Source organism: Carcharhinus amblyrhynchos, chromosome 1, assembly GCF_965287045.1.
Source record: "Carcharhinus amblyrhynchos chromosome 1, sCarAmb.v2.hapA, whole genome shotgun sequence".
Taxonomy (NCBI): Eukaryota; Metazoa; Chordata; class Chondrichthyes; order Carcharhiniformes; family Carcharhinidae; genus Carcharhinus; species Carcharhinus amblyrhynchos.
This window is the reverse complement of record NC_137324.1, coordinates 103,893,447-104,037,625: the sequence shown is the minus strand read 5'-3', so window position 1 is coordinate 104,037,625 and position 144,179 is coordinate 103,893,447. Positions and strand designations below refer to the sequence as shown.

General features: G+C 42.9%; 1 long non-coding RNA gene across 1 annotated transcript; it reads right to left on the bottom strand.

Annotated features, from left to right (window-relative positions):
• Nucleotides 1–81,951: 81,951 nt before the first annotated feature.
• Nucleotides 81,952–135,134, bottom strand: LOC145349976 (uncharacterized). The gene is made up of 3 exons (XR_013888152.1): nt 134,978–135,134; nt 96,660–96,805; nt 81,952–82,422 (listed from the first exon to the last, which is right to left on the bottom strand). It is a non-coding gene; the product is annotated as an uncharacterized LOC145349976 (long non-coding RNA).
• Between the last annotated feature and the right edge of the window lie 9,045 nt (nt 135,135–144,179).

Genomic DNA, 144,179 nt, shown 5'->3' with positions numbered 1-144,179 from the left:
TTAGAATGCGAGTCTTTACAGCTAACCTGCTATGAACTTGAGTTCTGCACACATGAGGACGGCCTCAACCGGGATATTGGGTTCATGTTGCACTATCTGTAACCCCCATGACTTGCCTGAACTTGCAACATCTCACTTACTGTCCTGTCTGGAGACAATACACATCTCTTTACTGTTATCTCCACTCACACTATCTGCACCTTTAAGACTTGAATAGCAGGTTAGCTGTAAAGACTCGCATTCTAATCAGTATTCTGTAAACTGTGTGTGACTTTATATGCCCTTTTCTGATCAGAACTTTCCACAGATCTGATAAAGGAACAGCATTTCCAAAAGCTTGTGGGTTTACTATCAAATAAACTGGTTGGACTTTATCCTGGTGTTGCGAGACTTCTTACTGTGTTTGCCCCAGTCCAACGCCGGCCCCTCCACATCTGAGCCAGTAATACAGGGTGGAGTCATTGGCAAAGAGGAAATTTCTCAGAACAGTCTCTTTCACTCGGGGAGGAGAGGCTGAATAAACTAGGCTTGTACTCGTTAGAGTTTAGAAGAATGAGGGGAGATCTCATTGAGACGTATAAGATGATGAATGGGATGGATAGGATAGAGGTGGAAAGACTCTTCCCGCTCAAAAAAGACAGTAGGACTAGGGGGCACAGCCTCAAGATAAAGGGGGGGCGGTTCAGAACGGAGTTGAGGAGGAACTTCTTCACTCAAAGGGTGGTGAATCTCTGGAATTCTCTGCCCGTTGAAGTGGTGGAGGCTGCCTCGCTAAATATTTTTAAGAAGCGGGTTGATGGGTTTTTGATAAGAGAAGGGATTAAGGGTTATGGGGAGAGGGCGGGAAAGTGGAACTGAGCCACGACAGATCAGCCATGATCTTATTGAATGGCGGGGCAGGCTCGAAGGGCCAGATGGCCTACTCCTGCTCCTATTTCTTATGTTCTTATGTTCTTATGTTCACTTTGGTAATAGCTTGAAGTCTCCTCAGGTTGAAGAGCTTCCCATCCACTCTGTACTTGAGGCTGATTCCAGCAACACTGTCCTGGAAGGCATCATTCAGCATGGCAGTAAACATCATGCTGAACAGTGTGGGTGCGAGCACACAGCCCTGTTTGACGACATTGGGAACTGGGAATGCCTCAGAATTCTCCACCATCCAGTACTTTGGCTATCATGGAACTGACGTACCATCTGAATGAATTTGGGGGGGCAGCTGAACTTCAACATGATCCTCAGCTGACAGCGTCAAAGGCTTTTGTGAGGTCAACAAAGGTTATGTAGAGCTCGCGATTCTGCTCCTAACACTTCTCCTGAAGTTGGCGTGCAGCAAAAATCATGTCAGTAGTCCCACAACCTTTGCGGAAGCCAAACTGTGACTCTGGAAGCAGGCCCCACTCCAGATGAGTGACTAGACAATTTAGCAGGATTCTTGCAAGGGTTTTTCCCGGTGATGGAGAGCAGCGAAATTCCTTGGTGAATGTCGCATACTTGCCGATTGCCCTTTTGTAGAGGTGTCTGGTGGAACATCTTTAAGTCCCTGAGGAATGGAATCTTGCTTCCAAAAGGACTGGAACAACTTGGTGATCATCTCGATAACTACAGAACCAGCAGCTTTGTAGATCTCTGTGGGTATGGCATCTGCCCCTGAGGCTTTGCCGCGGATAGCTGGCTGACAGCTTTCGTGACTTCGGCTACTACCGGTGGGTCATCCATGGCGCTGTTGGTATCCACCTGGGGAAGTCTGCTCCTGGTAAATATCGGTTGATTGGTAACAGCCTTTGTTGAGCCAGGGAGGCGATGTCAGTGATTTCAATCCAATGTTGCTTGCAGCAAATATTGGCCAAAGGGAAAGACATCTCCTTAGCAATCCAAAAGTCACAGTTGTGGTATCATTTGAGATTTTAAATTGATCTCACCTCCTTTATCTTGGAGTCAGTTATCGCCTCTTGCTTTAACCGAGTTGTTTGTTAAAGCAAGACATAGCATCAAATAATATTCTGAACAAAAGATTGTTCATTTGTTTCCTCCAAAGTTTAAATATGAAGGAGCCCCTCCTGCCAAGAAAATTATCCACCCATAAAGCGGAGGATTCATTTTCTATCCAAGAGGCCCATTTCCTTCTATGTGCCCCTGTGAAATAATATTTTTCACCCCCCTTTCCTTCATCTTTTTGTCAGCACAATAATGGTGGTCAAGGACTGATTTCCCACAAGTTCCTGGCAATGTTTCATTGGTTACCTTCCCAGTTTAAATTGAAAATGAATGGAGGTGAATTGCATCGTTACTCATCAGTGACACAGCAGGACTCCAAACAAGGAAACAGAATCAATCAGCTAGTCCCCACACACAAGCCGCTTGAATAATCCACTATTAACCTTTAATGACCTTGTGTAACTTCTCCCTTTATATTGAACAATACTAGGAACAGCATGTTTGTTTACTGGGAGAGATAGCATCACTAAATTGGAAAGTGTGCAAGCGTGATATTAGTTTTGGACCTATTTGCTGAGGCTTTCACTTTGGAGGTTTGGTCGACGCATGCATTTTATCCATCATTGTCAGAACTTTTAATCAAAAGTTAACATAATGTTAACAAGCAAAAAAAAACACAAACAAAGAGAAAGAATAAAAATAAAAGCACAGAAAATGCTGGAAATACTCAGCAATGTATGGGGAGAGACAAATGGAGACAATGGGATTTTTCAGGCCCGTTCCCCGAAGACACAAATCCCATTATAGCTGGAAGCTCGTATGAGAGGGGTATGATTGGAGCCAGGGAGATCTCAGAATGAGATCTTGTCGGCACCCCTGCCGGTGACGTCATCAGATTCAGGCTCAGCAAGGGTGTGAGCTTCATTACTATAAATTTGAATAGATTTAAATATTCCTTGGTGGCTTAAAGCCATTGCTTCTGGGGTCATCAGATGTTTCCTACCCGACGGCGACACTTTATGCTAACAGGAAACACTACCTCTCTCCAGCAGTTAAGGAGACCACACCAGGGGCGAGGAAGCCAGTGTAACCCCTGGGTGACCAGAGGCATAGCCTGGCACCCAGCAATGTCAACCTGGCAGTGCCGCACCAACTGCTAATTTGGCACTGCCAAGGGCCAGGGCCTTTGGTCGTGCCTCTGGGGAACTTCTTAAGGGGTTTTCCCTTACATGAGGGGTGTGGAAGCGATGTTGTGGGATGAGGAGCAGTGAATTGTGACTGCACAGAGGTTGGGGGTTGGTGGCAGCAGAGTGGAGGGTGGGTATGCTGACATTGTGTTGGGGGAGCTCTGATGCCGGCGATGATGGAGTGAGGGCGGCAGTGTGGTGGTTTGGGGCACTCAGATCCTGGCGATATGGTGATCAGTGGGGGGGAGAGGGGGTATGACCTATATATTAAGTGTTGGGGGAAAGGTTTTGAGATTCAGATACTCTTTTAAAAAAAAGGCACAATGTCTGTGTAGCCATCCTTGCTGGCATGATTAGTCCCCTCAAAATGACGGTGCTAAACACACTGCGCACCCCCCACCCCCTACTTCTATTTTGACAAAGTATCAGAAAATCTGGAGAGAAAAGCTGACGGATGCTCCACGGAGAAACACATCGATTTTCAGTCAGAAGCTGACACTTTGCCATTTCTTAGGAAAATTCTGTGAATAAGTAATAAAATTGATTCTTTTTCCATTTCCTTCCACATTCCTCAACAGTCATGAGGAAACTGAGGGAGAAATTCAGCTTATGGTTGACTCATTTATGAATGTGAAATAGGGAGTAATGAGCAGGAAATTGAGCCATTCCATTGAGCCCCAAGGCCTGCTTGATGCCATGTTGTTTTACTTTATATTAAACTGATTTCAAAAGGAAATGAATATCAGAGGGATTAATATGCTTTGCTAATTTGTCATTTTGCATTTTGTATTACCAAAGATTCACCCCAACATTCAACTCCACCCATCAGAACTGTTTTTTTTTAAGGGCCAGTTTTCCAAATATGCACTGACGGCAGGAATATTTGGAGAGTGGACAATGGGAAATCAAAATCCCCATGATCCTTACTGCTTGTTTGTTTTAATGGAGGAAAGGATGGCAGTATATGCTCCTGATTATAAGGTACTGTGCCAGGACTGTATATAGGAAATTTCTGATGTTCCATCCAACTCTAAAATTTGCTTCCCACCAGTTGCACTTCCCCCCCTTCTACCTCTGCTCACTTTTACTTCTCTTTCAACCCTCATTTCTCCTCCCCTGTCGGCCTTTTCCCACTTCTACTCTCATTTCCTCCTTCTGTTACCTTTACCCTACCCTTTTTCATTCCTCTCTTCCTCCTCCATCTGTCTCCCATTCCTAAACCTTCTTCCCCTTCCCACCTCCGTCTTTTTTCGGCTTTCGAACCCCTGCACTTTTTTGCATTTCATGTCCTCAACGGGCCAATGTGTCACAAGAGCAGCTGGGCCTTTTAAAGGCCCTTCTGCTTTTAATTCTCCCTGAGGCCTTGTCACCTGTTGGGCAGCTCTGAGATGCTGGTGAACTGGGGTGGAATTTTCTTCTGGTGGTTGACGTGGGAATGAGATTGAGAATTAATGATAAAAACTTTGAATTTTTGCAAAATTTAAATTCTACACTATTTCTGTGCGTTTTTTCACAGATCAGGAAGGCCAAAATTGCTTGCGCCTCTTCTGAGATGCGGGACCCCAATGTGAGTACAAAAGGAAATTTGAATTTCCTCCGCCCACCACCCCCTCTCCCCTATTAGTTGTGTGTGTTGGTGTGGGTTTTGGCAGTGCTGAAAAAATGCTTCATTGGAGAGTTTGTGACCATTGGGGGAAGCTTGCTAAGCAATTGGGAGCATTCTGAACAATGTTTTGACAACTTCAAATGTCACAATTATATGCCAAATTGTAATGTCAATATGTTTTAACAGCAGTGATTGATATTCAAAGCAGAAGAAACACTGTTTGAAATCTCTGGTGTAATAATTTTTTTTAAATCTTTCATGGTACGTGGATGCCACTGGCAAGGCCAACGTTTGTTGCCCATTGCTAATTGTCCTTGAAAGTTGGTGATGAACCACTTTCTTGAGCTGCTGCAGTCTATCTCCAGGGTTATGATCTCACTGAAGTGAAGAAACAGCATTCTAGTTCCAAGTCAGGATGGCTTGTGGCTTGGCAGGGCATATTTGTAGGAGGTGGTGTTCCTAAGTTTCTGCTACTCTTGTCTTACCCTGTCACAAGCATTGAGCGTGTGAGTTACCAGTGCTGAAGCCCGTGGGTCGGAAACCAATTGAAGGAACGTACAATTATTGAAACAAAAATCTACAATCAAGGTAGTATCGGATTGGGACAGACCAGAGTATTATAAGTAGAAACCATTCTGCCTTAGTATCATTGGAAAGAAAGCCAATAAAAACTTGAGCTTAATATTCAGATCCTGAAGAAGAAGAAAGACTTACTACAAGCTCTATAGGCACTCAGGAGAAGAGCATTCACACTGACAGAATGGAGAGTACAGAGTATCTTCACCTTCAAAAGAAGATCAGAACAGGAGCAAGGAAACTGGTCAACACTGCAGAGATTAGCCCTGTGAGTAAGGGGGGGGGGGGGGGTGGGGGGGAGGGGGGAGATGTAGGAAGATATAAATATGACAGGGATAAAGATGTATGGGAAGACATACAGTAAAGGGTCAACATTAGGAACATGCATGACACTGATACAAAGGTGATGTCAGATCACATCACTGAGAAGAGACGGCGACATGGAGGAGGAGAAACTCTAGACCTCGCATAGTGATGATAGGTAATTACTAGCTGTAAATAAAGTGTAATGGTTTAAAAAAAAACTATAGACTCTGGCAGCATGCTTTGGGAGAACAGACAATCCCCAAATCTCCCGCCTAGACTCAAACAGATGTCACGAGTTTGAAACGTGCAAAAGTTTCAGTCTGGTGTTTCATGAACTGAAGATGAAAATCCAGGCCCTGACATCTGGGCCTGAAAATGACATGAAACCTTTTTAAAGTTTATTTATTAGTCACAAGTAAGACTAACATTAACACTGCAATGAAGTTCCTGTGAAATTCCCCTAGTCACTACAGTCTGACACCTGTTCGGCTCAGTTCACTTAACCAGCATGTCTTTCAGAATGTGGGAGGAAACTGGACCACCCGGAGGAAACGTACGCAGATACAGGGAGAATGTGCAAACTCCACACAGAACAGTGACCCAAGCCAGCAATCAAGCCTGGGTGCCTGGCACTGTGAGGCAGCAGCACTAACCACAGTGCTACCGTGCCACCCCCACCACACTCTTTCTCCTGCATGCAGTTATGAAATTCGAAGCTGCTTTGGGCAGGAGTTCCAAGTGTCTGCTCCAGATTCAATCCGAAATATGAGTGGAGCCTATAACAAGAAGGAACGTGACAGAATTGGATTGTTCCAGGTTTCAGTATTACTACCACCTGTTTACCAGCCCAAAGTGAAGAGTGCGAAAGATGAAAATCACGCTGCTCTCGTCATAATGCCAGAGGAAATTAACTAGTGTTTGCAAAGTAATATAATTTTGTCTAAAGGATCCTCTCTCTCTCAGGATTAATAGCAATGAGTCATGTCACCCCACCATAACAGCATATGGAAAAATATACCTGAAATTTAAATTTTACACTTGTTCCTTGTGGTTCCTTAAATTCAATACTACTCACTCACCAAACACCTGAACATCCCTGTTTTTGTGCATTGAAATCCCTGACTTGAATCAAATCCAGGCAAATTTCAGGCCAAATGCCCAACACCTGTTATCACATTAATTATTGAGTTATCAGTAACCCATTAGCATTGCTCTATACTAGCATTGCATTGTTAATTATTTTATCAGTGTATTTTTAGCTTAATTATTTAGCTTAATTGCCAAAACAATGCATATATTGCTATAATCATTGATATTCTCTAGTAATAATGAATAGCTTTTTTTCAGCTGATTTTACCCTATTGACCTTAGTAATTTGATTCTTTACAAGTTTTTAATCTGCTTATAAAGGACAAATAAAACAACTTCCTAAGCAAGCCACTGTAACAACACAAGACAGGTGACCAACTCAGGAAGTGGAGCAATATTAGTACTACAGCTAAAGTAAAATATTTCCCAGGACCCAATCCTGAGGTGCACTATTGTCAGACCTGGACTCTTTCCTGTATCTTAAACACTTCAGAAAGACCACACCCCCCTCCACCCACCCACCCAACCCCAGGGTGTCTTCCAGTAGTGGAGGCCACCTCTGGGATCTTCTGGTCCCACCATTGTCTACAGCGCTTTGCAAGGCTCACCCACTCTGCTACCGGGGAACCCACTGTGGAGCCTTTAGAGTGACTGGAAGGTCCTGCCAATCAGAAAGGCTGGAAAATCCAATCCTTCATTTTTGCAAGTTGGGGATTGCAAGAAAAACATTGCCAGACTTAATTTCCCAATCTTCATTTGATTATGGGTTCCATTCACTAGAGGAGCCTTTCATTCTACAGATTAATTGTTGGAAACTCCAGCAACACAGGTCGAAAACTTACAATGAATCATTCAATTGAAACAATCGTGCAAAATTCTATGAATTGTGTCTGGCAGGAAGTTAATGAGCATTACTGGAATCCAACCCTTAATTATTTATACATGGTGAATATTGGAATTGATGCTGGGAAGGGATTGATCTTCCTTCAACTATAAGGTCAGAAATGGGGATGTTTACTGATGATTACACAATGTTCAGCGCCATTCTCAGCTCCTCAGTCCATGCCCATATGCAGCAAGATCTGAACAACATTCAGGTTTGGACTGATGAGTGGCAAGTAACATTCACACAATAACCATCTCCAACATGAAAGAATCTAACCATCGCCCCTTAACATTCAATGCTGTTACCATTGCTGAATCCCATACTATCAATAAACTGAGAGCTACCATTGACTCGAAACTGAGCTGATTCAGCCACTTAATCACTGGCTACAGGAGCAGTTCAGAGGCTGGGAATTCTGCTGAGAGTAGCTCACCCCCTGACTCCCCCGAGGCTGTCCACTTGTCTGTATGAATGCTGCTCCATTAGCACTCAAGAAGCTCAACACTATCCAAGATGAAACAGCTCACTTAATTGTCATCGCATCCATCATCTTAAACATTCACTTTCTCCAGCACTGACACAGAGGACAGAATTTTCCCATCCTGCCCCCCCATGGAATCATTGCAGGCAGGACACAGACCATGCAAAGGTCTGTTGACTTCAGGAGGGACTTTCTGGCCTTGGAGCGAGCACGGCTGGAAAATCCCATCCAGAGTGTCGGCAGTGTGCATGATATATAAGTGCAATGCAAGTTACCAAGGCTCCTTCAACAGCACCAAACCCTTGACATCTATCACCTAGATGGGTGAGGAAAGCATATGCAGGGACACCATTTGCACCACCTGCAAATTCACTTTCACAGGTTCAAAATCTTGGAAGTTCCCAACATTGTGAATGTACCTGGACCAGATGGACTGCAGCAGTTTATGAAGGTGATTCACCACCACTTCCTGAATGGCAATTGGGGATGGGTGACAAATACTGGCCTTGCCGATGGCATTCACATCCCATTAAAGAATGAAAGAAAAGTTAGTACATCAGAACACCAAAACAACTTATATTAAAATTTATTGAGTTATGGCCTTTATGAAAGGTAAATGCTTACATGGGGGGAGATAAAAATTGTATCTATCACAACAGCTATAAATATGTCAAAATATTTTCCAGTCCTTCCAACAGCTAATGGAATAAACAAGGCGGGGAAAATAAATGTGGAGACAGAAATAGTCTGCCCAAGTGCTGCAACACCCAAGCTTCTTGTATGAAGGATAGGGAAGTGAAGATGATGTCCCAAAGATGTTGCTCCTTTAATGTTCCAGGTAACAGATTCCTGAGGATATCTCCATCTACCTTCAATAATTTTTACAGCAAACACTAGCATATCATTTGTGTACGTATGAAGTATTTAAAGGCAGCACGGTGGCACAGCGGTTAGCATTGTTGCCTCACGGTGCCAGGAACCCGGGTTTGATTCCCGGCTCACTGTTTGTGTAGAGTTTGTGTATTGTTCCCGTGTCGGCGTGGATTTCTTCTGGATGCTCCCATTTCCTCCCGTGGTCAAAATGTGTGGGTTAAGTGGATTGGCCATGCTAAATTGCCCCTTAGTGTCAATGGAACTACCGAGGATAAATGTATGGGGTTATGGGGATAGGACCTGGTTGGGATTGAGGTTGGTGCAGACTTGATGGGCCAAACAGCTTCCTCTGCACTGTAGAATCCTGTGGATATCTATGAATTTCACAAGTAACAAAAAGTGAATCTGTAGTGATGGGAAATCTTGAAATAACATTCACAATTCCTTGATCTGCTGTTCTATCATATTCAATATCATACTGATGGACCATCACAATCACCTTCTCTGAATTTGTGCTGCTGCAACAGACGAGACTTCATTCTTTGAATCAATTATGATCGTAAAGTCTTGGGGGACAGTTAACAACATGAACTTCCAACTGTGCAAGTATTTGTGGCACCTAGGAACACCATATATGTGCCAGAATTTCACCGTCTCTCTCACCCAAGGCTCATAAGATCCCACTTGAGGCCAATGGAGAATACTGTTCTGCTAGCATCGCCTACCTCGATATCGGTTAAATTCTGGCACATTATGATTACCATTGTCTCTTTCTCAACTTGTAAGTAATTTTGTTCTAGCTTGATTAAAGTAAACAAAGCATATGCCACATGTTTTTCCACGCTGTCTTCCATTATGTGAGAGAACATCTAACTCTTGGGTATTGCACACTAAAACCTTGGCATTGCACACTAAAACCAATTCTTTCCCAGGATCATTGTAGTTAAAACAATATCATGAGTCCATACTTTCTTCATTTGTTCAAATGCTTTCTGATGCTCCAAAGGCCATTCCCAATCTATTCCATTTTTCAGCAGTTGATACAGTAGAGTGGCTGTGTTAGCTAAGTGATAAGTAGGGGATGAACTTAGTGTAATACATCACACTCCCATGAATTTTCTAACTTCTTCTTTGTTCTCTGATCTCTTTGCTTTCAAAATACCCTCAACACTCTCCTGCATTGGGTGGATACATTTCTCATCTACCTGATGACCCAGGGGTGTCATAATTAACACCATGAGGCATCACATGTGTTTTTTGGTATTAATGCCATGCTCTTGAAGTTGATCTGGGATTTTGTTCAGCTTTATAATTTGTTTTTTCTCTGTTTTACTGCTAATTAGAATGTCATTTAAGAAACAGCACAATCCTTTTATCTCACTTAGTACTTGATCCATGGCACTCTGGAACACTAGGGGAGTAGTAAACTCTCCAAATGGTAATGTTTTGTACTGGTATAACCCTTTGTGTGTATGAATGGTAAGCAGTTCTTTGTTTGTGTCAGTTAATCCTAATTGCATAGACACATTTGGCAAATCTGTCTCATTGAGCACCTTTCCGTTGGCTGAATTAGTAAACTGGCTAATTATTATTCTCAATCACCTTACTTACTGTTTGTTTATAAGCATAGAATCTTAGAATCCCTACAGTACAGAAGGAGACCGTTGGCCCATCAAGTCTGCACCAACCATAACCCCCCCGATCTTATTCCCGAAACACCACATATCAAGTCAGCTCACCCCCCTGACACTAAGGGGCAATTTTCAATTGCCAATCAACCTAACCTGCACACCTGGGAGGAAACAGGACCACCCAGAGGAAACCCACGCAAACATGGAGAGAATGTGCAAACTCCACACAGACAGTGACCCAGGTTCCTGTGAGGCAACAGTGCAATCTGTTGTGCCACTGTGCCACCCCTAAATCTCCACAAGTTTGAATGAAGCCATCTGCTGTTTGAGCTACCATCATGGGTGTGGCCCATTCTCTACTCTTTACCTTGGCCCAGTGTAACCTTATCTTCTTAAACCAATTCCTTCACATCACTCTAAAGCTCCACTCTAAAGCCGTCACTGGAGTAGAGTCATAGAGGTTTACAGCATGGGAACAGGCCCTTTGGCCCAACTTGTCCATGTCGCCTTTTTTTTTAAACCCCTAAGCTAATCTCAATTGCCTGCATTTGGCCCATATCCCTCTACACCCAGCTTACCCATGTAACTATTTAAATGCTTTTTAAAAGACAAAATTGTGCCCGCCTCTACTACTACTTCTGGCAGCTTGTTCCAGACACTTACCACCCTCTGTGTGAAATAATTGCCCCTCGGGACACTTTTGTATCTCTCCCCTCTTACCTTAAATCTATGCCTCTAGTTTTCGACTCCCCTACATTTGGGAAAAGATATTGACTATCTAGCTGATCTGTGCCCCTCATTATTTTATAGACTTCTATAAGATCACCCCTCAGCCTCCTACGGTCCAGAGAAAATAGTCCCAGTCTATCCAGCCTTTCCTTCTAACTCAATCCATCAAGTCCCGATAGCACCCTAGTAAATCTTTTCTGCACTCTTTCCAGTTTAATAATATCCTTTCTATAATAGGGTGACCAGAATTGCACACAGTATTCCAAGTGTGGCCTTACCAATGTCTTGTACAACTTCAACAAGACATTCCAACTCCTGTATTCAATGTTCTGACCAATGAAACCAAGCGTGCTGAATGCCTTCCTCACCACTCTGTCCACCTGTGACTCCACTTTCAAGGAGCTATGAACATGTATACCTAGATCTCTTTGTTCTGTAACTCTCCCAATTAACTGAGTAAGTTCTGCCCTGGTTCAATCTACCACATGCATCACCTCACATTTATCTGAATCAAACTCCATCTTCCATTTGTCAGCCCATTGGCCCAATTGATCAAGATTCCATTGCAATTAGAGATAACTTTCTTCACCGTCCACTATGTGAGAGAGAGAGAGGAGAGAGAGAGAGACAGTCGGAGAGAGAGAGAGAGAGGAGAAGAAGGGAGAGATTGTTGTTAATATTGTTATTGAAATAACGAATCATACCAGTTTTGTGAAAGGAAATGTGACTTACAGGCTTCTTATAGTTTCCGATATAACGGGCACTGTAACTGCATCGACAATAATGAAAATAAGTTGTGAATTTGGCTACTGTGACCAGGGTCTCACTGAAATCTGGTAGACATAAGAACATAAGAACATAAGAAATAGGAGCAGGAGTAGGCCATCTAGCCCTTCGAGCCTGCCCCGCCATTCAATAAGATCATGGCTGATCTGTCGCGGCTCAGTTCCACTTTCCCGCCCTCTCCCCATAACCCTTAATCCCTTCTCTTATCAAAAACCCATCAACCCGCTTCTTAAAAATATTTAGCGAGGCAGCCTCCACCACTTCAACGGGCAGAGAATTCCAGAGATTCACCACCCTTTGAGTGAAGAAGTTCCTCCTCAACTCCGTTCTAAACCGCCTCCCCTTTATCTTGAGGCTGTGCCCCCTAGTCCTACTGTCTTTTTTGAGCGGGAAGAGTCTCTCCACCTCTATCCTATCCATCCCATTCATCATCTTATACGTCTCAATGAGATCTCCCCTCATTCTTCTAAACTCTAACGAGTACAAGCCTAGTTTATTCAGCCTCTCCTCATAGCTCAATCCCCTCAACTCCGGTATCAGCCTAGTAAACCTCCTCTGCACTCCCTCCAGGGCCAAAATATCCTTGCGCAGGTGCGGCGCCCAAAACTGCACACAGTACTCCAGCTGCGGCCTCACCAATGCCCTATACAGCTGCAGCAAGACCTCTCCTGTTGACAGAAAAATAACCTGCTTGCCATTTCTCTTTCTGCCATTTCCATGGTGGTAGCCTCATCTGAGATCTCCTTTCATATCAACTGATTGCCTTTGCTCAAAGCTTTATGCTTCCTATGTGTCTCTAAGGTTGATTTCTAAATTTGCACCATACCCAAACCGACAAAATTAATTTTCTTCTTTAATTCATTAATTCAAAAAAGTAATTTGCAACAGTATCACTTGGTAACTGCTGGCTTTCACAGAATGCAACTCTCAATGCAATTTCATTCTTAGTCGTGACGTGAGTCCAAAATCGCATTACTTTTGGTCCATAGTACTGGAGTCTCATAGCCAAAATCAGTTAGATACCACCTCAAAAACATCTAGTCCCATCATAGTGTGGAAAACACTTAATTTATCCTCATCTGTTTCATTCACTTTAAGCCAAATATGTAACTTTTTTTTGTATTTACACTGGTCTTCTTTGTTAGGGTTGAATTCACCCAATATCCTCAAATATGCCTTCAGTGCGATTCATTCATTTATATACCATGTTGACTCACTGTGTGACTGAATACTATGTGCACAGGGAGCAACCTTTCAAATTGCCCAAACATTCTCAGAATCAACTTTCAAGTTCCAAAGATGTGCCACAATGTTCTTCAATCCTTAAGTTCTCAAATGAAAGAAGATAATTCAACTCCAGACTCATTGGATGGGATTTTCTGGCTGCGCTCACCCCAAAACTGGAAAATCCTGCCCGAGATCAACGGACCTTTGCATGGTCTCTCCCCACCCCCCAACCCCACACCGCTATGATTCTCATGGTGGGCAGGATGGAAAAACTCCCCCCATTTTCATCTTTCTGTGGTGTATTTCACTGAGCAATATCATGATGATATCTGGTTGTGAGTGCAGATGTGAGTCTTAGATACTATATGTTACTCATATATAATACTGTAAGGTACAATCTGCATTACATATAGCTTCACCGGAATTGGGGCATTACAGATCAGATAACACATGCTAGGGAATTAGCCAGCATGGCAGATTAAATGATATTGTTCTTGCAGTTAATTCTGTGACTTTGACTATTGTTCTATCATCCTGAGATGTGACAAGTAAGACAAACATATGCTCAACGGCAGGCAGCCATTAACAACTGAACTTTATTTGGAGGGCAACAGAGAGGGCAGTATAACTAAATGCTCAGATCTTGCAATATATTATATGGAGTATTACTAAAATGTCACTATGCACCTCCTCAGCAAACAGGGCTCCACAAAGGGATGTGATCTTAATCAAGTCATGGTCTTATTGAATGGCAGAGCAGACTCGAGGGGCCGAATGGCCTACTTTTGCTCCAATTTCGTATGTTCACATGCAGATTTGATTGGACATCTCCTTGTATGACTGCTGTGTTCAGTAAACACAGAGCGTGACAATTACAGTTCCATTAAAATAGCACGGTGTGGACTGCATTAGCGGTGAAACAAACAGAAGTAATAAATTACTGATAAATGGCCTCTGTTTTTGAAGACAGCCCAACATAGCTCAACCAGCCAGTGATTGGGACACTGCAGACACTATAATCGTGTTGTAATGCCACTGCTTCATCTGAATTTTAAGACTCCACTGAGCCTGAGATATACTTTGCAAGCTTTCATTTGCCACAAAATTCCAAGCCTGAGATTTAACGGCCAATTAATCTGAATGACTCAAATCTGTTGCACAACTGAACTCCTGGCACTGGGCATCACATTATTAACCCTATAAACTATTATTTTGATAAATTACAACGTGTTTGAGGTTTACGCATTTCCCAACAGAGAGAGAAACTCTACTCTCTGCACTGATAGATTACACCCAAGTAGCACGCCACAACAACCATGTTCACAATTATGCTCAGCGCCTGGGACCTGGATTCGATTCTTGGCTTGAGTCACAGTCTGCACATTCTCCCCGTGTCTGTGTGTTTTCCTCCAGGTTGCCCGATTTCCTCCCACAATCTGAAAGATGTGCTGGTTAGGTGCATTGGCCATGCTAAATTCTCCCACTGTGTACCCAAACAGGCGCCGGAGTGTGGCAACAAGAGGATTTTCACAGTAACTTCATTGCTGTGTTAATGTAAGCCTACTTGTGACATTAATAAATAAACTTTAAATTTAAACTTTGGCTTCAAGCTGGCTGGAAAGCAGTTACCCAGTATCAATTTGCAATCATCATGGAACTTTAAAGTGTGGTAAGAAATTTCCATTGAAATCATAGATGATGAAGAGTCCAGAATAAAAGCAGAAAAACGTTGCACTGAACATTAGATTTACTGACCCTGCCCAGCAGCAGACTGTCCACTCCCACTGAAAATCATTGGACTTTTGGCTGAGCCTTCGAATCTTCCCACCAAAATGGGACCGGAAAATCCCAAGCCGTTAACCCCAGATGCTGCCTGACTTGCTGACTATTTCCAGCATCTTCTGTTTTTATTTCAGATTTCCTGCAGCTGGAGCAGAGGCCAATATTTTTTTGACTGTCACTTTTGATGGAGTGATCATGCACCAGTCATCAGCAAAGCCTATTGCATGTGAATGCAACACATTTATTTTTTTACGCAAGGCTAGTGGCAATTTAAGTGTTTCTCTTCTATCTTCATTTGCAATGTTTCCCCAGGGATTTGGCTGATGAAGGTAAACTGAAATTCAATATCTCCCTCAATTTTTATACTTTGTCAGCAGCATGGCTAACATTTTGTCAATTCAGCTGAATGTCATCTACACTCGCTTACAATTCTGGATGTTGTGAATTCCAGTTCTGAGGGAAAGTTTAGGAAGTTTCTTGCCAAAAAGACTTTTCAAGGTGACCTCATTTTGGAGTTTTTGAGTGAAGGGGATTTTTTTCCTCTGGTTTTCATTTTAATAAAAATGCAGTTGGTCAGGAATTCACCCCATTCCAATCCTGGAAGGTCTTGTGGGGATTGCCCTCACCCAATGGCTAATCCCACTTTGTCTGCTCATAAGGCATGATTGAATGGATGGGGTATTGGAAATTTCCCAGGATTTCTCCTGGCCACTAACCATATCGTAGCATCATAGATCCATAGAATCCCTACAGTGCAGAAGGAGACCATTCAGCCCATCAAGCCTGCACCAAGGCTCTATCCCGATAACCCCACGTTATTATCCAGCTAATCCCCCTGACACTAAGGGGCAAGTTAGCATGAGCAATCTACCTAACCCGCACATCTTTGGACTGCAGGAGGAAACCGGAGCACACAGAGGAAACCCATGCAAACATGGGGAGAATGTGCAAACACCACAAAGGCAGTCACCCGAAGCTGGATTTGAATCAGGGTCCCTGGCACTGTGAGGCAGCAATGCTGACTACTCTGACAAGAGATTAGCAGAAACCTTTCTCTTTGTTCCGGCAGTGACACTAATAGTTTGTTGCAGAATGCGGCAACTCTTTTTCACCCGCTGATGGATGTCATGCTAGTGCAGTGGTTTCGCCTTTTTTGCCTATTTGATAGAAGAAAAGTGTCATGGACGTCCTTGACAGATATGCCTGAAAATATTCACCAGGGTCTCCAAAGGTCAATTATTTCCTTAGCGAAGGTCAGTAATCCTTTTTCCACCTCTCTGCACAATCAAAACATTCTAAAATAAAAACAGCGAATACCTGCAGTTGAATCTTCACCTACCCATTCCCAAATCTCCAGTGTACTCATTTTATTGCTCTCCCTCTTTCTACCCTCCGCCAGCCTTCTCCCCCTTCAGACAAACTACCACGTTCCTCAGTCAGTTCTTTACAAGCTGCACTTTTGTTTTGCCATTAACACATTCTCATCACTTAATGGACACTTTCAACACCTTCTTAGCCTTTTGCATGTTCATTTACATCCCCTTTGTTCAGTTCCACTAGTCCTCGCTACCCTTACAGTATAAATGCCTGCTCACTCCCTTTCCTCTTAGCTCTGATGAAAGGTCATCTCGACTCAAAATGTTGGCTCTATTCTCTCTCCAAAGTTGCTGTCAGACACGCTGAGATATTCCAGCATTTTTCTGTTTTTTGTTTCAGATTTCAGCATGCGCAGTATTTTGTGTTTATCTCCAGTGTACACGATCATTTTCCTTATCTACCCTGGTGCAGATCTTCTGCTATTTGCTACAATCTGCTTTCTGCCCATAGATTTTGCCACTTCCATTCCTGAGGCAGGATACAGCACTTTAACATCCAAAGCACTGCTCTCCATCTCTCTCTAGCAGGACCTCTGGGCTGTTCCTGTCGTTAGATTGTTCCTGTCAAACAGTGCATTCATTACCATCCTCATCATGCTGCTACCATGGTCTCTTGCCAGCGAGACAGAAGAGAACACTACAAAGGGATTGATTTTCAAAGTCAACAAAGAGCATTTACATTCCAAGGCAAACTTCACTCAAAAATGCATTACAAACATTTTAATTAAAATGATCAAGCACCTCAAATAATCAATTTTAAAGCAATTGACAGCATTCTTACCAGTTCATTTCTTCCAAATATCCCAGAGCCAGAAAACAGTGATTTTTCAGCATGCAAACATACAAATTAGAATTAGAAGTAGGCCATTCAACCCCTCGAGCCTACTCTGCCATTCAATAAAGTCATGACTGATTTGCTTGTGGTCTCAACTCCACTAAGCTTCCTTCCTTGATACCTGTTGATTCCCTTCTCAATTCAGAATCCTGTTGTATTCATCAGTTGTACTAGTTTGTCTCCTGTTGCCCTACACCTTTTTAACCAGCTTACTTTAATGGGAAATGACAGTGCCAGGGACCCCAATTCAATTCCAGATTAGGGTGACTGCTTGTGTGGAGTTTGTACCTTCTTAGCGTGTCTGCATGGGTTTCCTCCCACAGTCCAAAGATGTACAGGTTAGGGAGATTAGCAGAATAAATACATGGGGTTACAGGCAATGATTTGGGTGGGAATCAGAGAATCAGTACAGACTTGACGGGCCAAAGGCTTCCTTCTGCACTTTAGGTGCACCATTTTCTATGAAATAGCAGAAGAGTTCAGGGAGGGAATTTGGAAGAGTAGGACTCAGATCTCTGTATCCAGTGCCACCAATAATGGGGGAAAGGAAGTGACAGATGCATAACAGAGTTATTTTAGATGTCCCAGAGACAAGACAATTAAAATGTGAAACATTGGGATATTAGTGATCGAAGACTGGCAAGTGGGGCTTGATGTGGCAGATGATAATGGACAGCAGAATTGGATAAGCTATGCCTACAGTTGCATGATGGGAGTTTGGTCAAGGGTGCATTGGAATAGTTTAGCCTGGAGGTGGCAATAGCATGAATGAAAATGTCAACAGTGGATAACTGATGGGCAATGTCATAATGAACTTTACAATAGAGGGGATATCAGCAGTGTAACTAAATTTCAAACAGGAAACTTAGGTTATAATTAACCTATCAATGTGGTCAGGAAAGAGGTTAGAGTTGTTGTTACCAAGTGGGTAGTTTGTGGCACAGGCCAGAGATGATGGCTTCAACCTTCTCAAAGTTTAGCTGGAGGGAATTAAGATTTAATCCAAGGTGAAATCAGGTATGAAACCTAACAATTAAAATACAGTAGAGGGAGAGATGGAAGAGAGACTTTAATCAGAAATGATCTGCAAACTTAATTACGTAATATTCATCAAACATGATGGGGTGGTTGGAGAGGTAAAATTGACAGTTCTGGAATTGAAGGGGACTCCAGACAGTGCACAGATCTTCAGCTGCATGGAACAGGCTCACTGTAGCACTTACACCTGCCTGCCCTTTGCAAATCATCTATCATGTTGAGGACCTCCACAACCTCAATATGGGAGGATACATTCCCAATATAACACTGGAACCACATCTTACAGATTTTCAGGGCTGGAGTTACAATGAGTTCTCTTAAAATACATCAGCTGAATGTCTTTGAATCCTTCCTCTATGGCTGTCTGTAAGCATTCTTCAAGGGTAGGTGCTGACAATGCCCCTGAGTTCTAACATCCTCTGACAAAGCACAGACCTCATTTGGTTTATATTTTGATGCAGGTCACAAAGAACGTGTGGCACATCATGCCTTCATCTTTAACCTGCCTAACCCTTCTCAGTCCCAACCTACTCCGTGTTTTATGCAATGCTTCCTCATCCCCCTTATTATCCAAATATTGTGAGGGGTGAATGTGCTTGTGTTTAATGCGAGTGAGCACAGTAACAGTTAATACAATGCAGAGACATTAAGCTGCCAATGTTGCAGAAAACTTATTTCTTCTTGCTGGATTCTTTGTCTGACTTTGTAAGCACACTTGAACATTTGGGTATTGTTTAAACATTGTGGGAACAATTTATTGTTTGTGCGCAGACAGTGTGCATAATTACTTTACATAGCCGACCATAGAATAGACAATTAATATGACACACTCAACTTGGCCTGTGCATCTTCCCATGCATTTCTCTGACCTCCTCAGCCCCAGTGTTTTCAAAAGTCTCCCTCCCAATTAGGTGAACCAGCCTGTTCTCATAGGCAGCTAATGATCTCTCCTGGGAGATTTACTAACCTTTGGTGATTCTTGCCCTCCAATTAAGTTCCATTTTTGTCTTTAATGATAAGAGCAGTAAGGGTTACAATGGGGTAAATTGGCAGTTCAAAATTCAGACAGTGTCAAGCCCTATCTAATCTCTGTACATGTCCATCATACTATATCAGTCCTTACTTGATATTTCACAGCACCCTAACTGTGAAAATCTTTTTCATACTGTAAAGATTCTTTTAGACCTTCCTCTAGATCCTCTGTGGAAATCTCTTTAGGATTGCCTGCACACTTATGTACTGTATTGCCATTCTCTTAATCTGTGGTATCAGAGTAACAGTGTTAATTAGAACAATGCCAGCATTTGTGAGGCATTTTGTCATGTTAATATATCCAAAAGTAAATGACATTTTTCAATTTGCTGAGGAGATATACCTGATATTATAGCCGACTGCCCAGCAACACCCCCAAATAAAAGCCACAAAATTCTGACACTCCACTGCGGGGCCCAGAGCCAATTAATTTTGAAGGTTGGAAAGTCACAAGCACATCAAATTGGAAGCAGTGACCTGTGCAGCCAGTCTCCAATCTGCTTCAGTTGAACAAGTTCTGTGATGGGAGCAAGCCTACAATTTGAGGTAAATTGTTTTTCTCCAGGACGTCTTCTACTATCACCTACCTGTCACTGCCATTCATTCTGGCTTTGCCCAGAGTGATCAGTGAAACATCATTGCACAATTGTGCTCTGTCTAGTGCAATCCACGGCTGCATTTGGTGAAATATCCGCCTCTTGTATGGTTTGGACGGCGTACCTACACAGTGGTTAACCCTGCTGCCTCACAGTGCCAGGGATCCGGGTTCAATTACGGCCTCAGGTCACTGCCTGTGTGGAGTTTGCACATTCTCCCTGTGTCTGTGGGAGTTTCCTCCAGGTGCTCCGGTTTCCTCCCACACTCCAAAGATGTGTAGGTCAGGTTGATTGGCCATGCTAAACTGACCCTAGCGTCAGGGCTATTATAGAGTAGAATCCCTACAGTGCAGAAGGAGGCCATTCAGCCCATCAAGTCTGCACTGAACACAATCCCACCCAGGCCCTATCCCCCATAATCCCATGCATTTACACTAGCTTGTCCCCCTGACACTAAGGGACAATTTAACATGCTCAATTCATCTAACCTGCACATCTTTGGACTGTGGGAGGAAACAGGAGCACCTGGAGGAAACCCACGCAGACATGGGGAGAATATGTAAACTCCACATGGACAGTGGTCCAAGTCATGAATTGAACCCGGGTTCCTGGTGCTGTGGGGCAGTAGTACTAACCACTGTGCCACCGTGCCTTCAATAAGCAGGATAAATGGACGGGGTTAGGGGAATAGGGTGTGGGTGGGATTGTAGTCAGTCAGACTCAATGGGCAGAATGAGCTGTAGGGATTCTATGACCCTATGATGAAATGGCAATTTAAGTGCTACTCAGATATATGGAAGTAGAAATGTAAAGAAGCATCGAGGTCTCTCAGTTTTCTCTTCTGCCTGCTGTGGAATATGAGTTTCATAAAATCGACTGCCAGAAAATTACAGTGTCTTATATATTGGGTGGATATTAAAATCTGCCAAAAAACGATTGCAAAACTATAAAAGATCCCTGCAGAAGGAATTGGCAAAGTTAATGCAAGACATAAACAAAAAAAAGAGTAAGAGTTTTAATGTGATTGCATTGCTGGTGGAAGTCTAGGACAACCTGCCAATATGTTTGATATTAACACCAGTGGGTTTCCTGGGTCAGCTAATTTAAATAATGATGAATCGGTTCCCACCAGACATCCCACCATTAAGTAACAATTGGAACGGAGAATGGGGAAATTCAAAGAATGGAAAATTTTGCCGCTGCAGGATTGAAAATTTTACAGCAAGTTAAAGGGCCAGGCCAGACCAAAATATTCTGTCGCAGCATCAAATGTTTATATGCATCATGTGAAAAAGTTCATTTTAGAAGCACCATAGGGTCAATTTTTTGAATTGAGATCTGGAAATCTTAGGAAATGAGGCTCAGAAGGAAAGACCTAGTTGCCATTAGCTGTACAGATGGGCATTGCCTTAAACCTGGTGAATAGAGGTGGCGGTAGTAGTCATGATGTGGAGATGCCGGCTTTGGACTGGGGTAAACACCACGTTTAAGTCCAACCGATTTATGAATAGCAGGTTAGGTGTAAAGATTCGCATTCTAATCAGTAGTCTGTAAACTGTCTATGCGGTTATATGTACTGTCTGAGGCCAGAACTCTCCATTCACCTGACGAAGAGGGGAACCTCAAAAGCTAGTGAGTTTACTATCAAATAAATCGGTTAGACTTAAACCTGGTGTTGTCAGACTTCTTACTGTGTTTACCCCAGTCCAATGCTGGCATCTCCACATCAGGGGAACATTTCAGCAGTCATGGGCATTCGGCCTCTGATCTTCAGCTAAGTGTTCTCCAAAGTGGCCTTCACGACACACGCCAGCGCAGAGTTGCTGAGCAAAGACTGGTAGCCAAGTTCCGCACACATGAGGACGGCCTCAACTGGGATCTTGGGTTCATGTCACACTATCTATAACCCCCATGATTTGCCTGGGCTTGCAAAATCTCACTAACTGTCCTGTCTGGAGACAATACACATCTCTCTAACTTGTGCTTAATGCTCTCTCCACTTACACTGTCTGTACCTCTAAGACTTGATTACCTATAAAGACTCGCATTTCAATCATTATTCTGTAAATTGAGTTTGTGTCTTTATATGCCCTGTTTGTGAAAAGATCTCCCACTCACTTGATGAAGGAGCAGCAAGTGCTCCGAAAGCTAGTGAGTTTACTATCAAATAAATCGGTTGGACTTAAACCTAGTGTTGTCAGACTTCATACTGTGAATAGAGGTGGCACAGACATTTCAGATGGTTATGTGATGCTGCGGGATCTTTAATGGCCTAACTGAAGTGGTTAAGATAATAGGAGACACCTATAACTTCTCACTTCTGTTGTGGGCAAGGTTTTGGAAAAATTTATTAGGGATAGGATTTATAGTTATTTGGAGAGTAATGAGTTGATTGGAGATAGTCAGCATGGTTTTGTGGCGGGTAGGTCGTGCCTTACTAACCTTATTGAGTTTTTTGAGAAAGTGACCAAAGAGGTGGATGGGGGTAAGGCAGTGGACGTGGTGTATATGGATTTTAGTAAGGCGTTTGATGAGGTTCACCATGGTAGGCTTCTGCACAAAATGCAGATGTATGGGATTGGGGGTGATCTAGGGAACTGGATTAGGAATTGGCTAGCGGATAAGAGACAGAGGGTAGTGGTTGACGGTAAATATTCATCATGGAGTTCGGTTACAAGTGGTGTGCCTCAGGGATCTGTGTTGGGGCCACTGCTGTTTGTGATTTTTATTAATGATCTGGATGAGGGTATAGTTGGGTGGATCAGTAAATTTGCTGATGACACCAAAGTCGGAGGAGTGGTAGATAGTGAGGAAGGGTGTCATAGTTTGCAGGAAGACTTAGACAGGTTGCAGAGCTGGGCCGAGAGGTGGCGGATGGAGTTTAATGCAGAGAAATGTGAGGTAATTCACTTTGGTAGGAATAACAGATGTGTTGAGTATAGGGCTAACGGGAAGACTTTGAATAGTGTGGAGGAGCAGAGGGATCTAGGTGTATGTGTACATAGATCCCTGAAAGTTGGGAATCAAGTAGATAAGGTTGTTAAGAAGGCATACAGTGTCTTGGCGTTTATTGGTAGGGGGATTGAATTTAGGAGTCGTAGCGTTATGTTGCAACTGTACACAACTCTGGTGCGGCCGCACTTGGAGTATTGTGTGCAGTTCTGGTCCCCACATTACAGGAAGGATGTGGAGGCTTTGGAGAGGGTGCAGAGGAGGTTTACCAGGATGTTGCCTGGTATGGAGGGGAGATCCTATGAGGAGAGGCTGAGGGATTTGGGGTTGTTTTCGCTGGAAAGAAGGCGGCTAAGAGGGGATCTTATTGAAACATATAAGATGATTAGAGGTTTAGATAGGGTGGATAGTGATAGCCTTTTTCCTCTGATGGAAAAATCTAGCATGAGGGGGCATGGCTTTAAACTAAGGGGGGGTAGTTATAGGACAGATGTCAGGGGTAGGTTCTTTACCCAGAGGGTGGTGAGGGATTGGAATGCCCTGCCTGCTGCAGTTGTAAATGCGCCTAGTTTGGGGGCGTTTAAGAGGTCTGTGGACAGGTTTATGGACGAAAAGGGATTGGTTTAGGTTAGTGGGTCATTGTTGTTGTTTTTTTTTAACTGGTCGGCGCAACATCGTGGGCCGAAGGGCCTGTTCTGCGCTGTAATGTTCTATGTTCTATGTTCTATGTTCTAAGTATACTACCATGTGTCAGTTCCCCAAAAATTATCATTACCATTTCCAGGGGTTTAAGCAGAAGACCACTGGTATACATCAGTGACTCTGGCCACCTTAGCTTGCACCATCTCTCACAGCTTTACAAGCCTCGACTGGAATGTTGCACAACAGCTTGTTATAGCTTTATACATTAAATCATAGAACATAGAACCATAGAACCCTACAGTGCAGAAAGAGGCCCTTCGGCCCATCGAGTCTGCACCGAACACAATCCCACCCAGGCCCCATCCACATATCCCTACACATTATACCCACTAATCCCTCTAACCTACACATCCCTGGATACTAAGAGGCAATTTCTTAGCATGGCCAATAACCTAACCCTTTGGACATCTTTGGACTCATGTGGACTCACTCATCACTCAAGTGGACAGCATGACTATTGGTAACAGAGGACGAGTGTACCGGAATAGTGTACCCGAACAGTATACCTGAACAGGCACCGGAATGTGGTGACTCGGAAATTTTCACAGTAAATTCATTGCAGTGTTAATGTAAGCATACTTGTGATACTAATAAATGAACTTTAAACTTAAAAGAACTAGTTTAATCCTGTTTTGCCTTATATACATAGGTACATGCATGGTCACCAGAGGGCACTATAACAGATTCCAGCATTTTTTATTACCTTATCTTGCTCTGCCTGCTGATAACTGACTCCTAATCTGTCAAAGACTTTTTCCACTACTTGCATTATTTCTTATAAGAGAACTGAGACAGAAGCAAAGCACCAAGGGCAGACCATTCAACTTCAAATTGCTGATCCTTTTGAAGATTATTTGGTTGTGAGATCCGCACTGGGGGAAGTCAGTGACACATGAATTGTGGAAGAGTAGGGGGTTAGATGCCGACGTCACCTGTACATTCATCCAGACATTCTGTTACTGTTCCAACATGTGTTGCAGGAGCGTAAATGACAGAAGAACTTTCTTTGCCTGTTCTGTTCGAGCTCATCCTTCGCTTCTGGATAAAACAGTGGTAGGAATTGGAAGAGGATCATGACCTTCAAGGACTTTCTGTTTCAAGCCTTCCCAGCAAGGCATCACCTATGCAATCATTCACTCTTTCCTTGGCAAAGACCAGTACAAATCTGTGTATCAGGGAGAAGGACATGGGGAGGAGGTTGTGAGCAGGGGCCAGAGTAGAATATGTGGAGAACACACAGTTGACAAACATGAATGTGTGAGAGGATTTTTAAAATTTATTTCACTTATAGGATGTGGCTCTCACTAACAGGGAGAGCATTAATTGCCCACTTCCTGCTCCAAGTTACACACATTTCCATGCAACCAGCTGCGTGTTTCGCAATGGTGGAGGCAATCCGACATTGACTGGCGGTGGGGTCTTCTGGTCCTGTCATTGTCAACAGGATTTCCTGTTGGATGCACCCCTTGCTGCTGGGAAACCCAGACCAGGAGACCAAGGTCCTTCCAACAGTTAGAAAGTTCTGGTGTATATCCCTGTTCCTTCACTGATGCTGGGTCAAAATCCTGGAACTTCCTTCCTTATAGCAGCATGGATGTACTTACACACCTACATTGCATGGACTACAGGAGTTCAAGTAGGCAGCTCACCACCATCTTCCCAGGGGCAATTAGGAATTGATAATTAATACTGACATTGAGAGCAACATTCAAATTCCATGAATGAGCAAAGCAAAATGTCTTTTGTGATTATGTACACTCCTATATTCATGTGTAACCGTTAGGATGTTCAGAGAGATATTATTGACAGTATTGTTCATGCAGACATGGTTCTCAGGAGAAAGTGACCAGAATAAGTTTGACTCTTGCTACCAGCACTGGATTTGCTTCCTTTTTTGAGTCCTTCGTGTGCTGGTCTCTTTGCAATGCAAAATTACAACACTCCCCCATTTGCCCTTGAGAATCAAGCCAGGTTATATTGCACAACACCCTCCAACCTGAAGAATTCTTCCAACATTCCAAATGTGTGCTCAGTGATAAAGTTCTTTGCGGACTGAATCTTCTTGTAATAATAACCTACTTTTCCCCCCGGCAAACCACATAGCTGTCATTTCGTCAGGGCAGCAGAGGACAACCTTGACCTTCTCCATCACGTGACTTTTGCATTAAAGAGTGAATAAACTGTATAACGGAGCTAATATAAAAGGAGCTACAGGGCAAAGAAATATGTTTTGATGCTGATGGTTGCACATAACTGGACATTGAGAGACTGGTAGCATTTCCTGTCAATGTAAATAGCTAGATTGATGAGGTATGGCAACATTTTAGCATCTGTAATCCATTTGTCCTTGGGGATTCCTGCCTGTTGTTGAAATTGTATGGCCTTCTCGTGCTGAAGCCCAGTGTCTAGAGGGCGGCAAGGAAGTGGATTACTTCAGCAGACAAAGCATCAGTGGTATGCCCGATGGACATGTGCACAGTCAGCTGACAAATGCTAAAATTATCCCACAAACAAGGCTAAGATTCACCCATGCAAAGGAATTGCACATAACGGGAGTGTAGTGAACATGCTGGGATTGATGTATAAATCAGGCTTTGGCATGAGGTTCCCTGATGACTGTGAAGAAGAACTTCCTCATATACTGCTCCTGGATGAAGTACAGGTTGAAAATTAGGTGGCTGTTTGATGCCTCCTGTGCATCCTGACAGGTCTCTGGTCCCATTTTCTTTCCTTTCCTTTCTCCAGACAAAGGTAGTCCCAGGATGAAATGCCAGGGTACCTGTTTGGATGGTGTAAGGATCCCAAAAATTGGAAGCCACACACCTGAAACAAAAGGACAAAATACCTCTTAACAAGTTTGGAAATAGCAAAGAATAAAATGAAGTCAAACGATATTTAAAAAGGATATTAAAAAACTGGAGCAGTCATTTTTAACTTCTGTGATATTTTGAAAGCCTTTACCATTGAGCAGTAGCATCGGGAATACCTGCTTCATAAAGGAATTAATTATGTTAGGCAGGAAGGAAGGCACATGATCAGGAATGTGATTGATGACTTCAGCTTGTCATTGTATCTTCATTACAAGAACAAGCACCGGAAAGTGGCTGGGCAGCTCTGGTGCCTGATAGCACTTCCAGTAGAAAGTGAAAGATAAATGGCCACTGAGCCAATTCCCTCCTCTCTCATTGCCAAATACTCTGTTCCCCTTCCTATCCATAACAGCTGGACATAGTAATGATACTACAATGGCATACACTGTAAAGGTAGAAATTTCCAGCTATGGTCCAAATATTAGGTGCATAAAGTAAATATTGCAAGGAGAGTTTCAAGATTTAACACTTTTAGTACAGACCTTAGTGTAAAGAGAGCACTATTGTAGGGTTGGTCATGAACATAGAACATAGAACATTACAGCGCAGAACAGGCCCTCCGGCCCACGATGTTGCGCTGACCAGTTAAAAAACAATGACCCACTAACCTAAACCAATCCCTTTTCGTCCATAAACCTATCCATGGATCTCTTAAACGCCCCCAAACTAGGCGCATTTACAACCGCAGCAGGCAGGGCATTCCAATCCCTCACCACCCTCTGGGTAAAGAACCTACCCCTGACATCCGTCCTATAACTACCCCACCTTAATTTAAAGCCATGCCCCCTCGTGCTAGCTTTCTCCATCCGAGGAAAAAGGCTATCACTGTCCACCCTATCTAAACCTCTAATCATCTTATATGTTTCAATAAGATCCCCGCTTAGCTGCCTTCTTTCCAGCGAAAACAACCCCAAATCCCTCAGTCTCTCCTCATAGGACCTCCCCTCCATACCAGGCAACATCCTGGTAAACCTCCTCTGCACCCTCTCCAAAGCCTCCACATCCTTCCTGTAATGTGGGGACCAGAACTGCACACAGTACTCCAAGTGCGGCCGCACCAGAGTTGTGTACAGTTGCAACATGACGCTGCGACTCCTAAATTCAATCCCCCTACAATAAATGCCAAGACACCGTATGCCTTCTTAACAACCCTATCTACTTGATTCCCAACTTTCAGGGATCTATGTACACATACACCTAGATCCCTCTGTTCATCCACACTATTCAAAGTCCTCCCGTTAGCCCTATACTCAACACATCTGTTATTCCTACTATACTCAACACATCTGTTATTCCTACTATACTCAACACATCTGTTATTCCTACATCTGTTATTCCTGAGGTGGGTACATCTGGTTTGTGATTCATTTCATTTTCTGTCCATTCATTTTTTAATGAACTTGAAATTGTGTCATCCAAAATTCTCAAAATATGCTCCTGCCATGTGAAGCCATACACCAGAATTGTTAAAGCAGAACACACAAACTTCATTTTAACGGATGCAAAATTGTGGGTCATGAACGAAGTGCATTGATCTTTACATCATGTATAAAATTTGATTGAAAAGGAGTAGACAGTTGCATCCAAGTCTGCAGATGACAAGAAGTTAGGAAACGGATTAAACTGAGTGCAGGAAACCATAGAAGAGCAAAGAAAGAGTGACTGGGAAAATCTAGCAGATGGAGGTCAGTGGGGAAGTGCAAGATTATTTGATCTGAAAATACATCTTCCAGTTGGAGGTAGAATAGGGCCTATAGGAGAACAAAGAGCTAGAAATTGGTCTGCACAATTCTTTGGCCTTAGGAGCTGCAACTCACAACCTGCCCACTCTATGCTGCAGAGATAGGCATGCCACAAACCTGGTGCTGCTTTCTCAATTGCCTGATTGTAATATCCTAGCAGGGAGCCGAGCAGCACTGATTTCAAACAGACACATTTTCACTGGACCAATGTGTTTATTCTGCAGTGTGCAAGTTACAAACCTTTAGCAAAATCGTAAACGCTCTTGAAGGGGAGACAAGGCCTGTAGAACTGTCAAACAGTCAAGTTATTTAATCGGACAATACTGGTAAATGTAATGGATGGAAGTTTTTTGATGTTGTGAATTCTAATGTTGTGAGGTCGATCTTGTCTCTGCCACCCCTCCCTCCCCCGAGCCAAGATTCCACCATTTGGCCACTTTGCCCAAGGTGAGCTGGGAAATTTCCTGACTCCTGCTACCATTCTCAGGAGAGAAAATCCATGTCTTTATAAATGTATTCGGTAAACACTTGGACAGGATTTTCAGATGGCCGAAGGGTCGACGGGAACACATCCCTGCCAACCAGAACAGATCAATAGCCATTTCATACTCTGAGCAGCACTAACTGGCTACAGATGGGACTTTTGCCCCTCACATGGGAGGAAGCCCCACCTCAGAGACCAGCCGGCCAATCTGTTTGTTTGGCAGCTCTGTATTCCCTTCAGTACTAGTAGCAACAATGGCCAGGACTGGGGCTATACAAGTTGTCCTGGAGGCTAGGACCAGATAAGTAAGAGGGGAGGCACTCAGAGTGGGGAGGGGTGGTGAAGCTGCAGAGGAGGGGGAAAGGAGAGTTTGGGCATTGATTGAGAGGTGAGGAGTGAAAGAATTTGGTATCAGAAGTGTTTTGAATGTCCATGATATATACACAAATCACCAAAATCTAGTGCTTCATTGCAAAGAAAAATGAAAAGAGCAAATGGAAAGCAAATGTGAGAGTGCCAAACTTCAGTTGTATAGAACCCTGCTGGAGTACTGCTGTCAGTTTTGAGTACCCAACTACAGGTAATGTATGGAAGAGGTGCAACACAGATTCATCCAAATTATGCCAGGGATTATAAGGATCAATTTCAATGGCAAGTCAGATAAACTTGCATTCCTTTGAGTTTGGTGGCTGACTAATGATCTGATCGAGGTATTTAATACTGATCATTCAAATCAATATGGTAGATACCAAGAAATTATTTTCTCTGGTGGGGAAACTCTGCTGGGGCTATATAAGCAGTCCTGGAGTCTTGGATCAGATAAGTAAGAGGGAGATATAATCTTAAAATGTAGACCATTTAAGGAGTGAAATCAGGAAGTAATTTTGATAGTTTTTGTCCAGTAAGGGAATTAAAAGTTGTTGAACAACAGCAAGCAATTTGAGTTGAGGTGTGAGCCCCTTCACTGTCAGAGTTTGTAAGATTGGAATTCTCAATCAAATAGCTAGTTTCGTCTATACAAACAATTTCACTCCTGTACTAACAGAGTTCTAATGTAAATGGAAGAACTGTCTCGATGCAGCAAGTCTCCAAATAAAATGTTTCTATGCAAGAATCAGTTTGTTGTGAAGGAACAAACACCAGAAATTGGAAAGCTCACTGCAGTGACAAACAAAAAACTGCGATACTGAGTTACAAAGGAAGTGATCCTTAAAAACCGGTGGCAATTTGTAGGCTTTAAAATAACAATTCTCTGGCTGAAGTGAAGGTAACAGATGTAATAGGATCAATGCCCTGTGTTGCCATGCTCCATATATCCACAAGCCATATGCCAGGACACAAGTAGGTTCCAGAACACAGAATATAACATCTCACAAAGCACAGTGAGGATCAAAGGATGAGCTACTCCTGCATGCTTCAGGTAAAATGGGCATAGAAAGCACAGTTTATTTTGGAAAAATACATTGTAATTTGAAACATGTCATCGAGGCGGAATTTTCCTGTAGTGAGCAGGGGAGCAGACCATGCAAAGGTCCATTGACCTCGGCAGGAATTTCCATCTTGGGGTGAATGCGGCCAGAAAATCCTGCCCACCGACATTCTAGATCAAAAAAGGTGCATTTCCAGAGCACTTTGCATTATGCTAACAAAAATTAAGGAGGGAGATCAGAACACATCATATGAGCTGCTTTAATTGTCTATTGGAAATAAAAACAGAATATTCTGGAAATACTCAGCAGATTAAGAAGCATTTGTAGAGAGAAAAATTGATTTGGACCGCCAGCCTAAAATGTTGGGCAGGATTTTATGGCTTTGCTTGTCACAAAACTGTAAATTCCCGCCCAAGGTCAACAGACCTTCCCATGGTTCGCCCCTCACCTGCTCCGATTTCCATGGCGAGTGGGATGGTAAAATTCAGGCCACTCTGCTCCTTTCTTCACAGATACTGCTTAATATGCTGAGTATTTGCAGATTTTTTTTGGCTTGTATTTCAGATTGCTAGCATCCACAGTATTTTTCTTATCTTTTTTTCTCCATTATCTTGGCTAAGCAAAATGAAATCCAATATAGCATCAAAGATCAGAACACTGAATTACAGGCTTGGGATCCAATTCCCATTATTATACTAACATTTATCCTGATGCATCTTCGTAAGTAATGAATGCAGTTTAGAGCTGATTTTTAAAATCAGTTATGACCACATGGAAACTCAGCAAAATGGAACAATGGAGAAATCCACAAGAAGAACTTTCTATTGCTTGGTGGAGATTGCACATCAAGCTTAGATAAACCGAGAGAATTTGAGTGCATTTGGTAGTAAACAAGGCTTTAAGTATGTACGGCGCAACAGTCAGCATTTAATCAGTCAACACCACGTAGTTCACCAATATAGAACATTGATCGACTGTTTATCTAGCTAAAACCAACGTTGCCATATTCATGCTGTTGAACATTCATTGTTTTCTACTGAATTATTCACTTGACAGGCAAGATCCCTGTTACTAGAAACTCATCTTCATTTTAAAAAAGAACACATCAGAAAGAACATTCAACAATTTACATTTTCAGCAACCAAAATTAACAACCAGAGAACAGGAATGCCCTAAGGCTAGGCCAGTATCTTCCACCTCCACAATTCTTACATTTACCTCAGAAATGCTTCTCACTCCACATTTCCCTGGTAGCTCGCATTTTTTTAACCATGGCTGATATACTTTATATCTGGCTGTATCACCTCAACCAAAGTAACTAGCAGGACTCAGCTTATTAAAATTGCAAAGGTTCTTTGCCCATTGAATAAAATCTGGCCTGATTATCTTCATCACAGAGTACTTAAGGAAGTGGCCTTGGAAATAGTCATCATTTTCCAAATTTTTTGCACTCTGGAATACTTCCTACAGATTGGAGGGTAGCTAATGTTTGCCTGCTATTCAAAAAGGGAGGTAGAAAGAAAACGGAACTACAGACCAGTGAGCCCAACGGTAGTACTGGGGTAGTTGCTAAAGTCCATTATCAAGGATTTCACAGCTCAGCATTTGGAAAGCAGTGATATAATCAGACAAAGTCAACACGGATTTACAAAAAGGAAATCATGCTTGGTGAATCTTCTGCAATTTTTTGAGGCTGTAACATAATAAGAACATAAGAACATAAGAAATAGGAGCAGGAGTAGGCCATCTGGCCCTTCGAGCCTGCCCCGCCATTCAATAAGATCATGGCTGATCTGTTGTGTCTCAGTTCCACATTCCCGCCCTCTCCCCATAACCCTTAATCCCCTCTCTTATCAAAAACCCATCAACCTGCGTCTTAAAAATATTTAGCGAGGTAGCCTTCACCACTTCAACGGGCAGAGAATTCCAGAGATTCACCACCCTTTGAGTGAAGAAATTCTTCCTCAACTCCGTTCTAAACCGCCCCCCCTTTATCTTGAGGCTGTGCCCCCTAGTCCTACTGTCCTTTCTGAGCGGGAAGAGTCTCTCCACCTCTATCCTATCCATCCCATTCATCATCTTATACGTCTCAATGAGATCTCCCCTCATTCTTCTAAACTCTAACGAGTACAAGCCTAGTTTATTCAGCCTCTCCTCATAGCTCAAGCCCCTCAACTCCGGTATCAGCCTAGTGAACCTCCTCTGCACTCCCTCCAAGGCCAAAATATCCTTGCGTAAGTGCGGCGACCAAAACTACACACAGTACTCCAGCTGCGGCCTCACCAGTGCCCTGTACAGTTGCAGCAAGACCTCCCTACTTTTATATTCAATCCCCCTCGCTATGAAGGCCAGCATCCCATTTGCCTTCCTGACCACCTGCTGCACCTGTAGGCTGGGTTTTTGCGACTCATGCACAAGGACCCCCAGGTCCCTCTGCACCGTAGCATGCTGCAGTTTTTCGCCATGTAAGTAGTAGTCCTTCCTACCATTATTCCTACCAAAGTGGACAACCTCACACTTGCCAACATTAAATTCCATTTGCCAGTTCCTTGCCCATTCGCCTAGCATTTCTAGATCCCTCTGCAGGCTTTCCACACCCTCCGCACAATTTGCCTTTCCACCAATCTTTGTGTCATCAGCAAATTTGGACACCTTACACTCGGTTCCCTCCTCCAGATCATCTATATAAATGGTAAATAGCTGAGGCCCCAGCACCGATCCCTGGGGCACTCCACTAGTCACCAACCGCCAATCCGAATAGCACCCATTGACACTCTCTGCCTCCTATTTGACAGCCAATCCCCTATTCATGCTAACACCTTACCCCCAACTCCATGCCCCCTAACCTTCTGTAACAACCTCTTGTGCGGCACCTAATCAAACACCTTCTGAAAATCAAGAAACACCACATCCACCAGTTCTCCTCTATCTACCGCACTAGACACATCCTCATAGAATTCCAATAAATTCGTCAGACACGACTTCCCTTTAACGAAACCGTGCTGCATCTGCTCTATTAAACAATTCTCCTCAAGGTGCCTCACTATTTTCTTCTTGATTACGGATTCAAGCATTTCACCTACAACAGACATTAAACTAACCGGCCCATAATTCCCTGCCTTTTGCCTGCTACCCTTTTTAAACAACAGCGTAACATTAGCCATTTTCCAATCTTCTGGCACTTCCCCGGAATCCAGCGAGGTTTGGAAAATAATCATCAAGGCATCCACTATCACCTCCGCCATTTCTTTCAGAACCCTTGGATGCATTCCATCCGGTCCTGGGGACTTGTCCACAGTCAGTCCCTCCAGTCTGTCTAGCACTGCCTCTCTAGTAACAATAATGTCATTCAGGCCCTCCACTCCTACCACCTTTCCATTGTTAACACCCGGTAAACTATTCACATCCTCCTCCGTGAAGGCTGAAGCAAAAAAGTTATTCAAAGCCTCAGCCATTTCCTCATCCCCCACCACTAAGTCCGCCCTCTCATCCTCTAAGGGTCCAACGTTCACCCTAGCCAGCCTTCTCCTTTTTATATATTTATAAAAATGTGTAGAGTTGACCAAGGAGAACCAGTGGATGTAGTTTATTTAGACTTTGTGAAGGCTTAGTGCAATGTCTCACACAGCAGAGGACTATGTAAAGTTAAAGCGCGTGGGATTGCGGGTAGTGTCCAGAGATGGATCCAAAGATGATTAGCAGATAGGTAAGCAAAGAAGTGGCATAAATTTGTATTTTTCCAATTGGCAGGCTGAGACTAGTTGGACACCACAGAGATCTGTGCTAGGACGCAACTGTGCACATTATATATTAATGATTTGGAAGAAGGAACTAAATATATTATCTCCAAACTTGCAGATGGTACAAAGTTGGGTGGGAAGGTGGAGCTGTGAGGAGGATGCAGAAATGCTTCAGCGTGATTTGGACAGGCTGAATGATTGGACATATGTATGGTAGAAGCAGTATAATGTGGATAAATGTGAGGTTACCCAGTCGGTAGCAAAAATAGGAAGGCAGATTGTTGTTTGAATGTACGTAAATTGAGTGAGGTGAATAAGAACATAATAACACAAGAACATAAGAAGTGGGAGCAGGAGTAGGCCATCTAGCCCTTTGAGCCTGCCCCGCCATTCAATAAGATCATGGCTGATCTGAAGTGGATCAGTTCCACTTTCCTGCTTTCTCCCCATAATCCTTAATTCCCCTGTCTATCAGAAACTTATCTACCCATGACTTCAATATATTTAGCGAGGTAGCCTCCACCACTTCAATGGGCAGAGAATTCCAGAGATTCACCACCCTTTGAGTGAAGAAGTTCCTCCTCAACTCTGATCTAAACTGCACCCCCTTATCTTGAGGGAAGCGGGAAGACTCTCTTTACCTCTACCCTATCAATCCCCTTCATTATCTTATATGTCTCTATAAGATCACCCCTCAGCCTTCTAAACTCCAACGAGTACAGACCCAGTCTACTTAGTCTCTCTTCATAGTCCAACCCCCTCATCTCCGGTATCAGCCTAGTGAACCTTCTCTGCACTCCCTCCAAGGCCAAAATATCCTTCCGCAAGTGCGGCGACCAAAACTGCACACAGTACTCCAGCTGTGGCCTCACCAGTACCCTGTACAGTTGCAGCAAGACCTCCCTGCTTTTATATTCTAACCCCCTCACTATAAAGGCCAACATTCCATTCCCCTTCTTGATCACCTGCTGTACCTGCAGACTGGGTTTTTGTGACTCAGCGAGACCTTGGGGTCCTCATGCATCAGTCACTGAAAGATACAGCAGGCAGTAAAGAAGGCAAATGGTATGTTGGCATTCATATCATGAGGATTTGAGTATAGGAATATGGATGTTTTATTGCAATTGTATAGGGTGTTGGTGAGGCCACACCTGGAGCTGTATACACAGTTTGGTGTCCTTATCTGAGGAAGGATGTCCTTTCTATAGAGGGAATACAGTGAAGGTTAACTAGGCTGATTCTTGGCATGGCAGGTGTGTCATATGAGGAGACAGAGACTAAGTCGATTAGGAATTCATTCATTGGAGTTTCAAAGAATGAGAGGGGATCTCATAGAAAATTTTAACAGAATTAAACAGGATAGATTCAGAAAGAATGCTCCCAATGGTGGGGGGGTTCAGAACTAGTGGTCATAATTTGAGGATAAGGGGCAAATCTTTTTGGTCTGAGAGGAGGAGAAATTTCTTCACCCAGAGTGGGGAATCTGTGGAATTCACTACTGTAGAAAGTAGCTGAGACCAAAACCTTGTGTGATTTCAAGAAGAAATTAAATATAGCTCTTGGAACTAAAGGGATATAGATTAAAGAAATTTGACATGTCTGCTGTAACGCTCACCAACTTTTACAGATGCACCATAGAAAACATTCTTTCTGGTTGTATCACAGTTTGGTATGGCTCCTACTCTGTCCAAGACCGTAAAAAACTACAAAGGGTTATGAAAGAAGCCCAGTCCATCAAGCAAACCAGCCTCCCATCCATTGACTCTGTCTACCCTTCCCGCTGTCTTGAAAAAGCAGCCAGCATAATCAAGGACCGCATGCCTCCCAAACATACTCTCTTCCACTTTCTTCCATCTGGAAAAAGAACAAAATTCTGAGGACATATACCAACCAACTCAAGAACAGCTTCTTCCCTGCTACCATCAGATTTCTGAATGGACCCCGTATTAAGTTGATTGTGCTCTACACGCTAGCTATGACTGTAACACACATTCTATACTCTCTCCTTTATTTACAGTATGCTTTGTCTGTATAGCATGCAAGAAACAATATTTTTCACTGTATACTAATACATATGACAATAATAAATCAAAGCAAATCAGTATTGAATTATATTGAATGTTGAGTCCTGTATTAAAGATTGATTCAGTTACAACTTTCAACATCAACATGTGATGTGGAACAAATTAACCTCAGAAATACCTTGAGTAGTTCTTGTCCACTACCAAGGCAGTAATCTGGAGGGGTGGATTATCTGTCATTGTGGAACTCGGATGATTTTCATTCCAGTGATATCATTCTTAAGGCTCAAGAAAACCTTTACTGAATACAAAATTAAATGAATACCTAATTAACTGCTAAACTCTTCCAAATTTCACATTTTTTTCCTCTCAACTGTCTTGAGTTTTGTGTAATGTATATTTTTTCACCTTGGGATCTAAGTTGAAATAAAATCCAGACTGCTGCGATGAGCAGTTTGTTTTACTTGAAGTAAGTTTGAGCTTTATCAACTCACTCACCAATGGGAACACAGACACAGGGCAAAAACTGCAAGTAATTGGGAAATAATTGGCTCTGAATATATATTCTCTTTTCAGAACTGCCTCAGGGTGGTTGATGTAAGAAATGAAGCTGTTCAATTTTGTGAAGAGGGCACACATCTGACTTTGGAGCAGCACATTCTTGGGGAAGAGGGAACTTTACTCAACATCTGACTGCACTATACCAACCAGGACTTGATAGGTTTAATACTGGAGGGCAGGTTTTATGAATTTGTGGCCCTGAGGTAAGGCTTTCCATGTTAGGAACAGATATAGTGAATTTGGATGCAAAGTGGGTTTTCCAGGATTTTCATTTCAGTAAATGGGCTGGAAAATCCTACGGGATTCACTAACTTTCATGACCAGGTTTCCAAAATCCATTCTTAGTACATGAATTTCCATGCCCTTGCACATTTCTGTCTTTGAGAGTCTAAACAAAAAAAAACACATATATTCCATGTGAAACTTTCATTTCAGGAGGTTGAGAAATGAGTTTCAAAGGAAGAACATGATTTATCTTCATTTTGAATGTTTATACTTGCATTTGAAAATGGCATTGCTCTATTTCAGAGAAATGGCAAAATATTCAATATATGATATACACCCTTCATAATAATATTATTTATTTAAAATACATATTTATTTAGAAATATTTTAAATTGAAGTAACCTCTATGATTTTTGGTTATGCTTTTCAACCTCAGTTGTATCCATCACCATGGGGCTTGATCCTTTATTTTGGTCTCTCAACAAGATCATCAGAGATTGCTAGTCAATGCGCTAAACAGGTGAGCGAACTTACTTGACAGAATAATTATCCACAATTGTTTTATATCACAAAGAAACTGTATAATTAGGAACTCCATTTTTTCTAATTAAATAGGTTGCCAATGTTGTTTATGTCAATAATGGGAAAACGTTCAATTGTCCATAAAATTGTAAATTTAACAAAAGTAACGATTGCAGGGATTATACAACCCTCTCTAGGTAAATAAATCACTTCTCATCTTTATTGAATTCAATGTATTTTTCTTAGGACAAATTTCAATTTTTGATTTCCCTTTTTATCATTCCTGGCATCCTGTTGGGACGCAATCATAAAATTATTATGTATCGCAGCAAAAATTTAGTCAAACACAATGAGGCGAATTTTGCCCTTCCACCCGCCACGGAAGGTCTACCATGGAAAGGTCCATTGACCTGGGGTGGGATTTTCCAGTTTCAGGGTGAAAGTGGCTGGAAAATCACACCAAATGTATCGTTAACAATGACTCCTTAACATTTTCCAGATAGTCAATTGACCAGAGTGAATAACGGCAACTTCAATGATTCCAGCAAGGTTTATATGCAAATTGTGTGCTTAATGATTAAAGAATAATTGCCATAATCTCAATTTAGGAAAGTAATAACTTATTAAATAGGAACAGGTCATTCAGCATTTTTCTAATTGTTAATTAGATCATGATGGACCTGCCTATGAATTCTATTTTTCTGCATTGGTTCCATAAGACTTGATATCATTATCTGACAAATATCTATGAAATATCTCTGTTTTAACATTTTCATTGTATGTATCCTCAGCGGTTTCTGAGGAAGAGGCTGGAGAAGAAGGGAAATACCAGATTTCCACCATGTTTTTGTGAGGCTTTTTGATATCACACCAGCGCCCCCGCCCCCCCCCCCCACCCCACCCCACCCCCACCCCCTGCCGAACTGCCTAGCTCAAATTTTATTGTTTCAAGCCCTCTTCCTGGATACCCCAACCAGAAGAAATAGTTTCTCCCTAACTAGCCTATCAAATCATTAAATTACATTAAATATTTAATTCAATCATTCTTTAATCTCCTATACTCAAGGAAATAGAAGCCTATTCTGCGCAGACTGTTCTCCTTTTTCTTCTTATTCTTAAACTGTGTCCCCTAGTTCTAGTCTTCCCCACAAGAGGAAACATCTTCCCAGTATTTACCTCAATCAAAGCCCCTCTTATCCTATCTGATATGTTTTGATAAGATTATTTCTCATTTTTTCAAAACTCCAATGGATAAAGACTCAAACTATTTCCTTGTAGAGTAAGACCTTCATAGGACCTTAATAAGACCATAAGAAATAGGAACAGAGTTCAGCCATTCAGCCATCTGCTCCACCATTCAATCATTCCTGGAATGAATCAGATGAACTTTCTTTGAATTGCTTCTAATGCAATTATATCCTTTTTCAAATAAGGAAGTCAAAATTTTACACATACTCCAGATGTGCGGTCTCTTCGAGGCCTGCATAGCTGTAGTAAAACGTCCCTACTTCCATTCCCTTTGTAATAAACCCAACATTCCATTTACCTTCTTAATCACTCGCTGTACCTGCAAACTAACTGTGATTCGTGCACTTGGACACAAAGATCTCTCTGTACCCCGAGTTCTGTTATCTCTCTCTAGTGTAGTGCTTTTCTATTCTTCCTACCAATGTAAACAAGCTCACATTTTCTCACGTTATAGCTTATTTGCCAATTTTTTGCACACTTACTTAACCTATCTATATCCTTTTATAATCTCTTTCTTCATGTCAATTTGCTTTCCTACCTATCTTGGTGTAATTGGCAAATTTAGCTATCAGACATGTGGTCCATTCATCTCAGGCATTGATATAGATTGTAGATAGTTCAGCATTGATCCCTGTAGCACTGCACTGGTTATAGCTTGTCATCCATTAACTGATCCATTTATCCCTATTCTCTGCTTCCTGTCAGCTAACCACTCTATACTTGCTAATTAGTTTCTTATTAGCTCTTAGTTTGTAATAACCTTTGATGTGACGCCTTATCAAATGCCTTTTGGAAGTCCAAGTAGACCACATCTACATGTTCTCCTTTATCCACCTTGCTTGTTACTTCCTCAAAGAACTCTAATAAATTAGTTAAATATGATTTCCATTTCAGAAAACCATATTGAATCTGCCTGATCCCTTTATGATTTTCTATGTATCCTGCTATAAATTCTTCAGTAATAAATTCAAGTAATTTCCTATGGAAGATTCAAGTAATTTCCCTATGGCCTGCAGTTTTTTACTTTATGTCTCCCTTCATCATTGAATAATGATGTTTCATTTCCTATTTTCTAATCCACTGGGACCCTTCCAGAATTTAAGGAATTTTGGATGAATATTATGACTAATTTTGGGCCAGGATTTTCCTTTGGGCGTGTTTTCCTGCAGCAGAGGCTACCGGTGGTATTTTCCAGTCCTGTTAAAGTTAATGGGCATTTACATTGGTTGCCAGCCATACCAGCAGGGAATCCTTTGGTGGGACTGGAAGATCCCACTGGCAGAAAGGGCCAGAAAATTCCACCAATGGTTCTACTATCTCAGCAGTCACTTCTTTTAAAACCAGCCATTAGATCCTGGGGACCTCCCTGCCTTTAGGTCTAGTAGTTTTCCCAATATCTTTCTCCTGGTGGGTGGTTATCGTTTTAAATTACCCCGCCCTTCCACCTCTTGATTTTCAAATAGTTTTGGGATAATTTCAATGTCTTTTTTTTAATATTAATTTGTGGGACATGGGCGTCACTTGCTGGCCAGCATTTATTGGCCATCCCTACTTGCCTGAGGGCAGTTTAGAGTCATAACAGTGACATCATGACAATGGCATCACAGCACTGACATCATAGCAGTGGCACCACCCCATTGCCTGCCCACAGCCCACCCCCTCTTTAATAGCCTTCAAAAGCCCTTCTTCTGCCACCTCTGAAAGTTTACGCACAGCTGGGGAGGTCCGTGCCATGTCTCCAGGATACTCAACAAGAGCAAAGCAAATGGACTGTGGGAGTGGGTGTAGGTGATGGTACCGGAGTCACTTGTAGGCCAGACCAGGCCAGACAGATTTCCTTCCCTAAGCATCAGTGAACCAGATGGGTTTTTCTGATAATTGACAATGGTTTTATGGTCATCAGCAGATTCTTAATTCAGGATTTTTTAAATTAAATTCAAATTCCACCATCTGCTGTGGCAGGATTTGATCCCAGGTCCCCAGAACATGAGTTGAGTTTCTGGATTAATAGTCTAGTGATAATACCACTGGGCCATTACCTTCTAGAAATGAAGAGAGACACAAGTTCACAGTTCAATGCTTCTACTGTTAACTAGTTTTCCATTTTTTATTCCTCATACTCAATCTCTAGAGGACCAACACTCACTTGAGTTACTGCTTTCCTTTTTACATAATTGCAGTAACCCTCAGCACCTATTTTAATATTTTTTAGCTCTCCTTCTCACATAGACTAGTTTTTCCATCTTCGTTATATTCTTTAGATGTTCTTGGCTGGTTCTTAAAATCAAACCAATCTTCTTATCTGTCAAAATCTTCACAGAATTGTACAGTGTTCCTTTCAATTTGATATTTTCCTTAACCTATTTAACTACAGATAACACATTCTTCTCAAAGAGTCTTTCTTACTAGGATAAATCTTTGCTGAGAGTTACTAAATCTGTAATTCTTGGCTCCCCAGCATCGGACTTGGGGGGCACCTCAAAGATGCGCTGGGAAATCCATCTCAGAAATTATGCAACAATTCTCCAGAAGCCTTGTGCAGGGACAAAGCGATTTAAATCACAAACTTTGGATGGTTCAGCTAATTCGTTAGACTAATGGGTGACATGGTGGCACAGTGGTTAGCATTGCTGCCTCACAGCGCCAGGGACCCGGGTTCGATTCATGGCTTGAGTTTGTGCGGAGTCCGCATGTTCTCCTCGTGTCTCCTTGGATTTCTTCCGGGTGCTCCGATTTCCTCCCACAGTCCAAAAGATGTGCTGGTTCGGTGTATTGGCCACGCTAAATTCTTGTTTCTTCAAAAACCTTTTATTGATGTTTTGTTTATACTTCAGCCCCACGCTCCTGATCTACGGACACTTGATGCGGAGGGGGGTGGGGAAGGCAGAGGACCTGCTCCTAGGCCTAGTAAAATTTACCATAAACAGGCCCAGGCTGTGGGTGATGAAAGGGATCATCCAAACTCAGTGTCTGCCCCTCTACAGTGGCTATTTACACAGCTGGGTGTCCCTGGGGAGGGATATGTGATGTCCGAGAGCACTGTTAACACCTTCCGTGCCTGCTGGGCACCGCTGGGGCTAGGCTGCATTATTGACCCCTTTAACCGTATTTTGATTAGATGTTTTAAGTTTCCTTTCTACTTCATTCTTTGTTTTGGGCTTTTGGGAGCTGCCCATTTAATTTGTCCGTCAGTTAATTTGATTTAGTTTATTTGGTTGGTCAAGAAGATTGATGTGGACATCTCTGGCAAAGCAAACGCTTATTGCCCATCTCTTGTGAGCCTTCTTCTTAAACTCTTACTAGTCATTTTCTGACACAACTGACTGATTTGTGAGTCCACCTCAGACGACAATTAAAGGTCAGCTCACCTTGGTGTGGGATTGAATAAATTGGAGCAATAGTTGACTTAATTCATCTTCAATGGACTAGTTGTTTCATTAACCTTCAGTCCACATTTATTTCAGCTGTTTGGAGTTTCTCTTGCTAGCTTCTCCAATTTATTTTCTACTCATGTCTTTAGATTTCCTTAGTTACCTTCACAAACATGCAACCTTTCTGCACTCTTCTTTCTACCTTTTGAAATATTTTGATTCCTTTTATATTCTGCCTAATTTTCCCCTTGAGCCAAGTTTTTGCTGCGCTTGTTTCTTTTTGACAGAATATATTCCAGTTTAAGATATTGAATGCTAGCCAGTTTTAAAACTGAATCAATATCGATAGTTGAGTCAGGCTTGCTGCTTTAATGATTTAAATTAGATACTTAACTGTGTTACTGAAACTCAGTTTGGTCCATTCAGATCAATGCTGCAGCCACTGAAGCAGAGGCCACCAATTTCAGTTCCATGGTGTCACTGGAACCAGCATAGAAGCCAAGAAGTTGAAAATGGCAATTCTATTACTCCCTCCTGACCCTCACAGTGTGCATCACGCTTGTAGGATGTTAGTGCAGGTAGATGATTGATCTCCTGGAAATGCAGAGTGAGCAGATCTGGTTATCAAATAACCTCTGAGACTAATTTGATGGAATATCTGCCAATTGTACTTTGCAGCTTCAGTCAATGCCCTTTCCTCTTCATTCACAACTGAACATGTGTTCAACTGCATGAAGCGTTATTTAGAGGGATAGTCACTTAGAGGGATTGCGGGTGAGGAGCTTTTGACTTACTTTTATTCCTGCAGGCAGTGTTGTTGCACTCTGGGCAATCAAAGGGGTTTTCTCTCTTGCTGACTGAAAGCCGCAAAGTTCGGGTGATGGTAGTTGCAGTCAGTTCCGGGCTACAACATAACATTTGGGAGATGGATTTTCACTACCAAGGCCTGAGTGGGGAAATCTCCCAACTTGGCAGACGTGCCTTAGTTTAAAGGCTCACATTAGGCCCAATTTTCACTTGGGGGAGTCAGGGGTGGGGTAAAATCAGACCTGCAAGCAGATTGAAAGCGGCCATGGGCAAGTGCCAAGACAGTTGGGTTAGAAGGCCCACCTTGGATCTCTAGGATTTTGTCCCAGTTGTTCTAGAAATTGTTAGAAACTTCGAGCCCTCAATCCCCATATCCCTCATCCCATCCACCCCCATGGCCTCTCATATCCCAATGCCACCTCCATTCCACTCACTCCCCTCCATTGAACCTCTATGCCCTCCTTCCACCCCATGCCAAGTCATACTTCCATGCCAGTTCTCTGTCAAGCCAATACCCCCCCACCACCCCAATGCCAGCTCCAGAGGCAGTCACCCAATTTCCAGCATGGGCAGAATTCAGAAGCCATTTCATACGTTCTCACTCATACACCCTGGAAGTGAAAAATTCCCATTCGTGAAATCCAGCCAAAATTTTTAAATCTACTCAATCTCCTTAATTTGTTATAAAAACAAACACACTTCCATTAAATAGCTACATCAAGGACACGTAATCCTTTTAAATCTTCTTTAAACTGCCAATTAAACCATGTATTCTGAATTCCCTACTGAGATAATGCTGCAATAGCTTTGAAACACAACCAAATGTTCACAGTGATATAATAACAGCTTTTGGGAAACATTAATAAATAACTGTATTAAAACTATGGAACTGTTGTCAATATTTTGAACGTGCAGCAGATGGTTCGTCAATAAAAACAGTCTAGCAGACTTTTTTTAAAACTCTCACTGACAGGTTAAGCTTGTTTCTTCAAGTTTGAAGAACAGAGCATGTGCAGAAACTTCCGATCATGACAGTTAAATAAACCTTATCCACCCTTCAAGTGCATTTACATCTGCTCTATCAATTCATAGCTCCAATATTTCAGGTTAAGACTGTTGAAACAATCACTTTGAGGTGAGCTTGAAGACAGCATTAAATTCCTGCTGAGATTGGGTTACCTACTTGAATCACTCCCTGTCTCCTATCCATACCGGTAAAAGGTATTTGGCCCAGGGAATAATGGCTGCAGAGTAGGTAAGCTGTAAGCTGAGCAAAAGAAAGGAGGATTCAGAATAGAAAGTTTTACCCAGCAAATGGTGCAAGGAACACACCTTAGCTAGGAGCACAGTTCACCAAGGAGGTGATCACTAAAATGTACCACCTCCTTCAACAGGACCTATAGAAGTACAGCAGAGAGAGGACAATATTGCCAGTGGCCATTAATGTTACCATCCACCCTCAACTTCTATGCAAACAAATCCCTCAAGGTGGGAGCTGACAATGCTGTAAATATTTCCCAGTTTGCTGTTGATTGCTGGGAGGTGACAAAGGCCCTGTCCACCACAAGAAAACTTTGTCATCCTCTCTCATCCCAGAAAGAGGCAGGAGGAGCGGGCACATGACTTTGTTAGAATAGTGGGATGCCAATGGTGCAGGGAGTACAGGCATTTGGCTCGGTGGGTCAACACGTATAAGAGAGATGAACTGAAACCACAAGGGTGACCATTCCAGCAACATTCATTGGTGGGCAACCATACCCAACCCACTATATGTCAATGAATGCCTCTTATCCAGGCAGCAGCTGGGTCACCTTCACCCTGAAGCAATCAGTTATCTTTGGGTTACCAACACAAACCAGAGGATGATAAGGGCTACCCTATATACACATGGTTTATGACTTCCCATAGCATGTGAGGAATACACATTTCTGATGTGAGCCATGTAGCCACAATAAGCATTCTGAAATAGACTATCAATACTCTGAAACAACAGTTTTGCTGCCTGGATCTATAAGGTGAGGAGCCTACCTTTGTGGTGCTGTTCCATAACCTCCACAATCATGTCATCATGCATTCACTGCCCTTACTACCTGGCATAACGGAAATAAGAAGAAATCCCACAACAGCAGTTTAAAGTCCCAACAGGTTTATTTGTAGCAAAAGCCGCAAGCTGTCGGGACAGCTTGTCCCTTCGTCAGGTGGCTGAACGCCCAGCCACCTGATGAAGGGACAAGCTATCCCAAAAGCTTGTGGCTTTTGCTACAAATAAACCTGTTGGGACTTTAAACTGGTGTTGTGGGGTTTCTTTCTGTTTTACCCCAGTCCAATGCCGGCATCTCTACATCATAACAGAAATAAGCCAAGCGTTTCCAGTGATCCTGAGTGCTTTCAGCAAAACTTGAAGCAACGACTTTAGTCCCACCCTACCCTATAACACACAGAGTTATCTCCCCCAGAGGGCTCTGGAGATATCAACATACCTAATCTCTTCTGGTTCTGTTCTGCTCTCTGCTATTATTGACAACCTCTAAGAGAGACTCCAGACTGTGTCTGGAATTGTTGAACAGTTGGAGGCATACGAAAGCAATGAGCGAGATGTTTGAGGCTGGCTGCATTTGTAGATACATGAGGGTGATTAGAGTTTCTGAATATTAGACCTGGACCTTCATGCTAGGTAGTGCTGATTGATAATTGCATTGAGCAGGGTGACAGGTTGGTGTTGCAGTGAGTAAGGGAGGTCCAATGAAGATACAGTCACTGACACTGATCACCCATGTGAAGTCATTGACTTCTTCCAGCAGTGCTGTCAGGTGCTTAGGGATAGACTTTGCCTTTTCTCAGTGTTTACTTGAAGGCCTCTTGGTCCTGTGCAGAAACATTGAACAGGATTTTGAACTGCCTGCCACCAGGGCCAGGAGTGGAGGCAGGTGGATGCTACACATCTTCCCAGCTTCCATCCGGCCTCAGTCCATCTTCACGCAGGGGAATGGGGATTTGGCAAAGTTACCCACATGTGGTGAATAACCAAACTACAAAATGAACAACCACCCAAGGCTAATTAAAGGAGTTTGACCAGAGATCCATAAAATAATGGGGGGCATAGATCAGCTAGATAGTCAATATCCTTTCCCAAAGGTAGGGGAGTTTAAAACTAGAGGGCATAGGTTTAAGGTGAGAGGGGAGAGATACAAAAGGGTCCAGAGGGGCAATTGTTTCACACAGAGGGTGGTGAGTGTCTGGAACCAGCTGCAAGAGGTAGTAGTAGAGGCGGGTACAATTTTGTCTTTTAAAAAGCGTTTAGACAGTTACATGGGGGTAAGATGGGTATGGAGGGATATGGGCCAAATATGGGCAATTGGTACTAGCTTGGTTAAAAAAAAGGGCAGCATGGACAAGTTGGGCTGAAGGGCCTGTTTCCATGCTGCAAACCTCTATGACACTATGGCACTATGTCCAGGACTTTCCAATCAGCTGCCAAGTTCCTGCAGCTGGCGGGCCCTGTTTATGTACTTGGAGGCAACCTCCCACTGGCAGACCAGTAGGCCAGTACTCCAGCTGGGCCTAAGGGCCCTCCCTGCCTGCTTGGGTGTTGCAGCAGCCGTAAGCCACCCTGCAAGCTGAACACATTCAAATGAAGCACCAAGCTTGTGTGCTGCCATCTCAGTAGGGTGGAGCTTGAACTAATCATGAATTGTGACACCCGTGCCCAAAAATAAGAGCCATTGAAATTTTCACCCCGGGTATTCTGAAATGGGAGGTTCATTTCCTGATTTTCTAAAGTCTTTCAAATATCAACAAGACACAACTCAGGAGCATAACCTGGATGAGTACAGGTCCAACAACACTCAACAGATCAACAACATGCTGGACAAGGCAACCCATTTCGTTGGAGTCCATCCACCATTTTAAGTATCCATTCCTGCCTGAACCTGTGGACCGTGGCTGTGGCACCGACTCGGGCTTCAGTGACAGCACATCTGAAATCTGTGACCACTTCCGAGGACAAAGGCAGCAGATTAGTACCAACACCAGCACCTATAAGTTGTCTTCCCACACATCCCAATTGGAGCGTGCATCACCATTCCTTTACCGTCGCTGGGTCAAAATCGTGAAACTGCTTACTGAACAACATTGTGGGAATCCTTTCAGCCCAGGGACTGGCTGATGTGGCTCATTATACCCTCGTTAAGGGAAACTAAGAACAAGCCAATGATGTCCATACCCCAAGACTGAAAATTTATATACTATTTATCTTTTTAAAAGTCTTTGAATCATGTTGGATTTTTAATTTGTAGCTGCAAAGTTCCTTTGGAGCAGGTGATTGAAGATAATAATAATGAACTTTTTAACATTTATACAGAGGGTCAAGGCCATTATCAAATTGTGAGCAAAGGTTTTGAATCAGTGGGGAAGGTAATTGTGTTTCAGCTTCAGATACTGTGATAAAAGTATCACTAAAATAGCTATGACTCATGTTATTTGATTACTGCTGTGTCATTGTGTTCTGTACCTTTTCCTGTACCAAATTGATTTGATGGATCGCAGGCTCGCAGTAATATGGGCTCAATTTTCATCTTAGAGGCAGGTATTTGGAGTCAGGAAATTTCTTGGTTTGGCCTGACTGCTTCAGGTGACAGTGCTGGGGGGGATATCATGGACTGGAGTTGGGCCCAGAAAACATTTTGGAGATATGAGGGAGCCCACATGAATAGGGGTGTATTCATGTCTCAGGCCTGACATAAAGGGTCGTGTTGGATGCCATTCACTGTGAGATTCAGGACTTTGCAGGAATCACCATTTGGGAGGAGACTTCAGACCACTGTTGTCTGAGTACAAGCTGTAGGTGTTAGTCACCTGGTTATCAATGCTGTAGGAGATGGCCCACCATGGCCCTTCCACAGGGAAGTATAAGTTATGAAGCCTGCCTGTTGCACATTTGACCACACAAGAGTCAATCCCTCTTGGCAAAGTTTCACCACACCCAGCCATACCTTGGCTGCTTGACCAGGTAACAACATTCTGTAGCAAGTAATATGAGCATTATGGGCCCTATTTTACCATTTTCATTCTAAGTGCTGGATGGACTTGGAAACTGGGAGCGTTTCACTCTGCCTGAAAAGGTAGCAGCGATTCTGAATCACGCCTGTGGGCAGGGCTTAACAGACCTGAAACCTGCAGCTCCGATCGGTGCCTCCAACTGCATATGCACAGTAAAAAAAGATAAAAAAGATCAGCTGCCACACTGATCCCGGGCAGATAATGCCTCCCTTTGGCCCTTACAGATATTGTCCCACCCCCACCAATATTAAGGACCCCCATATCCCCCCCAACCCTCCACTACCCAGATCCATCATGGCCCCTCCCCCCAACTCCCCCACCAATCACATGCAGAATGGCAATGGACCCGCCTTTCCCCCACCGATCTCTCGCAGAGTGATGGCAGACCTCCCCCCGCCCCCCCACCCTCAATCTGAGTGGAGTCATCTGACCCACATCTGCCCTCCCACTCCCCCAGTCCCCCCCCCGATCTGACCCACTTCCACCCCACCACTCCTCCCCTACCCTCATTCCCCACCGATCTAAGCTTTGAATGTTCTGCCGATGTTTAATAATTAAGAGCGTGGGTTGGTATGGTACTGAGCTACATAAATCAGAAAGATTCAATCCAATGTGCAGAAATCTAAGGTAGGCCAATTCTCGAATTAGCTTCAGTGTCCCGTTTCTCGATCTTAGCCAATGATAAATGGAGCGATGATAGGTGAGGGCAGGATCACACTCAGCTGTGATGTCCCTCATTCAGCAACACCTTCTAGCTGGGAGCATGGCCCCTTAAAGGACAAGTTATCGGGGGTCACATGATCCATCCAACCAATCACAGCAAGGTGCACAAATTGAGAGTGGGAGCATGGGCATTCTGGCAGTGGGAGTCTGGATGGCACAGTGGCATAGTGGTTAGCTCTGCTGCCTTGCAACACCACGGACCTAGGTTTAATTCTGGACTCTGGTCACTGTCTGTGCAGAGTTTGCACATTCTCCCCGTGTCTGCATGGGTTTCCTCCAGGTGCTCTGGTCTATTCCAACAGTTCAAAGATGTGTGGATTAGGTTGATTGGCCACGCTAAATTGCCCCTTAGTTTCAGGTAGATTAGCAGGGTAAATATGTGAGGTTACAGGGATAGGGCCTGGGTGCGATTGACGTCGGTGCAGACTCGAGCGGGCAAATGGCCTCCTTTTCCGCACTGTAGGGATTGTATGAGTCATGGAGTTCAGAAGCATTCTTATCCCGGTCTTGTATATAGTTATTTTCCCCCAGTGAAACCCTTGGTCATTTATCTGCTTTGTTGGTAATTAATTCCTCGCAGCTATTACAGGAGCAAATGAGAAAAAATTGTGCATAGATCGATGGATACTGGTACGTTAAAAACTGGAGAGGTGCCAATATCCATCAATCTCTGCACATGATCCAGTACTTTCCAAAGAGAAAAGATACTGGGAGAAAATTTCTACAACTGGGATACCTACACTCAGTTTTAATTAGATCACTCTCCTTTCCAGTTCCCAAATGTTTATCAAAGCCTGTATAGCATTGGAAAAAAAATTGAGCAACAGAAAAGCACAATCAGAAAGAAATCTGACACTAATATTTCCTTTACTATTTGCTCATCAAATGTTAAATTTATGCTTCACTTATACAATGTTTTGCCTCGTCTCTCTACAACTCAAATGAATGCAATTTCATGCTGCACAGTGGCACAGTGGTTAGCATTACTGCCTCACAGTGCAGGGAACCTGGGTTTGACTCCTGGCTTGCGTCACTTCTGTGCAGAGTCTACACATTCTCCTTGTGTCTGCATGGGTTTCCTCTGGATGCTCCAGTTTCCTCCCACATTCCAAAGATGTGCAGATGAGGTGGATTGGTCATGATAAATTGCCCCTTAGTGTCAGGAGGGCTAGCAGGATAAAATACTTGGGGTTATGCGGATGGGGCCTGGATGCGTTTGTGATCAGTGCCAAATGGCCTCCTTCTGCACTGAAGGGATTCTATGAATATCCAGTGGGCCGAAACGTTTTGCTGTCCTGCAACATTTTGTCTGGTGCATCCTAATCTTTGTTGAGGGTCCGACGATATAATGGACACAGACATAACCACAAAACATAAGTAACGGAAAAAGGTCATTGATCATTCATCGCCTACATTAGATTTCAGCATTTTTCATTTTTCCTCTGGTTGAAGAAACATTATCCCTCTATCCCCTGTTGAATTAAACATTAATCCAATTTAATTTCCAATGCTTCATCTGAGTGAATCAGTATTCGCCACAGTAAGTGGTAGGACCTCACATAACTGCTTCAAACTTAAATCAAACTGTGCAACACCAGTAACAAACACTTTTACACATACAAAATAAACTCATGTCTGCTGTTTTAACTTAGGTATTGACATCTTCGACAACAATAATAGCTTGCATTTAATGAAGAAAAACATGCCAAGCTCATCCACAGGGAAGGAGTCTGATAAAAATCAACGTCAAGCCATAAAAGGGATGGTTAAGAAGGGTGACTGAACGCTTGGCCAAAATGGTTGGTTTTAACAAGGGTCTTTCAGCAGGGGAAGGAGACAATGACGTGGTAGAGTTTAATGAGGAAATCCTAGAGTGTGAAGCCCAGATAACTAAGGCACCAGTGGTGAGGAAAGAAGTGTGGGGCAGGGGTGGTGTAACAATACACAAGAGGCCAAAATCAAGAGACCGAAGGGCTCCAGTGGGGGGGTTAAAGAATTGGGAGTCAAAGAGGTAGGAAGACATGAAGGGATTTTACCACCTCACTTGGGCAAGTCTCATAAAATCCCACGCAAGGCCGACGGAGAATTCCATTCTGCAAGCCTCACTTACCCCACTTCCCCAGGGCGGGCGAGGTGGTAAAATTCTGGCCCATGAAGGGATTTAAAAATGAGGATGAGAATTTTAAATTGGAGGCACTGGGGGTCAGGGAGCCAGGTGAGTCAATAAGAGCAGACGTGATAGGTGAATGGAACTTGATGTGGGGTAGTGTACGGTCAACAGATTTTTTAGTGAGCTGAAGTTAACAGAGCATTGAGAGGATGGAGCCCTTTTGGGAAACAGTGGAATTGTGGAGTCTGCGAGTGATGAAAGAGTTTCAGCAGCAGAGGGACTGAGCCAGAGGCTCAGAGCTGACAATGCTATTGAGGTGGAAGTGGAGGTGGAGATCGGGTCAGGAGTATATCTCGGGGTCAAATAAGATCTTGAAGTTGCAAATTGTCAGCTTCAAATTAAAATAGTGGCTGGGGAGGATATTTATGGTGGGGGCCAAAAATGCTTGGTCTTCCTGATGTTTATCTGAAATAAATGCAAACTAGATATTGAACAAGTACTCTGGCAGCAGAAAGGCAGTAGAGGAATGAATCACCATTAAAATAGGATCCAAAGGAACATATCCCTACAAATACTAGACAGAGTGCTTTCTATTCAGTAAGACTGCATGGGTAACTGTTATAATTTATGCTGCGATACTGGGCTCCATGAGACAGGAATGTATATCAGGATTTCAGGTGCAGACAGCAGTGCATCCAAATCAGGCTCTGCACAATTTTCTCATCCACTGAAATTAAATGACTGAAAATTGAAAGACACACAAATTGAACATTCAGCATTTAAATTCCTGATTTGTATTTTCATTTTTTGCAAAACTCTGCTCCACGAGTATTAAGTCATAAAAGTTATCCATGACTGGCAAAGGAGTGAATTTAGGATCTAGCTTCAAATCATACATTTCTACAACCTGGTTAAAGATTTCCAGGCCTATTTTAGGCATCTCCTTTTTATCCCTCTTATTATTTTATTATGCAAAATATTTTGGGCAGCACGGTAGCACAATGGTTAGCACTGCTACTTCACAGCTCCAGGGACCTGGGTTTGATTCCCGGCTTGGGTCACTGTCGGTGTGGAGTTTGCACATTCTCCTTGTGTCTGTGTGGGTTTCCTCCGGGTGCTTCGGTTTCTTCCACAGTCCAAAGATGTGTGGGTTAGGTTGATAGGCCATGCTAAAATTGCCCTTCGTGTCCTAAGATACATAGGTCAGAGGGGTTAGTGGGTAAACATGTAGGGATTGTGGTTGATGCAGACTTGATGGGCCAAATGGCCTCTTTCTACATTGTAGGGATTCTAAGTCATTCTTCTTATTCTGCTTTTTTTTCTTTATATTAAAGGCCGGGATCATTTTTGTTGTCTTCTTCGAGTCTTTTCTGTTGTTTCTTTTCCCCGGGGGGGGGGGGGGGGGGGGTGTGTGTGTGTGTGTGTGTGTGTGTGTGTGTGTGTGTGTGTGTGTGTGTGTGTGTGTGTGATCTCACTCATATTTTGTAGAATGTCAGGATTACTTCATTGGGTTTATATTCCATGAATACATTTTTAGATACAACATTTCATTCGCCTCTCAAGCTGCTGACATTCACTGTGACAGTACTTCACTGCTTGATAACTGTTATACCCAAACAATCCTTTTCTGAATCACCTCATTTAATGACGTACCTTTCACTGTGCAATCATGTTCTCTATTTTACTCCCAATATGTACATGACACATTTCTCGGTTTTAAATGTCAGAAGTGATTCATCTATGTAATTGCTAAATTTCTGTACAACTCTCTGAATTTTAACCTTATACTCTGAACATCCTATTTTCTAACCAATGTCATGTTGTTTTACATACTCTACTTTGAATATCTTCATTGAATGTCAAACTGTCAACCTGTCCAGGAAGATTTTTGCATCCTGGAACTTACCAGCTTGATTATCTATATCGAGAGCTTTAGAGTAACCTACAGCACAGAAGGAGCACTTTTGGTCCATCAATTTCATGCTGGCTTTCTGTAGAACAAATGAATCAGTCCTATTCCCACCACTCCATCCTCATAGCCATGCAAGTTTATTCCCTTCAAGTGTCTATCCCAGTTTCTTTTGAAATCATTGGTTGTCTCTCCTTCCACCAGCCTCATGTGCAGCAAGTTTCAGCATCCAGCACCTCATTATGTAAAAAAGTTTCTCCTCACACACGCCCTGCATTTCTTGTCCAAAACTTTAAATCTGTTCCTCTTGTTCGTGTGCCATTACCTAATAGGGACATTTTTTTTCCTTTTCTACCTTATCCAAACCTGTCATCACCTTGTAATACCAAAAGACCATCAAAAATAGGAGCAGGAGCAGGCCACTCAGCTCTTTGAGCCTGCATAAAGGGAGCTAAGAGACCCCAGCATGAAGGAGACAAAAAATTTTAGAGCGATTTCAAGCAAACTATTTGATGAAAGATAAAATGCACAAGTAGATGAGTTTAGCGCACAAGAAAAAAAGTGGCTGAGAAGCAGTCGAAAGGCTTAAAAATTGAGCTTTTTGAAAATGCTGACACAGTCCCCAAATTGTAACAGTGGATGGAAATGTGGAGTGAACGGATGGCTACGAATGAAGGAAACTATCTGAGGAAACTCAAAAGAAGCAAAATGTGCAAAAGATAAATGAAGCAGCTCTGCAGGAAGGTGTCCACATCAGAGTTGAACTGGAGAACTTGGAGCACAAGATTCAAGCTGAATATATACCTTTGAAAACACATGATAAAGTCTTCAATGAACCAAGCTGTTTAAGATCTTGAGAAACAAATTTCAAAGACAACACAAAGGGACAGGGAAGAAATAATGTCCCACAATTCCATAGTTAGGAAATCATAGTGAGAGTTGGGAAAACTCAATCGGCAGGCAGAGAAGGCACACAAAAAAGGTGTGGCTGAAAATTTCCTTGAATAATCAATATGTCGCCATGGAATAATGTAATGAGCTAAAAGGATGCTGAATATTACTTCTGAAAATTTTAGGTTGGAACTATTAGTAGCAATGAAACAACACACTGAGGCCCAGAGTGGATGGGCAACAGAATGGGAGAACTCAGAAGAACTCTGAAGACTGCTGAATTACAGGAAAATTCAAGATGAAGAAATTGAGCTTCACAAAAAAAAGGAAAACATGTTGAAGAATCTTTGCACGTTAATAGAATCCCCTAGGACTAAGTTTGTTCCTCTGGAAATTTGTGAAGAAAAGCAAAATGAACTTAATGTCACTCTAAACAAGGTAAAGAACCAAAATAAAACACAAAATGCTGGACAGACTCAGCAGGTCTGGCAGCATCTGTGGAGAGAGGAACACAGTTAACGTTTTGAGTCCATTGACACTTCAAGTAACAGACCTGAAGAATCAGCTGAGCGACAAGGAGGAGACATTGAAAAGAAAAGCTACAGAATGTTCCAAGCTGCAAGTGGATAATGAAGCCAGGAGTAACACAATTACAAAATTGAAACAAGTGGAAACTAGACCAGAGAACTGACACCAGAGGTTGACTTTGCTCCCAACTTCCAGTGACTGAAGAGTTAATAGCTCAAGGGCACAATATCAGACACTGCCGGAGCACATGAAGTCACAGGCAGACAAATTAAGGTGCTGACCGCCCAAATAACTAGCAGGGCTGAGGTAGTGAAACAGCAAGCAAAGAATTGCACACCAGACAGAAAGGAAGTTGTTCAGGAGCTGTTGATAATCACATGAGTTCACAAACAGAAGGAAATGTCCTGCACTGAGAGATTCAAGGTGACTGACAAAAAAAGTGATATGAGTAAACATTTTTTCACACAGTGGCCAAGACTTTTGTCTGTTCCCACTGGCAGGATCTTTTGGGTCCTGCTGGCAGTGAACCTCTGCCACAGATTTCCTGGTAGTGGGAAATACAATGGGAAACTCTGTTGACAGCAGCAGGACAGAAGATCTTGCCAGTGGCCAATGGCAGGCCTCCTTTGCTGGCACGAAGCACACTGCAGGGCCGCGCTGAAAATCCCACCCAGTGAGATTTTATGATCTGAGATGCTTGAAAGATGAATAATTTCTTAATGGCCAAACAATATGTGATAGGAGAATGAGCAGGGGAGTGGGGTTAATTAGAGAGCATAATCAAAGAACCAGCACCTCAATGGCTTCCTTTGATGATCTATTATTCTACGCTTCGAAGCCACCACTGCAAAATGACACAACCAGATTTTAATACACAGCATCCTACTTTCCCTTTGAATGTTTAGCAAATTAAACTGCCTTTCTGCTGTGAACTGCCTCTTTCTGCTTGCTGTTTAAGCAGAGACCCGAAGTAGGACTTGACTAGTCAACCCTAAAATCACTTTGTCATTTTACTGATAGGTGATGTGAAGGACTTTCCATTGAGGATACAGGGTGCGTAGCCTCCTTTTCTTCAGTCACTTAGTCATTACCCGAGTGGATAGGTTTTAATGCCATCAGCATTAACATCAGTCCTTCACCACGCTATGTCAATCCTAAATATAGACTTAGAAGGTCGAGATGATGCACTCATGGATAGGCTTCAGAAAGGATCCTCAGAGGAAAAGATTATTTCTGCAGCGGCTAAAAATAAAATCAGATACAATTTGTCAGATGCAAATCAGACATGTGCTTTATAGAAGAGCAAAAGCTTTATTTATGTACAAGCTCCTTAATGCTTCAGCAGTGAGTGAGGCCTGGGGTTTTATCAAAGCTGACAGCACCTGTTCTGTTCCAAAAATGTAACGACTTTGATTTGACACTTGTATTCAGTTCCTGTGTATTCTACCTGCCCGCTATGTTCGCAAGCAATTAACTTTCAGAAAACATTAGTTATGATAAGTTGTGCCTTCATTGTATCCATTAAGTTCTGTTTTATTTAACTTTTAATTTTACTTAAAAATAAGGGAATATTAACATTTTCCTCGTCAAAAATCGCATTGGAGACAATGCTGGGAATGTGACTTCATGGCAGATTGATGCAAAGTCACACGGGAACAGGGTAAACTAGCTAGATGGATTCCGAACTGGCTTGGCCATAGAAGACAGAGGGTCGGGGCGGAAGGGTGTTTTCCTGAATGGAGATCTGTAACTCATGGTGTTCCACAGCGATCAATGCTGGGATCTCTATTGTTTGTAACATATATAAATGACTTGTAAGAAAACATGGCTGGTCTGATTAGCAAGTTTGCGCGTTATACTAATCTTGCTCTAGTTGTGGATAGTGATGAAGATTATCAGAGAATACAGCAGGATGTAGGCAGGTTGGAAAATTGGGTGGAAAAATGGCAGATGGAATTTAATCCAGACAAATAGGAGGTGACGCATTTTGGTAGATCCAATTCAGTTGGGAGCTACAAAATAAATGGCAGAATCATCAAGAGCATAAACACACAGAGAGGTTTGGGAATACAGGCCCACAGATCCTTAAAAGTGGCAGCACAGGTGGAAAAGGTGGTGAAGAAAGTATATGACTTGCCTGCCTTCATCAGGTGGGGCATCAAGTCTAAAAGTTGGCAAATTATGTTACAGTTGTATAAAACGTTGGTTCGGCCACATTTGGAATATTGTGTCCAATTCTGGGCACCACACTACCAGAAGAATGTGGAGGCTTTGGACGGAGTACAGAAAAGGTTTACCAGGACGTTGCCTGGATTAGCTATGAGATTGAATAAACTGGGATTGTTCTCCCTAGAAAGACAGGAGCTGAGGGGCGACCTGATAGAAGTTTATAAAATTATGAGGGGTATAGATAAAATGAACAGTTGAAAGTTTTTTCCCAGGGCAGAAATTACAAGGGGGCACAAGTTCAAGGTAAGGGGGGGAAATATTCAGTAGACCAAAAGAAAAAATGCGGGAAAATCTCAGCAACAAAGCTGAGCTTTGACAAAGGGTCATCTGGACTTGAAACGTCAGCTCTAACAGATGTTGCCTGACCTGTTGGGATTTTCCAGTGTTTTCTCTTTTGGTTTCAGATTCCAGCATCCGCAGTAATTTGCTTTTATCAAAGGTTCAGTAGAGATGTGCAGGGGAAATTTTTACACAGAAAGTGGCAGGGGCATGGAATGCACCTGAGGAAGATATTTAGCATTTAAGACTTATCTGCACAGACACCTGAACAGGTGGGGAATATAGGGATGCAGGTGATTGGTCTAGATGGGACAACATGATCGGCACAGACTTGGTGGGCTGAAGGGCCTGTTCCTGTGCTGAACTGTTCTTTCTTCTTTGTTTGTATGTTCCTAGATTAAAATTCTGGGCAAATTGGTGAAAGCAAAATCTTCAGCAACGTTCAAGTGGCACTTGGATGTTGTGATATGAGGAGCATAGCTTTTAATAAAAGAATGGGTTCAGTCAGGCTTTTCCAATATGCGGCCTGTGGGCTGGATGCAGCCCCTAGAAGCAGTTTTCTTAATGCCTATCAAACAGGCAAGTTTCCACACATCTCCAGCCAAAGTGAAAAAGCATCAGATTCATCAGTATGGGTTTCAACCAACTGAACCTGTTGACATAGTTTGATGAGCAAACTGCCCACGGTACAATGGTGCAGACACAGGACAAAGAGGAAGAAGTAAAGAGGAATGTAGTGGAATTGGGGATAGTGTGGTTAGGGGTATAGACACTGTCACAATGACAAAGAGCGCAGAAGGGTGTGTTGTCTGCCTGGTGCTCGGGTCCAGGATGTCTCATCTGGGCTGCAGAAGAACCTGGAGTGGGAGGGTGAGAATCCGGTCGTTGTGGTACATGTGGGTGCCAATGACATAGGCAAACTGGGGACTAAGGATCTGCAGAGGGAGTATGAAAAGCTGGGAATCAAATTAAAAAGCAGGACCGACAAGGTGGTTATCTCTGGTTTAGTACCTGAACCGCGTGCAGATGGGCGTAGGGTAGGAATGGGAGGGCAATGGGGAGAGTTACAGAACAAAGAGATCCAGGGCTACATGTTCATAGCTCCTTGAAAGTGAAGTCACATGTGGACAGAGTGGTGAAGAATGCTTTCAGCATGCTTGGTTTCATTGGTTAGAACATTGAATGCAGGAGTTGGGACATCTTGTTGGAGTTGTACAAGACGAAGGCCGCACTTGGAATATTGTGTCCAGTTCTGGTCACCCTATTATAGAAAGGATATTATTAAACTAGTAAGAGGGCAGAAGAGATTTAGGATGCTACTGGACTTGAGAGCTTGAATTGCAGATGACACCAAGATTGGTGGCATAGTGGACAGTGAAGAAGCTTATCTTGGATTGCAACAGGATCTTGATCATTTGGGCCAATGGGCTGACAAATGGCAGACTGAGTTTAATTCAGATAAATGCAAAATGATGCATTTTGGTAGATTGAACCAGGGCAGGACTTACTCAGTTAATGATAGGGCGCTAGGGAGAGTTACAGAAAAAAAGAGATTTAGGAGTACAGTTTCATAGCTCTTTGAAAATGAAGTTTCAGGTGGATAGAATGGTGAAGAAGGCATTCAGCATGCTTGGTTCCATTGATCAGAACATTGAATACAGGAGTTGGGACGCCTTGTTGAAGTTGTACAAGACATTGGTAAGGATGCACTTGGAATACTGTGTGCAATTCTGGTCATCTTATTATAGAAAGGATATTATTAAACCAGAAAGAGTGCAGAAGAGGTTTACTATGATGCTACCAGGACTTGATGGTTTGAGTTCTAAGGAGAGGCTGGATAGAGTGGGACTTTTCTCTCTGGAGTGTAGGAGGCTGAGGGGTAATCTTATAGAGGTCTATAAAATAATGAGGGACATTAATCAGCTAGATAGTCAATATCTTCTCCCAAAGGTAAGGATATCTAAAACTAGAGGGCATAGGTTTAAGGTGAGAGGGTAAAGATAGAAATGTATCCAGAGGGACAATTTTTTCACACAGACGGTCGTGAGTGTCTGGGACAAGCTGCCAGAGGTAGTAGTTGAGGCAGGTACAATTTTGTCTTTTAAAAAGAGTTTAGACTGTTACATGGATAAGATGAGTATGGAGGGATATGGGCCAAATGCAGGCAATTGGGACTAGCTTAGGGGTTTAAAAAAAGGCAGCATATGTAAGTTGGGCCAAAGGGCCTGTTTCCATGCTGTAAACCTCTATGACACTATGACTCTAGGTAGCTTTTCTCTCTCCCGTGTTGCAGTATTTGAAACTCAGAGTCCAGTTAATCAGCTCTGAGCTGAAGTTTCTGTGTTGCTAACACACTAGTACCCAGCTTCCACATGCTACAGCTGCATCACATTTAGATTAAGTTCAGCAGTGGTAATCATATTAAGCAATTTAAGTAGTTTCCATGGTCAGCCCCTTGCCCGCTCCACTGGCGGGGGGGGGCGGTAAAATTCCAATCCAATGTCTATATTTCCCTGCACCAGATAAACACTCAGCAAATTAATTGTTCCAACCCTCCTCTATTCTTATGCTCAAAACTTCCTATTGTAGTCAGCCAATTGAATTTTTTAATTTCTCAGCTTGTTGTTTAGAGAGTGAAGAGGAGGAAAAATACCAACCAATCAATGAAATGCTTCTCTCTGCTGTTACACAAAAATTTCTTTCAAATGTATATCTGCTCACTCTTCCATGTCCCGCATTGGCTTTGCTTTGTTCTTATGCAGTATATAGTTTTTTTTCCATGTGTGTCTCTTTGAGTTGGGTCATTTCTAGGCGATGTTCTGTGGGTAACCATTTTCATTCAATTTTTCAGGAAAGATCTCTGAACTGGATGATGATACTCTATACTTCAGTGTCAAGGTTCAGCTTCAGGTTTATAACTGTGGGCTTATTTCTCACCTCCTTCCTGAACTGAATGGTCCTGTGAATTTCTTTTCCCTGGAATCTGTCAGATCATGCATTTCGATGGTTCCTATGTCTTCAAAATCATTGTAAGAAGCCTGACAACACCAGGTTTAAGTCCAACCAATTTATTTGATAGTAAACTATCAGACTAGTAAACTGAGTTTACTCTCAAATAAATCAGTTGGACTTAAACCTGGTGCTGCCAGACTTCTTACTGTGTTTACCCCAGTCCAACGCCAGCATCTCCACATTCAAAATCATTGTCATCTTCCACAGTAGTGTCTTTTCTTCTTTATTTCCAAATGCACTGTAGTTTGATTATAATACCAGCCATTTCCTTTTGTCTATGACCTCATGTGGTCCTCCATATCCCTTGAAGAACTTTTTCTCTGTCTGATGTTAAGAGCCACGCTGATGTGAGAGTATCCCAAAACCCAGAAGAGTAACTTGGAATCCCAGTTCTTAATTGTTTATTTTGCAATTTGGTATAATGTGAGGAAAGGTGTGCAAACTAGTGAGCGAAGGTTAGGTCTTGTTGTAATCATTCAGATAAAAAAATGTTTATCAAATTGTTAAAATACAACAAGAAAGAGCGCAAGGCAGAACAATTGTACACATAACTACAATAATGGTCACACACAGACACACACACACACACACACACACTATCCTTGAATTAACCCCATTCCACATCTATCAACATTCCTAAGCCCTGAGAATGTCTCTTGTCCCAAAACATCACATTTAATTTCACTCTATGAAGTAAATCCAGCAATTAACTAATTAATTAAAGATACATACAAGTTGTACCTTTAATTTTGGAAAGCCTTTCTTCTGTTTCTGAGGTTTTCCAACAGCAGCTTCCAGCATGGAATCCTGCCTTTGGGAGAACTTCTGTTTCCAACTAGGCAAGGATATGATCTTAGCTGCTCATCAGCTGCTTCTCCTCCTACAGTACAGAGTTAACCCTGCTACTGATAGCATTTTTCCCTTTTGATTTTATCCTATCTAAACAACTCACCTTAGAAGTCATGTAAATGTGATTCTTATGTAGAATAATAGAATCCCTACAGTGCAGAAGGAGGCCATTCAGCCCATCAAGCCTATACCGACAACAATCCCAACCAGGCCCTATCCCCGTACCCCACGTATTTACCCTGCTAAGGGGCAATTTAGCATGGCCAATCGTGACTTAGTAGGATTGAGGGTTGTGGGTAAGCCTTGAGAAATGCTTGGTGCAACTTGTGGGCCGAAAGGCCTTTTGTGCTGCAGTTTTTCTATGCTCTATGCTCTATGTTCTATCAACCTAACACATTCATCTTTGAACTCCACTTTGAACTCATATCTTCTGTAGCTTAAACAGTTACAATTCCATACTCCATTGTTCTCCACTTAAGTGACTAGCTGTTTACCCTGTTGGTAAGCTAATCCATATATCAAAAATCACCCAGGCAGCTGCACTCTTCTCGATTCCCTCTCATCCAATTCTTTACACTTTATTTTATCCGAACTTTGTTAATCTTTATTTTATCCAATTCTTAAATTTTTATTTTATTTAAGCTTCTTGACACGGGAGTGTATTATTTATAAAGGCAAATGACTGCGGATGCTGAAATCTGAAACAAAAATAGAAAATGCTGGAAAAGTTCTGACAGCTTCTGTGGAGAGAGAACGGAGCTAACGTTACAAATCTCAATGACTCTAATAAAGGATCACCCAGACTCAAAATGTTGGCTCGATTCTCTCTCCACAGATGCTGTCAGACCTGCTGAGATTTTCCAGCATTTTCTGTTTTTATTGCATTATTTATAGTCAGTAATAGACCTCAAGAGAACACATAAAGGCTGGCAGAATGGGTGGACACAAGTCAGATGAAACGACAGGAAAGAGTCATTAGTTCGGAAGAATGAGAAGACATTATACATTAATGGCATAATTTTAAAAAGAATACTGCTCCCTGGATAGATTGGAAAAACTGCCACTAAATTGAGTTTGTGTCTTTCTATGCCCTGTTTGTGAACTGAAATCCCACTCACCTGATGAAGAAACAGCGCTCCAAAAGCTAGTGGCTTGTGTTATCAAATAAACCTGTTGGACTTTAACCTGGTGTTGTGAGACTTCTTACTGTGTTTATCCCAGTCCAATGCCGGCATCTCCACATCATGACTTTCTCCTTAGAACATAGAAGGTAATGCGGAGATTTGATAGACATGTTGAAAATCATGAAGGATCGAAGCAGAGTAAATCAAGGGAAACTGTTTCCAATGGCTAATGGGTTGATAACTTTAGAGCATAATTAAGGTGATTAACAAAAGAACCAGAAAGAAGAAAGCCTTTTTTTACACAGAGTGTGGTACTGATTTGGCAGACTGATTGTTAAGGTGTTGGATGCATTTTCAGCAGCAGCTTTCAAAAGGAGACAAAATAACAGGAAGTTGGGGAAGGAGAGGGGGATGGGACTAGCAAGATTCTGGCACGGTTTCAAAGGACCAAATGACCTTCCACCTGTGCTGTACCATTCAGTAGTTCCAGGTTTTATGGAGAAACATACCTTTGATGATTTGTTTGGGAAGCCCCCTGTCCTCCAGCTCTCAGGAGACAAGATCAATGTGAAAGGATTGTTCATCCTCCTGTCCACAAAGATTTACGATGTGGATATGCCGGCGTTCCATTCACCTGAAGAAGAGGGAATCCCCTCGAAAGCTAGTGAGTTTACTACCAAATAAATCGGTTGGACTAAAACCTGGTGTTGTCAGACTTTTTACTGAGCAAAGATTTACTACAGAACTCCCCTGACCAGGAGGTGGGAGTGGGAGAACTTTGTAAAAAAAACTCAAACATCATGTAAAATGTCTCTAAATAAATGCAAAAGCCCAAAAAGTAAAAAGAAAAACTCGAAAATATTTACTAAGGCTGAGTTTTAAGTGGAACAAGCAGTAAGTGGACTGTGCAGCTGCTGAGTGGTACACAGTGATGACCTGTGTCTGGTGGAACAAAGAAAGCTTGTGGGATTACTATCAAATAAACTGGTTGGACTCTACCCTGGTGTGGTGAGACTTTTTATTGTGAACAAACTGTTCACAGCCAGATGTGGTATAGGGAAGAAGTTTATGTGGATTTCAATGATTTTATGAGAATTGTACCACAAAGCAAGGGGAGTGACCTGTTCCATGTCCCATTGGAAAGTCACAGGAACCATGTTCTCAATACATTTTCAGCACTGAACCTGATTGATGTCAAGTTTATTAAGTTTATTTTATTAGTGTCACAAGTAGGTTTACATTAACGCTGCAATGAAGTTACTGTGAAAATCCCCTAGTCGCCACAGTCTGGCGCCTGTTCGGGTACACCGAGGGAGAATTTAGCATGGCCAATGCACCTAACCAGCACGTCTTTCCAACTGTGGGAGGAAACCAGAGCACATGGAGGAAACCCAAGCCGACACAGGGAGAACGTGCAGATTCCACACAGGCAGTGACCCAAGCCAGGAATTGAACCTGGGTCCCTGATGCTGTGAAGCAGTAGTACTAACCAATGTGTCACCGCACTGCTTATACTGCTTCGCGAGTGCAGGACTTTTACCCCATTCTTCTATCACCGAGCAGAAAATAAAACTCATAAGACTTAACCAGTTTGTGAAATGTTGTTGAGACCCACAGCATTGCATGATGCTTTCAGATGTGAAACATAACGTTCTGATTGCTCTGGAATAAAAGTTGACAAAAATGAAACGTCAACTCCCTGGCTGGTGTGGCCCCAGAGCAAGACTTGTTTAATGCTGACCAAGACATTGATTTCTAACTCACTGATTGAGTGGAAAATTGAAGTGAAAATTACTGATCCACAGCACCAGCTTTATGATTGATGGCAAGTTGAAATCCAACACAAAGCTTTGAAAAAGAATATTGAAATCCCTTTAGACAGAAAACTGTGTTTGTGTAATAATAATGAAACACAGCAGAGCATTAAACTGATTCAAAGTATTTTTTCTGCCATGAAATATGACAGCAATACAGTCCTTGATACATGTTAGTATGGGAGCTCGCACTGTACCTAAAGCAAATATCCTGATGACTGCAGTAAAGACTGACATTTTGTTTTGACTTTGCTGCAGGATAGTGATTGTTGTGTGCATATTTGTGCGCCTGCTCACTGTTTATTCACTGCTTATTGTTCCACAATGCCCCTCTTCAGATGGCCAGATTACTTTTCTTTATTAACAAGTTTGTAAGGATTTAGTACTTTCTTTCTCAGTTCTTGTGAGCTTTGTACAGGAATCATTGACAATTGCAGGACATTCACTGTGTCAATGACTGACAAAGCATCATATAAGGAGGTGTGTAGGAATTACATTGCATGAATCTCTTGAAGATTTGAGTGTGCTAAGCATGCTGACTGTAAGATGTAGTTTGGATATGATCCCTGCTGATTTATGAGCATACATGGTGGCATACAATTACGTAGAATTTACAGCGTGGAAACAAAACACTCTGTGTATATTAGCGTTTATACTCCACATGAGTAGTTGCATTCAGCATGTGCAATCTACAAGATGCACTGCAGCAACACAACAAACTTATTTTAGCAGTACTTCCCAACCCCCTAATCACTAAGAAGGACACAAGCCACAATGTCATGGTGATATTCAGCCTCAACAAATTACATGTCATCCAGATGAACATCGCTTTACCATCACCTGGTCTCACTCCTAGAATTCTCAACTTAACACTACTGTGGGAATACATTCAGCACTGCAAGGTGCAAGATATAGGTCCACCACTTCATCTGAGGACAACTAGAGATAGACATTAAATGTGCCTACATCTCAAGAATAAATAAATAACAGGATATGTTCTTACCTTGCCTGACTTGAGTAGTAAAGTTTGAGGTCTTCTGTTCGGCACTGAGAGCCTGGGTACATTTCCCCACTGGCCCTAAGTTACTCTCTTGGGCACAATTCAAACATCGTCACTCCCAAATATTGCCTCCCTTCCTGCACTGCTGCAATTCACCAACTATCCTTAGACAGCACCTTCCAAACCAACAACCATCTAGGACAAGGGCAGCAGATATATGGGAATGCCACCACCTACACGTTCCTCTCCAAGCCACTCACCATCCTGACTTGGAAATATATTGTTGTTCCTTCACAGCCGCTGAATCAAAATCTGGAATTCCCTCCTTAACAGCATTATTAGTCAACCCACAGCACATGGATGCAGCGATTCAAGAAGGCACCTCACCACCACCTTCTCAAGGGCAACTAGGGATGGGCAATAAATGCCTGGCCAGCCAGTGACACCCATGTCCCACGATTGAATAAAAAAAGTATAATTTTTCTCCTTTTCCTTGCTCTTACTTATCCAATATGATTTTGGAAATTATTATTGAATCTTTTTCCCCTCACCCTTTTAGGAAGTGCATTCCAGATCATAACAACTCACTTTGTAGAAGTGTTTCAATAGAGAAATTTCTGTTCTGCATCCGAAACAAAGTGCTGTGCTCAAATTTTGGACAGTGTATTACAAGGCAAACATCTCACAAGATGATAAAATGTGAATTGGGCTGCTACGATCCCTCCATTAGCTGCTTCAGCCTTTCATATCTGTAATACTATCAATTTCCCATCTCCAAATGGACAAACTCCCAAAGGGAGGAATTCCCACAGCCTGGAACTCGGCCAAATGCCATAAACGGTGCTTAGCTGAAACCTACAATAGATCAATGTTCGTGTCAATGGGCAGGTGGAAAATCTGCAGCAATTCTGGTGGGGATTACACTCCACTGAAAGTTCAAGCTTCTCTGTTTTGGTAAATTCCAGAAAATTTTCTTTTAAAAGGTAACTTTCTGAATTCCACTTACCACAGGGAAACCGAACACATCACAAAAATCTGGCCCAGAGCTATGCAAGATTTTCTGAGCACTATTTGTAAGTGGTTGAAGAATCATGTCCAGTCACAAGCTGATGTGTGCTATCGGCAAGTGATAGATACTCTCCCAGCCAGGAGCATGGAGATGGGGCTGACAATCAAGTCTACTTTAAACCCAGAAACTTCTCTTTGATCCGATATTGCTCTCTGTCTATTGGAGTGGCTGCAACAATGTTTAAGTCTCAGGCCTGCGGGCTATTTCTGCCCAGTGCTACACCAAACAGAAGGGCTAGTAAACATAAGCACTTCACAATCCACGCCACCTGTGCTACAAATGCCCTTTCTGCTGTATAAGTGTAATAAAGTGCAATTTCAATCACTGCACTGTTAAATGATAGTCTGCAGCACAGTTCATTTACTTTCAAATCTCTAGGCAACCATCTGCATGAAGTTTTTAATACAACTATAACAGGAAACCTTTTATCTGAGTCTGATAAACTGGACATAATGATTATTCATGTATTTGTTTAAATCATCAGGGGCACTCATTGATGCATGACAAAAGGCAAAACAAGCATTCGCTACCTCTGAAACTCAAGGAAAAAGTTGTTATTACCATCAGCAATAGACCTGCAAGGTCTTTTTTTGTGTGTTGGAAAGTTATAAATTAAGATGCGCTGATGTGCCTGGTGCATCTGTTCCTCTTTACGCCCTTTTGTCTTCTGCAAATAGCTCACCGGCTTCAATACCCAACAGAGAACATTTACGCAAATGATGTTGAGTTCTGTATCATTAATATTCAACCATTGTCTGTCACAGACATGTTACTGTACATCTGTTATGCAAATGTATGCAAATTTCATTTCACTGACAGCTGCCATTATTTACTCCGTTTTTTAAAAAAAATATTTCTTACATTTTGAAGTTTTCAATCTGTTGTGAAAAGAAGCTTCACCTAATAGTAATGAGCATTATATGATGAAGAATGGCATTCGACATTCAAAATGCAGAGGGTGTATTACAATACTGACAGTTAATGAGATGCCAGAATGTGGAATGGGCTGTAAACAAGTTGGTTAGGACCCTCTAGATTGATTTATATTTTCTAATTTGCTTTTGGCTTCATCCTTTTGTTCTTCCCTGCACAGCTTTGCAATGCAATGACAGTTTTTGCCAGCATTCATCCACAGGCAAAATTAATAATACTTCGCATGGCTGCCCAAAGAGAGTGGAATTTTATTTTTCTGTGCGTGTGTTTTTTAAAAGATTTTGTGATTCATCGAGACAGTAGGCGACATTTAAGAAATGCTTAATTATGAATCTACTTGTTAGAACTATCATGTGTTGCTGCAGTTAATGACATTGCTAAACTGTCATTTGAAGGTTACCAAAGATCCCAGATGATTCTGCTAGCAGGAATTGTGGGTAGGAATGTTTGAACCTTCATAGTTTAATGAAACCAGGGACATTCTCAATCACAATATACACAAACAAATTCATACACACGCACACACAAATTCATACCTACACAATTCTATTCACACACATAAACATACACAATTTATATGTACATACAAACACCCATACTCCCATAAACACAATCATACACAAACCCTTTCTTAGCCAGTCCCCTGGGATGGAGAATAACTTGCTTCCATTCTGGTTTGATGGGTTCTGAGATGGCTGATAAGTTCAATGCACAATCTGAAGCCTCTTCCATGTGTGAGCAGGTATGCTCGAAGGGTCAGATAGATGAGTTTTTGGGAAGTTTGTGCTCTCTTCCCAATGCCCCGCCTTCACCTCTGCACATTCCCGATGGGGCCTCTCGGTGTGTGTGATGCATTGCTGAATGAATCTTCTCCATTTTGATCAGTCACAAGCCTGGCCTTCCCATGAGTCAGTGGGGTTTGACCTCTCCAGGGATACTATGAGGATATCACTAAAGTGTTTCCTCTGTACCCCTGCCGCAACCAGGTTCAGAGAGCAGCTACTTCGGATGTTTACACAAACACACATACAAATAAATATTAATTCCCAAACACGCATACACATAATCTTCATATTGGGCAAGATTCAATATTGCAAAAATGGTCATCGTTTTCAGCCAGATGCATATTGGCAATGGGACTATTGTTCCTTTGATGATGTGTGTGCCTGCACTGCGATAAGCTGGCCTTTCAGATGATTTCATTACAATAAAAATGCAATGTTCTGCCACATGACATGCTGCCATGTGCAGACATCTTCATGGGTAGAATTTGTGATGCCAGCAGCTCTTAAAGAGGAAACAAGTCCAAATTTACAATTGACAGAAACAAATGGGGGAGTTTTAGCCCTGACCCCTGTGGGAGAAGGTGTATTGTGTGATGTGCTGTTTCTGGCTATGGAAAGGCAGATTACTTCACTATATTATTTTAATCAGACCCACCTTTCAGTTGGTAGCCTGATTTAAAGTTAACAACTGCCTCAGGAAATCTGGCTGTTTAATAGAGACAGGAGCAGCTGAACGCAGTTGTTGTTTGGAGGATAGCTTGTCAGTCAGGCAGAGCAACAGTACTTCTTCCACTACCAACTTCAACCCTGTGGCATTTCCTCCAAATTCTCTCCCCAGCCCCTCAAGCAAACCTATTGGCCATCATTAGCCACCACCTCCCCTCTTGGCTCCCTCACCACCTCACTGTAAATACTGCGGCGATAGAACCATTACAAGATAGTCCTTCTGCAGAGGGATGCTATAAAACAGAGTTGATCATTCTGGAGATTAGAGTAAGGAGACACCTGAGCGGAGGCTAACAAATGGATTAATGCCTTGTCACTAAATCAGATGGTAAGTGAGAAGGAAATGTACTCAGCTATGAAAGTTTGCTAAGGTAAGTGTGCTCACAGTTACGTTATAGTCCATCAAGATCTTAATGGTGCTACATAAGGGTGAGATAGACCATCACAGAGGCACAATTTGCAGCACTCTACTCATTCCAAATGCTCAGACACGTTCACAATTTACCACATATTCTGAAAACCTACTTATATTTATTCCCCTTTTCTATTTGCTCGTAGAAAAAAATCCTCATCATCAGTGCTAAGATCTAATCTGTGACCCTTAACTTATTATAAGGAGAGAGCTATGGAAATTCTGGGATTGGAAGTAACTGGGGAGAGTGGGGGTCACACAGATAAAATTTAAAACCATTATCATCCTTTGCTTTTTATTCTTTATCACCTTATTAACTCATTCACTTCCACCTACTGCACTATGGCCGAAATTCACCATCCATATTTGTGGCTGGGATTTTCCGGTGGGGTTCTCCTGTAACCCTGCAAATTCTTCCTTTTCGAATAACAATCTAATTACTTTTTGAATTATTCTATTGAACCTAGCTCCACCGCATCCTCTGAGTGTGCATTCCAGATCTTAACCACTCCCTGTGTGAAAAAGGGGTTTTCCAATATCGCTTTCGCATCTTTTGTGAACTATTTTAAATCTATAGCACCAAGTCCGAGATGACATGTTGTTTAAGGACTTAAGGGGCTTGAAACACAAAATGCCTACACTCAAGGTTGTAACTGGTTCTGCTTTGTGTTTGAGTGTCAAGGACTAAGCATATGAAGGGCACTCTCAGTATGTAACAGTGATGTCGACTGCAAATAGCTTGTGATTAATTCATAGATCAGTAGACTAGATTTTTTTCTTCTTATTGACTGTAGTTAGGTGGATAGACAAATATGTTAAATCCTTGAGGTTTCTCCTTCAAATGCAGAGTTGCATCCATCAGGTTAGTTAACAAAAATAATCTTTTACATGATCTGAAATTCAAGCATTCCCATCCACAAAGAAATTCAAGCACAAATTCATATTAAAACAATAGGTTGTTCATCTTACTTTCACCCATTTTATGCTATGCTATAAAGTGCATATAGGGTGACATGGTGGTGCTGAGGTTTCCTCCCACAGTTCGGGTGCTCTGGTTTCCTCCACAGCCCAAAAGACGTGCTGGTTAGGTACATTGGCCATGCGAAATTCTCCCTCAGTGTATTCGAAGAGGCGCCAGATTGTGGCGATTAGGGGATTTTCACAGTAACTTCATGTAAGCTTACTTGTGACACTAATAAATAAACTTCAGATGTTTCACAAGACTCTGCTGCTGGCAAATTTTATAAGGACCCAATGGGAGCCACAATATTGTGGCTGTACTTCTCACAATTTTAAGTTCCCCATTTGGTTTTCCAAAATTTCCCAAGTGTAAAACTTACAAAGTAAATTTTCATCTTCAGTGTGCTTGCTGCATGGAACTTTGGTAGCCACCCAGTTATCCCCACCACCCAAATTCTCTATCCATTCTCAGTAGTCTTTGAAGAATGGGAAATTCTCTGCCAGAAATATTGAAAACATGATCTATTTCACAGTTTGTTCCTCCTTTTATCTTTATGTTTGGAATTTGACTATTCAAGCTCATGAACGGTGTTACTGGTTTCAGGACAAAGCAAAACAATGTATTCCCAAAATAAGTTACAGAAGATTCCACTTCTTTCCTGTTTTCTCCCTTTACCTGAGTCTTAGTCAAAACACTCTTCTTTTGCTTCAAGTACTGAGGAATTGACCTTTATCCTACCCAAACAATGATAACTAGGAAGTTGAGTGTTGTAAACAAACAGGTTACTTCTCAATCTACTATTCCTAGTAGTAACCTGTCATGTTTTGCAGGCATATGAAATGGCCAACATTATCGGGCCAGGAGCTCAGGAATTGGAGCCCTATACAATCAAAGGAACCTCATTGCAGTTTGTTGGAATGAGTGACAAAGCAGCCACAGTTTTCAGACGAGGAGGAACACTACCACAGATTGTCTAAAGGTACAGGAAGCCCCTCTGCTGAAGCTACAACTTTCTTTCGTGCAGTCACATCAAACAGAAATGTTTCTCAGGACCTCACAAGGAAGTGTGTAGTCTCTCAGACTGGAGTCTGCCCCCTTCCCTCCCACAAAACCAACCTGAAATTCAATCCTCGCCTGCTACAGTCTGAGGCAACTGAGGTGAGACCTCTGCCTGTGATAGTTGCTCTTATTCATTATGATTGGGAAGGGGACTTGTGAGATCCAAATAAGGCCCACCATTTAAAATTACCATGGTATGGTGCTGTCTTTGTCAGGTGGGAGGTTGTCTTTCTGGTTTGGGTTCCTGTCAGATTTAGAATCCACTTGGGTGTTATTGACTTCTTCAAGCGTAATATGAGCAAACTCAAACTGAAAGCCAATTCCTCAGTCCCCGCTAACATGGCCAAACTCAAAAGCCAATTCTGAGGTGCATACTGACACAACCAAATTCAAACTCAAAATCAGCCCCTAAACCCATGCTGCCAGAGTTCAAAAATGGTAAGTCAGCAGCCAATGCTGATTTCCTTTTGATCAAAGGGCAATTGTATTTTAAGGTAAATGGCCGGGATTTACCACACTGCTTGAGTAGCACAGTGGGCCAGGAAACAGCAGCAAGATTGGATGCCGATTGTTAGTCTCTGAGGCCCTTTTTTGTGCAATCCAGTGTGGAGCTGATAATCGTATAGAAATTGACATCTCCATATGATTAGCAGGCCTGGGACTGTATCCTCTGGGCTCGCTAGCAAAATGCTCCCCCCCCAAACTGGGTGTGGTTCCCACCAGCAGGATTTACAACTGCAGCCCACTAACGGGGAATGGATGTCCTCATCCCACTCATGGGGACAGAGACTATTGAGGTCCCCCCAAGAGGTTGGGGGCAAGGGGAGCAATGCCCCCTTGGGCAGTGCCAGCCAGCATCCTGGGACTGCCCAGGGGCAAACTGGCAGTGAGAACTGGGCCGTGCCAAGGAGGTGGGGCCAGGGAGGCAGGGAATACTGTGGACGGGGAATCAATGAGGGGAGGATCCTGCTGCTACTCTGCAAGTGGGATCAGTGAGGCGGGGGGGGGATCTGGGCTGGCCATCAGAGGGGAAGGAAATCAGGGCTAGCCTGGAGTTGGGGGAGGAGATTGAGGCTAGCCCCCGGGGTGGCATGGGGAGGGTTGGGGGGCGGGGTGCAGATTAGAAGGGGGAGGTCAGGAAGGCCCGTGATCAGAAGGCCAGTGACTGGGGTGGGGGGGGTGGGGGGCGCGGTGGATTCCAGGGAGGCCAGCAATTGGGAGGCCGGCAATGGGGGAGTCAGTACTCTTGCGCAATCTCCGCACTGACAGATCAGCGCGTGTGCAGTGGCCCATTCAACACTCTGTTGCCGCCTCTCAGGCAGTATGAGGCCTCACCCCCTTGGACAGAATCATACAATCCCTTCAGTAAAGAAGGAGAACATTTAGCCCATCGAGTCTGTACTGACCACAATCCCAGCCAGGCTCTATTCCAGTAACCTACACATTTACCTTGCTAATCCCCCTGCCACTAGGGTCAGTTTAGCATGACCAATCCACCTAACCCGCACATTTTTGGACTGTGGGAGGAAAGCGAAACACCCAAAGAAAACCCACACAGACACAGGGAGAATGTGCAAACTCCACACAGACAGTGGTCCAAACTGGGAATCAAACCCGGGTCCCTGGTGCTGTCAGACAGCACTGCTAACCACTGTGCCAGCGTGCTGCCCCAGAGTGATTCACTTTTCAGGGTGAATCACTTTAAGGCACTCTGCATTGGACCAAATGTCGGAGATTCGTTCAGATAAGTACACCAAAAAAAGGCGGAAAATTCTCCCGTTTTCCTGCTCATTGGGCACTTGGTTTTGTGTCAGGAGAATCCCGGCCAATATGCTTTTTTTCTCAATGTTGTGGCTGTAGATTGAAATCCATGTGGTCTGTCTATTCTTCCCATTTTCATGTACAACGAGCCTCGGCATGCAGCCGGTCAACTTAGCCAATGGATGTAAGCTTCTCCCTCAATCCGATTTTATTCCTCTTCATAATTTGCATACAAATATTAAGTAAAATGAACCAGACAAATAATTAGTTCTGGATGTTCAGTTAATTCAGTGGACTGAAAGGATATGCTATGAAGTCAAGTTCCTCGCATTTAGGTTTTGATCCTTTTACTTCCAATCCATATCCTGTCGTACAAATGAAAGCGTGGATTTTTAAAAAATATATTTAAATATCACGAGGGAAATTTCCTTCAATTGATGCTACAGCATGGGCAGCAGGTTAAAACAAGCTGCAGGGCTAGTTAATGAATGTGTAATTGGTATTTTGCTCTCCAGCAACCATAGCCTTGCTTCAAATGAATGCCCTTGGTAACCGCTTGCCAGTTTGAAATATCAGTATTGAATGCAGCATAGCAGGAGCAAAGTACTTCTTCTGTGATCTGAATAACATACCAGCTCTGTTTTCTAATACATTACAGCAGGAATCATATGTTCCAATAATTTTCATGCAAATAAACCGACAGATTTATACGCTGTGACTTAAATAAGTGCCTGTGTTTCTCTGCCCAATGCTAAGTACACATTGCGGCGCACTGCCGACATTGTACTGAGGTAATTCATAATGCTTCAGATGTTGCAACTAGTATTCATGTGCTGTTTTCTTTGTTCCCTATGGGGGGGAAAGTCTGAGCCTGTGCTCCTGGCAGGGATCCTCTCCCACCTGCAGCACTTAACAGAGGTTTGTCAGGAATGATTCCTGAATTTCTGATACGGTCTTTGGTGTACAAGGCTCCCCATCAAGATGATGAATTTCTACATTTTCCTAACATGCAATCCTAACAGGAAGTAGGTTACCCACCCGACCACCTGAATATTGATCCTTCTTTACTTCCCAAGGGCAGTTTCAGCATAATACCAATCGTAAAAACCTTTGCAACTTGCCTCTGGAGAACAGGAATGTGCTATTGAATCTTAAAGTGACATGGCAGTTTTAGGAGATGCATTATAGGATTTGTCATGAAGCTGTTCTTTTTGCCAAATAATGATTTTGAATCCACCAGCCAGAAACAGGAATTGTCCTTTCAAAAACATACTTTTTAAAACACATGGAGTTTTCCATTTGTTGCACTGTTTGCCCCGGCAAGTGTGGAAAATGCACCTTTCCCGTTGGCCGCAATGGTGTGTGTTTGTACCGTACATATGTTGCAGTGTTAATTCATCCGCATGAAACTCGCCGGACCACTGGCGAGCGGCCCCTGATTTGCCCCCCCTGACAAAACCTCACCATTTTCTCACTCTGGGCGCCATCAGAACTCTTTAATGCTTACAACCCAGAGCTGCTCCAGGCAAAAGATGGCCCAGAAAACCAAGAATATGTCAGATTTACTGATGTCTCACTGGGTCACCTCCTGGACACCATGGAGGATTGCTGCAATGTCCTCTACCCCACGATGGTCATAGGTCCACCAACCCCACCACTCCTGCTTGGGAGGCAGCGGCAAAGGTGGTCAGTGCCAACTCAGAAGAGTTTCATCACTGTAACAATGCACTTTCCGAGACTTCACTAATCAACAAAAACAAAGTTACTAGGGCAGCACAGTGGCACAGTGGTTAGCACTGCTGCTTCACAGCGCCAACGACCTGAGTTCAATTCCCGGCTTGGGTCACTGTCTGTGTGGAGTTTGCACATTCTCCCTGTAACTGAGTGGGTTTCCTCTGAGTGCTCTGGTTTCCTCCCACAGTCAAAGATATGCAGGTTATATGGAGTTGCCATGCTAAATTACTTCTTAGTGTCAGTGGGGCTAACTAGGGTAAATGTAAGGGGTTATGAGCATAGGGCCTGGGTGGGACTGTGGTCGGTGTAGACTCAATGGGCTGAATGGCCTGCCTCTGTAGGATTCTACACCAGTGAACACAGTTGCAGCTAACTGTATTCTGTCAAGGAGAACATTTCCCCCTGGGGTGATTCCCCACTCTGAGTCCCAATTGGTGACCTAGGTGAGGTGACCCTTAATCTGCTGTGTTGCCGCCCTTAAGCAGACAATCACCACAGTCACCCAGTGCAGGAAGAGGATGAAAGGTCACCAGGGTAAGTCCATCACTTCATTACTCTTAACTCGCCAACTCACCAGCCCATCACACATTCACAGAGATCCCACAAGGGACATCGCCACTCACTCTCACATCTTCATTAGGCTCACGTGCTGAGCACATGGAACTCACACCCTCGCCCTGTCCATGACTCTACTCCCCACAGAAACACTTCACACCCACATGAAGACCCTGTACCTGCTCATCCACAGAGAGTGACACTGTTGAGTGCTTTGTCCTCTGCCGTAAACTAATTTTCCCTACTCTCTTTCATAGGCATCTCTGGAAAGAACCTGAGGCCTTCCCATAAGCAAAGCCCTCAGCTCGAGTCCTGACAACACCTTAGGTAACAAAACAGTGCTCACCCACTAGGCCTGCACCAGCACAGTGACACACACCCTACCCTGGTGGGTCTTCGATTTACATCAGGCTTCGATTCACAACCTGGTGAGCACAGCACACAGTCTCGTCCACTGCAGGCGGAGGCAGGGACATCAGAGGTTGCCGCAATCGGACGATGACTGGAGGCAATGATTCTGCTGAGTCAGGATCAGATGATGAGCCTCTGGACTCAGTCCTAAATCAGCTACTGGAGCTGCAGTGACAATCTCGGGAATATCAGGAAGGAACGTCAGCTGCATTCCTCAGGTTGCAACGTATGATGGAGAAGTCAGTCTGCATTTATGATGTGGAGATGCCGGCATTGGACTGGGGTGGGCGCAGTAAGGATAAGCCTGTTGGACTTTGACCTGGTGTTGGAGACTTCTCACTGTGTCTGCATTTAGTCAGAGATGATAGGACCAGCATGCTAACAAATCAAGGTCAACAGAGGCAGGATGGCACTGCTAAGGAATTAGACTCTTCAACAATTAAACTAAATTAACAAATTAAGGGACAAATTAAAAGCAGCCCCTTAAAGGGATACTGCGTCAAAATGTATAGAATCTAAAGGAAACTTAAAACATCAAAACACAGTGTGTGATTCGAGGAGTTGATGAAAGACCTTGATGGAAGGCCTCGATCATGTCAATGGACACCACATGCTTCCTTTTCTAGAATACCCGGCCATGAACATAACCACAGAAGAGGGGTCGCCAGCTGTGAGAGACAGCCCCTTCAATCGATTGTTCTCTGCCTGGATCTGTTGATGGCCAACTTGGCCAGGGCCAGGAACAGGTTCACAAGGCCTTACACATTCTCCATCCCTGCACCACCTACCCCCCACTGCCCTCCCACCTCCTCCTCCCATCCCCCCCCATCCCCCACCCCCTCCCCCCACTGCCACCCTCCTAAACCCCCATCCCCAGTCCCCACCCTCTCCCCTTCCCCCCACTGCTACCCTCCTAACCTCCGTCCCCTCTCCCTCCCCCCCCACTGCCACCCTCCCAAACCCCCATCCCCTCCCTCCACTCCCCCACCGCACACCTCCCAACCCCACCTCCTCCCTTCCTCCCCGCTGCCACCCTCCCAACCCCTACCCCCTCCTCCCCTGCACCCGTCCCCCCCACCCCCACTGCACCAAGGAATCAGGTGTGAGAATAATTAACTTAAAATGATCACTAACGAAGTGAGGGAAGAAACTAAGAAAAGTATTTCCATATTCGGCACAGGAAGAAGAAATGAAGCTGCCTTCCTGTGAGTTCAGCATGTGATGAGCTGAGTATGTGAAGAGCTCAACACATGTCAAATTTTGGAAAAAATTCATTTGTGGGACATGGACACAGCTATCTAGACCAATCACTAGCTGTCCTTGAGAAGGTGGCAGTGAGCTGCCTTCCTGAACCACTGCAGTTCCTCAGTTGAGTATAGGAATTGGAAAATCATGTTGCCATATTTGGAGTATTGTGTACAATTTTGGTCCCACACTATCAGAAGGATATTGATGTTTTTGAAAGGGTGCAGAAGACATTTATCAGGATGTTGCCTGATTTGGAGGATATGGATTATAAAGAGAGGTTGAACAAACTTGCATTGTTTTCATTGGAGCATCGGAAGATGAGGGGGGAACCTGATAGATGTTTACAAGATTATGATAGGCTTGATTAGAGTGGATGGTCAGAGTCGCCTTCCCAGAGTCGAAGGTACTTGGGGGCACAGGCTGAGAGTGAGAGAAAGTTTAAAAGAGATGTAAGGGGCAATTTCTCACAGAGAGGGTGTTTTTGATAAGTGAGGGGATTAAGGGTTATGGGGAGAGGGCAGGAATGTGGAACTGAGCCACGACAGATCAGCCATGATCTTATTGAATGGCGGGGCAGGCTCGAAGGGCTAGATGGCCTACTCCTGCTCCTATTTCTTATGTTCTTATGTTCTTAAATGCCTGGAATGTGCTGCCAGAGGAGGTGGTGGAAGCAGATTCTGTAACAACATTCAACAGGCATCTGGATAGATACATGAATAGGTAGTGAATAAAAGGATATGGGCTGTGTAGAGGCAGGAGATAATTAGATTAGAGAGGCATCTGTGTCTGCACAGACTTGATGGGCCGAAGGGCCTGTTCCTGTGCTGTACTGTTCTTTGTTCTTTCTTTTTTGATTTGACTTATTATTGTCACATGTATTAATATACAGTGAAAAGTATTGTTTCTTGCGTGCTATACAGACAAAATATACCATTCATAGAGAAGGAAATGAGGGAGTGCAAAATGTAGTGTTGCAGCCATGGCTAGGATGCAAGGCAAGTCCATTCAAAAGTCTGACAGCATAGGGAAGAAGCTGTTCTTGAGTGGGTTGGTATGTGACCTCAGAATTTTGTTCTGAGGTGTAGGTACACCCATTGTGCTGTCAGAGAGGGAGTTCTGGGATTTTGACCTAGTGACAGTGAGAGAGTAGTGATATATTTCCAAGTCAGAATGGTGAATGACTTGGAGGGGAACATCCAGATGGTGCGGTTCTCAAGTGTCTGCCGTCTTTTTCCTTCTAAATGATGGTGGTCATGGGTTTGGAAGGCATTGTCTACACAATCTTGGTGAGTTGATGCAGTGAATCTTGTAAATGGCACACACTGCTGCCACTGTTCATCTGTGGTGGAGGGAGTGGATATTTGTGGAAGAGGTAGCAATCAAGCAGGCTGCTTTGTCCTGCATGGTTTCAAGCTTCTTGAGTTTTGTTGGAGCTGCACTCATCCAGGCAAGTGAAGAGTTTTTCATTCCACACCTAACTTGTGCTTTGTAGACGGTCGTCAGGCTTTGGGGAGCCAGGGGGTAAGTCATTTCTTGCAAGGCTGGGTGCCCTTGGAGGGGTAAATTTAAAATAAAATTTCAAAATGGCCTAGAGAGCAGGCATCCTTGGACAGCCTTCTTTGCTTGCCTTATCCTCTTTTCCTGTTCAACTCCCTTTGAGCTGATGGCCTCGGCTGCAGCAGGTGCGCTACTCTCCGTCTCTGGCAAACCATTGGCGGGTCATCTAAGTCACCAGAAATAGGACTTCTATTATGTTAACTGGCTGTCTGCCTCCACTCAGTGGGCAGCAAACTGACTCCCATCATCCCTGGGAAACGTCTCCGGTGGCAGCGAAGCCACCTTGACATGCTTTCCCACTATTTTCCCGGTCCCCGCAGCTCCAAGCCTGGCACTCAGGAAAATACTGTCCAAGATGTTTACTGATTGCCAAAGTAGACTAACAAATTATTGATTATGCTGCACTTTCAGAGGAAAAACATTTTGTTACCTAGCTTCTCAGCAGTTTAACTACCTTTAATTTAGTTGCTTTTTAAAAAAACATTCTCTAAGTATATTTTTGTCAAACTCTAAGGATGATTTTCCCTGAAGATCCTCACAACCATCCACCACAACTTTGATAGAAACTCCGCAGAAACCCTGGAGTAAAGACAAAGGTGCCACTTGCCTCATTGTTTCACTATTTCCATGGCTCTACCACCAATATTTCAGTAGACCCAGGCTTGTCCAACCTTCTCATATGGCTGGGGGAGGGGCACATTTCAACATCGTTCTCACTCAAAGAGATGATGAGGACATTTCAGAAAGATAAAATTTGACTAAATTTATCAGGAATTTCAAAATAAAAATGAATATATAAAAACAATCATACTGAGCAAAAAACAAGTAATAAATACAGGTATTGGAGTGTAATAGGCTGACAGGAAAATTGTCCAGCTCACTCCCCATCTCAGCTTGCTTACACAGTCACCCTCACCCACTGTGCTGAGGGAGCATGAGGGTGAACAAGAACGTTGAACCTGGGAGTAAGCCAGTATTATGGACATACTCAGACACCCTCTGCCGCCCCCAGTACTCACACTTCTCTCAACCTCTCTCTCTCGCCCCCCCCTCCCCCATTCCGCACTCTCTCATCCCCTCCTAACCCTCACTTTCTCTCTCCCTCCATGTCCCTCCCTCTGCCTGTCTGCACCCCATCTATCTCTCACTCCTCCTCCACACTCTCTCTCCCTCCCCTTCCTCCAATGGCCACCTGATACTTGATTCGATCAGCTGAGACAGAGGGAGAGGGGACGAGTAATCCACTCGATTATCATTTTGCCTTCCTCACTTCATTGAGAAATGTAAAATCCAACCCGAACTGAAATGTAGCTCCCCAAATTCTTACTGTGGAAAAAATGGTAGCAAATTCCTAACATGTGGGCCGGGATTCTCCCAGCCTACTGTGCTGCTCATGTAGCCGTTAGCAGGTCTCGCAGCCAGCGTCCAGCCGATCGCAAGTCTCCCTGGTCCTTTTCTTCCGACACAAGGCTGATTAGCATATTGAAATTGATTTTTCAATATGATCAGTGGGTCAGGGTCGATCCCCAACAGCAGGGTGTTTACAACTGCTCCACACCAACGGGGAACAGATCATCCCCCTGGTGGGGACAGGGGCCTTTGAGGCCCCCCCCTGAGGAGGTCAAGGGCAGGGAGGTGCCCCTTGGGCAGTGCCAGCCCAGCAGACCAGCCTGGCACCCTTACATTGCCCAAGGGGCACCTTGGCACAAGGGGTGGGGCCAGAGGGGGGAAGGGCAAACTGGGGGGGTGGGTCTTATTGGGAATGATCAGTAGTGAGGGGGGACCCACCGCCACTCAGCAATGGAATCAGTGGAGGAGGGAGTGAGGGGGTGATCGGGGTTGACCACTGTGGAACAGGGCTGATCGTGGGCAGGGCAGTTTGGTGCTGTCCCAGGGAGATCCGGCAGACAGGAATCAGGAGGGCGGTGTAGGGAGCCTTAGGTAGGCCAACGATTGGGAGAGGGAGAAGGCCAGTGTTCAGGAGACCAGCAATGGGGGGTCCAGTGCGCATGTGCCAATCTGTCAGTGGCCGCTCAGCACACTGATTCTGGCCTTTCCAGCAGAATGAGGCCCCACTCCCATTTTCCAGCGTAAATACCTCTGAGGCACTCTGTGGAGTGCAGTGACGGAGATTCATCCAAGTAAGTATGCTGAAATCTCCCGTTTTCCCACCTGCCCATAGGACACTTAGTTTTATTTTGGTCACATCCCGGCCAGGATGTTGATAAACCCCTACAGTGTAGAAGGAGGCCATTCAGCCCATCGGATCTGCACTGACCACGATCCCACCCAGGCCCTAACCCCTTAACCCCACATATTTATCCTGCTAATCCCAGCAAAATGGACCTCACTTCTTAGGCGTAAGGAGTGGATTTCCCCTGGTGCAAAGGCCAAGACAACTGATCCACAGATTTCTAAAGTTTTGAACTTTTCTTGTTTGTTTCTAACTGATCTTAAAAATATAAACAGAAATGGAAGTCCAAGAAACACTTAGCAGCTCTGGTGGTGTCTGAGCAGAGAGAAGCAAGGTTACTGTTTCAAACTGACTTTGACTCGAATTGGAAGAGAAGTGATGCTGCTCAGTATTTCCAGCACTTAATACTTTCATATTAAATGTCCAACATCCACAAGTATTTAGTGTTTATTTTGACTGTAAGGTCAAATTATGGAACCATGATGAAAAATACCATTTTTTAATCATAACTGATTGTTCAAAAACCTTCAGTTTTAAGTAATGTTTTATGTATGGAATATATTAGATTTGAATAAGTTATCTGTCTACCATAGGAATGGAACAATATGATTTGTACAGGAACATTTTTTTTGACAAGAATGGGTATCTTGGGATAAACTGTTAACTTGGATCAATCCCATGCTAGTCTTTTGTTCCTAAAATATAAAAATATGGATGGAAGCCATTTTGCTGATAACTGTGATTTGCATTAGCTCCCTGTTTGAATGAGATTGCAATACACAATGGAAAGGGAGAAGAGCTCCTCTAGATTGACAATACTATTATTAAATGTGCTGAGCGTAATTTTAGTCATGCACTGTCAGTGTGACTGCTTTCACAGTTAATGGTACAGCTGTTCTTGTAGGTTCTCAGCTTAGACTATGATTACAACAGAAGCCACCACCTTGAGAACACTGCAGCTAAATTATATCAGATAATACATTTTCACTTCTGCAAGCAAGAAAGCTTAGTGAATTAGGGTGCAGGGAAGAAGGAATAACAATATCAAGATATACTCCAGAAAATGCAAAGAGGACATGCTCTTTGTTTCATTTAACAGCTGGTTTTTAACCTATTATTCTAGTGTCTTTTTAGATATAATATAAATTAGAACCACTCCCTAAAACATGTTTAATGTAAAGCTCATGAGTCATTTAACAAAGGAACTGAAGCTTTCCTGGGCAGGTCAATTTGTGTCGAATGAAGGAAAAATTTACTCATTAGAATATATTTTAACCATCTTATTGGTTTATTTAAACAAAATATCTTTCATCAATTACACAATTGTTTAGGACAGTAACTTCACGAGTTAAAGCTCTGGTTGCAAAACCCCCACCTCAGGGAACATCTATCAGACATATGAGGTGTGTAGCTCCTTAATCTTGATTTTCCACCCATCAGGGGCATGTGCCCAATTTCCAGTTGGGTAACTCTGGTATAGATGGCTCTGTGTCACTGGTTGGATCTTGTGCATAATAAATACATATCAGGCAACCATCTATTGATCTCTATGGATGCAAAGCTGTAGGAAGCACGCCAAAATTTTCCAAAACTTGTAGGCTAATACAAAAACCCAACAAAAGTGTGGGACCTTACAAAATATATCCTAATTTACACTCCCAATGGTATGTTCATTTTATCAAGGATCGTGTCCTTCTATTACCTATAATTTCAGAACAGGAAATTACTTCTTCTGACAAAAAAGTAAATAATAACAGACACTGGACTCAAAATTCAAAACTAAATCTGGCAAGATGGGGAGGTGATGGCCTGATGGTATTATTGCTAGACTACTAATCCAGAAACTCAGCTCGTGTTTTATTGACCCAAATTCAAATCCCCTCTCAGCAGATGATGGAATTTGAATTCAATAAAAAATGTCTGGAATTAAGAATCTATTGATAACCAGGAAACTATTGTTGAATGTTGGAAAAATCCATCTGGTTCACTAATGTCCTTTAGGGAAGGAAATCTGCCGTCCTTACCTGGTCTGGCCTACATATGACTCTAAAGGCACAGCAATGTGGTTGACTGCCCTCTTAAACAGCCTAACAAGCAACTCAGTTTCAAGAGCAACTAGGGTTGGGCAATAAATGCTGGCCAGCTAGCAATGCCCATGTCCCATTATTAAGTGCCTGTACCTGCTGGACATCTTGACATCAAGTAATTACGGCATAGTGAATGATGATGCAATTATCTGCACAACTGGGGAGAACTTGGAGCAGTGAACAGCCAGTTGGATTCAACGTCTATAGATCCAGGAGCAGATGGACTGATGAATGATAACCAAGTTACTATGTCCTTGGCTTTTTTGAATTAATCCTTTTCATTGGGATGTAGGCATCACTTGTGAGGCCAGGATGCGTTGCCTTCCCTACTTGCACCTGAACAGAATAGCGTGGCAGACTTTTCAGAGGATAGTTAAGAGTCAATTAATCTGGAGTCACATGTAGGCCAAACCAAACAAGTTCAGGTTTCCTTTCCTAAAGTGCATTAGTGACACTTGCGATGATTGATGGCAATTTTGTGGCGCCATTAATGAGACTGGCTTTCAATTAATTGATTGAATTTATTTGAGTAAAAGTGATAAGGTTATTAACTAATTACAGATACAAAGATTAAAATGCAGATAAAGGAAACAGATACTCAGAGATAAGATTTCAAATCAGTCCCTGAGATATTGATGCAGGTCAGTTGCTTCAATTTCTTTTTTCCAGAATGAAGCGATTGAAACTTGAGGTTCATTTTAGTAGCTGCAATGGCTTCTGCAGTCAATTACTCAGAGGTTTGCCTTTATCCGTGGACTCTGCAAGTTTTGAAGGAGAGAGAGAGAGATTTATATTTCTCACTAATTCTGTGGTTATGGTACTTGCAGAGTACTTGGATTCATTTAGCAAAACAACAGTTTATTTCTCAGTACATTCCTTTTAGCCCTCCCTTGACCAAAGGTCCTCTCTGCTGTTGTTTATCAGAGTTCCTCCTGAGGTTCTGTACTCCATAGAACTCCGATGGTGCAGAAGGAGGCTGTTCGGCCCATCAAGCCGAATCTTTATCTTATTGAAACATATAAGATGATTAGAGGTTTAGACAGGGTGGATAGTGATAGCCTTTTTCCTCGGATGGAGAAAGCTAGCACGAGGGGGCATGGCTTTAAATTAAGGGGGGGTAGTTTTAGGACGGATGTCAGGGGTAGGTTCTTTACCCAGAGGGTGGTGAGGGATTGGAATGCCCTGCCTGCTGCAGTTGTAAATGCGCCTAGTTTGGGGGCGTTTAAGAGATCCGTGGATAGGTTTATGGATGAAAAGGGATTGGTTTAGGTTAGAGGGTCATTGTTTTTTAACTGGTCGGCGCAACATCGTGGGCCGAAGGGCCTGTTCTGCGCTGTAATGTTCTATGTTAAGCCAGCACTGACTATTATCCCACCCAGGCCTATCCCTATAACCCTACTTATTTACCCTACTAACCCCCTAACACCAAGGAGCAATTTAGCATGGCCAATCAATCTGACCTGCACAGTGGGAGGAAACCAGAACCCCGAAGGAAACACACGCAGACATGGAGAGAGCACGCAAATTCCACAGATAGTGGCCCAAGCCGGGAATCGAACTCGGGTCCCTGGGGCTGTGAGGCAGCAGTGCTAACCACTGTACCACCATGTTGCCTTGTATATAAAAATGTAGCTTTTAGCCATACTTCACATATATAGTTCCAAAATTAGAATGGCTGTGTTATTAAATGGTTGAATCACGCTCCCACATTAAGTATTGGATTAGTCCCTGTCTGAAGGGCATAGTCCTATCCATTCTTTTTAGCCTAGGAAAGTTAAATGTCTCAGCCATTAACTTGAATTTTCTCATTCTCTGAGGTTTGAGGAGATAGGAGAGAACTATTCATGCCTCCGGGAAGCCACACTGAGTTATGTTAACCCTTGTGGAAACGTGAATTGAATCTCAAATGCCATCACATGTTTGGGTGTGTCTACATGCAAGCCGCTTGCAAACTTCTGTAGCTTGACCACATTGAAGTTGAAAAAGGTTGGGTGAATTTTGGCAGCATTCTTTAGGGTCAATTTAAAAGAAGGATTAGCTTTCTTAAAATAAATCTATGATATCACACTACACTTTTGCATTCAGGTTGGGACCCTCATGCCAGAGTCAAAAGGGGTCACATCCGTTTTGGGTGGAAGAGTTGAATTTGGCATAGGAGGCAAGGGGGCCATGGGTGGCTAGTTGGGTGCAATAGGCCACATCAGTGGGGTGTGGGAAGAATGAAGAGTTGTGCCCTCCCTTTGCTCATATAGCTCCCCTTGAAGTCTTGCCCTTCCTTTTATGGCCCTGTGTTGCCAACAAAGTGACTATTTCTGGCACTGTCCGAGTGCTAACTGACCACCCTCCCCTCGACCTGTGCTCACCTGATTGCACATGTGTGCCAAAGACTGAGTGCCCTTCTGTGTGGTTCGCCATTTCATGACGCCTGCCTAATTCATAGAATCATAGAATCCCTACAACACAGCAAGGTGCCATTTGGCCCATTGAATCTGCACCGAAATCAATCTCACCCAGGTCCTATTCCTGTAATCTCATGTATTTACCCTGTTAAACCCCCTGACACTAAGGGGCAACTCTGCATGGCCAATCCATCAAACTTGCACATCTTTGGACTATGGGAGGAAACCAGAGCACCCGGAGGAAACTCATGCAGACATGGGGAGAATGTGCAAACTCCACACAGACAGTGACCCAAGGTCAAAATTGAAGCCGGGTTCCTGGTGGTGTGAGGCAGCAATGCTAACCACTGTACCACTGTGCTGCCCAGCCATCCTCCCAGCACCCTGGACAGACTTGCTGAAACTGGAAAGCCATTGAGAAACTGCCATGTTGGCCAGTTCTAGTGTCTTTATCCCACATTCCCACATCTACTCCATCCTTTGGCTCTCAATGTCCAGTGATAAGAGACAGAGGGTGATGACGGGAGGCTGCTTTAGTGACTGGAAGGCACTGTCCAGTTGCGTACCACAGAAATCTGTGTTGGTCCCCCTAATACGCGTCATCTATATAAATGACATTGATGACTATGTGGGGGGTAGGATTAATAAATTTGCGGATGACACAAAGACTGGACAGGTGGTTAATAGCGAGGCAGAGTGTCTTGGGCTACAAGATATAGATGGAATAGTCAAATGGGCAGATAAGTAGCAGAGGGAATTTAACCCTGAAAAGTGTGAGATGATACACTTTGGAAGGAGTGATTTCAGTATTCAATGAATGTTAGGACACTAGGAAGTTCTGTGGAACAAAGGGACCTTGGCACGTTTGTTTACAGATTCCTAAAAGTGGATGGGCATGTTAGTAGGCATATGGGACACTTGCCTTCATCAATCGGCACAGATTACAAAAGCAGGGAAGTTATGTTGAAGTTGTATAGAACTTTGACAAAGCCACAGCTGCAGTACTGTGTGCAGTTTTGGTCACCACATTATCGGAAGGATGTATTGCACTGGAGGGGGTGCAGAGGAGATTCACCTGGATGCTGCCTAGGGCGGAATATTTAAGTTAGGAAGAGAAGTTGCATAGGCTTGGGTTGTTTTTGTTGGAGCAGAGAAGACTGAAGTGCGACTTGATTGAGGTGCACAAGATTAGATATGGACAGACTGGATAAAGAGCAGCTGTCCCCCTTAGTTGAAGGGTCAATCACGAGTGGACATGCGTTCATGGTGAGGGGCAGGAGGTTTTGGGGGAGTGAAGGAAGTGGTGACAGTCTGGAATGCACTGCCTGGGAGGGTGGTGGAGGTGGGTTGCTCCATATCCTTTAAAAAGTACCTGGATGAGCACTTGGCACACCATAACATACAGGGCTACAGGCCAAGTGCTGGCAGATGGGGTCAAAATGTATTTATTAGTCTCAAGTAGTTTACATTCACACTGTAATGAAGCTACTATGAAAATCCCCTAGTCGCCACACTCTGGCATCTGTTCAGGTATACCGAGGGGGAATTTAGCACGGCCAATGCACCTAACCAGCATGTCTTTTGGACTGTGGAAGAAAACTGGCAGTCATGGAGGAAACCCACGCAGACTCAGGGAGAACATGCAGACTCCACAATGACTGAAGCCGGGAATCAAACCTATGTCTCTGGAGCTGTGAAGCAGCAGAGTTAACCACCGTGCCACTGTGCCTCCCTGCAAAAAAAATCCCACATTTCTTTTCATCTCCACTAAAATATTGAGGCTGTTCAGGAAGGGAGCAGAATCAATAGCATCAAAATAGATATGAGTTGATTAGATTGCAGTTAATTTGAAGTGGAAAATCAACGCGGTAAAATACTAAACTGAATTAAAATAATATATAAGATGAATGAATGATTTATTGGCAATATACTGGTAATTTCTGGCAGAATAACAATGCAACACATTGTTTTATTAATGTTTGAATAAACACTTTATTTTCAAATATCCAATTCTTCATATGCACTCAGGCACTTAGGAAATGCTGGCTTTGTAAATGGTTTACAGTCTTGTGCAAATTAATTTACTTACTCATCGATATTGCTGATTCATGTTAGCAGACAATAACATGGTTCTCCAGCATGCTTCATAATCTTCCTTTTGTCAAACTATCACACCATGATATCCTAAACAGCTTTCGGAACTCTATGAGGTAATTACAACACCAGAATAAATGTCACTCTCATGATTGGGATGTGACACTTCAGCAGGCAGACTATTCAATAGCTACTTGGGATCCGTGGAGGTGGCATCTGTTACCCTGTTAAAGGATCAGGGTTTTGTCAGTAAAAGATCTGCTCTAAATCACCTCGTGTCAGGGAAGCCAGCTGAGACAACAGTTTTTTTTATTTCAAGGCAGGACACTGCCCCTTGGCAATAAATAACTGGGACACTTGTTCACATGTGTGAGAGACCTTGGATTCACAAGTGTCACCATCTTTTGTCAAGTCCAGTACTAAACAAGGGTTAGGACAGGGTTAGGGTGGGGTTAGGGCAGAGAATGGATCATGATATAAATTCAAATGTTTTCTTTGTTATTGAGATGTCAGTCATGGCTCAGTGATAGCTCTCTTGGCCTCTGAAGCAGCAGGTTACAGGTTCAAGCCCCACTCCAGAGACTTGAGTACATCCTCCAAGCTGACACTTCAGTGCATTAGCGAGGAAGTGCTGTGCTTTTGGAGATTCCTCCTTTCAGAAAAGATATTAAATCTGTCTGTCCCCACAGCTGGATGGAAACGATCCCAGATTTAAACAAGAGTGGCAGAGTTCTTCTGGTCAACATTTATCCATCATTTAATTAATGGAATATGAGATTGTCTGGTCTTTTAGAGCCAGAATTTTATAACACAAAAACAGGCCCTTCAGCTCATCGTGTCAATTCTAGCCATCAAGCACCTATCTATTCTAATCCTATTTCCAGCGCTTGGTGTGTAACCTTGTGTGTTATGGCATTTCAAATGCCCATGTAAATACTTCTTAAATGTTGCAAGGGTTCCCACCTGTACCATCTTTTCAGGCAGTGAGTTCCAGATTCCCACACCCTCTGGGTAAAAATTAATATCCTAAAACTGGTTATTGACGCCTTGACTTAAGGGAAGAGTCCTGATAATTTCGTACACTGCCATGTAACAATTGGCTGCTGTGTTTCTCCTATTATAAGAGTCGCAACACTTCAGAAAGTACTCATTATCTTAAATTCTTAAAATCAGGATACGCTAAATTCCTTCTATATTTAATTCTATTTGATGATTTTATAGGCCAATCACAGGCAGGATAGCAGACGGAGAGATATAGCAGGTGGGGAGGGATAGCCCGCGGAGATAGAAGGTGGGGGGATAACAGGCAGGGATACCAGGCAGAGATATAAAGAAGGGGGATAGCAGGCGGGAATAGCAGATGGGATAGCAGGCAGGGATAGTAGATGGGGAGGGGAAGCAGGCAGGGATAGCAGTGGGGACAGCAGGTGGGGAAGATAGCAGATGGGGATGGCAGGCGGAGGTAGAAAGCAGGGGATCGCAGGGGGGAATAGCAGGTGGGTATCACAGGTGGGGGGGAAAGCAGGTGCGGATTGCAGGTGAAGAGGATAGCAGATGGCAATAGCAAGCCTGGATTGCAGGCAGTGGGGAGGGGAGGATGATACAGGCGCGATAGCAGGTGGGGAAAGCTGGTGGAGATAGCAAGCTGGGACAACAGGTGGGTGGACCTGTAAAATAGGGTACCATGGTCCACCCACTCCTGTACCCATGGCAGTTTTACATGCAGCAAGGGAAGCAGGGTAAGACACTATCCATGTTCCAATTGAGACCCTTTAGTGGGAAATTAATGTCCACTTAAGGGCTAATCCTTTTGCTGCTAAGATTTAATGAGTAAGTTTGTGTAGATTGACAGTTTGGACCCGATGGGCTGATGGTCTGTGAAATGTGAGTGCGTTGCCTTTCCAGTCCCCGGTGTCAGTTGGAGGCGCCCTGTATAGTTTTCCCTTCCCATGCCCACTCTCCCTGCCTGCCTTGTCCACATACATCCCCACCCGCTTTGCTGGGACCTGCCATCCAGCCTGGTGAGGTCCCAGGCTTGCGTGGCTTCTGGGACATCCATGGTTACTTCCTCTTGGACCCTCTTGCAGTACCAGCAGTGGCCATTGCCTCTGGTGGTGCTGTCAGTACTGCAGAGCTGACAGTCTCCAATTGGTTGGTAGCTGTCTGAGGTGGGACTTATACTTGGAGAGGGGCAGAAGTCTCGTCTCCCAATAATTAAAGGCCCGTCAGCCACACAATTAAAATGGAGCAAGCCAAGTAAGCAGGGATGGGCTTGCTCCCAACATTCACACGGGGGTGTGGGGAACTTGGCCTCAGTGCATAATCTAGCCCATTGATAAGGAGCTTAATAATTAATATCACGAAACATTGAGTAGCAAAACAGACTGCTAACTTAAAAAACGGACTTCTAATGGATAATTTTGTGGCATCACAGTCCCGTTGGTCCAGGTTCTGATCTACAGGTACAAATTTGATATCTAGTTTACATTTTACTCATTTGCAATGGTTCATTCAAAGACTGGGCTGTTTGATCAAAAACCAGGCCTGGAGGAACAACTGTGAATGCAACATGTTTTCACACAAGTGATTACACACATCCAGTTCACTGTGATTTTTGAGACATTCTGTTTATTCCAAGCTCCATATCAGAGTGGAACCTAGTAGACAACTTTGAAAGCATTTTGAAACCACCACCAGCCGATTAGTAATATTTTGCTTTGGGAAGCTATTCCTTCAGAGAATTTGCCATCCGACTGCACAAAATAGTGGCAAGGAAATACTGCAGCATCTTACAAAACCTGAACTTTAGTCTCCTGAAAGCGTGCCAAGAATGGCGCAATGAAACAAAACAGCTATTTAGATTTCTAAAGATAGGGGTTGACAAATAAAACATTCTGCAACATGTTCTTCAACATTTCACTGCTATTTTTAAATCCAACTTGTCAAAAATTATTTTTAAACTTGCTGCATGGTTAGAGGAGCAAATTGTTCCATTGTATTTGGTTCAAATTACTTACTAATTGCTTTGACCTTATTTCAGTGCGGCCGGTGTACCAGAAATGGATACAAATAAAAACAAGTTTCTAAGAACTGATGGAGGAAAAAAAATTCCATGACGAATAAATGCCAGCTCAGTGAAGGAGTTTGAAAGGTAAGAAGGTGCTCAAAACAGAAGGGAGCATGGGAGAACAGGAGAATAGGAATGTGAGCTGCTGGGATGAAAAAGAGGGAATATCAAGACTTGAAGTTGCTAAGGTTGGAGATTCAAACAGATTGAGAAAAGAATGAGCTGCCGTTCCTGAATTTTATATTAAGCTGGACTAGCAATCTAGAGACACAGGGGACACAGGTTCAAATCCCACCATTTAAATTCAGTTTATAAATCTGAAATTTTTTAAAAAGCTAATCTCAATAATATTGTCAATTGTCAGAAAACCAATCTAGTTCATTAATGTCCTATTTCCTCTCTTCAAGAAAGGAAATAGCAATGATCCTGGTAATTATAGGCTAGTTAACCTTACTTCGGTGGTCGGTAAATTAATGGAAAGGGTCCTGAGAGATAGGATCTTTGGAAAGATGCAGTTTAATCCGGGATAGTCAGCACGGTTTCATGAGAGGTGAGTCCTGCCTCACAAATTTGATTGAGTTCTTTGAGGAGGTAACTAAGTGTGTAGATGAAGGTAGAGCAGTTGATGTCGTATACATGGATTTTAGTAAGGCATTTGATAAGATTCCCCATGGTGGGCTCATGAAGAAAGTAAGGAGGTGTGGGATAGAAGGAAATTGTAACTGGCTGTCTCATAGAAGACAGAGGGTGGCGGTATAGGGAAAATTTTCAGACTGAAGACCAGTTACCAGCGGTGTACCACAGAGATCAGTGCTGGGTCCTCTGCTATTTGTGATTTTTATCAATGACTTGGAAGAGGGGGCTGAAGACTGGGTTATTAAATTTGCTGATGACACCAAGATTGGTGGAGTAGTGAATGAGGTGGAGGGCTCTTGTAGGCTGCAAAGAGACATTGATAGGATGCGGAGCTGGGCAGAAAAGATGAAGTTTAACCCTGATAAGTGCGAGGTGATTCATTTTGGTAGGACAAACTTGAATGCGGATTACAGGGTCAACGGCAGGGTTCTGAGAAATGTGGAGGAATAGAGAGATCTTGGGGTTCATATCCACAGACCTATGAAGGTTGCCACTCAAGTGGATAGAGCCGTGAAGAAGGCTTATAGTGTGTTAGCGTTTATTAACAGGGGGTTTGAGTTTAAGAGCCGTAGGGTTATGCTGCAACTATATCAGATCTCGGTGAGACCACATTTGGAATATTGTGTGCAGTTCTGGTCACCTCACTATAAGAAGATGCGGAAGCATTGGCGAGAGTGCAGAGGAGATTTACCAGGATGCTGCCTGGTTTGTAGGGTAAAACTTATGGTGAAAGGTTGAGAGAGCTGGGGCTTTTCTCCTTAGAGCAGAGGAGGATGAGAGGTGACTTAATAGAGGTTTATAAGATGATGAGGGGAATAGATAGAGTGGACGTGCAGAGATTATTTCCTCGGGTGGATGTAGCTGTTACTAGGGGGCATAACTATAAGTTTCATGGTGGGAGATTAGGAGGGATGCCCGAGGAAGATTCTTTACTCAGAGAGTGGTTGGGGTGTGGAATGCACTGCCTACTGTGATAGTGGAGTCAGACACTTTAGGAACTTTCAAGCGGTTATTGGATAGGTACATGGAACACACCAGAATGACAGGGAGTGGGATAGCTTGATCTTGGGATTGGACATAGCTCGGCACAACATCAAGGGCTGAAGGGCCTGTACTGTGCTGTACTGTTCTATGTTTCTATGTTCCTAGAATGAAATCTGCCATCCTTACCTGGTCTGACTTACATGTGACTCTAGACCCACAACAATGTGGCTGACTCTTAAATGTCCTCTGAAATGGCCTTACAAATGACTCAGTTGTATTAACAGCTACGAATCCACAAAATGGAATGAACCTGGATGGACCACCTGAGCAAGGCACTGGAAATGACAAATCTAACCCAACCATCCCTGGAAAGTCTATTGTACTAACATCTGGGGGCTTGTGCCAAAATTGGAAGAGCTGCCTCACAGACTAATCAAGCAACAGCTTGGCATAGTCATACTCACCAAAACATACACTACAATGTCCCAGAAGCCAGCAACGATGACCACTCCCATGCCACCCAGTCACTGAAAACTCCTCGATAGCCAGGCTTTGGTTACCCCCAACCCCTCTTACCCCTGTTTGAGGACACTGGCCATTGGTGTGCCCTCATTCTCTAACCACAGTCCCAGTAATAGCTGAGATAAAGGAATGGCACAGGCCTCAACCGTTTCATTGGCGAGCATCGGCAAAAGTTGGCCCCAGAACTCACTGTCCATCTAAGCAGGATCACCCACACCCCTCCCTTCACTCCCCATTTACATCTCCGAGGACTTCAGCGTCAGACAAAAAATTCAGGCTGTGGTATCCTCCTCTATTGTCAAACAACACCTTCCTGGGGCCTCTTCACAGAATTTCCCTTTTAGAAAGCATTGATAGGGAAGAACTTAACAATAGTAGTTTTCTACTTTAATTGAAACTTGATCTGACCATGAAATAGGACGAGCCCCATTGGGTGGTAACCCAGTTGGTATGGATCTTTCTCAATACTGAAGTGAATCCACCACAAACAATGATGCACTTTTCTAGACTAGAGGAAGTACATACAATAGAAAAAGTTGAATTCCAAAGAGAGAGGGAAGGAAAACAAGGAGAAATGGAAAGAGAAATGCATAAACTTGAATTCGAATCTCAAAGAGGAAGGGAAGCTGGGAAATTTAACCTGGAAAGCTTAGATTACACAAACAGGAGGGAAAAAGGAAATTTAACAATGGGTATGTTCTGACTCTTTTTGCAGGATTTTATTATCTCTCGACCCGTGATCCCGTCAGAGGTCAATGGACCTTCCCATTGTCTAACCCCTCGCCCGCTGCCTGCAGCAGTTGTGGACTCACCAACTTTAAGGGCGTTCAGATGGTCAGTGGATAGGCATATAGATAACATTGGAATAGTTTAGGTTAGCGGGTCATTAGATTGGTTCCACTGGTCGGTGCGACATCGAGGGCCGAAGGGCCTGTACTGCACTGTTATGTTCTATGTTCTATGTTCTGTGGCGGGCTATGTGATAGAATTCCAGCCTTTGAGTTTTGATTCCGCAAAGAATATTTACCTAGTGCATGAATTCAGTGAGAAAGGAGTTAAAATGTATTTTCTGTCATTTGAGAAAATTGTTACAATAGCCTAAGGCCTAAGGAAATGTGGACTCTAATGGCAAAGCATGTTCGTGGGAAAGCTTCAGAACGTGTACTTGTTGCTTTCTGATGTACAATCTAATGATTCTGATGCTGTGGAGAATGCTGTTGTCAATGCATATGAGTTAGTGTCAGAAGCTCATAGGCAAACATTTAGAAATCTAAGGAAGAAACAGGCTCAAGCCTTTGTGGAATTTGGTACAGAAAAGGAAATTATACTTGATAGGTGGTATAGGGCTATGAAGATTGAGCAAGATTTTGAAAATCTTTGTGAGGTAATATTAATGGAAGAATTTAATAAGATCCCATCTAGAAGACCATAAATTTGCTAAGATAAGGGCCACTATAATTATGGTTAATGATAACGTCTTGTCTCCTAAACATGTGAGTAGCAGCAGACCATTGTTTCCAAAATCACATAGAAATTAGAGAGATGAACAGATCTGATAATGAACAGAGTATTGGTTACAATGAGGAAGATAGTAAAAATGAAAACTCAGATATTCCACGGCATATATGGAAGATAAGTATGATTCATGAGGATCATTTTTGTCATTTTTGTGATAAGAAAGGAAATTTGAAGGCAAGTCATTGGAAATTAAAGGCCAAAAAGTAACATTTGCATGTGAGCATATTGTGATTGCAGAGAGTGTATCAGTGGAGATGGCACTTGTGACAAACCAATAGCTTTGAATGTATTTACTAATGGAAATGACCACAGTGTAGAGGATTATCGGGATTTCGTGTTCAAGGGGGAAGTCTCTACATTTTTGTCTGTTAAAGGAGGTATACAAATAAATATTCTTTGAGATATGGGCTCAGCTCAGTCATTGATGGAGGTGGGTGAGCAGAAACTCCCTCCAGAAGGTCATAGAGTCATAGAGATATACAGCACGGAAACAAGCCCTTCGCCATTCGTCCATGCCAACCAGGTTTCCTAAACCAAACTAGTCCCATTTGCCTGCATTTGGCCCCTATCCGTCTCAACCTTTCCATCCACGTACCTGTCCGTATTTAAATGTTGTATTTGTACCTGCCTCTACCAGCTCCTCTGGCAGCTCATTCCATATGTGCACCTCCCTCTGTGCAAAAAAGGTTGCTCTTCAGGTCCCTTTTAAACTTTTCCCCTCTCACCTTAAATCTATGCCCTCTAGTTTTGAACTCTCCTAAAGTGGGGAAAAGATATGCTAGTTAAGAATGTATTAATTAAACATATTATTGGAGGTTGTTTAATTATAATGTTGCATGAAGTAAATTTAAAATGTGGTTTAATTTCAGGAATTGTAACTGTGGGAATTGTATTAAAGATGCCCATTAATGGTATAGATTTCATTCTAGGAAATTACTTCACTGAGATGACGTCCTGTCATTTCCAGTGATGTTAAACAAGTCGAGTGCAACTGTTGAAATTAAGAAGAAATCAAGTGATTGCAGGAATCTTGGACTAGCTTTACAGATTGCTTATGTTGCTCCTCTGAGGATAAAAAAAAGTGAAGCTTTAGCACATGTGTTGGTTGCAGTCAACAAGGCAGATTTATGGAGAAATTGTTCACTGTACAAAGGCTTGGGATAGTCTAACTAAAAGCTCGTGAAATAGCTGATGATGGCACAAATTAAAAATGTGACTGGACTCTTAAAGTGGCAGCACAACAACACAAAACCTACCCAAATATATATCAACACCTACTGTGAAAATTATTGTTTCAACAAAAACTGTGTCCAAGGAGTCAAACGCTCAGATTGCTGAGGTTAAAAATACAGTGGCACATTCGACTAAGAGTTAATAACAGCCAGAGACAAATTGAAGGCGGCTGAATTAAACCTGCTGGCAGAACCTCAGCCAGAGGTGTCAAAACAGATAACAGCAACAATACTCAAAGCTGGTAATGGAACAAAGGAACACGTGGCTGTGAACCAAAAGATGCTTCTGTAGCTAAAACTAATACCATGGAGCTGCAATAAAGAACTTGTGTTCTTGAACATAAATTTAAACTTCAGAATGATGAAGCAATCGTTTTTCTGAGACAAACTGGGAACAGTTTGTGCTAAGTGAAAAAAACAAAAGACAAGAATTTTAAAAAAATTCTGAATTTAGTAAAAAGGAATGTTAGAATTTTTTGTTCATCATCGACATGACCTTAACAAAGCTATTAAAACAGCTAAAGAAGCAGTGTTAAACCTGCTTTTGCTGTAAATTTAAACAATGGGAATGAACTTAAAAATGAAAAGTAACCCTGTATTTAAAACGGAGGAGAACAATTCAACATTTTGGCTGGCTGAGCCTTTCTTTATAAACTTGGAGAATTAAAAAAAGGTCCACAGCCATGAAAGGGAATGGAGATCCAGAATTAAGAACCTGAACATGATGGACCCAAAGATGGTGTTCCAGGTTTAACCCCCTCATGACAATGTAGTATCCAGATTTGAAGAAAAACAAAGGAAATTACTGAATCAAGAGGGTAAGCAATGCAACAGACAGTTTCTTCTGGGTTGACAATACACACCTGTCTGTACTAGAAGGCCTGTGGGACTATCAAAAATCAGTACACTGTTTTTGCTAAATCTAAACTAATCAGAACAGACAAGATGCAAAATGTTACCATAGAGATGGTAACACCCGTTACCATCTCAGTGCTCACCCTGACCCCTCTCATTATCTAAACCACTTGTTTTGGCTGTTACCTTGACCTCATAAAACCTTCAGCTACTTCTCACACCAGACCTGCCGGCTGACTCTACCCCTCTGCTACCCAGTACTCTCAGCTCAAATCCCACCACCCCACCTTAGAAAGCACCTAGCCTGCCCTCTAGGACCATCTCTCTACCACCATCCCTGTCCACAACTTCCCTCCAACCACAGGAGCGGCAAGCCCAATAATCAAGGGCCTTTCTTCTTTCTCACGTTGTTACACCCTCACATTCCCTCTCTGCTTCCTTTTCAGTCTGGGATAATCTGTGCTCTTTTCCTGACAGTCTCCCCCTCTTCTCTTAGCTTGCCTTCCCGTGTCCAGCATTCACAAAGCTGGACCTACCACCACCCAAATTCTGTCAAAAGACTGAAATTTTTGAGTGGTTCCCAAGAAGGCCAAAGCAGCATTTACTCAACTTTAAAGAGTCCAAGAAGACGTCAAGTTCACCAAGTGTATGCCAATTATATACAATTGTAAATGTAAATGTTCTAATTTCCTGCTGGAGGGCAGCTTAGTTCCGATTAGATGGCTTTTTAATAAGCATGCATGAGCTGCCAATACCAACATTATTTGTAAGGAAGCTCGACCTGCATTAAAGCTATCTTTACAATATCAAGAATTTAATTTTTCGCATCCATCCCACCACTGGGAAACTGAGTGTTGGCTTCCTGTCAAGTTACGTTCTCCCACCCGCTAAGTTTCCCACTGCAAGAGGCCAAAGTGTGGGAGTGATGGTAGACTCCCATGTAATAGCTGCTAGGAAGACTGACATAGGCTCGCACGATGCACTGATGGCAATCATACAACAGTTGCCTATTTATACTCATTGAGGCAGTGACATCATTGAAGGCGCCTGCAAGTGACAGGGTGTAGCCAGTGATACCCTGGATCTGGGGCAGCCTGTAATATGTGTAATCCCCACAGCCATACCCTGATGTATTCTGTTGTCTATGGGGAATGTGCATGTGCTAGAAAACAAAACATTAATCAGCTGCTTAATGTCAGTCAGCATGCTGACTGATGAGACTGATATGCCCCGTGGTGGCTTAGAAGGAGCCAGAGATAATGACATTCAGGGCTGTAGTGAACTTGACTGCAGCAGGCAATGATGTGTTTTCTCTGGCAGAGTTTATTTATTAGTGTCACAAGTTATATTAACAGTGCAATGAAGTTACTATGAAAATCCCCTAGTCGCCACATTCTGGTACCTGTCTGGGTACACTGAGGGAGAATTTAGCATTGTCAATGCACCTAACCAGCACGTCTTTCAGACTGTGGGAGGAAACCCATGCAGACACGGAGAGAACGTGCAGATTCTGCACAGATAGTTACCCAAGCTGTGAATCAAAACAGGGTCCCTGGCGCTGTGAGGTAGCAGTGCTAACCACTGTGCCACTGTGCCATCCTTCAACCAGCAATGCTATTCCAGTCACACCGCTGCCATCTTTTGAAGTACAAACACAGCAATAAGGATGTGAAAAACTTCTCACTCACTTTACATTCTGCCTGATTTTCATTTCCACTGGAGCCTCGTAAAAAGACATTAGACAGTATGTGAAATGAGGTGCCCATTCGCTGGACGCTGGAAACCTGAAATAAACTCAAAGAATGCTGGATAAACTCAGCAGGTCTGGTAGCATCTGTGGAGAGAGAAACAGAATGAAAGTTATGAGTCTGTATGACTCTCTGTAGAACAGTCATACTCAAAATGTTAACTATGAACTTAGAACACCAGCCAGAGTGTTAAAAATAAATCACTCTCAATGACATTCTCTAAGTTTAAAGAACCAAGTACTTGGCCCTGAGGGTTTCATGGGGAATCAGCTGTTTTGAAAAGTCAAGCCCAGGATTTCTGTGGGAGCCTGGCATGAACTGGTAGGTGCAGGATGAAAAGGTGAAAGGATGGTTTCAGCACTGCCATCTTGGAAGAGACAGAGAAAAATCTTTAAAGTTATACTCTCTTCTTATGGAAATAACCATTTGTAATAAACAAAATGTCTGAATTTATAAAGTCAGAGACTTGAGGGGGACAGCAGAAGAGATGAAGTGATGAAAATTGAATTGTAAACACTTATGGGTAAAGATTTGGGGGGAGATGGAGTGTAAGCATGTTTAGACAGAGCAAGGGTTAATGGAGGTGGGGAGACTGGAGAAACAGCACTGCCCGTGGTACAATGTAGAGGGTAACATGATAGTAGGCTTTGGGTGCAGTAGGGTCTAGCACAAGTCAGGATGGAGACAGCACCTATGTAAGGTTGTATGTTGGAGCTGCATTATTATGAATAGTTAATGATAACTTAACGTTCAACCATACAACACTCCAGACCTCTAAGTGAGATAGTAAACAACCTGACAACATATACCTGGTGCTTGGCTTTCCTTTCCTAATAGACAGGATTTGAGTCAAGATAAAAATGGTCTTTCAAAGAGCAATGTAAATTCTACCACTATAACAGAGATGGTGAAGTTAGTGGGACAATCCTGTGTCTTTAAGAATTGTATTTCGGTTATGTTTTTTGTGCAGGATTTGTTATACCAGTTTGTTTTATTATCAGTGCTGGTTTATCAGTTGTTACTGCTGCAGCATAAATGATCTTAATTGCTACAATGTTTGTTTTAATGCAGGGTTGTTATTTTAGTTTTTTTGCAGAGTAGGGCTTCATTAGGTTGATTGACAGTAATATCATGTGACTGGATAGAGCTAGGCTTACACAAAGAAATCAAGCTCAGTTGCTTTTTTGGAAACTATAGAAAGAAGAAATATCTCTGAGTCTCTAAAGTCTGAAGACTGGGATCTTCCAGAAACTAGGTTTATTTCTCTAAAGTTCTGCTATTAGAGGACATATCCTTCTCTGGAAACTACTGTATAGGAGACAGAAGGCAAGCATCTTTCTGTATCTGTCCAGAGGGGTTAAAATGTTGGCAATCTAGCATCCATGTGAGCATATCTGTTTTTGGTGCTCATTGATTCTGAAGTAGGATTTGTGATTATGGGGAAATTACTTACCTTGGAACTATAGAGATGGATTGCTGTTAACAATTATGCTTTGTCATGTATTTTAATTGGTAAATGTTCTGCTAATTCTTTTTCTTATATTCTTATATGTGCTTTTAAATAAAGTGTGCTGTAATACAAGCTTCCTAGTGGGTCAATTGAATCATACCTGGAGTGAAACGCCTTATGAGCGGTCTAGATTAACTTCATAACATATCTTGAATGCCTGATCTGGTTCTTGACATGAGTGATATTAAAATAACAGTTCTGTGCCTTCTTGCTCCTCTCTGCTAATAATACAATGGTTCCATTTGTGTTTAATGGTGCATTGCCTCTTAGATAACTATTAAATAAATGTGAAAAGCTTTATTCTGAATTTTGCAGTCAGCAGTGCAGTAGGGGCCCTCATCTCTGACTTTGAAGATAGTCCCTCTGTGAGATTCAGCAAACCCGATGTTGGGAGTTATGCCTCCTCTCACTTTGTAGTGAGTTGTGGCATTCTAAATGGGAATTCAGTGAGATCATCGAGCTGTCCAAACAGCCAATCACATTATAAAATCCCTACAGATAGCCAAGCAGGAAATGAAAAGCAAGAAATCCAAATCAATTTTAAAAACACTTTCGGAAAGTAAAATGAAGTTTAGACATACACATAGGGCTAAAGTAGAAGCTAGCATATCATGAAAAACTTTTAAACAAATGATTACTTGAGTAAATAATTTTTAAAAATCTTGTGATTAATTATAACAAAGACACCGAGCAGCACAACACAAGTATATATATTTTTTAGAACCAGTTCTGTTATTCAGCAATATTTATTACTCATTAACTGAATTAATTCCCATTGGAGTTATGAACTTTTGTGGGGCTTCTACAGTGAAATGGGAATGCGTGGCACGATGACACAGTTGTTAGTGCTGCTGCCTCACAGCTCCAGAGACCTGGGTTCAATTCTGGCCTTCGGTCACAGGATGGAGTTTGCATGCACACCCTGCATCTGTGTGGGCTTCCTTCGGGTGCTTCAGTTTCCAAAGTTGTACAGATTAGGTTGATTGGCCATGCTAAATTGCCCCTTAGTGTCCCAGGTTATAGGTTAGGCGAATTAGTGGGGTAAACATGTGCGGTTAAAGGGATAAAGTTTGGTAAGATGCTCTGTTGGAGAATTGGTGCAGACTCCTTCTGCATTGTTGGGATTCTACAATTCTGTGGAATAAAGAACCACCACATAAATGATTACCGGCTCTGAGAGGCAGGAGGCAGCAGGTTGTCCATATAGTTGCCACAGGGATGGACTAGTGAGTGACTGACCACAACGTCAGGATTTCTACTTTAATCTGAGCTTGAATTAAATGCTGAAGTTGTGGTGAGTCTAAGAGCAATAATGATGGTGAAAGCTAACACCCCTCACAAAATCTGGAACATTATTCTTTGGGTGGAATTTTCTGGCCACACTTGTCCCAAAACCAGAAAGTCATACCCGAGGTCAACTACCTGCTATGGTTCCCATGGTGAGTGGGACATGAAAATTCTCCTATACATGTTTATTAAAAGCTTTACATTTGCAAGTTATGCTGTATGCACATGAACACAGAAAGGGCTTAAAGAACAGCCACCATTTTTGCTTTTCCAGTCATGAAACTGATGCACATTTCAAAGCCCAAATGTACAAGGATGCTTCCAAAAGTGCTCAATACAATAAATTGGGTATTAATTGCAATATGGAGCAATAGCTAGTGGTACTGTCACTTAAACACATTGGTGCAATGCAGAGCGCTGTCTCTGGGGAAGGAACAGTTCTCCTAGTCTTTTGCAGTGTTTGCACGTTAAACTTTAGACAGATGCTGTATCAACAATGGCCATCTGCCAAAAACAGTCTTACCAGTAAGTGGCAAGCTTTTTGCAAAAAGGAAGTTGGTGGCTTGAATCATTGTGATTCCTTTCATCTGAACACTGAGAACAGGGATTGTCTATTTTTGAATCTATATATTCCAATGCCTTGTGCAGATAGTTTGATGGCTCATACACTTAAAAAGTTATTAAATCATTTAAACCAATATGGAAGCAGCTATTTTAGTCATATGCAATGCAACTTTCATTGTCTTCATTCATGTCTTTTAGATTCTCAATTTTCCACAAAATCAATTACTAAAGCCAGCTTTAGTTGTGCAAAAATTCAACTAAAATTTAACTGAGTAGTTTTAATCGACCTTTCTGGATTTTTCAACCAGATGAATACAAAGTTGTTATCTGGATCTTCTATCTTTGGTAATATACTTTGTCCTCACAACAGATGTGTCGAGTATAGGGCTAACGGGAGGACTTTGAATAGTGTGGATGAACAGAGGGATCTAGGTGTGTGTGTACATAGATCCCTGAAAGTTGGGAATCAAGTAGATAAGGTTGTCAAGAAGGCGTACGGTGTCTTGGCGTTTATTGGTAGGGGGATTGAATTTAGGAGTCGCAGTGTAATGTTGCAACTGTACACTACTCTAGTGCGGCCGCACTTGGAGTACTGTGTGCAGTTCTGGTCCCCGCATTACAAGAAGGATGTGGAGGCGTTGGAGAGGGTGCAGAGGAGGTTTACTAGGATGTTGCCTGGTATGGTGGGGAGGTCCTATGAGGAGAGACTGAGGGATCTAGGGTTGTTTTCGTTGGAAAGAAGGCGGCTAAGAGGGGATCTTATTGAAACATATAAGATGATTAGAGGTTTAGATAGGGTGGATAGTGATAGCCTTTTTCCTCGGATGGAGAAAGCTAGCACGAGGGGGCATGGCTTTAAATTAAGGGGGGGTAGCTACAGGACGGATGTCAGGGGTAGGTTCTTTACCCAGCGGGTGGTGAGGGATTGGAATGCCCTGCCTGCTGCAGTTGTAAATGCGTCTAGTTTGGGGGCGTTTAAGAGATCTCTGGATAGGTTTATGGACGAAAAGGGATTGGTATAGGCTAGTGGGTCATTGTTTTTGTAACTGGTCGGCGCAACATCGTGGGCTGAAGGGCCTGTTCTGCGCTGTAATGTTCTATGTTCTATGTTCTATGTTAAAAGCACAATTAGAATCCCTGCTTCCTATCCAAAAGCAACAAACTTAAAACTGGAGATGAACTTGCATAATATCTCGGCTAGGCCACAATTTGAATGTTGTGTATACTTCTGAGCAGCACTCTGTTATAAGAAAGATACAAAAAGGTCCAGCATGGTTTATTAAGTTGTTAAAAGGGATGAAAAATTGTTATAAAGAAAGGCTTGAGAAATTGGATATTTTACAATAAGCCCAATTGAGGTCTACCTAAATAATTTAAAATTAGCAGCCAGTAACAAAAAAGCAATCAAAAATACTGGTGGAACTTTACCTTAATGGGTCTGAATGACAAGTAGACGATTGCCTTCAGTTGTACAGAACCTTGGTCACTCCCGACTTGGAGCACTGAGTGTTGGGCACTGCACCTCAAGAAAGGTATCTTGACCTTGGAGGAGGTGCAGCACAGATTCAGAGAAAGATACGAGGGGTTAATTATAAGAACATGTTGCATTATTTTTTGTTTGTTTTCTCTTGGTTCCAGAAGATTGAGCTGTCATCTCATCAAAGTGTTCAAAATGACAAAAGGATCAGATAGGTTCAGGGAGACTATTTTCTCAAATGGGACATTTGTGAACAACTGCATACTGTCTTAACATTAGAGCCGGTCCATTTAAGGGGAATCAGGAGGTAATTTTGCACACAAAGTGTACTAGAAATCTTGAGTTATCTCCCACAAGGGCTTGATGCTAAGAAATTTGGAACTTTTGAGAAGGAGATTCTTGGGTTTTTGTTAAATAAAGCTAATAAGCGATAGAGAGCCAAGGCATGTAAATGGAATTGAGGCATAGATCAGCCATGATCTAACAATGATAGAACAGGCCCAAGAGGCTGAATAGACTACACCTAATTCTGTGTTCAAGATTATTAGGACTGTGAGGAAGATGGAAAATTGACTGCAAGTGCAAATTGATTTTATACACAAACATTCTGGGGATGCACAGTCAGGTTCACATGTCATACATGTTAGGTTAAGCTCTCACAAAGGGTATGTAAGGTAAAATATTGGATTAGTGGATAGTCCATCTCAGCCATACCCAGCGTTCCCCAGCATTAGAGATGCCAGTCTTCAGGCAACTTGATTCACTTCACGTGATATAGCACTTGATACTGCAAAGTGCATATAGACCCTGACAACATACCAGCAGTAGTATTCAAGACTTGTGCTTCAGAAGTAGCTGCACCCCTAGCCAAGTTGTTCCAGTACAGCTACAACATTGGCATCTATTCAGCAATATGGAAAACAGAAGTATCTGTTCTCACATGTGTACAGCATTAGCCATCACATCAAAATATAGTACAGATATATCCAATGCCAACCTGGATGGAGGTAGAGTCCGCAAAAGCTGGGTATGCTGACAAACTTCCCAGCCACTAACAAGAGCTGTTCCACCGGGACAGGTTTCTATATATGTCCTCATGACACGTTAAACCCATCTCCAAGTGGTTCATTCCTGACCTGGAACCTGCAGAACTTTTATCTAAAGTCATTGTCTGATGGGTATCCTAGGGCCAGTAAATGTTAGTAGAATAATGACAGACATTACCATAGGACCACAGGAACCCTTGAGTGGAGAAGGAGGCCATCAAGTCTGCAGCGATTCCCCAACAGAGCATACCACCCAGATCCAGCCCCCCACCCCCACCAGGAATGCAAGCACTTACCCTGCCAATGCTCCTAATCTACACATCTTGGTTCACTAAAGGGCAATTTAGCATAACCAATCCACCTGACCTGCACATCTCTGGACTGTGGGAGGGAACCAGAGCAACCAGAGAAAACCCATGCAGACACAGGGAGAATGTGCAAATTCTATACAGACAGTCATCCGAGGCTGGAATTGAACCCAGGTCCCTGGCACTGTGAGGCAGCAGAGCTAACCTGTACGCCAACATGCTGCCCCAATATTGGTCATCTGTTCCTGGTTCCTTTGATCTTCCTGACATTCCTTCTTTCATGTAGTTGAGCCAACATGCCCACTATCATATCAGAATAAACACGGGGGGTGGGGGGGGTGTCATGATTATCTATTAATTTTCATTAACTGTTAGATATGGTTTAGTTGTCTTTTGGTTCAATGGCAGAATACTGAGCATTCACTGATCGAGCTGGTGTGTGGCATGTACATAATATAACATCTTACAGAGAAAGAGAGTATTATCAAATCAGTACTGAGAATTTTATTTATTTAGTTAAGATTTATTTGCAGAATGTTAAAAAAAAATGGAAATTGAGAAAGCTCTTCCTGAAGAGGCTGTGTCATAATGGATCAACTGACATTTTGTAGACTGAGAGGTATAAATCTTTGTTGGGTAAAAATATCAACAAGGGCTTGTATGTAGATTGTGCCTTTAATATAATAAAATGTCCCAATGCACTTTATATAAACAAAACCTGACACCAAGCCACACTAGGCCAATGCCATCTCTACTACACTCAGCCCCTTGGCGCCACCAAACTTGAGACAGGTCAGGGCTGGTAGTTTAGTGAGGGGAAAGCCACCCACTGAATTTTGTGTGCCACCAATCTTTAAACCTGCCAGCTGGGGAACATAAAATCCAGCCCTCAATGTGAGATGCCTCTTTATGAGACAACCTGATGAGTTGAGATTGAGGCTAAAATCACTGAAAATGACCAGTTGCCTGGGGGGGCAAAGGTAGGTAAATTGAGTTGTAGATCGGCTTTGATCTGACTGAGTGACACAGCAGTCTCCAGGAGCTGAACAGTCCATTCTTGTTCCTATGTAAAGGACATTAATATGCGATTAACTTAATCTTTGTAAATCGACTTATAAAATGTAGGCTACTATATCCCTATAATAAATTCCTTTTTGCAATCACCTCAAAAGATTGCATAAGGAAGATTATTTATTCTGATATTCAATGCTTGTGTTTCACTTCAGCTATCTATACTAGCATAATGCAGCAGAGTGACACAGGCCATACATTAATATTAATATGTATGAAAGTGATGAACTCAGTGCTGCAGGATTGCTACAGTAAGAATCAGCAGCCCACTGAAACTCATTAACCTTTGCACGGATAAAGTTCCAAATGAATGAACGTGTAGATAATCTGTGGATGGTGCAGCCACATACAAAATTGCATGCAGCATTCTGTGAGAGGCAGAAATCAGAGAAACAAAATACAGGGATACCGTGGTGGCTAGAGGTCGAGTAAACCAGACAGGCCTGGAGTGGTGATCTGGAGGCATGACTTCAAATTCCAGCATGTCAGCGACCTAATTAAATTCATGTAATTAAATAAATCCAGATTAAAATGCTAATAAGAGTAATGATGATGATGAACTCACTGATGTCCTTTCAGGAAGAAAATCGGCCATCCTTACCCTATCTGGCCTACATGTGACTCCCAAGTAGGGTTGCTGACTCTTCAATGGCCTAGCAAGCCATTCAGCTGTACTCAAGAAATCAACACACCACCACCTTGCTAAGGGCAAATAGAGGTGGGCAACAAATGTTGGCCTTGCCAGCAATGCCCACATTCCAAGGTTGAATAAAAGACAATATAAAAAGAAGAAACTAGCAATTTATTGAATTCATGAATTGTCATCATTACCTGCTACCCCATTACTTACATTTTATAATAACCATTTTTCCAGGCAATTTGACCAGCTCCTTTTTGAAAGGCTGAATGAATGCCATGTATATATTTGATACATAGACGATCTGGAGGAGGGGGCTGAGTGTAGGGTAACAAAATTTGCTGATGACACGACGATGAGTGGAAAAGCAAATTGCGTGGAGGACGCGGAAAGTCTGCAGAGAGATCTGGATAGGTTGTGAGTGGGCGAGGACCTGGCAGATGGAGTATAACGTTAGCAAATGTGAGGTTATCCACTTTGGTAGAAATAATAGTAGGAGGGATTATTATTTAAAGGGCGAAAAGCTGCAGCATGCTACGGTGCAGAGGGACCTGAGGGTCCTTGTGCACGAGTCGCAAAACCCCAGTCTGCAGGTGCAGCAGGTGATCAAGAAGGCGAATGGAATGTTGGCCTTTATAGCGACGGGGATAGAATATAAAAGTAGGGAGGTCTTGCTGCAACTGTACAGGGTATTGGTGAGGCTGCAACTGGAGTACTGTTTTGGTCCCCTTATTTGCGTAAGGATATATTGGCCTTGGAGGGAGTACAGAGAAGGTTGACCAGGCTGATACCGGAGATGAGGGGGTTAGCCTATGAGGAGAGATTAAATAGACTGGGCCTGTACTCATTGGAGTTTAGAAGGCTGAGGGGGGATCTTATACAGACTTACAAGATAACGAAGGGGCTAGATAAGGTAGAGGTAGAGAGATTCTTTCCACTTAGAAAGGAAACCAGAACTAGAGGGCACAGCCTCAAAATAAAAGGGGGAGCAGTTTAGATCAGAGTTGAGGAGGAACTTCTTCACTCAAAGGGTGGTGAATCTCTGGAATTCTGTGCCCATTGAAGTGGTGGAGGCTACCTCGCTAAATATATTTAAGTCACGGGTAGATAGGTTTCTGATAGGCAAGGGAATTAAGGGTTATGGGGAGAAAGCGGGAGAATGGAACTGATCCACCTCAGATCAGCCATGATCTTATTGAATGGCGAGGCAGGCTCAAAGGGTTAGATGGCCTACTCCTGCTCCTATTTCTTATGTTCTTATGTTCTTATTGATGCTGAACTCTGTCACTTCTGCTTGAGCATTCCATGTTCCAATGACTCAGCATAGCAAAAAACAAAGTCATTTAGTGCAGTTGTTTTGTACAGCCAGGGAGAGAATTATTCCTCTTCCCAACACTGCAACTGACTCAATTTTGCAAGCTTTGGGGTATTTTTGGAGCAGCCATCAGCAGCCCCTTCAGGACCTCAATGTAGGCTGCTTGACCTGGAAATACCAGTTGGTGCATCACAAGCTCTGATTTGGACAGATAAATGTAATAGTACATGATTTAACTGAGCACCAAAGCCAGATGTCAAATATCAACAGAAAGTGCTGGTCTGGCAGCATTTGCGGAGAGTGAAACAGAGGCCAACATTTTCCACACTTCCAGCCAGTGGGATCTTCCTGCCTCACCAATGGTGAACCCCCTCTTTCCCCAACAACAGAGAATGTGAACCACAGAAAAAGCCATTGACATCAACAAGACCAGAAGATTCTGCTGATGCCTACTGGCACGCTGCCTCCACCATCTCAAAACACGCCATGGCAGGATGGAAAATCCAGCCCAGAGTTACAGTTATAAGTCAAATATGGCATTTCGCCAGGGCTGAGTCAGGTATTAAAATTGAATGAGGTCTGTGCTCATTTCAGTCAGCTGCTAGCATACTTAAAAAAGACTCTAACCAGCTTAGTAATGGCCTGAATTCCCATGCTAATCTACCTTGGACCCTTGTATTCCTAAATAGGTTATTATTGTTTCCCCTTTCAAGCCTACAAAATGGGTGCACCAATGTTAAATTTGAACTGCAATGCGCTTTATGCCTGATTAGTAAACATATGGAAAAGTTTTACACGGTATGTTGATACCCTTACAGTGCAGGAAATGGGACATCTCGGGTATGAATGAACAGGGCAAGATAGTATGTATCTCCCTAACCAATCAGATTGAAGGATTGTGAAACAAAGCATTTGAACCTTCCCAACCCGTGAAGGTGGGTTCGGAGACCAGATCGAGAGCAAAATCAGAGATGAGGACATTGGGTTGGACTCCAATGAGTTCTGATCTCCCGTTGATCTTGTTGGAGGTGGTTTCAATGCAGGACTGGTGAATTGCCTGTAGTGACGGGTGACCAATTAAGATCCCATTGAGGAGGTGGTGGAGGAGGAACAGTGAGGATGCAACTGGGATCTTTATGGTGTTACCGCTGGTGTGCATCGACTGCAAAGTCTGGCCGCCCTTTGGAAATGGCCTTCTTGCACCAGGCCCAGTGTTTGACACCAGGAGGAGTTTGCCCTCCTCTCCAATGTCTTTACTGAATGCAGACCTTTCTTTTGTACCTTTGGGTACTTTATTCCCAATCAAAAATCAGAATCCCCACATAAGAGACAAAACAGGTCCAAGCTGACAAGACCGGATGTACATCCCATCTTGGGCTTGGTCAATCAAGATCCAAGCTGACAAGATGAGCCATTGCACTCCCTGCCGGGTTTGATCTGAGCTTCATCTTAGCCAAAAGGCCCAGATGGATTTAAAAAATTGCTTCATGTTCAGCATTTCATTCCCAATTACTCAGTACCCCTGTGGTCCCCTGACTGCTTTAGCAGAGCCTGAGAACCTGCACCTCCTGGTGGGGCTGCCTGCCATCCAAAGTGGTGGCATCTCTGAATATACCTGCAGCTTCAGAAATCTTCAGTTGGATGATGGATATGGAAGCAGTCAATTAGAAGGTTGGCTCCTGGAAAATCAGAAAGGAGAGTGCACTCAAAGCCCATCAAGGGTCAAGGAATTTTGGAAATAATCCAGCAGCAGGAGATTCCACCCAAAAACACAAGGAATGAGTGGAATGTATAAATGAGATGGGCAAATTCAATGTCATTTCAGGGAAGACTAGTTGAGTAGCTACGTTGGGGATTGGACCTGGGTGGGATTATTGTCGGTGCAGGTTCGATGGGCCGAACAGCCTCCTACTGCACTGCAGAGATTCTATGATTCTATAATTCTATGAAATGAAGAAAGGAAAGATTGGATTAATTAAAAGAAAATGGGCATCAGTGGCAAAGCCTGCATTTGTTGCCCATCCCCTAACTGACTCTGAATTGAATAGCTTGCCAGGCCATTTCAGAGTCTACTGCATTGTTGTGGGTCTGGAATCATGTGTAGGCCAGATTGCCTTCCCTAAAGGACACTAGTGAATCAGCTGGATTCTTACAACAGTCCATGATAGCTTTATGTTCCAGGTTGAATTCAAATTCTCATATACATGTTTTACCTCACATCTGCTCTGGTCTGAAGTTGCTGTAACATTAATGCATAAATTACAGCAAGTGCCAGTGTCCTCACTGCTTTCTGACAGAAAATTCCAGCCCAGTTAGTAATTTTGATCCTGCATGCATAAGCAACATATTTTACTACAGGAACATTAACCAGTGAAATAATATAAAGTTAAGATTTAAATGGGTTCAATGTTTGTCACAACCTAGAGAAATTTGTTTACCTGGGAAATATATCGCCATTGTTTCACAGTCAATGGGTCAAAATCCTGGAATTCCCTCCTTAATAGTGTTATTGGTCAACCCAGTGCATATGGACTGCAGCAATTTAAGAAGGCAGCTCACCACCACCTTCTCAAGGGCAACTAGGGAGAGGCAATAAATGCTGGCCAGCCAGCGACGCCCATGTCCCACAAATGAATAAAAAAAACTTGGCATCGTTAGTGCTTGTTCAAGTCGCAAAATAACTCAAACAGCATAACAGCCTATTGCTCAAGAGACCAGACCGGTGGTACGACAGAGCATATCTGACACTGAAACAGTTACTGAAACCAGTTTTGGTTTTACTGGAGCTTAGAGAAGCTGACACCAGTCTTGTAAACATTGCCATAGTAAGCCTGGTCCCTAAGGATATGAAACTCTAGAGGGTTGAAGAAAAGCCACCAAAGCTACAGTGGATATTTGATTGCTCGAGACTAAAGCAGCTACAGGTGCATGCAACTATTGGGAATATGAGCACAATTTTCAAACTCCCACGTGATTTATCTGGTTAAGTTTCTCTTTACTGTATTAGGTGATACACGATTGACAATACCTTTCCACAGAAAGTCCTCTGGCCTGAAAACTATGGGTTGAGTTTTTGGACTCCCTTTGCATGGTGGATTGGGGATGGGGAGGGGTGGACAGGGGTGGGGTGATGGGGAGTGTGTGGACCGGGGGGGGGAGGTGGTGCTGTGATGGGGGAGCAGTGGGTGTGCAGTGGTTGATGGGAATGATCATCAAATATAATGGGCATTGCCAGGTAGCTTTGCATACAAAAAGCCTTGAAGATTGAGATCTTTGCAAGGTATTCCAGATACAATTCCACACCTAATGGCGTACTAAGATAGGCTTTCATTAATTTCCACATTTAATTATTCCTGGAAGAGGTGCTGGTCTGTCGCCAGGGATTAATAGCTTGAGTGGCACAACTCCACATCAAGCGTGGCTGACCAGGAATCTCTCCTACTGTTATCGCTAGTCATTGACATGTTTGGAAGGATTTTGCAGGTTGACATTCAACTTGTTTGAGAACATCATGAACACACTTTCCTTGGCCATCAAGTCTTGGGGTAAGACTCAAACACGGAGTTTCTGGCTCAAAGGCAGGGATGCTAACCACCATGCCACATGACCTCTATGGCAAAGTATGCTCCCTCAGTAAGTCAATAAACGAGATCAGGAAAATGGCAACACAGAGGCGTTGGCTAAGAAGAAGGGGAAGCATAGTGATTGGGATCAGGTATCTAGGCAGGATGTGGTAGGGATGTTTGAGATTGTGATAACCCCATGAGAAAAATGGGGAATGACTGAATAATATCCCAGTGGGGCATGTTGAGTATGAGTTCCCTAGTTACAGCCTGCCCTGATGGAAATCATTACCTGAGCGTTCTTTTAGGCAGGCCCAGGACTGGGCCTGCTGAACAATTGCCCCGGGCAGGGACTAGTATGTGTATACACAGTAGTGGTTTTATTTGCATTCTGTAATAAACTATATTCCTTTCCAGTCAGGCTTCCTGAGTCATAACAGTGAGTAGGTTTCTGGTACAGTTGGTTTCTCAAAATGGGTGAGTCACTTATTCCACAAGTGCGAAAGGGATAGGAGACAATGCACTGTCACAGTGAGCATTGGCCAACAGGTAAAAACAGAGAGTAGGAGTAAACAAATCATGCTATCTGGATTTTGAGCACATGCTGCCATTCCTGTAGATTACCTCCTGTATAGCTGTGTGTGAGGGAGCAAATGAGATAATATACAAAAAGAGGAAGGATGAAAAAGTAAAACTGAAACTAGCGATCAGGCTGCCAAACTCATGCTCCACCCTCTTCCACCACCCCCCTCCCCTTTGCCTTATTGACTCCAAGTTGAGCTTCATTCAGAGACTTCTCTTCATAAAATATCAATCATCACAGTTTTAGTGACCAGTTCCCATCCACTCAGAATCAGAGAATGACTGTACCAATTTTTTGAAAGATCTAATAAATTCTACTGCTCTGATCTTCACATAAAACCCAGCTTTTTAAAAGTATTTAACCCTTCCCTTTTAAAATTTATTTTCAATGTGCTTCTGACATTGCTATCAGATTGTGCATTCCAGATTATAACAAATTTAAAAATCCTTTCCTCATTTCACCTTTCCTCTTTTTGTCAGCAACCTTAAATCTGTACCCTCTGGTTACCAACCGTTCTGCCACTGGAAAAATAATTCTCCCTATTCATTCCATCAAAACTCTTAATGGTTTTGATGCTTTCAATCAACTCTCCCTTAGTCTTTGCTTTAAGGACAACAACCCTACTTTCTCTAGGCTGTCCATGTAACAGATATGTCATACCCGGTAGCATTCTTGAACGTTTCCTTGTGTCTTCTCTCAGGCCTTGATAACCTCACTAAAATATGATGCCCAGAACTGGACACAATACTCCAGGTAGAGCTGGGGATCAGTGCTTATAAAGGTTTAGCATAACTTCTATTCTTTTGTATTCCATACCTCAATTTATAAAGCCAACAATCCATATGCCTTAACAGTCTCAACTTGTACTTTCACCTTCAAAAGACTTGTGTACGTTTACTGTTAGGCTGCTCTGTTACTGCAGCCCTTTTAAATGGCCCCTGAAATAATTCCTCAGAACCCAGTGTCCCTTCTCCAGATTCCACTTATTTACAAACTTACTCTTAAGAGTGCTTCTGGTACAAATTCAGAATCCAGAGTGTCAGTAGACCTGACATTCCTCATAATATTCACAGATGAGACTCCCTGATTAAACAAGCAATCATTACCTCAATCAAGGAGCTTATACTCCATAAGGCCAATCAGATGGGTCTCATTGAGGTCATTACAATCCCATTTCATTTATACTGTCTCTCCTCATTCTTTCTCTCACAATAAACTGCTTCACATTTCCCTGCATTAAATCCTCTCTAAGTAAAAAGTCTGACAACACCAGGTTTAGTTAAATCCTCTCTGCCATATGTCTGCCCATTTCACCAGTTTGTCAATATCTCAGATCTAAACTTTCTCTCTTTTGTTATAACATGCATTGTTATCTGTGCCCTTTTTCTGAAAACACCCACAGGCCTGGAATTCTACCGCTCCGCCCGTTACGGAGGGGGTGAGGGGCAGTCAACGGAAATGTCTGTGGACCTTGGGCAGGAATGTCTGGTCTCACATGAGCAAGGCCGTAAAGCCCCATCTATATTGTTGGAATAATTGGAACACAGGAACAAAAATATCTAATCCAGTGCCTGGGAGATTAACCACATTATGTGACTGTATCAGTATGAAGCATGTAGATGAGTGGCAGGAGAAATGTGCAACTTATTTGTTATTTTCCAGTTGTAATGGGTCACTTGTCAACTGCCTTGTCCTGCCAATAATACAGAGCACCCAAAAAAAAGAGTTCCCAATACCTTTATAAAACTATGAACAATTTGCAGAGAGCTGTGCATTATCTCTGTGAGGCAACAACAAGCTTGCAATGAAACTCTGCTAAGATGCTTTGCACAGCATTCCTTTTAAAAGAAATGAACACCCAAGCAACAATTACCTTGGCAACCTGCCTGAGGCCAACAAATTTCTTTTTGATCTACTCCTTCAGGATCCGTGGAGAGCTGAAACTGTATTGACCCTGTTCACCACATCTACCCACACAGCCTTTGGCAGAGTTTCGAGTTTAAAATGGCCACTATTCATTTCAGCAGCCCATCTCAAGGATCATCACTAAATAGAGCCATTCTTCCATTATTTCTTGTTGTAAATGTTATTGTGTTGTTTCAGTAACAAAGCAGCTTTATAAGTGTAAGCAACAGTTGTCCAGGATCTGATACTCCCAGCATCCCCCCAACCATCACTGCTGCCCCCTCACCAATCTTGTACACAGCCTTGTACACACTTTGTGCCATGTGCCAAGTGAAACGCCAGAATGTAAATGAATGGGTTTTGTAATATTTGATGAGACCCACTGTCTGCCAGCACCTGAGGAGCAGCATGAGCATGAGAACAATATCTTTCCTCTTTTTTTTGATTTTGATCCATCAAATTTAATCCAGAAACCTTTACTTAGAATAACCAGCACATCAAAGTGCAAGTACATTGGACCACTGAGCTATTCGAGTCATGCTGTGAAGAGTCAGTGAATGTAAGGGACAGAAAAAGAGAAATCAGAAATGTAGCATCAGCTTGAATCAGAGCAGCATTGATCAAGAATTGGGAACAGCCTTCCTTTCTATAATTCTCACAAAATGGCTGACCTATAAAGTAATTAATTGTACCTTTTAATTTATTCAACAATGCTAGCAAGGCCATATTTATTGCCCATCCCTAGTGTCTGTGACAAGATGCTTGGTCAGCCCCCTACTTCACTGCTTGCCTGGCAATTCAGCTGACAATAAGGTTCTACCCTATACTGTGGGACTGGAGTCACATTTTCTTAACCGATGTTTTCTGGCCAACAGTAATAATGGAGGAAATTTATCATTATGTAAACGCACAGAAAAGAACGTGGCTGAGCCCCTAATTTCCTCTCTGTAGCAGGGTGGTTCTCTTACCGTAACCACTAGTGAGGGGAGGAGGGGGGCACATTTTTCGATCCAACAATAAATAATCTGGTCAAGATGCAATTTATCTTTGATAGCATGGAGACTGGCGCCCACTCAGTGGAAAATAGGGCCCAAAGAGATTTGTAAAGTTTAGAATAGCATGAATAATACTCCCTCCCTCAATGTCAACAAAACAAAGGAGATTGTCATTGACTTCAGGAAGTGTAGAGGATATGGAGGAGAACATGCCCCTCTCTATATCAACGGAGGCAAAGTGGAAAGGGTCGAGAGCTTCATGTTTTTAGGTGTCTGGATCACCAACAACCTGTCCTGGTCCTCCCATGCTGACACTATAGTTAAGAAAGACCACCAACGCCTCTACTTTCTCAAATGACTAAGGAAATTTGGCACGTCAGCTATGACTCTCAACAACTTTTACAGATGCATCATAGAGAGCATTCTTCCTGATTGTATCGTAGCTTGGTATGGCTCCTGCAGTGCTCAAGACCGCAAGAAACTACAAAAGGTCATGAATGTAGCCCAATCCATCACGCAAACCAACCTCCCATCCATTGACTTTGTCTACACTTCCCACTGTCTCGGCAAAGCAGTCAGCATTATTAAGGACACCGTGCACCCCAGATATTCTCTCTTCCACCTTCTTCTGTCGGGAAAAAGATACCTACCAACTGATTCATGAATAGCTTCTCCCCTGCTGTCATCAGACATTTGAATGGACCTATCTTGCATTAAGTTGATCTTTCTCTACACCCTAACTATGGCTGAACACTGCTTTCTGCACTCTCTCGTTTCCTTTTCTATGAATGTGTTTTTGTCTGCATAGCTCGCAAGAAACAATACATTTCACTGTATACGAATACATGTGATAATAATAAATCAAATCAAATCAAATCAAAGTCATGGATCGGCTGTGTGACATTATGTATTGACACGTTTACATGATTCTGGGCCAATACTCTGTCTTCAAAATTAAATTAGATTTTGCTGGCAGTCCAACAAAGAAAAGCAACTCGTTTTCACAATATTCAAAACTATTGGAGTCATTAATCAGGCCCAGGACCATTTTATCTCTTATATGACCTTCGCTGCACATTAAGAAAGCAAAGTAATGTTCAGAAAGGAGGGCAAGGTACATCCACATAGCAAAGGGAAGCTAAAATCATTTGGGTGAAAACATTGGCCCATTGTGAATTCAACATTTGTAAGTGACAAATATTTTCATCACTCATCTGTAATGCATCTCTATCTTTGCAGCCTGATTAAACAATACTCAAATGTAATTTGCCTGTTTGAGGTATCTGTTGTTGCACTCTGCTTGAAATGAAAACATTGAGAGATGAAGTGCTGAGCGCAAGCATGGACTTTGTAAGTGGAGAAGTTTTAAATGTTAATTTTGTTCGTAAATATTGCTCTTAAAATCTAATCTTGTCTGTAATTAATAGTAACTGAAAGTCCAGGGGAGGGGATTGGGGGGGGTGGGGGGGGTGTGTTGGGGGTGGGGGGAGGAGAGAGGGGGGAGGAGGGGGTGGGGGGAGGTATCTGGGTGGTGAAGGGAGGGTGTGACAGCACATGGGAGTTCTGCAAACACATCTGCAATAAGTGTTTGCAAATTGAGAACTCTGGCTCAGAGTCATTGAGCGAGAGGCTGAGCTGCAGACACTGTGACACATCAGGGATGGGGAAGTTACCTGGATGCTTTGTACCAGGAGGAAGTCACACCTCCCAGGATAGAATCTTCTAATCTGGTCAGCAGTCAAGCACAGGAGTGTGACTGCAAGCAAGGCAGGTAAGGAAACCCAGAGGGCAAGAATGCAGGACTGTCAACCTCTGAAATTGTCCAACAGCTTTGAGGCTCTCTCAGATTGTTTGGATGAGAGTAGGAGCTATAGGGTGGCTAAGCTGACTGACCATGGCACCGTGATATAGGAAGTAATTTAACATCAGATTATAGCAGTAGTAGGGGACCATACGGTGACGGAAATTGAGACTTTTCTCTGTAGCAAGGAGCGAGAGTTCAGATGTCTGTGTTGGCTGCTCGATGTCAGGGTTTGGGACATCTGCTCCAGGCTGACAAGGAACTTGTATGGATAGCAAAGGATCCAGTGGTCATGGTTCATGTAGGTACCAGTGACACAGGCAGGATAAGGAAAAAGATTCTGCATAGTCAGTAAGAGGAGTTAGGCACCAAATTAAGAAGTAGAACTTCAAAGGCAATAATTTCCGGGTTATTACCTGAGCCACTTGCAAATTGGTACGGGAAAAATAAGATTAGATAGTGAATGCATGATCAGTGTGGGACAAGTGAGCTTGAGCTGGAAGAAGCCTCAAAGAAATTTGTCACTGTTAATATACAAAGAGACTTATTCCAATATATGAAACTTCCTTTTGGCATTTCATCTTCTTGCGTAATCTTTCAGTGCACCATGGACATGCGCGAAGCAGTACCTAACAGATGTTGGGCTGCGGGCCTTGGTAGAAGGGAACCTTCAGTATAAGACTAGGGGCCTGATTTTACCATCAAGTTGCTCTCGTTTCCAGGTGTGAAAACTTGTTAAAGTCGTGTATGAGGCGAGTACTGCAATCCACATTCACCTCCATGCTGGTTCCACCTTTACCAAGGCCCGAAAATGGCTGCGATTGGGACCGTGCCCAAATCAGGCACAATGGCCATTTAGGTGCGTTTGCATGCATTTAAATTGAGTTAATGGGCTGCGCACCCAACTTTACCGGCACTTTCCCCTTCACCACCGTGTTCGATAATCCAGAATCGGCACAAAACAGACATGCTGTATAAAAGTCTGATTAGGTCGCGCCAGTTAGTGAGTAGGTAAGTGCCGAGCATCCGATGGCTCTCTGCTTGAGATCAGTGGGAGAGGGAAGGGGAGGTCCGCTGCCACTCTGCCTACATCAATGGGGGAAGTGGGGAGGGGCCCATGATTGGTCTGGGTAGTGGGGGGGTGGGGGGGGGGGCGAGGTTTGGGGGCATGAGGGGGTCAGCAATGTTGGGGGTTTGGGGCAATGTCTGTGGGGACTGGGGGGGAAGCATTATCCAGGAAAGTAGCAGGGGAGCTGCATTCTATCACCTTTTTTCTGCGCATGAGCAGTTGGAGGCGGCGATTGGAGCCGCCGAATTTCGGGCGGGTTAAGCTCCGCCCATGAGCTTGTGTAGCCCAATTCGGAATAGCTGATATTTTTTCAGGCAGAGTGCATGAGAACAGGTCTAAAAGTCAGGCCTAAAACACTCCCAGGTTCAAGTCCGCCCAGCACTTAGAATCAAAATGGTAAAATAGGACCCTAATAATCAATTAAATTGGACCTGTACATACAGTAGGCTTGTTAGCATTTCGTTTTATCTTTCCTTCAATAAATCACTGTTGTGATTCAGGGTTTCCTTATTGTGATACCTTGTGCTACAACAGCAAAAATCTGGTAAATGCAGTATAATGTGGGCTAATGAGAAATTGTCCATTTTGGCAGGGAAAAGGAAAAAGAAGCTTATTATCTTAATGGTGAGAGATTGCACAGCTCTTGGGGTGCAGTGGGATCTGGTGTCCCAACGCATGAATCACAAAAGGCAGATATGCAGATACATCAAGTAATTAGAAAATCTAATAGAATGTTATCATTTATTGTGAGAGGAATAGAATACAAAGGTAGGAGGTTATCTATCATTTGTACAGAGTATTTGTGAGACCTATGGAGGGATTCTCTGGCCCACCCCACAGTGTGTTTCTTGACAATAGGAGGCAGCCCACCATCTGCTAGCAACGGGATCTACTGGCCCTACCGCTGTCAGTGGGATTTCCCAATGAATCCCCCCCACGCTCATTGTTTAAAAGTAAGGGGTTACTGATTTAAGACGGAGATGAGGAGAAATATTTGCTCTTGAGGGCCGTAAGTCTCTGAAACTTTCTTCCTCAAAAGGCAGGAAGCTGAGCTGTTGAATATTTTTCAGGCGGAGATAAATGGATTCTTGATTAACGGGGAGGGGGCGGTGATGAAAGGTTACTGGGGGTAGTCAGGAATGTGAGATTGAGGTTACAATCAGATTAGCCAAGATCTAATTCAACAAAAAAAAGAAAATGCTGGAAAATCTCAGCAGGCCTGGCAGCATCTGTAAGGAGAGAAAAGAGATTTAAGTTTTGACAAAGGGTCATCTGGACCCAAAACGTCAGCTCTTTTCTCTCCTTATAGATGCTGCCAGACCTGTTGAGATTTTCCAGCATTTTCTTTTTGGTTTCAGATTCCAGCATCCGCAGTAATTTGCTTTTAATCTAAGATCTAATTCAACGTTGGAGCAGGCTTGAAGGGCTGAGTGGCCTACTCCTGTTCCTAATTTGTATGGACATACTACATCTTTTTGTGTGCTATTCAACTTGCTTGAGGACAACACACATCTGGTATCAGTAAGTGGCATCCTTACAGATTTTACAAGATCATGTTTAGACTAATTATAGAATGTCAAATTGTTACAGTGCCAATAAACAAAGGATTCTGCCATTCACTAATATCTATGCAACGATGATGGAAAAAAAGAACTTTGGATTTTTACATGGAAATATGGGACTTTATATAAGACCTTATATAAGAAATAGATACAGACCTCAGTCACTGACAGGAATGGCTGCAGGGGCTTTCTCTAAGGAATAATGGAATCCTTCCATGTGGTCCAGACAAAGACATTCTGAAAGAATCCAAAGATTTCTAACTACCTCTGGTAAGGACAAAGGAACAAAATGGCTATTTCATCCAAAAACTCAGGTATAATGGCCTAGCCAAAGACAGGATGTAAAGCTAGCTGAGAAAGCTGCACAATGTCCGTCTGTCTGCCAGTCTGTGTGTGTGTGTGTGTGTGTGTGTGTGTGTGTTGTGTGCATGTGCACGCTGTGAGCAAAACAGTTGGAAGTTTGTCACATTGAAGATAATGCTGAAACCGAGGCAGCCCATGCAAATATCGCCATATTTTGTAGGAACATCTAAAACTCTCTCTCTCTGACTGTGGAAGTCAATCAGCCAGCAGGAAATCACAACTGGAAAAAGATTTGAAATCTCTCTATTGAACAACAGAATACCCAAACTGAAGGGTCAACTATTGGAATTAACCTGTATTGGCTGCACCTCTTCACAACTCAAGGACTGTTCCAAATAACTTTTTATTTATATTTACTTCCTACTGAACATAAGAACATAAGAAATAGGAGCAGGAGTAGGCCATCTAGCCCCTTGAGCCTGCCCTGCCATTCAATAAGATCATGGCTGATCTGATAGTGGTTCAATTCCACTTACCCGCCTGCTCCCCATAACCCTTAATTCCCTTATTGGTCAGAAATCTATCTACCTGTGACTTAAACATATTTAACAAGGTAGCCTCCACTGCTTCAATGGGCAGAGAATTCCAAGGTTCACTACTCTCTGAGTGAAGAAGTTCCTCCTCAACTCTGTTCTAAACTGACTCCCCCTTATTTGGAGGCTGAACCTCCTAGTTCTTGTTTCCTTTCCAAGTGGAAAGAATCTCTCTGCCTCTAACCTGTCCAGCCCCTTCATTATCTTATATGTCTCTATAAGATCTCCCCTCAGCCTTCTAAACTCCAACGAGTACAGGCCCAATCTACTCAATCTCTCCTCATAAGCTAACCCCCTCATCTCCGGTATTAACCTGGTGAACCTTCTCTGCACTCCCTCCAAGGCCAATATATCCTTTCACAAATAAGGGGCCCAAAATTGCACACAGTACTCTAGTTGCGGCCTCACCAGTGCCCTGTACAATTGCAGCAAGAGCTCCCTGCTTTTATATTCAATCCTCTTCGTGATAAAGGCCAACATTCCATTTGCCTTCTTGATCACCTGCTGTACCTGCAAACTGAGTTTTTGTGATTCATGCACAAGGACCGGTGTTGTCAGACTTTTTACTGTGTTTACGCCAGTCCAACGCCGGCATACCCACATCATATCTCCAGAGTCCAGAGAATTTTGATAAATTACTACTAACACACCTGCTATTACTTCTGCCATTTCTTTCAGTACCCTGGGATGCATTTCATCTGGGCCCGGGTACTTGTCTACTCTTAGTCCCATTAGCCTACCTCTTTAGTAACAGTAATCGTTTTAAGGACCTCACCCCCTACAGTCCCACGGCCGTCAACTTTTGGTAAGCTATTTGTGTCCTCTACCGTGAAGACTGACACAAAAAACTTGTTTAAGGCCTCAGCCATTTCCTCGTTTCCCATTATTAAATCCCTCTTCTCATCTTCTAAGGGTCCAACATTTACTTTAGCCACTCTTTTCCTTTTTATAGATTCGTAAAAACTTTTACTATCAGATTTTACATTTTGTGTTAGTTTAGTTTCATAATCTATCTTTCCTCTCTTTACTGCTTTCTTCGTCATTCTTTGTTGTTTTTTAAAGCTTTCCCAATCTCCTAATTCCCCACTAGTTTTGGCCACTCTGTCTGCATCGGTTTTTAATTTAATACTCTCCTTTATTTCCTTAGTTATCCACGGCTGGTTACCCCTTTTCTTACAGTCCTTCTTTATCATCGGAATATATTTTTGCTGAGTACTGAGAAAAATCTCCTTAAAAATCCTCCACTGTTCCTCAGCTGTCCTACCAACTAGTCTGCACTCCCAGACTACATTAGTCAATTCTGCTCTCATCCCATTGTACTCCCCTCTGTTCAAGCAGAGGACACTGGTTTGGGACCCTACTTTCTCACCCTCCATCTGTATTAGAAATTCAACCATATTGTGATCACTCATTCCAAGAGGATCCCTCCCAAGAAGATCTTTAATTTTACCTGTCTCATTACACAGGACCAGATCCAAGATAACTCGCTCCCTCGTAGGTTCTGTAACATACTATTCGAGGAAGCTATCCCGACAGCATTCTAAGAACTCTTCCTCAAGTCCACCGTGTCCGACTTGAGTCAACTAATCAATGTGCAGGTGAAAATCCCCCATGATTACTGCTGTTCCATTTTTGCATGCATCCATTATTTGCTTGTTTATAGCCCGCCCCACCTCAAAGTTATTCTTGGACTTATTCTAACTTCTAATCCATATGAATTTAAATGCATCTGTTTTACCATTTCTCCTTACTGTTTGATTAGTTACTAAACTGGCTCTATCTTAACCTAATAAAGCCTAGTTAAGATGGCTCCCTTTTGACCATAACTATTGGGTCTGTAAAAAGTATCCAAGTGAAAGGAAAGCTTGATAACTAAACCTTTGTTGCTACCAGCAGAAGATGGGTTAAATAAAGAACAGGGACAGTCATCCCTCCACACCCTCATTTCTAACAATTTTGATTTGATTTGCTTTGATTTATTATTGTCACTGAGTATTAGTATACAGTGAAAAGTATTGATTCTTGCGTGCTATATACACAAAACATACTGTTCATAGAGAAGGAAACAAGAAAATGCAGAATGTAATGTTACAGTCATAGCTAGAGTGTAGAGAAAGAGCAACGTAATGCAAGTTAGGTCCATTCAAACGTCTGACAGCAGCAGGGAAGAAGCTGTTCTTGAGTTGGTTGGTACGTGCCCTCAGAATTTTTCATCTTTTTCATAAGAACATAAGAAATAGGAGCAGGAGTAGGCCATCCAGCCCTTCGAGCCTGCCCCGCCATTCAATAAGATCATGGCTGATCTGTCGCTGCTCAGTTCCACTTTCCCGCCCTCTCCCCATAACCCTTAATCCCCTCTCCTATCAAAAACCCATCAACCCGCGTCTTAAAAATATTTAGCGAGGCAGCCTCCACCACTTCAACGGGAAGAGAATTCCAGAGATTCACCACCCTTTGAGTGAAGAAGTTCCTCCTCAACTCCGTTCTAAACCGCCCCCCTTTTATCTTGAGGCTGTGCCCCCTAGTCCTACTGTCTTTTTTGAGTGGGAAGAGTCTTTCCACCTCTATCCTATCCATCCCATTCATCATCTTATATGTCTCAATGAGATCTCCCCTCATGCTTCTAAACTCTAACGAGTACAAGCCCAGTTTATTCAGCCTCTCCTCATAGCTCAACCCCCTCAACTCCGGTATCAGCCTAGTAAACCTCCTCTGCACTCCCTCCAAGGCCAAAATATCTTTGCGCAGGTGCGGCGCCCAAAACTGCACACAGTACTCCAGCTGCGGCCTCACCAATGCCCTATACAGCTGCAGCAAGACCTCCCTACTTTTATATTAGGGAAGAAGGTGGAAGACAGCATGTCTGGGATGTGTGGGGTCCTTGATTATGCTGGCTGCTTTACCAAGACAGTGGGAAGTGTGGACAGAGTCAATGGATGGGAGGCTGGTTTGAGTGATGGATTGGGTCACATTCACAACCTCTTGTAGTTTCTTGCGGTTTTGGGCAGAGCTGAGATACCAAGCTGAGATACAATCAGAAAGAATGCTTTCTATGGTGCATCTGTAACAGTTGGTGAAAGTCGTAGCTGGCATGTCAAATTTCCTTAGCCTTCTGAGAAAGTAGAGGCACTGTTGGGCTTTCTTAACCATAGTGGGGGTATCCCAGCCCGACCGTGACAAATTGAATTGCCTCACCCAAATCAACAACGTTTGGAGAACATCTGGGACTGATCATTACAAATCAATTCTATGCCCTGTCTGCATAGCGTACATAACAACACTGTGCTCTGTCTGCACAAAATACACAACAAGTGTGCTCTGTCTGCACAGTGTAAACAACAGTGTGCTCTGTCTGCACAGCAACACTGTACTCTGTCTGCACAAAGTACACAACAACAGTGTACTCTGTCTGCACAGTGTACACATTAACACTATTCTGTCTGCACAAAGTACACAACAACAGTGTGTTCTATCTGCACAGTGTACACAGCAACACTGTAGTCTGTCTGTACAGTGTACACAACACTGTGCTCTATCCGCACAATGTACAAAACACTGTGTCCTGTCTGCACAATGTATACAACACTGTGCCCTGTCTGCAGTGTACACAACAAAACTATCCCCCGTCTGCACAGTGTACACAACAGTGTGCTCTGTTTGCACAGTGTTACACAACAACACTGTGCCCTGTCTGCACTATGTACACAACAACACTGTGCTCTGTCTGCACCATGTACACAATAACTGTTCTCTGTTCCTTCCCTTTCTCACCCTGTCTTGCAACCATTATGTTGTTTGCCTTCCCTTTTTAAAGAACAATCTTATATTTGCTGACATGATTCAATGCCTTCTGGGGACTTTCCAGCCAACCTGCATGCTAACACTCGATGAGTTAGTTTTGCTATTGTCTGAAAACCCCTCAGTCAAAATGAATCTCAATATGGATTCCTGCTGCTTACCATTATCCAGTGAACCCTGTTGTGATGTGTGGACCTTAGACAAAGACAGAATTGTACTTCTTTGTAACGGCCATCATTGACAAGTGGCTGTTAACACTATCTTTCTGGCCTGGATTTTGCAATAGAACAGGCCCTCATTGCTGCAACCTGATCAACTTTTCTGGTTCAAAGTTCATTGGGATCTCTGCCACCTAGAGGGAGCTGGGCAGTGCTGCAGAAACTCCAATGATGCCACAGTGGGTGTTGCTGCTACATAACTAGAGGTATTGACAGCTAAGTTACAGAGAGAGAAATTAGGCAGAGAGGAGTCTTCTGCACTTTGCTATTACACCCACCAGACTGGACTTGATATGTTCTGCCTGTCATTCCTGCGTGTGCCAGTAATAGTTAGGTAGGGTTGAAATGGGATGGGACACTGAACAGTTGGCGGAGAAATGCTATCACCAGCAGTGGTGACAATCATGGGAGTTGGGGGGGAGAGGGGAAACAAAGAGGAACCAATCGGTCTCACTACACTAATTTCCTATCATTTTCACCATATAGAATTCCTACAACACGGAAGGAGGCCATTCGACCCAACAACTCTGTAGTCAATCCCCACCCAGGCCATATCCCCTTAACCCCATGTATTTACCCTGCTAATCCCCATAACATTATGGGGCAATTTACCATGGCCAATCAACTTAACCACACATCTTTGGACTGTGGAAGGAAACCGAAGCACAGGAGGAAATCCACGCAGACATGGGGAGAATGTGCAAACTCCACACAGACATTGACCCTGTTGAGCCTGGGTCCTAACCACCTTGTACTTTGCCACCCCAGCATATATCAACACAACATATACCTTGCCTGGTTTTCACATATAGAGTTCTCATTTGGGTGACGTTCTAGTGCCCAATCCCTCATCAATGAATAGACTCAGGAGTGGAGGAGAGAAACCATTCAGAAGAAATGGCTGGGAAGGAGAGATATTTGATCCAAGGAAATAAATGAATAAGTATTGTTCACCAAAGTAGTTGCATCTGTAAATAGAATTTGTCCTTCTCCTCCCATTTTCCATTTTCTCGAGTGTAAATTAATAACTTGTAATTCAAACAGGTGAAACTCATGGACAATATTGATCTGAGCAGGTGTTATATAGGAAGAAAGATTGGCAGCACAATATTATTAAAATAACAATGGTTAAACTTAGAAAGAGCTAAAGGTTTCAGACTGGGTGTTCAGCATGTCCAACAATAATCACCAAAAGATTAGGGTATAAGACACAGAAGGTCACGCTCAGGCTGTACAGAGTGCTAGTCATGATACCATGAATCCTGTACCCAGTCCTGGTCACCAAACCACAGGGGAGATATTCAAGCTTTGGAAGTGGGTCAGAGAAGAGGCCCAAGACTAATCCCTGATTTGAAGGATTTAGGTACAAGAAAGGCTGGTCAGTACTGAAAGTATATGAAATAATAAACAACATTGAAGAGGTAATCTGGACTATAATTTCAAATTAAACCATTGAGAAAAGGACAATGGACCACAAATTTAAATGAGTAAAGAGTAAATGTACAAAAAAAAGTTGATTTATATAAAGCCAGTAATATAGGGCAGAATCTTGATCTCAGATGCTCCATGTGCAGGAATGGCGGCGGAAACTCAAAATGCAGAGAATTTGAAAAAAAACATGAATCTTGCTGGCTAGATCGTGTTTTCCAATTTTGAGCTAACTTTGCCAGTGAAGTGATGTGGAACACGCTGGGAGAGACGGGAACCTAATTTGAATGTATCAGTGTCTCATTAACAAGCACTCTCTCTGTCTGTTGGACCCAGGGGCATGTTATTGTCCAGGAGTTCAACATTGTCCTGGGTTCCAGCATCCCTCTGAGTGCCGATTCCCTGGGACAGCCATGCCTCTGCCTGCTGCGGATATTCCGGTGCGAGATGCTCGCCAGCGAGTGACTGAGAAGCCTGTCTACTCAGTGATCCCACCAAGGTGTGTCTCGAGGATTCTCATGTTTGTCTGCTGCCTCCATCTCACTATCAATGCAGGCAAGTTCTTCCTCCTCCATGCCAGCTCGAGGGCTCTCCCTTCAAGTGATGTGAGGGCTCTGAGCTCCTGCATTACCTCAGTGGTACTGCTTGTCACATTTCATAGAAATCATCATAGAAACCCAACAGTACAGAAAGAAGCCATTCGGCCCATCAAGTCTGCACCGACCACAATCCCACCCAAGTCCTACCTCCATATCCCTACATGTTTTACCCACCAATTGCTCTAACCTACGCATCTCAGGACACGAAGGGGCAATTTTAGCATGGCCAATCAAGCTAACCCGCACATCTTTGGACTGTAGGAGGAAACTGGAGCACCCGGAGGAAACCCACGCAGACACGAGGAGAATGTGCAAACTCCACACAGATGGTGACCCAAGCCGGGAATCGAACCTGGGCCCCTGACACTGTGAAGCAGCAGTGCTAACCACTGTGCTACTGTGCCGCCCTAAGACTGAACCTAACTGTTGCTTTTCTTTCTGGGTTCCTAGTATTTGTAAAACAAGTGCAACTTTTTCAAGTTTGCATGTTGGACAAGCAGGCTGACAGCACAGAGGCAGTGGGTGAATAGAGATTAGAGTTTGAGAAGTATCATCAGTACACAAGTGGAAGTCTATCTCCTGTATGTAGGTGGTGTTGTCAAGGAAAGCATGAGGCTGAGGAAGGTCTGGGTGGAGATGGTCTGGCTAAGATCATATCATTAATATTGTAACACAGTGAATGTATTTCCATCAATCCTAAGCAGAAGAGAACCACCCGAGAAGGATTGTATGTTTAAACTCAGTGGGACCATAAACAAAATGGGCAACTGGCAGATGGTGATGGAGAAAAGTGATCAACGTGCAATGTAGTGCTTCCAAGAAAAATGGGAGACACTGAAAGAAAAAGAGCCTCATTCCTGCAAGAAGTAAATTATTGTTAGACATCTGAAAATAATTGTCCAGAACTTCCAATCTGAGTCAGAATATTTGTTTCCAACCCAGGTCATAGTATTTCAAGCCCATTTTCTAAACTCACGCAGTGCACCAGTCCTCGCAGTGGAGGCAATCATTGCAGAAGCCACATCCTCTTTTTACAACACTGGTTGCTATATTCCAGTTAGTAGAGAGTTTAAAAAATCCCATAGCTTCTTTGAAAAGCTAAAGAGAGAAGGGTAGGACAGCTGGTAAGTAGGTGAGAGTATACGGTGGCAGGTAAGTGGGTGAAAGTTTAGGGTGGCAGGTAAGTGGTGAGAGTCTATGTTGGCAGGTAAGTGGATGAGGGTATAGGGTGGTGGTAAGTGGGTGAGGGTATAGGGTGACAGGTAAGTAGGTTAGGGTTTAGGATGGTAGGTGAATAGGTGAGGGTTTAGGGTGGTGGGTAAGTGGGTGAGGGTTAAGCATAGCAGATAAGCGGGTGAGAGTCTAGGGTGGCAGGTATGTGGGTGACGATTTAGGGTGGTAGGTGAATAGGTGAGTGTTTAGGGTGGTAGGTAAGTGGATGAGACTATAGGGTGACAGGTAAGTGGGTGAAAGTTTAGGGTGGTAGGTAAGTGGGTGAGGGTTTTGGGTGATGGGTAAGTGGGTGAAAGTTTAGGGTGGCGAGTAGTGAGTGGGAATTTGGGGTGGCAGGTGAATAGGTGAAGGTTTAGGTGGTGGATAAGTGGGTGAGAGTCTAGGGTGGCAGGTAAGTGGGTGAGGGTTAATGGTGGCAGGTATGTGGGTGAGGGTATAGGGTGGCAAGGAAGGGGTGTCTGAGCTAAAGTTCAGTCATGACTTCTGGTCCAAGAGCCATGGATCCCCGCTTGCACATTAGAAAGGCATGGCAATACAGCTTTAATTTTCAGAAGTGTTGAATTAAGCTGAGGTAAGCAGATAGCTAAGTCCTATAAAAAGAAATATTTTTCTGCAGAATTCAATTTGCTCAAACTACATTCATAGGACTATACCGGCTCTGGTAGAATGAGATAATAAACTAATTCAGATGAAGAGGCTTTTTCTTCATTCAAGCCATTCTGCTATCACTATTTCATCAATAAAAATACTTTACTGCACAGAGCAGGGAATATATTTAAATGGATATTAAAATTTGTGATCTTGGTCCATTTATATTGGAAGTGACAGAAAAGGGCATCTTTATTTGTACTTATTTTTTTCCTTATAAAATGTATAAATTTTCTACTCAATCAGTCAAGATATTTATGGTCCCACTTACATCCAAAGATCAGAAGATCATAGTTGAGAGTGTTTGTACATGTAGAATTAGTAAGTAAAAAAAAATGTGTTTATGCCGCAGTAAATAACTCTTGGAGAGAAGATTCTGCTCCTTTCTATGATCCTTTGACCCTTGGTACAGATTTCACATCCAGCTTCTTAGCACTGTCTCAACATGAAGTGTACCACAACTTCCCCATTGCACCACATGACAGCTTGCCACGCGTGCACTGGCCCGGGAAGCTCATATACCATAAACACTCACCTGAAAGCAGGAATGATTTTCAGCCTCCCATCCATTGACTTCGTCTGCACTTCTCGCTGGGTTAGAAAAGCAGCCATGATAATTAAGGACCCTATGTATCCCGGACATTCTCTCTTCCACCTTCTTCTGTAGGGAAAAAGATACAAAAGTCTGAGATCACATACCATCCGACTCAAGAACAGCTGCTGCCATCAGACTTTTCAATGGACCTATCATATATTAAGCTGATCTTTCTCTATACCCTAGCTAGCTATAACTGCAACACTATATTCTGCACCCTATCCTTTCCTTCTCCCCCTGTACTCTATGAATAGTATGCTTTGTCTCTGTAGCGCCCAAGAAACAATACTTTTCACTGTATACTAATACATGTGACAATAATAAATCAAATCAAATCAAATCACTTCCCAATCATTTGGTATGAAGATGCAGAAGATTTGATTTGTAAAAATGAGCTCTTCTGCAGCTCACAGTCAAGTTGCTGGGAGTGAATGAGTTGCTGTTTATCAAATGGTGTCCAGCAGCATTCACTGCAACAGAATTCTATTGTACTATTACAAACACTTCCTGATTACACAAATAAACACAGTACTTTTTGTTAATACCAAAACAAGGGATCATTAGCAATAGGGATCCCGTTCTATAAAAAATCTGAGGTCAGGGTATTCAATTTAAACACTGCAAAGTACGAAGATATGAAGAATAATAGCTGAGGTGGATTGGGAAAATACATTAGATTGTACGATGGTACATAGGCAATAGACAGGCTTTAAAGAATGATTACATATTTTACAGCAACTACACATTCTTTCAAGGCACAAAAAACACAAAAAGAAATGTCAGCTAACAAAAGAAGTTCAGAATTGAAAAAGATTATAATAAAAGACCTATACAGATGCCAGAGTATGCATCTTCCATACCCTCAGCAACTGGAACTGATAGTGTCACATGCAGAGGGGGTTGAGATTGCCTGGACACTCTTGGAGTATCCTGAGTGAATGCCCCTAAGAGTCCAACTGGCACTCCTCCTTCCTTTGGATGCCTGAGGGGCCCTTTTTGACTTGTTGAGGAAAAGGCACACTTGGTGGGAAATGAAGATGCCCCATCCTCCTCTTGTCTAGCCGCTGCTGAAATGCACCTTTGCTAGAGTGATTGATGTGGGTCTGAGCACATATCTGATAGAACCTGATAGACATGAATTCCATGGTGCCCACCATCCTCTCTACAGAGACTTCCATGCCCTTGCAAGCCAGAGCCACAACATCAGACAGCATACAAATACACTCCTCTGTCTCTCGTGCCACACTGTTGAGAGCCTCTGATAGCTCTGGGCAGACTTCCCTTCGTTCCATAGAACTTCCTCATGTCTCTTCTCCTGTGGAACAAAGGGACCTTGGTGTGTTTGTTCATACTCTCTAAAGACGGAAAGCCATTTGAGACACTTGCCTTTATCAATTGAGGCATAAATCACAAAAGCAGGGAAGTCATGTTGGAATTACATGGGACGTGAGTGAAATTGCAGTTGGAGTACTGTGTGCAGTTCTGGCCACCACATTAAGGAAGGATGTCATTGCATTGAAGGGGTGATGTGAGGGGTGACCTGAGGTGACCTGATCGAGGTGTACAAGATTGAAGGGCATGGATGGAATGGATAAGGTGCAGCTGTTCCCCTTCATTGAAAGGCCATTCACAAGGGTACATAGGTTCAAGGTGAGGGGCAAGAGGTTCAGGAGGATGTGTTGGAGTCAGACAGGCAGCAGAGGAATGGCCACGGTATTGAGGAGGTAGCGGGGAACTACATTTGGGTACTATCAGCATATACTAGCGGTCAGCCCGTTTCTTATGAAAAATGAGGGGCCTTGTATGGATAAGGAAGAAGAGGCAGCTGACAATACATCCGGGGGGGGGGGGGGGAGGTGGGTGGGATTTCCCTTCCCACCTATCACAGGAATCATAGTGGGCTGAGGCGGACCATGCAAAGGTCTGTTGACCTTAGGCGGGATTTTCCAGTTTTGGGGCAAGCGCAGCTGTAAAACCTGCTGATCTTTAGGTAGTGAAGGTTGGGAGATTGTGGGGTTGGTGGGTGGGGGCTGATGCTGGTTCCAGAGTTAATGTTAGGGAAGAGAAGCTTTTTTTTTGGAGCTGGATTAGCTGTATTTGAATACACAGGAATGGCACTGCCCTAAAACTGTCACAGGACCTTTTCAATGGTTTCTTTTCTCTCGCTGTGAATTCTCCAGTCTGCAAATAGCATGGCTGGCTGAATCTGGCAGGAAGGTGGACCTAACCCACTCCCGGGAAGCTGAAAATATTTTTGTTCCACTGCTGAGAATTTCAAGTTAAAAGCAACAGCTTACCACTCTGTGACACCCTGCATTGTATCCAGAATGCTTTGACGCTCCGTCACAAAATAACTCTTTCATGTGGTATTAAAAATGGAAATTGTGAGCTGCTCACTTAGTATTTGAATTCTAAATTCATATTTTTGCTCTGGGCTGTTCAATGTTGATGACAGTGAGGGATGTAGATATTCCACACAGAACATTTAGGTTCAATCTATCAGTCCGCTAGCTAAGAAATCGAAAAACGAAAGGACAGGAGAAATATTTTATGCTTTAATTCTACAAATGTTACCAATGCTGAAATACAACAACCAGGTTGTGGCACATAACTTTCAACTTATCAGTCCCAGCCGGAATATTGTCCAGGTCTTGCTGCATGTGGGAGATTATTTCTTCTTCTTCTGAGGAGAAGTCATTTGGAAAAATCTCCACTGTTGATGGAAGGAAGGTCATTGATGAAGTAGCTGAGATGGTTGGTCCCAGGGCACTACATTGAGCAACTCCTGCGGCTGGGGTAATTGGCTTCCAACAGCCACGACCATCTTCTTTTATTGCAGGCATGACTTCAACCAAGGGAGAGTTTTGCCCCACTTTCCAATTACTTCAGCTTCACCAGGGTTTCTTAATGCCACACTCTGTCAAATGCCATTTTGACATCAAGAGCAGTAACTCTCACATCTGTGGAATTCAAGCCTTTCACGTGTGCTTGACTGTCACATACAGGCTGAGGTCTGGAGCCAACTGGTCTTTACAGAACCCCATGTAGCATGGGTGGCTTTAGAGGTTAAGTGCCATTTGGGAGCACTGTCAGTGATGCCTTCCATCACTTTGCTAAAGATAGAGAATAGACTGATGAGCAAGAGGGGAGATGATGGCCATGTGGTAATATCACTGGATTCTTAATCCAGAAACTCAGCTAATGTTCTGAGGACCAATATTCAAAATCCGCCAGGGCAGATGGTTGACTTTGAATTCAATGAAAAGTATCCACAATTAAGAATCCACTGATGATCATGAAGCCATTGTCGATTTTCAGGAAAAATTCATCTGGTCCACTAATGCCCTTTAGGGAAGGAAATTTGCCCTTACCTGGTCTGGCCTACACGTGACTCCAAAGCCACAGCAATGTGGTTGACTCTCAATTGCCCTTGGGCAACTGGGATAGACAATAAATGCTGGCCAGCCAGCAATGTCCTTGTCTCAAGAATGAATAGGAATTGGTCAGATTGGATTTGTCCTTCTTTTTGCAGACGGTATATATGCAGGCAATTTTTCACATTGTCTGGTAAATGCCAGTATTGCAGCTATACTGGAATAGCTTGGCTGGAGTTGCAGTTAGGTCTGGAATGACATGTTCATTACTACAGCCAGGATGGCATCAGGGCTCATAGCCTCCCTGTTCAGCCATTCCTTGATATCATGTGGAGTGAATCAAACTGGCTAAATGTAGGTATCTGTTATGGTGAGTCTAGGTGGAGACCTGGTGAACAGTTTCAGTTCCTCCTTTACCATCCAACACATAATAAAAAAAATTTTCCAACTAAACTGGTATTAATGACTCAAAACTGACACCTCATTTCAATGCAAACAGGCCATAGGATCCAATCTCAACGTAGAGATTCCTCAACTATCTTCCACTCCCTGCCAATGATACTTACCTTGTACTGAGTGGGCAGAAATTCCATCTCTTAGAAAATGAGCCAAGAGTTCCTGGAAGCAGTCGAGACCCAGTGAAACCAAATAGCTGCCAGTTTCAGAGGGGTCAACTTGTGTCGAGTTGGTGAGTCTTTCTGCAATTACAGGAAACCAGTAAAACTTCCAAACCGATGGGTATAAAGTGAAATAGTTACTTCACTTTCAATTTCTATAAGCAAAGAAGCTATGCTAAACCTTTATGATCACTAGGTGGGCCTCAGCTGAACTACTATATCCAATTCTGGACATAGTGGATGGGATTTTCCAGCCTTGACACCAATGGACATTGTCATGGATGGGATGGGAAAATTGGGAAAGCCTTTTAAAGTCAAATGCTCTCTAAACATTCCTGTCCCATCCCCAACAATGCTCCATGCTGATGAGGAAATTTATCTCTACATTTTCGGAAGGACATGAATTCTTCAGAGAGGGTGCATATAAGGCTAAAATATGACTTTCTACATATACCTGAGTAACACAGAAACATAAAAAATAGGCATAGGGTAGGCCCTTCAAGCCTGATCCACGTTTCAATATGATCATAGCTGATTATCCAATTCAATAGTCCAATCCTACCTTTCCTCCCATATCCTTTGATTCCTTTCACCCCAAGAGTAACATCTAATTCATTCTTGAAAACATTAAATGTTTTGGCCTCAACAGCTTCACAGCTTAACACTTTCTGATAAAGTAATTTCTCTTCATCTCAGTCCTAAATAATTAACCTTGTTTTTCTTTAGACTATGATCCCGTGTTGTGGACATGCCCATAATTGGGAATATCTTCCCTGCATCTACCCTGTTTCATCCTGTTAGAATTTTATAGATTTCCAAGAGATCCCCTTCATTCATCTGAACTCTAGCGAAAACAATTTTATCTGACTCAATATCTCCGCATACATCAGTCCCACCTTTGCAGAAATCAGTCTGGTAAACCTTCACCATATATTTACCCTCCTAATCCCCTTGACAGTAAGGGGCAATTTAGCATGTCCAAGTAATCCAACTCGCACATCTTCGGACTGTGGGAGAGAACCAGAGCTCCAGGAGGAAACCCACACAGACACAGGGAGAATGTGCAAACTCCATACAGTCACCCAAGGTCGGAATTGCTTACACTGTTCTACCGTGCCGCACTATTATTTATATATATATATGTTTCAGTCGACAAGTTTATCATATATAGTCCTTCCTTCATTCTCTCCCATGCCTGGTTGTACATGAGGCAGATGAAGCACGTGCTTGTATCTGTTTTCTTGGTGTGATTTTCTTGGAACAGGTTGATAGCCTGTCACCAAAGGTTAGATCTTGAGGGCTTCCACTCCATCTCCTTTATTGAGTGAAGTATTGAATACAAAAGCAGGGATGTAATAATGGAACTGTATAAATTATTGGTTCGGACAGAGCTGGAGTTTAGTGTACAGTTTTGGGCACCACATTACAGAGAGGACAAAATTGCTCTGGAGAGAGTACAGAGGAGATTTACAAGAATGTCTCCAGGACTGAAAAATTGCAGCTATAAGGACAGATTGGATAGACGAGGATTATTTTCCTTAGAACAGGGGAGGTTAAGGATTGACCTAATTGAGGTATACAAAATTATGAGGAGCCTGGACAGGGTAGACAGGAGAAGCTTGTTTCCCCCAAACTGAAGGGTCAATTGCCAGAGGTCATGAGTTTAAGATGATTTGTGGAAGGATTAGAGGGGACATGAGGGAAAAAGTTTTCAACTAGAGGGTGTGGGATGGGGGGTGTTTGTTGGGGGCTTCAGCAATTCATTGCTTCAGTTGATGGTTGAGGCTGAAATGCTCAAATCATTTAACAGGTACCGGAAGAGCTATAACCGAAAAGTTGTGGACCAAATGTTGGAAAATGAGATCAAAATGAGCAGCTGGTTCCTTTTCTCCCCTTTCTGGCCAGCACAGACATGGTGAGCTGAATGGTCTCTTTGAGCATCACAGCATCTCCATGGTTCTAAGCATGGCTGACCAGGAGACCCTCCCATTCTTACCAGCTGCCATATGTGTATTGGAAGGATTTACAGTTAGACAATCAACCTGTTTGGCTGCATTATCAACACACCTTCCTTGACCATCAAGTTCTAGATTGGGATACAAACCTGGTGCTTTTGGTTCAGAAGCAAGGACACTTTCCACTGTGCTACAAGATCCCCTATCATACCCAGCATGGATGGAAAATTGCTTACAAGAGTTAGGCTTTATAAAAAGGTTGAAGGAATATAGTTTAAAAATGCTGGTCGAAAATTTCCAAGGTGACTGGAGTAATCAGGTAGCAAACTGTTTGTCTCAAGTGACGTAGCTTGGAGCAATTGAATGTGGAATGGAATGGCACCATAGTGGGTTATAGTTATATGCATCGTAAAAGAAAATACAATAATTGCTTAAATAGCATTCGCTTCAGAGAATTTTACAGGTAAGAACTTGTTAATTCCAACTAACTAGTAAAGTTATTCAATCCCGTGATGTTAGCTGTTAGCCCAAATGGGAATTTGACTATAGAAACATTCACTACACTGTGCAGTAATCTTTATAAATCACCGGATGCATAAACGCACGATTGAAAAGGTGCTTTATATGAAATTTCTGTTAATGACAGATCTCTGCAGAGGTTTATTTTCTTTACTGTATTATGGGCCAACAATGCAGTAGAGAATATATTTCAGTTTATGTTAGTGGTAGAATAGAGCTGAACATGATTTTTCACTGTGAGCACAAAGGGGATCTACTGTCACGCCTTATATTTCCCTCTCCCCCCAGTCTGCCACCAGAAAGAACTGCTGGGTAGATGTAGTTGGTGCTGTTCTCATGACAGGATATATGATTCCCTCTTGGCCCTTCACTGCCAGTCGAAGAGGTCACAGCAGCAATAAAAATGTGTAAACTGACGGGGCCTCAGGATCACTTGCTTTGGATTTACAGACAAAGAAGGACTTTCGAAATGTAGTCACTTTTGTAAAGTGGAAAATGTGGCTGCTAATCTGCACACAGCAAAGTCACACAAATAGAATGAAATAAATGTTCACATCTTCTGTTTCAGTCCTGTTACTGGGGGGATAAATATTGTTCAGAATAAACTCTCTTACTCTTCTTCGAATAGTGCCAAATTAGGGACACATTTTAATTTGAGATCAGGGTTCCATTTTAACATCTCACCCAAAAGATGACACCTTTGGCTGTGCAGCACTCCCTTAGTAGTGCAGTGAAATGGCAGATTAGATTACATTATCAAATCCCTGGAGCGGGGCTTGAACCAATGACCTCATGCCTGAATGGCGAGAGAGCTATCATTCTTCTGAATATGCCTTTTTACTTGCTCTAAGTGAACATTAAATAAAGCTATAATTTAAACTCTAGTGGAAATCACTCCTAGTAAATAATTATGTGAAACAAAGTAGGTTAAGGATAAGAGAACTGGGAAAGGAGTAACAGCAGCAGTGACAATGAGAACAGGAATCAGGGAAAGGTAAGTAACAAAGCAATCAAGTGCTTCCACCAGCAAATTACTTTGTGCCTCTCAGTAACCTCATTTGTAAAAAAGAATTTTCCACTGTAATCATAGCAGGATTTCTGGCTGGGTTCCTAAACACTAGACACAATCAAGCACATTTTTCTTATCACCTTGCTCCCGGTTTGTTTATTCAGGCTGAAAAACACCGTGGTACCAAGTCAGTTCTTGAGTTTGTGCTGCATTTGCTCCAGAAGTCAAAAGCCAGTTAAGGACTATTAACCTTGAGAATTATTTACAGGCGATGTTCTATTTATTTCCTTCTACAGTCTGGAGTGTTTCACATTGGTTTGGTATGTGCTCCAATTTAATACATTTCAAGTTTCTTGTTGATGCCCACACGTCCCTGACATATATTTCAAGAGCACCTATGTTATGATCCTCAAAGGGACCAATAACTTTAAAAAGGTTATCCCTATCTGTGGAATGAAAACTGACAGACTAGATCTCACTTTTTAAAACTTTTACTGCAACAAACCAACTAAAATTAATATAATTCAAGCATTAACTAATGGGTTAAGGGTATTTCAGATAAAGACGTAAAGTTCACATTAAGCAGTTGATCGAACAAAGATACACATAAAGTAGCTGCAGACACTCACACCACTTTCACACCAATACGACATCACATGCAATTCCACGGATTTACCAATTTAGTCTCCAGCACATAAGATCATTCACTTCTATCCAATGGATTTGGCCCTCAAATCACTTTTGCCAGCAGTCATAGTCTATCCAAAATTTCCAGATAATGCTCCATCGACAAGATGCATGTCTATAAACCCTCTCTTATGGGCCATGATAGCACTGGCTGGCACAGAATCGCAAACACTCCCCTCCCTAACTCTTTTAGATAATCAGGTTGGTTCTAGAAAAAACTGAAACAGCAGCAGGTCTTGTCTAATCTACAATCCCCTACTGTCCCCGTATTTAGCTCTCTGGCCTTCCTAACTGCTGCTGCTGTTGTTGTTGTTATTGTTGTTTGTCCATTGTCATCGATGAAGACCTTGATACCATTAGTCATTTTAAGGCTGGATGCAATGTGTCTGAAGATGACTGATCAGGCCAATTCGGGCACAGAATGTCCTGGCACATACTGGGCAGACTTGTGTAGGCACTGTTGTTATTGCGCTGGTGGCTCTGGTCTTGGTCAGCTCACACTTAAGTTGTGCTTCAGCATTGCACCTTGCTTCGTAAGCTTGACAGCCCTTGTGGATGAACCAGCACCAGGTAGGGCGGTTTTGTGCCAGCGTTTCCCAGGTGGTCGTGTCTATGTCAAGTGACTGTATCCCAACTATATAACGTACACAATAACACCGTCCCTGTTCTAATCCCAGAGCCTCACTTAAACACCAGGATCTCTTTGGAAATGCAGGCTCTGAAACCAGTTGTATTCTGTTCTTATTGTCAAACAGAACACTGATCCATTCAAAGGGGGCTTTGCTAACATTCACTTGCACAAGTTCTCTGTTCTGAACTGGTTGTCATAGGACAGGCTGGAACCTGACACCACTGCAATTAGGTTTTTATTTACCCTTTGCTTTTTAGTTTTCATCCCCTTGGCAATCTCAGGCCAAATGGGAATTTCTTAGAACTGAACTGCCTGCTAGAAAGTACACCTGCACCCTTTTCAGAAAATGCTACAGTTGGGATTAAAGGAGACATGGTAGAAAAAGAAAATAAAGGTTTTTTCCAAGGCACATGCAACACTTTTGATATTCTGTGTAATATCCCTGAAGTTCTAACTCTGATGCAGCATTCTCAGATGGGCAGGTGCAATCTGTTGATGATACTAGAAATAGTAATGACAATTCACAGCTGTTAAACAGTCCACTGAACTTGGGCTTTGAAGGACATGGAAAATATATTGACCATAAAACTATAGAAGTTATTAAATGTTGCCAATGTTTTCCTACTGGATCAGAGCTTCAAAACTACAGTGGGGAAAAAATAGTTTGGAGACTAAGTATTAGGTGGTCCTGAATTTCTGCAGGGTTCTCCCGAGCTGCTACATAATTTTAGCAGGAGATTGGCAAAACTGCCACACAAAAGGTTAGTTGATTGAAATCAGCCACTCACACTAAGGTAATCCTGTGAGAAAAGTGTTTGGGGTGATAGGAGAGTGAGAGGCCATCTTCAAGGCATTAGGATAAATGTATATCTTCAACATTCCCATTGCAGAGCTTCAGACACTGAAGTACATTTCAGGAATTGAGGCATACTCTCTAAAATATTCCACTGTAGACAGAATATCAGAAAGAAACATGAAAATACTGTTTACTCTGTGTTGTTTAAGGAGCAACAATACAGCTGTATTTTGCTTAGTGATGCTATAAGTGAAGAAATGAGCTAAATGCGTGGAATCACATGGACAGTTTGCACTTAAGTTTCTTATATGCCCTCCCAACACACAGAATTCTACAGTTAATACCAAGGGGGAAAATTTACCCAGCAATATGTGCATCCATATAACATTATGCAAACATTTTGTTCAATTCCAAACCAGAGTTATTTGGAAGAGATTACTATCACAGAGTTAAAAGTTGCATAGAAATCTGGGAGTTAATTTTTCAACAGCATGTGCCAGTCATGCATGTGTGTGAAATGGAAGATGTTCTAAAATTCTTCAAGTGGAACTTGTTCTCGGATTTTTGGAGACTCATTCTTCTAGCTGAAAAGAGTCTCTTTGCAAAGTGAGGTGCATGATGTTTGCTCTTACCTGTCATGGTTTGGCCCAGAAATGAATTAACATTGCCAGTGAACTGTATAAATAGGCAAATTTGCTAACTCATTCTCAGGTCTTTGAGAGTAAATTTTTCAGAAGTATACGAGTAGGTGCAAGCATTTTCCTTCGTGTTCCATTTAATTTGGTTAAATACTTTGTTGAGATTTTTTGGCTTTTATTTATTTTTAATTGATTTATTTTACTTGGTTTTTCATTTGTCAACCTTATAGGAAGTTCAAATCTATTAAAGCAACCTAAACTGCAAAGGCAAGTATGCAGATGTAAAATGCCCTTGATTTCCAGAAGTTAGGTGATCGGAGGCAGCTCGACCAGAGTGCGTGGAAACACCCACCACTGCACCTGGGGCAGCAAAAGGGGTCAGTCACCACGGTTAGTTGGACATGCCAAAGAGTTTTGTCTTCACTCACTATGCTTCACCAGGAACGTAGTCACAGAAGTATGCCATCCCTTGCAATCCTACCTGCAAACCTTGTCCAGAAAGGGGACAGCTATGCCTGTGATGGTGACACTATTGCCCTGAACTACTACGCAACTAGTTCTTATGAAATGACCTGAGGTGACATCTACCAAATGAGCCAGTTTGAAATCTGATACTGTAGACATCATAACACTGATGCTTTGTTGCCAGGGAAAGTGCCACATCATTTTCTTGACAAGAAGCAGGAGACAACTTTGCATCTGTTTATATATATGACTGGGTTCTCAAGAGTTCAGATCATCATTTATGGGGACCCATGTGGCAATACAAGTTTCTTACAAGTAAACAAATTAGGAGTAGAAATAGGCCATTTGGCCACTCGGGCCTGCTCTGCCATTCAATAAGATCATGACTGATCTGACTGTGGCCTCAACACTGCTTTCCTACCTCCCCCGATGCCCTTTGACTCCCTTGTTGATCAAGAATCTATCTGCTTCAGCCTTCTGGTTTTCTTCTCTCCCACACCACTTCTATAGCATTTATGATAATGAAAGGAATTTTAAAGTGATGTGAAACACTTTTACACAAACAGTTGTTCGGGTCTGGAATGCTTTGCCTGGAAGTGTGGTGGAGGCAAGTTCAAATGAGGCATTCAAGAGGGCACTAGATTATATCTGAATCAAAACAATATGTTGGGATCCAGGAAAAAGGTACTGGAATGGCACTAATTCAAAACGCACATTTGGAAAGCCAATGCAGGCACAATGGCTAAAATTGCTTCTTTCTGCATCACAACAATTTTGTGATTAACAAATAAATTTTGCTTGATCATAAGCAATATATGATGCAGTTACTCTGAAAAGTCATTACTCCATGATACATAGACATTATTTCAGAGAATGTCTAAACCAAACAGGCACTCTAGTGGCACAGTGCATAGCATCCCTACCTTTGAGTCAGAGGCCCCAGAACTTCTACAGGATTTGATCACCAAGAAAGGTGCGATCATAAAGCAGCCAAACATGTTGAGTATCAATCCCCAACCTTCCAACACACACCAATGCCACGTGATAAGAGCAGGAGAGGTTCCAGGTCAGCTGTGGGATGGAAAGAAATTGGAGCCTCCACCATCACAATTCATAGCTGCAGACTACAACATGCATGTAAAAGCATATGTTGCCACAGCAAATTGCCTCTTTTGGGGAGCCAGTTGGCTGGATGGCTAGCGTGGATTAGCTTGGTGCCAGCAGTGTAGGGTTCGATCCCCATTCTGCCTGGGATGAATTCAGAACCTGCCTTCTTGCCCTACCTGTGGTGGCAATGATGGTGCCCTGGATTGGATCTGTCTTTGGGGAGAGAACTGAAGATACCACCCTGAGGGATCAGGATTTTCTGTTGAGCCATGGACCTTGGCATCAATCCAAAACTCATAAACTTCAGCTCAAATACAATATAACAAGTATATGTTTTCACAAAGGCATCAGTAGAGTATACTATAGGCATGTTAAATCAAAAACCTTGATAAACCCAGGTGTCATACTGTATAGGCAACAAAATAGTCAAACTGATGATGAGTGCTGCATACTGCTATACAAAAGAGCAAAGAAAATTACAGCACAGAAACAGGCCCTTGGGCCCTCCAAGCCCCATGCACCAACCATGCCGCCTGACTTAACTAAAACCCCTTATCCTTCCGGGGACATATCCCTCTATTCAAATCCTATTCATGCTATATACTGTATAATGCTGAGAAGAGGACAAATGGCAAAGAAGGTTGAGGCAGATTCTGCAGAGATAAGAGACTTTGTTACTTTCAATGGAGTAGAGGCCAAGAGGACAAATGTGGCAAAATTTAATTGATATTGAAATTTATTGAATATTGAATAATAAAATTTGAAGTTACCACTGTCCAAGAAGCCAAGAGTGTTTGTTGGCAATGAATTGGCCCACCATGAATTAGGAATCTGCCTTCTTGCCCTACCAGTGGTGATCATAGTGCCCTGGATTGGATCTGCCTTTGGACAGAGAACTGAAGAAGAAGAACACAATGCTCATCATTACCTGATACTTGTCCACATCAATCATCGTCAACAGCCTCCTATAGAATTAGCTTCATTAACAATCAAATCAATAAAGAACAACTTGTATTTCTATAACACCTTTAATGTACTTCACAAGAGCAATATAAAGCCAATCTTTACACTTCACCAAGAGGTGTCAACATGGATGAACAAAAGCTTGGTCAAAGAGATCAGAACATCTTTAAGGAGGGTCTTAAAGAAGAAAGGGAAGCTAGAGAGGTGAAGAAGTTTTAGAGGCGGGAATTTCAGAGCTTAGGGCTTTGGTAATTGAAGGCAGGCTTCTCAGCCATTTGGCTAACATGCAAGTGAGATCAAGCCTTGGAGGAGGAGCTACACCTACTCCAATCAGCTTGGATCATGTAGATCAAGCCCAAGACAGGAGGTGAGAGCCCTGTCTTGTCAGTTTGGATCGGGAATGTCCCAACTTGTTGGGACTCTGAATTGGGTTTAATTTGACTTGATTGGATTGGAATAAAGTTTAAAAAAAATTGAAGGCATGGTGGCTGCCAATAGTGGGTCAATTAAAATCAGAGATCCTCAGGAGAATTAGTGAAGCATAGGTATCTTGGAGGTTAGTGTAGTTTGAGATTAGTGAGGTAGGATGGAAGAGGCCACAGAGAAAGTTGAAGACGAGGATGAGAAGTTTGCCATTGAAGCATTGTTTTACTGGGAGCCAATAAAACTCAGTGAGGACACAGTTGATAGGTAAACAGAACTTGGTGTAAGTTAGGCCATGTAGAGTTTGGAGCATCTCAAGTTAATGGGCATTAGAATGTTTGAGGTTGACCAGAAATGTGCTGGAAAAATGAAATCTGGAGATAATAAAGACAGGGATGAGGGTTTCAGCAACAGATGATTTCAGGCAGGGATGGAGTCAGGTGATGTTGAGCCGGTGGAAGGATATTGTTTTAATGAGAGTGCAAATGTATGGTCAAAAAATGTGGAATAAGAAGTCTAATGATGACCACGAAAGCATTGCCAATTGCCATAAAAGCCCACCTCATTCACTAATAGCCTCATCATCCTTACCTGGTCCAGCCTACATGTGACTCCACATCCACATCAACATGACTGACTCTTAAATGCCTTTGAAATGGTCCAGCAAGCTATTCAGTTACAACCTTCTCAAGGGAAATTAAGGATGGGCAATGAATGCTAGCCAAGCCAGCAAAATCCATATCCTTTCAATTAATAAAAAAAGTTAATTTTGAAGTTAAATATGACACTGGGGATGCAAGCAGTCAATGGGAAAAGAGGAAATAGAATCCAAAACATTTCCTGGATAGACAATATATTGTGTGTTATAAATAACATTTCTCCCCTGTTCTGTCCAAGTGGCGACTGGATCTAATTTGGTTTTCCTCTGGTTGCTATTCTAGTGACAGAAAGAATTGAAATGGCTGCTTGCTAGGACTTCAAAGTTTCATATGGAGTAATAGAAGTTTTAATTTAAAGGTCATCGCGTGAGATGTTATTTCAACTATGAAAGCCATATTCAACAAAATGGTGGCTGCCCAGCTTTGACTGTTTTCTTAACTGACTTTGGGCCATCTGAACAGCAGGGTTGACTGAGAAAGATACGGGGTGGAATTTCCACCAAAAAATGACCAAATATCATAACGGCAAGAATCATGCAGTGACTTGTGCCAGTCTCTCAGGCACACTATGCATTGCAATCTTCCCACGCTCAGTCACTATTTTGGAGAGTTGGGAGTTTTGCACCAGTAGTAGGGGTGGGGGGGGCTTGGTCTAAACACAAAAATGAGCCCAACTTCAGAGCACTCAGGTGCTGTTTCACATGGGCCCCCTGATCTCACAGTGCACTGGGAGAACGCCCCCTTGGACATCAGGAACATTCCCCTCTCGTTGGCAGCATGTACCACCATGTATGTGGGTCATCGGCATCAGGTTTTAGGGACCTCCTGATGGGTCTCCCCTCAATGGCTTCCGAGCCTCCTGGCATGACCATCGCGACAGGTCTCCTCTAGTGGAGACTAGTAGTGATTTTTGCATTGCACTCGGAGGCCAGAGAAACCCATGTGCTCGGACTCAAATGGGCTGTGCATATCTAACTGTTACTTTAAATATGCTAATTGGCCTTGTCTTCAGCCAATTTGGTTAATTCCATGAGATATCAAAAAACAGCTATAGGAATTGGATATTCCAAAGGTTATGGGTCCTGACAACATTCCGGCAATAATACTGAAGCCTTGCGCTCCAGAACTAGTTGTACCCCAGAAAAGCTGTTCCAGTGCAGATACCACTGTATACTCCAGAGTGCAATATTTTACTGCTGCATTGTAATCACATGCCAAGCACTAATCATCAGTGCTTTAATCCACCAGCCACAAGAACAGTTGGAAGAAATATACTCAATGAAGCTCCAACATTTTGAGTCTAAAGTGTGATTACTTCTAATTTATGAGAATCAGAAGCCATAACATGGTGGCAGCAGTTGTGGGTGAAAGCCGAAAGATTTTAAATGAACCTAATGCTGAATCAGACTGAAGAATCAACCTAATTGCCAGGAAGAAAGAGCAAAGGGAGTGGATCATGGGAAAATGAAATGGTGACCACCTCAGCAATGTGTGCACAGCAATAGCGCATGATGAACTGGCAGGCTGATAACGTCACATCAACATTTGAGAAGTTTAAACAAAAGTGAGGCCTGGCATTTAGTAATTTTCTAAAAGACACTAGCATAGAAGAAAGGTTCAGCTATATCATTTTGTGGGGTGGGGAGAGAAAAGGTTAGATTTGTTTAATAGCCACAGGGGGCTGAATGTAAATGACAGTAACAGCCCAAACAAAGTTTTTGAAAATTTAGCACATATCTCCAGCCAAAGTCAAATTATCAGATCTACCAATGTGAATTCCAAGGCCTGAGGCACGAATCAGGTGATCTTGTTGACAATTTTATAAAAAGATTGATTAATGCAACCAATAATTGTAAATTCAAGGACACAGGTGAGAGGCTGATAGATCAGATTAGTTGTGGCTGTGTACACACTGAATGAATTCAGGGACCGGTGCTGGGGCCTCAACTGTTTACCATTTACATAGACGACCTGGAGGAGGGGGCTGAGTGTAGGGTAACAAAATTTGCTGATGACACGAAGATGAGTGGAAAAGCGAATTACGTGGAAGGCGTGGAAAGTCTGCAGAGAGATCTGGATAGGCTGAGTGAGTGGGCGAGGACCTGGCAGATGGAGTATAACGTTAGCAAATGTGAGGTCATCCACTTTGGTAGAAATAATAGTAGGAAAGATTATTATTTAAAGGGTGAAAAGCTGCAGCATGCTACGGTGCAGAGGGACCTGGGGGTCATTGTGCACGAATCACAAAACCTCAGTCTGCAAGTGCAGCAGGTGATCAAGAAGGCGAATGGAATGTTGCCTTCATAGCGAGAGGGATAGAATATAAAAGCAAGGAGGTCTTGCTGCAACTGTACAGGGTACTGGTGAGGCCGCAACTGGAGTGCTGTGTGCAGTTTTGGTCCCCGTATTTGCGAAATGATATATTAGCCTTGGAGGGAGTACAGAGAAGGTTCACCAGGCTGATACCGGAGATGAGGGGGTTAGCTTATGAGGAGAGATTGAATAGACTGGGCCTGTACTCATTAGAGTTTAGAAGGCTGAGGGGGGATCTTACAGAGACTTACAAGATAATGAAGGGGCTAAATAGGGTAGAGGTAGAGAGACTCTTCCCGCTTAGAAAGGATAGCAGAACTAGAGGGCACAGCCTCAAAATAAGGGGGGGTGCAGTTTAGATCAAAGTTGAGGAGGAACTTCTTCACTCAAAGGGTGGTGAATCTCTGGAATTCTCTGCCCATTGAAGTGATGGAGGCTACCTCGTTGAATATATTTAAGTCATGGGTAGGCAGATTTCTGATAGACAAGGGAATTAAGGGTTATGGGGAGAAAGCGGGAAAGTGGAACTGAGCCACTTCAGATCAGCCATGATCTTATTGAATGGCGGGGCAGGCTCGAAGGGCTAGATGGCCTACTCCTGCTCCTATTTCTTACGTTCTTATGTTAATTCTGAAAATAATTGACTGAAAAGAATAAGCTCACAGTATCACAATCTTTAGACATTGGCATCTTATGAAGCACATGGTATCCAAGGTTTTATTAATAGGGCATTGAGCAGAGGAGTAATATTTCATAATTGAAATATCATCACAAAATAGGCAAGGACATTCCAAATTAGTTGTCCTCTGGCAACTGGCAGAATTTTACAAGTCCGTTGCGGTGGGGGGGGGCAAGGCCAGAAATATAGCACACTGTTCACATCCCCACAGTGGCACAGTGGTTAGCACTGCTGTCTCACAGTGTCAGGGATGTGAGTTCAATTCCTGGCTTGGTTCACTGGTTAGTGGATTGGCCATGTTAAATTCTCCCTCCGAGGAGATGCTGGAGTGTGGTGACTGGAGAATTTTCACAGTAACTTCATTGCGGTGTTAATATAAGCCTACTTGTAACTCAAGTAAATTAAGTAAGAAGTCTCACAACACCAGGTTAAAGTCCAACAGGTTTATTTGGAATCACGAGCTGTTGGACTTTAACCTGGTGTTGTGAGACTTCTTTCTGTGCCCACCTCAGTCCAA